This window comes from Camellia sinensis, chromosome 4 (assembly GCF_055761805.1).
Source record: "Camellia sinensis isolate YWXY chromosome 4, ASM5576180v1, whole genome shotgun sequence".
Taxonomy (NCBI): domain Eukaryota; kingdom Viridiplantae; phylum Streptophyta; class Magnoliopsida; order Ericales; family Theaceae; genus Camellia; species Camellia sinensis.
This window is the reverse complement of record NC_138964.1, coordinates 177,331,997-177,476,175: the sequence shown is the minus strand read 5'-3', so window position 1 is coordinate 177,476,175 and position 144,179 is coordinate 177,331,997. Positions and strand designations below refer to the sequence as shown.

At 36.1% G+C, this 144,179-nt stretch overlaps 5 protein-coding genes across 13 annotated transcripts; 1 reads left to right on the top strand and 4 right to left on the bottom strand.

Moving 5' to 3' along the window:
- Positions 1-2,390: 2,390 nt before the first annotated feature.
- On the top strand, positions 2,391-5,729 carry LOC114291166 (cyclin-dependent kinase C-2-like). Of its 2 annotated transcripts, none has more exons than XR_014327954.1 (5): positions 2,391-2,604; positions 3,617-3,756; positions 3,856-3,913; positions 4,925-4,995; positions 5,273-5,729. XR_014327954.1 is itself a non-coding variant. In XM_082866999.1 (5 exons), exons 2-5 carry the CDS (start codon positions 3,725-3,727, stop codon positions 5,304-5,306), a joined length of 231 nt encoding a protein of 76 aa, XP_082723125.1. In that variant the 5' UTR covers positions 2,391-2,604; positions 3,617-3,724; the 3' UTR covers positions 5,307-5,729. The 2 variants fall into 2 exon arrangements, 1 of the variants encoding a protein (XP_082723125.1); XM_082866999.1 differs by having other exon boundaries at positions 4,889-4,995.
- A 3,790-nt stretch (positions 5,730-9,519) lies between these two features.
- On the bottom strand, positions 9,520-10,482 carry LOC114291189 (uncharacterized). The gene has a single exon (XM_028235243.2). The coding sequence runs from the start codon at positions 10,480-10,482 to the stop codon at positions 9,520-9,522; it is 963 nt and encodes a 320-aa protein (XP_028091044.2).
- A 3,476-nt stretch (positions 10,483-13,958) lies between these two features.
- Positions 13,959-31,726, bottom strand: LOC114291144 (pre-mRNA-splicing factor ISY1-like protein). Of its 7 annotated transcripts, none has more exons than XR_014327949.1 (6): positions 30,596-31,726; positions 26,963-27,048; positions 26,586-26,846; positions 17,572-17,676; positions 14,773-16,731; positions 13,959-14,674 (listed from the first exon to the last, which is right to left on the bottom strand). XR_014327949.1 is itself a non-coding variant. In XM_028235198.2 (2 exons), exon 1 carries the CDS (start codon positions 31,517-31,519, stop codon positions 30,608-30,610), a length of 912 nt encoding a protein of 303 aa, XP_028090999.2. In that variant the 5' UTR covers positions 31,520-31,726; the 3' UTR covers positions 29,667-30,026; positions 30,596-30,607. The 7 variants fall into 7 exon arrangements, 1 of the variants encoding a protein (XP_028090999.2); XR_014327952.1 differs by having other exon boundaries at positions 13,959-15,111; positions 16,259-16,731; XR_014327951.1 differs by having other exon boundaries at positions 14,773-15,111.
- A 54,937-nt stretch (positions 31,727-86,663) lies between these two features.
- Positions 86,664-108,437, bottom strand: LOC114291145 (Phospholipid/glycerol acyltransferase family protein). Its single transcript, XM_028235199.2, has 5 exons — positions 108,010-108,437; positions 106,048-106,175; positions 91,332-91,417; positions 88,720-88,857; positions 86,664-87,187 (listed from the first exon to the last, which is right to left on the bottom strand). Exons 1-5 carry the CDS (start codon positions 108,225-108,227, stop codon positions 86,900-86,902), a joined length of 858 nt encoding a protein of 285 aa, XP_028091000.2. The 5' UTR covers positions 108,228-108,437; the 3' UTR covers positions 86,664-86,899.
- A 5,439-nt stretch (positions 108,438-113,876) lies between these two features.
- LOC114291146 (auxin response factor 8) lies at positions 113,877-138,410 on the bottom strand. 2 transcript variants are annotated; one of them, XM_028235200.2, is made up of 14 exons: positions 137,569-138,410; positions 137,269-137,381; positions 137,050-137,148; positions 136,883-136,939; positions 136,623-136,778; positions 136,458-136,542; positions 131,546-131,636; positions 131,290-131,454; positions 131,093-131,215; positions 130,368-130,443; positions 119,252-119,399; positions 116,551-117,545; positions 116,284-116,474; positions 113,877-114,401 (listed from the first exon to the last, which is right to left on the bottom strand). In XM_028235200.2, the coding sequence occupies exons 1-14, from the start codon at positions 137,609-137,611 to the stop codon at positions 114,275-114,277; spliced, it is 2,469 nt and encodes an 822-aa protein (XP_028091001.2). In that variant the 5' UTR covers positions 137,612-138,410; the 3' UTR covers positions 113,877-114,274. The 2 variants fall into 2 exon arrangements, with proteins under 2 accessions (XP_028091001.2, XP_082723124.1); XM_082866998.1 differs by having other exon boundaries at positions 137,269-137,440; positions 137,569-138,097.
- Between the last annotated feature and the right edge of the window lie 5,769 nt (positions 138,411-144,179).

Below are 144,179 nucleotides of genomic sequence, written 5' to 3'. Positions count from 1 at the left end.
GTTATTCTGGGCGGTGGACAATTCTGCGCCCGATAATTATTTGTTAATTTCTGGTGATCGAGACTTCTCCAATACTCTGCATCAGTTGCGCATGAGGAAATACAATATTCTCCTAGCACAACCTCAAACTCAGGGACAAAGTTCACTTTTTGAATAAAGCCACACCATTACACAACTCATTTTTTTTTTTATTCATTTTATCATCATCATCATGATGTACCCCATTCTCTCTCTCTCCCTCTCATTTTTTTTTTCACTTTCCAACCCACCCGCGCACATGCTTTCCCCATTAATATATTATTATTATTTTTTTTATTAAAAAAAAAAAAAAAAAAACATTGCCGATTTTAACACAACCATGGGCCACGAAACCCACGTGAACCAATCTCCTTTTTTTCCTTATTTCCCCATCTTTCATTTTGATTTCATATATATTCTTATTATTTCTTTCTTTATTTTTCTTTCACATTATTTTTAATCTTTTTCAAATTCCATTCATACCATATAGCTTTGCACACCAAACCATATTTTATTCATCTCAGGGATCCACCCCGATCACAATTTTACACCAAAAAAAAAAAAAAACACAAAAAAAAAAAACAACCACACTCACAGTGGGATTTTTTTTTTCTCTACTCAGCCGCCGGTCTCTTCTTCTTGCCTCTGTCCTGGGCGACCCTTGACGGTGCTGTCTCTGTGTTTTCCATGCCGCTGAGCACGTTCACTCCCCCATACTCCTCCACTGCAGCATATGGCGGACCTCCAAATCGGAACATCACGGTGGCCTTCCGCTTCAGCTCCTTGTTTTCTGCTTTCAGCACACTTATCTCTGCTCGCGCATCCTTATACATGCGTTGGAGCAGAGCCAGTTGGGCGTTTAAATGCTGCACCTCATTTGTCCTACTCTACAGCCGGTTCGACAAGTTTGTGACCGCCGTCATGGTTTCCACACATGACTTCAAAGTATACTGATTGGCCTCAATATCTGTTTGCACTGCCATTTTTTGCTCCACCGACCGCATCGGAAAGTTCAACGGAGCAAAACCAGAGGCGCTTGGTTGAGGTTCACTGGCCACCGCACCAGTTATCTCTCTTGTTGACTCGTTGAGGTCGGGAAAGAGAGTGAGCAGACCACGGGACGAAGAGGCCATATTCTGGGTAGCTGAACGGGAAGAAGAGGCCATGTTTTTTGGGTTGCTGAGTGTTTCTGCGAAATAGCAATTTCAGACTGATAATGTTCGGAAGGGTTGGTTACAGAGTGTTTCAAGATTTACAGCTCTTAGAGGCAATCTCTCAGAAAATGAAGAGTTTTTTTCAGAAGTTTTTTCTCAGGTTTTTTTTTTTGTCTTCGCTTCTGCCTCAGCCTCAGCCTCCGCTTCGATTTATAAAGACCTTGACGAAGAGGCAGACACGCGCATCATGCGCCGCTCGGCGCTCGCCGACAACTTGGCACGCCTTTTGATGGCACGTCTTTTTATGACTTGGGCTCGCCTTTTGATGGCACGCCTTTTTATGGATTGGGCACGCCTTTTGATGGCACGCTTTTTTGAAAGATTGGCACACCTTTTGAGGGTGCGACTTTTTAAGGGTCCGACAAGACTCTGTAAACTGTCCCGACATTGATTCTGGTTAGCTCCTTTATGGGTCCGACAAGACTCTGTAAACTGTCCCGACATTGATTCCCGTTAGCTCCTTTATGGGTCCGACAAGACTCTGTAAACTGTCCCGACATTGATTCCGGTTAGTTTCTACAAGGGTCCAGCAAGACTCAGTAAACTGTCACAACAACTGTCACAACATTGTCTGCTACAACGGTCCGACATGACCCCATAAACTGTCTTCTACCACGTTATGACACCCCCATACAGTGTCCTCTACAATGTTATGACACCACCATACAGTGTCCTCTACCACGTTATGACACCCCCATACAGTGTCCTCTACCACGTTATGACACCCCCATACAGTGTCCTCTACAATGTTATGACACCACCATACAGTGTCCTCTACCCCGTTATGACACCACCATCTAGTGTCCTCTACCACGTTATGGCACCACCTTTCAGTGTCTTCACCAACGGTCTGACACGACCATACAGTGTCTCCTATCTTTTTTTATTTTTATGTATTTTCTTGTTTTGTTCCTCTCTTCAAACTCAAGTTGGTTAGTTTCTATCCTCCTTGAGTTTGCGGGGCTGTTAGAATTTACCATCACTTACCACCACTACCACCTCACCTACTCCACTAAACCTAACCCACTCCACTAAACCTAACCCACTACACCACTACCACCATCCACTACACCTACATCTATATAAGGAACCATTTGTAATAGACAGAATATCAACAATCAGACATCAATCAATAATATACATCAATTTATTTTTACATCCTCCTTCTCCTCCTCCTTGTTCTTGCCCCTCTCACGCGGCCTTAACCACCGCCGGAGCCGTCGTCTCTGGAGGAGAAATGATCTCGCTAACAGCAAAGGATGTAAGATGGGTGAACGATTAGATCGAGTCCAAAACATAATATGCACGACAATGTGCTCCATAAGGGCATTAACCTTCGCTCTCGCGCTCAACAGCTCCCAGATCTTATTCAGTCAGTAACCTCTCTCTCTCTTTCAATTTGTCTATGTATGTATTGGATTTTTGGAAATCTACACCTGTCAAGCTCTTCATTGAAAAGAAATGGTGAATTTAGGTTTTGGATTTTTAGAGATATGTTATATTATGGCCTATAGATTTTAGGTTTTGGATTCTGATTTGGTCTACATTCTAATTTCAATGTTTTGGACTTCTATTTGTGTTTCTTAATCAAACATTGAACCTAATTGCATTAACTTCTTCAGTTTTTTTTCAAAATTCTGCATACATACTAGTGAATATTTGTGAATGTGTGCCCTGTTCTGGTTCAAGATTGACAAGTTATGGACTTTTAAAGCATCTCCATCACCCACGGAAGCTCCATCAAGATTGAATGTGTGCCCTGTTATGGCCTTTTCTTGATCATTTTAAGGTCAGGTTTATTTTTTCGGACATTTATGTTTTAATTGTGTTTGTTCTTTAGTTTTTATGCATCTTAAGTGCCAATATAAATTATGTAGTTTCAGATTATTTAATGCAGATGCATTTATTGTACCCCAATTATCCTTGCCACCTTAGTTTCCTGTAGAAGATCTATATCTACATTAACCGGCCTAGCGATGAAAGAAATCTTTATTGTTTGACATATTTTTAAAGCCCTGATAAAATATTGCAACCCTACCAAGATGAAGGACTTTAATGGTTTAGTTTGTAATCAGCTGGAACAGGGTGTTGAAGATGAAAAATTCATAACTATATTGTGGTGTATTATGCTTGACCTTATGATTAGCTATCACGACCTTGTCATAAATTAATTTTCAAAATTGATTGCAGCATTAATTTTATTATTTTACAATAAATGAAACCAAAATTAGATTTTACTTAATAAAAAATTAAAAATAATTTGTCCACTTGTTCTATATTTTATTCATGGTCTTATTGCTATTATTTCTTTTCACATAGAATTTAAGTTTCATCTAGGTTATGTATAATTAATGCAATGTTCTATTTTTGAATATTTACTACAGCCTGAACAATTGAACAAGATATTTGAGCTGTGCGGATCTCCAGATGAGATTATTTGGCCTGGGGTTTCCAAGATTCCCTGGTATAACAAGTTCAAGCCAACAAGGCCGATGACGAGGCGAGTGAGGGAGGTTTTTAGACAGTAAGTATACAAATTGAAGTTGTTAGTTAGACTTGGATTTTTTGGTGTCCATTTTAGTGCAAGAAGTTTGATATCCATAATTCTTATATTACTTTGCAGTTTTGACCGTCATGCACTGGATTTACTGGAGAAAATGCTAACCCTTGATCCATCTCAGGTACACATAAATCTCAGGCTTAGTGAACTTGTTATTATAGACTATCAGACACTTCATAGCCATAGCATTTTTATTTAGGTGTGCCAGTGAACACAATTATGCGATAATGTGATGTACCAAAATTTGTTAGTTTGTTTTAGGTCTAGCAACAGGGAGTGGAAGGATTTTAGTTTGTCTATAAATTTCAGACTAAAATTATTAGTTTATTGACCAACTAAATGATGATTTTTTTGCTTCATTAGTTTTTGTTTGGAGAAACTGACACTACAATGTCAATAAAATGACTTACTTTATTAGTTTGGAAAATGACAATATAAATCTGAGTTTTGACTTATTGCAAAAAGGGTGTGGAGAAAATGCTAACCCTTTATTAGTTGTTATGGGTCTACCAAAATTCAATCCTTTAAAAATTAAAACCGAGATCCATTTTTTGACTGACTTTGTGATTAAGTACATTAAATATATATTTCATTAACTTAAATGGAACATAATGATTTTGGATGCTTTTCATGCCCTAATTGTTTCTTCAGAAAATAAATAAGAAATTTACATGTATACAAATAAAATAAAAATTGAATTAAAAGTTTAGATCTTGTTGGGTAAGCAACCATGTATCCAAGGTATTGGGTATTTATAGCGCTCTATAAAATAGGATTTAAAACCTTAGTTGCAAGAAACTCCTAATTGCTACGACTGGCTAGAGAGTTCTTCTTGACAGAGAAAGGATTAGCTAGTTGCTTTGAAATTAAGGCATATCAAACAAAGTTGGGCTTTGGAAGGACCAGGAGGATGATTATTTTTTTGCGAGTATAATTTGGGGAAATGATACATTCCACTGCTTCATTGTAAAATCCTTCTGAGCTTATAATTTAATAATTGAGGTGGCTTGCATAATCTGAAAATAATCTGATTCCAATATCCCATCAAAACACATTCATCCTAAATCATCTAATTAATGACACATTTTATATACAGTTGAGGATCATGATGGTTTCATCTCTGTGTCTTCAGAGAATATCTGCAAAGGATGCCCTTGATGCTGAATATTTTTGGACTGACCCCTTACCCTGCGATCCTAGAAGGTATGTCTCACATCTTTCTTCTTAGCTATGCTGCATGAATTTTACTTACTGATTCATTGTACTAAGGAAAAGATTTGGTAATATTCATATACCTTCAACGAGACTTGGAAAATTCAGTCATAGTGTGCCAAACCTTCTGCATTTCATATGTTTACACCTCCAATTGAGGTTTCCTGAAGCCTCTCTATTAATATTTTGACTGATCTCCGCTTGTCAAATAAAGGTGTCTCAGTTTTGTTTATATTAAATTAATCTTTCCTGTTCTTTGATTGCATAGTTTGCCTAAATATGAATCATCGCACGAGTTCTAGACAAAGAAAAAAAAGGCAACAGCAGCAACAAAACGAATAGATGGCAAAGAGACAGAAATTGCAGCACCCACAACAACATGCTCGTCTGATTGCTTGCTTTTGCTTAATGATAAAGAAGGGAATGCTGGATTTGTAGTTTTTGAGTTTGTGGATTATGCTTTGCATCCTTGTCCAGCTGTGTGGCTCAGGAACACAAGTTTTCTGATGAAAGCAACATCTGGTAAATGAAAGTGGTTCAGATTTGGACACTAAGGATGTTGCAACCACTGTTTTCTTAGGTAGCTATCATTTTAATCTTTTGACAAATGGCTTTATAGTGTAGGCCAATCTGCAGAAGTTCACCTGAATTTGGGATAAGGTTAATTGAGATCTGGGGTGGAATCTCACCCACAACTTGATTATAAATGTTCTGAGTTTGTCTCATTGTGTTGATTTATGGATTGACAGAAAAAAAAATTTGTGGATAATTTGTTCTGTATACAAATTATATTTATTTAGATATTGTTTGGAGTAAATCCCACACAAGCTATGGAACTGTCATCCCACCCAAGCTTGTAATTTGCTAATTCTTTATTTAAATACAACTGTCATGTTAGTAGCTAAAAATTAAAAAAAAAAAATGGGAAAAAAACTTTTGACTACTAAATATTTAGTAGCTAAAAATAAAAATAAAATGGAGAAAAACTTTTAGCTACTAAATATTTAGTAGCTGAAATAAAAAGACTTTAGGTGACTAAGAATTAAGTAGCTAAAAAAATAATAATAATAAAATAAGATAGAAAAAATACCCTTTGGCGACTAAAACTTTGGTTGCCGTAGATACTTTAAGTTTTGGTGACCAAAGTTTTAGTAGTGGAAAATAAAATTTTTTGCGACTAAAACATTATTTTTGGCGACTAAAAATATTAGCTGCCATTTATAGGACTTTTGGCGACTAAATTTTTTTTAGTCACCAAAACCTTCCCCGACCGTTTTCCCGCGACAAATCTAGCGACCAAAATATTGGCCCTATTTGGTACAGCTTAATTTCAGCTTATTTCAGCTTTCGGCTTAATTTAAGCTATTTTGATGTGTTTGGTTTAGCTTATAGCTTATAGCTTATAGCTTTGTGGAAGTCAGAAAACAGTTTATTCTTTGAGTGGGGCCGGAGATGCTTTAAGAATAAGCTAGAAATCAGCTTAAGCTGAAAGTTATAAGCTATAAGCTGTTTAGGCATAAGCTATAAGCACTTTCCAACAGCTCTATCAAACAGGGCTATTTAGTCGAGAAAAGGCTTCGGCGACTAAAAGCCTTATTTTTGGCGATTAAAACTTTAGTTGCCAAAAGTGCATTTTCTTGTAGTGTACGTCAGTGTGTGCAATTGTAGGTATATTGGAATTTTTATGAAATGTTGATGATTTGCATGTTATTGGCGATGATTTGTTTGAGATGTACATGTTACTGAAAGTGCATGGTAATGAAGGTACATTTGTCACAATCATGTATGTAGTGGGTCTTGTGTGGGTGGTAATGTTAAAATCAAACAAAAATAATAAAAAATAACAACCAACAACAACACTACGATTCCATATCAGCCCCTTACATCAAATGGCTAACCATCACTAACCCTACAAATCACCCCACACAATCCTCCACAAAAATTTCAAAAATTAACACCATACCATAACCAACCCACCCAAATATTAGGAAAAAATCACAACCAAAATCACACTCAAGGGTAAACAAGTAAACTCCATAATATATCATAAATAAAAGGACTAATTGATTTGAAAGAAAACTTCCAAGACTAAGTGCGTGTTTGGGAAGTTGTTATTTTAGTAGGCTATTTTAGTTTTTAGCTATTTTAGTAAGCTAAAATTTTTATGTTTGAGAAGATAGATAGATTTTTTTGTAGTTGGATGTGGTATTTGTGAGAGAAAAAGTAAAATGATTATGGATTTGATGTAACATTTTGTGTTATTGGCTATTTTAGCCTATTATGTCATTTTGTGAATTTTAGCCCAAAAAACCAAAAAAAGCCTTTGCCAAACACCCCCTAGATGGAGCAACATTTTCCCAAATGGGATTTTCGGGTAATTTTCCCATTTTGTTGGGTTTTTGATATGCCAAGATGCTATATTAGACTTTTCATTTAAAGGTTTTCAACATTTTAAATTAGATATAGCATTATGAATCAATAATTTTATGCCATGTGTATTTCTTAATTTTTAAAAATTAAAAAATTGAGAAATTTTAGTTATAGTTTGAAGCTCCTACAGTTTTTTAAACAAAAAATTACTTCGCTATAATATATAGATAAATTGGGACATTCCTAACGTACTATAATTTAGTTCTCTTGTAGCGTCACATAAATAGTCAACATTATGCTTTATTTATATGATACAATTTCTCTGTCCCTAGTTAAACCCTTTTAACTAAATATTAAATTAAGAGAACATAAATATCGTATCAATAAAACTACTCACATCTCAGTTTGAAAAATTGTGTGAAACAACATATTCATTTAAATGTAGCTCACATACTAACCAACACACAGTTAAGCGACGGTGTATTGCTAGATCTTAGTTTCAAACATGGTGGCAATAGAAAGAGTGAATATTGCTACAATTGAAGTAGTAACTTAAATTGGAGTCCCAAGTTTTAAGAATGTTCTTGATCATCCCAAACACAGATCATCACGCCATATTCCACTATTTATCTCATACTGATCTCATATTACCACGTCGTCAAAAATGATAGTACAGAGATACCATGCAACATACTAACAAAAAGCACATGTCCTTGTAGGTTCTGGCGTTTTATGTTACTCCTCAAATTTCAATAAAAAAAAAAAAAAAAAAAAAATTAGCTTAGCTTTGATAGATCAGTCAAATTTGTATATGCCAATGCTTAGTCTGCAAACTGAAAGCCAAACTCTACTACATGGTGGGAGTATCATCTCGTAGCCTAACCTAAAGCACACTAATCTTACAAGCATCCATGCTAGGTCAGACTGTTCTGAAATGATTCACCAGTTTGGTTGGGGAGTGAAAAGAAGAACACAACCACAACAGAAGAACCAAAAAGGTCAAATTTCCCATAATCCTCTGCCTTTTCTCCTTCCTTCTCAATTCAATTCAGTTTGGCATGTGTGAAAGAAATTGATGGGTATTACCCAATCAAGAAACTCAAACCAACCAGAGAGGGCACCCTGCTCGGGACAAGTTGAGATAAACTCCCAACCTGAAGAATGTTTATTCGTTGTGGTATAGGACAGTCAATCAAAGACTCAGAACGGAGACATAACCTCACGTGCCTAAAATCAAGTCTAAAATCTTCCCAATCAGGCATAATTGAACAACCTAAACCACGATTTGATTGGATTGACGGCAATGCTAGAATTAAGAGATTGTTATCACAAATAAATCACGTCTATTCCTATGTAAAGAAGAACAAATTAAAAAGATCCATAAACAATGTGTCAAGGACGAGCTCATTCAACAACAAAGGAACACATGATATCGTCTTATAAATAGGAGGCAAAGAGTGATCATGAAACCCTATGACACATGCGTGCACTATAAATAGGATCAGACTTGCTAGATAATTTATTGTCAATCACTCTCTTTTTATTACCCTCGCCTAGTTTTAGTGATTTAAGAATCAAAGATGCTTTGGCCAAGTATCGTATCAATGTCATGTTTCCCCATTTTTATTATTTTTATGGATCATCAATCTTTTTTTTTTTTTTTGTTACAGGGAAATCCTCTCACCCTCCCGCAGGTCCAAGGCAGCGCCCCATGAGGAGATCACCAGGGTGTCCTGTTGTCCGTTCTGAGTAAGAGACTATAACCTGGAAGCTTGTCCCGACCTCCCAAGGCAAGCTTCGATTAAGTCAGGACTCGCACAGCGGGGAGCATCAAACCCACACAAAGTAGCTGATTAACAGTGCTTCGCCCAGGAGATTGGCCCAAGGGAGGAATTGAACTTGTGACCTTGGGGTTTAAACCCCAAGGCCTTACCACAATGCCACAACCCCTTGGGTTGGATCATCAATCTTGTTCCCTATCAAACTGGATTTCTGATTAATCAGAGCTTCCTATGCAGGCTGTGTAATTCCATTTTTATGATCAAAATTTATCATACAAGATTGTGGTAAGACTCTAATCACTCACTCCATCAGCAAATAAAATAGAATAAAAAATAAAATTGAGCAAATAAAATCAAGTTTTAATTAACATTCTAAAGATTGCCATCTCAAATCAAGTGCATCAACAACTCCAACAAAACTATCAAACCTAGAACTCACGACATCCACGCCGACGCCCAACCTCTCGGCTCCAGCAGCAGTGACAGGGCCGTGCGCCGCCACCACCAGTTCAGGAAATCTCTTCTTCACCATCCCCCAATCCAAACCATACTCCATCCTCAAGCTCTTCAACAGCCCCTCCACCTCTCCCGTACTCGTAAACACAACAGCATCCAAACCCTCCCCCTCTTGGCTCCTCCTCACCACCGCCTCCGCGCACTTGGGCCCCGCCCACCGCGTCTCGTACGCATTCACCCTCACCGGAACCCAACCCTTGGAAACCAGCTCGCGCAAGAAATTTGGAACTACAGGCGGCTCTTCGAGCCCCACCACCGCTGGAACCGGACACAGAACTCTCCGTCCGGATCCCAACCCTAGCGACTCGACCAGGCCAGTAGGCGTCGAAATAGGAGGAACCAAAACCTTGATTCGCCGAGGATTTTGGCAGAGTCTATGAACAAAAGCAGAGTCCAGGAGCTCGGAGTCCTTGCCGAGAGCAGAGATGGTGAATATGTGGCCGGAGGGGGATAGTGGGGGTTGATGGAGATCGGCTAGGGCTTCGGAGAAGGATGAAATTCCGGTTCTGGAAGTGAATGCAATGGCTGAGAAGTGTTCGAGAGGGGGTTTTGTGGGGTTAGGGTTAGGGATTGGGGAAGAGAGGAGGTGAAGGTGGAGGGAGGAGTAGGTTTGAGGAGTGGTTTCGACGATGACGGAGGGGGACCAGAGTGGGAACCAGCCCTTGAGGCGGAGGAGGTGGGAGAGCCTGGCGGCGTAATTTTGAGGGGTTGTGAAAGCAATCACGCGGCGCCGGCTACCATCATTGGTACTGAGAAACGGGGCAGGAAGAGGAGCTGTTGGATGCTGCTGCTGCATATTCTGCATGGCCATCGTTGTAGTGGTTTTCATTGCCACCATCATTCAGATTTGATTAGAGAGAGAGAGAGAGAGAGATATGTACATGTCGAGGGTCTTATATAGAATAGAATAATGGAATATAACTGGGATTTTTGGTGAAACCCTTTTTGGTCTTTTTATTAGGGTAAAAGATAACTCAATTAATTTTTTTTCAAAAAGTTCTTGAGTAAGAAATGCTTACCTTAATAAGGACATTTATAATTTTTATTTTTTTTTATCACAATATTGCCCTTATATATATAATATCATACATATGAAAATTTGAAATCTGAGCTCGTAGCCGATGAAGACGATGAAGACGATCTCTAAATCGATCATACTTCACAAAATCGATGAAGACGATCTCCAAATCTGAAGATTTCGCAGCCGTTACATTCCTCATTCAAGATTTTGAGAATATATGTATATATATATATATATTTATGTGTATGAGTGTTGTTGAACATATGTATTCTTTTCATTGAGATTTGTGATTGTTGATCGAGTTTTAGAAGTTTTTTTTCTCAATTAGATATATTGATTTGTTGATTAATTTGTTTTGTTTTTGTTTGTTTTGTTTTTGATTTATTTTTGTTGTTTTTTTATCAAATTTCATTTGATAGAACCAGAGTAAAATTTTACTCTGGTTCTATTGTTCTGTTTTTTCATTTGACAGAACCAGAGTAAAATTTTACTTTTGTGTAAAGTAATATTTTACTAGTTTTTCAGAGTAAAATTTTACTTTTATACAGAGTAAAATTTTACTCTTAGTTTCAGAATGTAAAATTTTACTTTCATACAGAGTAAAATTTTACTTTTAGCTTCAAAATCTCACAGTTTACTCGTTTTTCAAAGTAAAATTTTACTTTTATACAGAGTAAAATTTTATGAGGGTAATATGGTAAAAGAAACAAGTTTTAAAATAGTAGGGGGTTTTGAAAGTACTTATATAATTCTTATCCTTTTGAAAGACAAATTAGATAGTGAGGGGGCTATCACCAAATCCCCCAATATAACTTTGATTATGTGTGATAAGCCCACGTCTCAGGTGTTGTGTGGTGTAACTATTAAAAGAGATTATAGATTATAATTTAACAGATTATAAATTATGACTTTAATCAGAAACTGTTAATCTGTTTGGTATAGCTGTTAGTTATAGATTAAAGTTGGTGAGTAGTGTTTGTTAAATAAGTTGTGAAGTAACTTTTTCAATTAATTTTTATTTTTTATTATTCACTATTTGTCTACATTTTTCATAAAAAATAATAATAATATTTTATAGTCCATTTGGGTCTTTTTTTTATTTTTAAAAAAATAAAAAATAAAAAAATCTAAGAGTATAATCGTGAATTAACATATCCACAGCAGAAGCTGATAATCAGAAGCAATAGGTGAGTAGCTTCTCAGAATCATCTTTTTTGACTTAAAATAAGTTGTTAGAATCAGAAGCTGTTTGAAATAAGTTTAACCAAATAGTCCAAAATAACTTTTAAAAGCCAAAAGCCATAAGTTGGCTTAAAAAAGCTCCACCAAACACCCCCTCAATCAAAGAATATTGTAATGCAAAAGAAGAGAAAAGTGAGAATAATTTTTTTTTTCTTTCAATAATTCAGTTTACATGTATAAAAATAATTGAAATTTTCTTGCATAATTTTGTACTTTCTCCAAGAAATGATTTGACAAAAAATGTTTTTTTCCCTGTATTTAGTTTGCGAATTTGAGAAGGAAAATAAAAAAAAAGAAAGGAAAATGGAAAGGAAAGAAAAAAAAATTAATCAGCTTGTTTGATTTCATAACTCAAAATTTATTTTTTAAAAAATTAAATATTTTTATTTTTCTTATTTTTTGTTTTTACTTAATTTTTTTAATATTTTAAATAATTTTTTTAAATTTTTTTTTTTAGATACACAACATAAATACACTTAAAAATATAATATTTATGAAAAAAATATTTTAAAAAATCACTAAATTCCAAAAATATATATTAAAAAAATAAAAATTCAGTACATTTTTCATATTCTTGTGTATTTATTAATTTTTAAAATATTTTTTTTACAAATATTTTATTTTTTAGATACATCTAAATAAAGTATATCTAAAAAAGTAAAAAAATTATTTAAAATTTAAAAATATTCACTAAAAACAAAAAAATATATATGCAAAAATAAAAAATTAAATTTTTAAAAAATTAAATTCAAAAAATTAAAAGTAAACACAATGAATAAGATTTCAAATCCCAACCATGTTTAATTGTGTTGAAAATTAAAGAAGGTAAAGAAATTATTTCCCAAGAATCTCTCTCATTGCCCGTCATCACACACGCCTCAGTCATCTCCATCACCAAGGTCTCTGCTTCACTTCGTAATTATATTAAATATGTTTAATATAATCTGACTATCTGATAGATTTAAATTTTTTTTTTTTTAAAGGAAGTAGTTTTTTTTCTCCTTTAATTAAAAAAGAATAAAGAATTGTAATGACAAAAAATAAAGGTGTACATGATTAAAGTGCTTTAGTTTGTTTTTCAGGGAAAAAAAAAAAGTTTCAATTTTTAAAAAAATAAAATAAAAATTAATTTGATAAAAATAAAAATCGATTTTTTATTTTTAAAAATTATTTATAGCCTCCCAAAAAATAAGATTATATAAAAATAACAATCTTGCTTGTTTCCACTTTTCAAAAAATACTTTTTAGAAAATTTTACTTTCTTATTTTTCGTGTTTTTTTTATTTTTACTGAATTTTTTTAATATTTTAAGCAATTTTTTTACTTTTTAGACACACCTAATAGAAATACACCTAAAAAGTAAAAAAAATGTAAAAAAAATCTTTTAAAAATTCACTAAATACTAAAAATACAAAAAAAATACAAGAATTCAGTACATTTTTTTATATTTTTATGTATTTATTAATTTTTTAAAATATTTTTTCACAAATTTTTTATTTTTTAGATACATCTAAGTAAGATTCATCTAAAAAAGTAAAAAAAAAATGTTTAAAATTTTAAAAATATTCACTAAAAACAAAAAAAATACAAAAACTAAAAAAGTCAATTTTCAAAAAATTTAATCTAGAAAACTCAAACCAAACACACTGAATAGTTTTTTATTTCTTTCACCTAATTAATATTTTAGAGAAAAAAAATTAAAATAAATTTTTGAAAACCAAATCAAATAGCCTATCAATTTTGTGATTTTAAGAACTAAACTTGATGGTTAATACCTATAAAACTAGACCAGAATCAAAATGAAAAAATAGTTTTGTTTCGGATTAATTCATGATTTCAAGAGTTCCTATTTAAATAGTAACACTACCAAAATGATCATTCAGTAAAATGAACATATTTAATTAAAGACGATCAAGTTCATATTATTAAAGCATTATTATTAGAATAATCTCACAAGCATTACAAAAAAAAAAAAAAAAATCAACCTTAAAATGAAACTTGATAACATCCACAATATGATAAAGAAGTGCAACAGAGACCATTTGGAATCTCAAGGACAATACATGCCCTAAATCTACCATTCATGTGCAGCAAGCAACTAAGAAAGTTTACATACAAAAAATCCAAGCCTAATGATATTTTCATAGATTCACCAAATCCCTGAAAACTTCAAATAAGAAAGTACCAAAGAAAGAAAAATAGTACTATGCATCAAAGATGATCCAAAACAGACAACCAAAGACCATGGCATTAAATAGGGAAGCTCAGTACGCTCGAGCATCACTCACTTCTTTAGTAAGAACTTGATACACCTTCATTCGAGAAGCATCACTCATGCCACTAACTTTCTCAATCTCCTCAAATAATTGTTCATCTGTATAGTTCCGAAGGTTACCACAATCAAGTGCTGCTGCAACTACATCTAGACCATCCTTTATTGATCTTATTTCCTCACTCAGAGTATCACTTGATTTATTCTCTCTTTTCTTTGAGTTAGAGGAACAAGATACTTCAGCAGTTTGGTCATCTTGAGTTCTAATTCCATCAAAATTCTCTGAGTGACTCAGTCTGATCAGTATTTTCATCATCCAAAAGAATTTGTTGCCTAGCCCAACGAAGTTGCTTTTCTTTTGAACCTACAACAAGGCTTCCAGTTGCTCGATCCTTTTCGAAGAGTTGACACAACTTTTGAAAGTTTTGAATTAGAGCATGTCGAAAATGAGAAGCTTTAGGCTTTTGCCTATAGAGGATAGCATATATAATATTATATTAAATAATGATGACTAAATATTTTAATTTTCTAGTACAGAACTACATCAATCTTGTAATTAGATATACCTTGAGGTAAGCTGCCCATACACCTGTTATAGCTTCAATGAGTTGTGTTGAATGATTATATCCAAATCCACCATCAGTTGTTAACATATCTTTGGCCATTGCAAGATTCCTTTTCAAAGTCTTCTACCGATTCCTTACATGACGGGAACCACAATGTATGCTAAACTTGGCACTCACCGCATTGCTTGCAGCTCCATAAGCTGATGATGTAAAACTACCACCAATTTTTTGCCCTTTGAGCATTTGGTCCAAGAGTGAGTCGATAAGAACATCCATTTGATTTTCCCATTTCAAATGTTTCTTGTCAATTTCTACCGAGCATTCTTGGTCACCTTCCACCTACATTCAAAAATGCCATAAAACATATCGGAAGAAGAGCATAGCTAGTAGCAAATTATCACCCAAACAAATGCAATGTTTCGCATAATACAATAACAAATTAAAATATAATTCATTCCAAGATAACATTCAAATAATAATTGTTAACTTGTCAATTTTTTGTTTTATCAGCAAAAGAAAAGATTATATTGATGTAAAGCAAATGAGTACATAATGGGTACATCACAAGAACAGGGACAAGAACATCAAATAACCCTTCCAACCCCTCTCTGCTTTTCAGGATCTATATTATAATTTGAGTGTCATTGAGGATTTATATCATAATCCCTCCACATGTCAGTAGCTATTCATTTCCTTAACAATTCTTCTTCATTACATTCTTCAGCTAAACTTGATCTAGCCATGTTAGTTTGCACTTGTGCTCCTCTAAGCTCTGTATCAACCTCCTCAATAAGACTTTCATTGGGATCAATACCCATGAGGTAGTTGTGCAAAATACAACATGCCAAAACAATATCTGCTTGAGTGTCAACATCATAATATGGCCTAAAATTGAAAACCTTTTCTTTAGGAGACCAAAGGCTCTTTCAATTGCATTTCGCAAAGATGCATGACAAAGGTTGAAAAGCTCTAGAGAATTTTCTGGTTGATGAACACTATACTACTTCAAATGGTAACGAGTACTTCTATATGGAGCAAAGAACCCAATTTTTAGTTGAAATCCTGCATCTACTAAGTAATATTTCCCTAGGACCAACAAGTAATTAAATGATGTTAGTTTGAAAGAAAACAAAAATATATTTATATTCATCAGCATATATACACATTTAGTGATCATCTTGAGGAACAATCAATTTATCCATTTATCTTGTTAATGCATTATCTAATATTCTTGAGTCTGAAGCAGATCCTTCCCATCCCGAAAGAATATATGTAAACTTTAAATCAAAAGAACATGCAGCCAAAGCATTTTGAGTGGGATAGCATTTTCGTCCTCGGTATCTTTGTGCATCCTTGTTCGACATCAATCACACCAACACAACCCTGTAAAAAGTTCATCATTTGTATCCAAACATATAATATTATACCCTAATTGCATTCATGTAACCACCTTAAAATAAAACCAGTACTTGGGATTGTTTCTAACCTCTAGTGGGCACTCAAATCCATCAGGTTGCTTTAAAAAGATATCTTCCAATGACATAATGGCTTTAAGAACCTGATGAAAATGTCGACTAACAGTCTCACTTGATCATCTGTAAAAGAACTCGATTGTACAGTTCCTCAAATTATTGCCATTATATGAAGGAATTTCGCAACTTGTTCTTCTACTTTACTTTGAGGATTGTCTCTAAGAAACTGAGCTCTTTTAAGCATGCTAACTAGTGTGGCAAACACATCTTTGCTCATGCGTAACTGGCTACGACAATCTGCATCTTCCAAAGTCATTAGCCGTTTAATTAGGACATATCTTTCATAATCTCCTTGTTCTGAAATTGACTTCCTTGTATGATCACGACAATGAAGAATTGAGACAAGGCTGACAACATATGAAGCATACATAGCTACACAAGTGGTTGCCCACTTTCTATTCTTTTCCCATTCCTCTTGATCATGTATCTACAATTTTTTAAAATAAAAAATCACATCCACTTGTTAATAATGTTTCCATGTTGCAATGATATATCAAAAAGTTCCTAGTCCCGAATTGAAATGATAGATCAAAAAGTTCATAGACTAGGCAACACTCAATAACAATCCATTTGGGTACAATGCTTCAAACTTGTCTTCCCAATCAACTAATTTAACGCACAATAGAGTCTATCCCTTTTAATTTAAATAATGCTAAAACAAATACCTTGCTTGAAGTTAAAATGAATCAAATATAGGACTATTTCCATCATACACCACTTCTACTGTCTTACAAATTCATCTGAGATGATCTATACTCATATTATCCAAAACTAATTTAATCCAATGTGACAGACCATCCAAAAGCTGATGTTTCAAATTAACATTCAATCAAACATTTCACGAGAATGAAAGGGTTAATTTATAAAGCTTGAAATCATGAAAAAAACACAAAACAAAGAAAGTGAAATAAACCAAATAGGCACACATCTATATACTATAACAAGCAAATTGTCATAACAAACAAACATATAAACAGATAAAATAAAACAAACAGAAAATGTAAATTCAATTTAATCTCATTAAAGCCATGCAAAATGAAAAGAAAATATTAAATCATCAAACTACTTAGAAAACAAAAAAAAAAAAGTTTCTGCAATTTCACTTCAAAGCAAAATTACAAAGCAGCTTGAACATAGATAAACAAATCCATGTATCTATAATCTCTGATATAATAAAACATATATAGGTGTGTGTATGTATGAAATTTTCAATACAGAGTTGAGTTTGATGAGAGAGGAAGACCAAACGAAAGAGGGGCACAAATACCTGATCAAAATTTTCAGGCAATGAATCTTCAATCAAGTTCAGTGATTGAAGATTACCAATTGAAGTAAATGATGATCCCCGATTGGAAAGGTTTGCTGAATGATGCTGCGAATCAGAGATTGCTATCAAAGTTAGATCTACAATTTCACTTCGAAGCAAAATTGCAAAGCAGCTTGAACATAAATAAACAAATCCATGGAAATCAATATAGATCTAAGTTTGATAACAAGGTAAGAGAAAATGAAAGAGGGGCATGAATAACTGATTAAAAATTACAGGCAATGAATCTTCAATCGAGTTCATTAATTGAAGATTACCAATTGAAGCACATGATGATCCTTAATTGGAAAGGTTTGCTGAAAGATGCCGCAAATTAGAGTTTGCTACTGGAGTTAGATCTTCAAAACTCGTCGTTGGTGGTTTTTTGAAGCTACTCATGAATGGTCTCCTATGAGAAGCCATGAGCATCCCCGATAAATTTTTCCTCCTAATTTTCCCGGGTTTTTTCTCATAGATATAAAAGGAATTTATGTTCTAGACGGTTTTTTCCCACATTCTGAACATGTTAGTGCTGAACCATTTCTTTGAGCGACATCACTTTGACTAGACGTTTCCGACTTCGGTTTCTTATTCATCAACGATTCTTAATTCACCTCCTATTTCTTAATTTATTTCCCACTCCCTTGCTTTTCCCATATGTTTTCTATTATCACCAAACAAAAATAGGATTGCATTTTCCTTTCCCTTTCCCTTTCCAAATCTCCCAATCAAACACAACGTCTACGAAAAAATTATGGTGAGCTATATATTTTTCCTTTTTCCTTCAAAATTGAACGCAATATTAGGAAATATGGCAATATGTGCCGTGCTAGGCTCTTCTGTTTTTTCAGCATAGGAGGAAGTTATTATGATGTAAGGATTAGCAAGGTTATCATTATCTTGGCTTACCTTGTCTTCCTCATAGGCTTGAACTAGACAAGTTTGAACCTCCATTAACACAACTTTCATGACACAGCACTCTTGAAATTGATCTATTTGTTCCTTAAGCCGACAAATTATAACATTCACGCAGAAAATTTTTCTTCATGCTTCCATTGAATCTCTCTCCGTAAAAAACATATGGTAGTGAAACCATAAGTTCACATTTTTTTAATCTCTACAAGATGGTATTTGCCTTCTAACTCAAGATAAACAATTGAAATGATTAACAACTCGGCATAATCAAAAATAATAGATACACACAAGTCCAATCAGGCGTGCCAATAAAAATATTTCCCCCATAACTTAGGTAAGTGACCGTGTGCTGCCCATTCCCACCAAGACCCAACATTAGGCATTCCCTTCGGACACCCAAAGCCTGTCAAACTTGCAGCAAGATCTAATCAGTTGGCTACAAGGCTCCTTTTTTATTTTGTTTTATTTTATTTTTAATAAAGCATCAAATGCACATAACCATTCATACAAAAAACAGCAAAACGGTTACTGAAAGAATGCACAAAACAAACACAAACAAACAAGCACACAACAGACTAAGACATACAGATCAAGAAAAAATCAAAGCACCAAAACCCATTGCAGAAATCCAATTAAGCTCTAATGATCGCATGGCAGGAAGTGCACTCTGAAGAAGATGATGTCTTGAGGTTGCAGCTGTCGAAAAGCCGATCCAACTCACCTTAGAAAAACACTCTCGTTGATCATCATGCATAAGACAAAGACTGTCCTTAAAACTGAGCAGCCCACTTAATCATCTCGTCAGTGATAAAATACAAAGAATCACCAACAGAGGATGACCTTGATCAAAAAAAGAGGGGATCTTAAAGAGCCGCAGCACTTATAAGCATTAAAATACCGTCTCTCAAGGCTTTAAATCATGCTTGTTAAGACTAACAAGGTGAAACCCTCTCTATTCCAGCCCAACATGGCATCTCTTTTGTGAATATTAGCCCTCCATGTTGGAATTGTCACTTTTTGAGCAATTTCAATAAATAAATCAGATACAAAACAAACACTAATTTTTCAAAAACATTTCATCATTCCCCAACAGGGAAAAAATAAAATCAACATAAAAATTCTCAAATATTTTTAAGTAAGGTAAAATTGCATTCTCCTTGCTGCAGCCAATGCTCCAAAACTGATGCGCCAGGGCCACATATTCAGCCTCTAGAACAGAGCTTCAAATTTCAACCCATCCATTTGAGAAATGTTTGACCAAAACTTGGAAAGTTCTCCAAAACCATCCAGATTTGCTTTGATATGCTGCTATCAGCAGGAGGCTTTGAAAAGCAAGCAACAATGGCCAATATTGGCAGCAAAGACTATTTGAACTGTATTAACTATCAACCAAGTCGTCTTCCCAATTTTGACATTCCCAACACTTTCAAAAGTTTACAAACCTTGAAGATTGCCACACAATGTCAAGACCATTCATGATAACTATTTTTAACAGATCCCAAGAGGTAAAAGAAAACTAAAGTTATACATATATTATCAACAAAAGAAATAATCCAAACAGCTCTAAGTAATCCAATTTGGAGAACAATGTACATGCAATGCTGATGTACAAATGGATCTATGATGACGTCTTACACTGATTGAAGAAAGAACAAACAACAAAAAAAGGATAAATCAAGCAAGAAGGAAAAATGTTACAACCAAGAATAACAAAGGATGCAAAAAAATCATCTCTTGTTTGAACAGGGCTAGCAATGCTATGATATTCTTGTCCAAAATGAAAAGAGGTAAGTACAGGGATCAATGGCCAATGTACCCCACTCCCATGATGTCTTGTACATATAATGGGCAAAGCATACCTACTAAATTCATGAAATTGCCAGTGTTACCTCTTGAAAACCATGATGGAAAATGGGTAAATCTATGGGGGTTACAGGGCCTGAGCAATGACTTGCAGTTCCCCACTGTAATCTTCTAATTGGTCCATTTTCTTGAGACACTTTTCCCTCTGGAAATGTATGCAAGTGCTCATTTCAGAAGAACTTCAAGTGCGGTTCTTGTATACATGGAAAAAATGTAAGCAATATGTAACACAGATAAAGAAAAAGTAAAGACCCGAATAAGTTATGTTAGTATATATCTATGATGGTTGCTAGGATCAAAGTTGAGAGCCTGATCTAGATGATTTTAGGAGACAAACAATTACTTCATTCACCATCTAGCATTTACTGCAGCCCTTGTCTTAACAGATGCACCAAGAATGCTTGAGATTAAGCTAGGTCAACTAAAATTATCAATCAAGCAAGTTATGATAACTAATCCAATAGAAAACAAGAACAAAGCATATTTTCAGCTTAGGATGTCCTGCAGAAAATTATTCTTGTCAAGCAATTATGTAATTGAAATTTAGTCCAACAACACTTGCAAGAATATGAAATACTTTATATGGGCCAGATGTTTTAAGCAGAATCTAGCCTAGGCCCAAGTAAATCAAAGATTATATGGAAAGAAGAGAAGGCAAATCACAAGAGAAAAGGTTAGGAAAATAAACAAAATTGCATGACAAACTTCATTGAGATTGTAGCTTCTGCGAAACAAGGAACTTGGCCTAGTTTGGGAAGATTGAAAAAAGACAAAAAGTCACTATCCTATTTAAGTCATATCATCTTATTTAAGTCACATCACCTCTCTAATACATCACTTCAAACCCAACCCAAACCCAACCCATATTTCATAAAAAGTCAAAAAGTACACTTATTTAGTCTTCCCAAACTAGGCCTAAATTAGTTTGGCAGAGAAGACATTCAAGCTTTTAGCCACAAATCTGGTAAACAAAAGTAGAAAACCAGCCAAGTGTAATATCTAAGCAAGATTTCTAACAAGGCAGCCGTTATGGGATTTTTGTTTCATTCAGTCTCTAAAATACTTCAAAAACAAGTGCCATAACTGACATCGTTGTAAGAGCACCCAAAAAAATTATACCATGCAAGCCACCAATTTCCTCATGATGAGTACCACAGCCTATTTGATATATATGTAACATGCGAGAACTTAAGTGGATATGGAACTCCCTCTCCCACCCATGCGCACACATACAAAACAAGGATATAAGCCCGTTAAAATCAAATATCTAAACTAAATCAAATATCTAAACTAAGCATACATGAAATATCATATCTGAAATGCAATTTGAGTTGTCAATAAGATTTAGAGGTGAAACAAATAAATCTCAAGAGCGGATTGTAAACACAGTATATTCGTGAATGGTAAAAATAGTATCGATAAAAGATAAGCTGAAAGAGAATAGATTGAGATGGTTTAGTCATACACAACTGAGACCAACAGAGGCAGTAGTGAAGATGTGATACAATAACGGTAGAAGGAAGTGTTAGGAAAAGAGGCAAACCTAGATTGACGTGGACTAATGTAGTAAATAGAGGTATGAATCTCCTTAATTTGACTAACCAAATAGCCATTGATAAAGTCGAGTGGAGAAGAAAGATTCATGTAACCGACCCCATTTGATGAAACTTAAAGCTCGGTTTGTTTGGTTGGTTGGTTGGTTGGTAGAGGATAGTAAACACAACTAGTAGATAGAAAATTGAAAAAATAAAATAAACAGATTGATAAGTACAACTCACTCAATTTATGAAATATTAATGGATATTTGACGAGGAGAGATTAATAAAGAAGCCTTTTGTTGTCCAAAATCATACTACAACTTAGCATCCACAGACAACTAACATATCACCTCAAACTCAAAAGCAAAAAAATTAAAAAATAACAGTAGTAATAATAATAATAATAATAAGGTATGCCAATCAAAGAAAATAATAATAAAGTATAGAGGAACACATTTTTTGATTGTCGTTGGTAGCTCAATCTTGATAATAGGGCTTGTTGTCACCTTAAAGACAATCTGTATGAATTGTATAAACTTCTTCGGGTGTTTGGCATAACCTATATAAGTGCATTTATTTAGATAAGTGCACTTATCTGGGTCACATTACCTCTTTACTTTTTTGCACATCTTTTCGTAAAAAAGTCAAATAGTATACTTATTTAGATCATCCTAAATACCCAATATAAAAATAATTTGTTAACCATTGAATAAAAATTGCCATGCTGATGCAAGGTATAAGAAGCTCAAGAAAACATAAAGAAGATCGTTATCTGGAAATTGGCATAATTTCAAGGCAAGACCTATAGAAATCACGCATAGCCAAGTTACTAGTCTTAGTAATCTTATTTGTGTTAGCTTTAGATTAAATATGCTTAGTTTTTAATAATTCTGAGTTTTGACGTTGGGAGTATTTTGTTCATTTCAAAATTTTCTAGAAATGAACAGCAAGGGCTGCCCATGGATTGTACCAGAAGTTGAATCAAGTAACTGGATTCATGGACGAAGCTAGATCAAAAGATTTAGAATATAAATGAAGGATGTTGTGTGTTTAGAGTATCTTGCTATAATGGGAACCCCATATTATACATACCTTCAACAGAACCTACAACTAGTAATGGGCAAACAAGCTCATTTGATTTGGTGAGGAAAAAAAAAATTCCGGCACTTAGTGGCTATTCTACTCTCCCGTCCAAGGCTTCCATAAAACTAATGATATTAGAATGCTTATCTTCTAAATGGTGCTTGAACTACTAATTTTGTTGTTCTTAAGTAGTTGAGTAAAAACAACAATTTGAACTGAAGCTTAAAATGTTGAGGGACAAGTAATAATTAAGGGGTTCATTTACAGATATTAACGAGTGGGGTTTGGTTCACGGCAGGTGAAAGATTTGAGGCAAATAAAAGAGCAGTGGTGCTACATGCACTAACTAGTGTACCAATTAGTGTATTAACTAATGTTATGACATTATTATTGACCCCACCTATTATACAAATTACGATTACCCAAAACCTCTAAAATTGTGCCACATCATATGTTAGTACACTAGTTAGTACACTAATTGGTGCATATAGCATTATTCATAAACGAGTGTTGAGCTATGAAGCACCGACACTTCAAAATAAGTGTCGTATCCGTGTCGGACACTTTAGGGACACGCGGACCTTAGTTGCACGAAGCAGGAGCGGGGGCGGGAGCGGGGAATCATGAGCCAATAGAAGTTTCTTAGGTTGGGAGCCTCTCGGGGAGCGGTAATATATATATATATATATATTTTAATGCACATTAGAAATTTTTTTATAAATATTTTTATTTTAATATACATTAATTATTTTATTTATTTATTATATTTTTAAATAATATATTATTGTTAATTTATTTTTTTTATTTTTAATTGATAAATATTATAAATAAAAAATTATAATAAATAAGGAATAATAAATTATGTTAAAATAAATAAAAAGAAAAATTAGATATTTTATTTTATAATTTTTTTTAATTATATATGGTTTAATTAGATTTCTTTTAAATAATTGGATGATTTATTTTATTTATTATATGTTAAAAAGTTAAGAAATAATAATTTACAAAAATTATTATTATATATGATATTTTAAGAAATAATAATTAAATATTTTTTTATTACATATATAATATATGATAAATTATATTTATCATATATATTATATATGATATATAATATATATATTATATATTATATATGATCTAGACGAAGAGAGAGACTGAAAAGAACAACGAACAGAGACGAAGAGGGAGAGAAGCAAAGACGAAGAGAGAGAGAGAGAGAGAAGCACAGAGAGACTGACAAAGATGAAGACGAAGACGATCGCGAGAGTGACGAAGATGATCGAAGCCCTTTCTCCTCTCATGTCGACGTCGAAGGTTAGGGTCTCTCTCTCTCTCCCCTTTACGATCCCATCTTGGACTGATTCGCGTTTCTCTCTCCACAGAAACGCAATTCTTACACGTTTCTTTCTAGGAATCACGAAATCGCGATTCTTACTTAGAATCGCCACCTAGTTGTGCGATTCCTGCAACTAAGACGCGGACACTTTGGGGACACATATGGGACACAACACATGGCATGTCCCCTTATTTAATTAATTTATTTTGAGGAGACGTGCCAAAGACACATTAGGGACATGCCAAATTGTCTTTTACCCCATTTTATTTAATGTTTTTGATGAATGTTGAATGTTTCTTATTTTTTTCTTAGATTTAAATACTTAATAGATCATCCATAAATATATATATATATAAACTGTAAGTGTTAATTTAAAAGCACTTTAAAAAAAAATAGAATTCAAAATGCTTGGTTAGAGTCTTCCAAAAACTCTTTTCAGAAAATTTTACTTTTTTATTTTCCGTGTTTTTTTTTTTACTGAATTTTTTAATATTTTAAGCAATTTTTTTTACTTTTTAGACATACCTAACATAAATATACCTAAAAAGTAAAAAATTTGTGAAAGAAACCTTTTAAAAATTCACTAAATACCAAAAATATAAAAAAAAAAATACGAGAATTCAGTACATTTTTTGTATTTTCATGTATTTATTAATTTTTAAAAATATTTTTTCACAAATTTTTACTTTTTAGATACATCTAAATAAGGTGAATCTAAAAAAGTAAAAAAATGTCTAAAATTTTAAAAATATTCACTAAAAACAAAAAAAATACGAAAACTAAAAAACTCAATTTTCAAAAAACTTAATCCAAAAAACTCAAACCAAACACACTGATTATAATTTTTATTAATATTGATTGTTTGTAAATATAATATTAATTTACATAGCAAATAAACATATATGAAAACATATTTTATTGCCATGTCCCCCCACCGTGTCTGTGTCCCTAGTTTTTTGAAATCACTTGTCCCATGTCCGCATCCACATCCATGTTTGTGTCACCATCGGTGTCCTTGTTTCTGAGGTGTTAGAGTGAAGTATATACCAAACTTTACTTTATATAAAGAAATCACCATAAGAACTAAGAAAGATAAAGATATGGTTTTGTTGGTTTATAATTTAACAAAATCCAACTTACAATTTTTGGAAGCCCAATCTTTAAAAAAATACAAACAAAAAAAAAAAAAAAAAAAAAAGAGAAAGAAAAAAGAAACAAACATCAAATAAAATCTCATGATATAATACCAATTAAAAATTGAACTAACTGCAGCAAAATATCAGTTCAATATTATTACTCTTATTGCATTTTTACATGTTAAGCTTTATATTTCATTCAATATATACCAACCATTCATATTGGTTGTTTTATATTAGCCTATTAGTTGTTGTGATATGATCTTTGTATTCATTGGTTGATTATAAAGTCGTCATAATGTTACCAGGTAGGAAAGGAAACCAGAGAGTCAGCGGATCAAGGCCAGAAATGGGGAAGGAAAAATGAAAGGGGATATCTGCATATGGACATCTTCTGTCAAAATTCATACAGCATAACTTAAAATTAGCACAAGTTTGGAAATAGTCTCTCCAGAAATCGGGGTAAGGTTGAATATATCTTGCCCTTCCCAAATCCCACTTTTGCAAGAGTCTCATCACTAGGTGGGACTTTATGCATTGTCTATCGATTCTATAGGGTGTCCCAACACAAATTGATTGTTATCAAGTGTACGTAACCTGATCCAATTGTGAATATTCAAATCATGCACTAACTATCAATAAAATTCACATATGATTCTCAACGCACGAGTCCCTGGATTATTCCTTATTGTAAGAGGAAAGCACCATATTCTCCTTTGCACAGCGAGTCAACATTTATTAGTTTAAGTTAACATTGTCCTAATTCCTTCTGAGTTTTTCTTCCTAAACTGATTTCTTGACAAACTATAGCCATGTCAATCAGTTCCTGAGTTTTTTTTTCCCTCTATTTTCCCGAATAACCTCCACACACAAAGCTATAATTGTTGTCATACATTTTTTAAATCGTGAAAGTGGTACTATACACAGATGATACTGAAGGACTGTTTCAGATAAGAAACATCATATCAGACCACAGAGTAAGCAAACATGTCTAGTTGGTGTATACAGGTTTTGGCATCTAAATCCTATTGAGTTTATCTGGTGACTACTATAAGACCTCTTTTAAACATTTTCATGTAGAGCAATAATGATACTTACATAATGAACCCTTAAGTTACGCCTCGGAGATGACGTATTACTGCAAGGGTGCATGAAAATGCTATATGGATCGATGTTTCCTTGCTTCCTTTCTGCAACAATCAGAGCCTTGATGCGATCACTTGATGGGTGCTGAAAGGATCCAAAATCGCAGGCAACTCAGAGAATTTTATAGGTAGAATCAGAAATCAAGCCATGAGTCCACCAGTACTCAAACGTGCCAATATAAACATGATAATCATCAGTAGCAGCGTTCCCCACCTAAAAGAAATTAAGTTTATTAAACCAAAAAATAAATAAAGAAATTTATTGGAAGATTCACTGACATTAAGCAATGGTAATAGAAACCATATCATTAAAATTTTCATGAATCATACCAAGAAGCCTTTGGAATTAATTACTGGATTCTGATTTCCCTTGTTTCTTTGGTAAACAAGTTGAGACAATTGGGGAACATAATGACCTGGAACAGATAAAAATCAAAAAAAAGGTACGATGATTGTTGCTCAAAATCATGCAGGATATCTATCTACAATAAGACAGTTCAAGTAAAAGGGAATGTATAAAAGCACCAGCATAACTTTCTCCAGCAATGTAAAAATCTCTATGCTTGTATTGTGGAAACCTTTCAAACCAATTGACTACAAATGTATATGCATCTTCAGCTATAATTCATAGCGATCAGATCAAAAGAAAACATTGTCAAAAGTCAGAATTTACAAATTTAAGCGAAAAATAACATTATCCATGAAACCCAATTCATTCTACCCACAATTCAAGCCCAAACAGATCGGTGAAACATATTGTTAATTGCAAACTATCATAAAAAATATTATGGAGTATTACCTGTTCTCTGGTCACATGCGGTCAGGTTCTGAAAAGCGGTAGCGGTAACGGTAGCGGTGGCGCGGTTGCAGTTGCGGGGTGTAAAGGCCGTAGCGTAACGGTTGCCGTAACCGGAACCGTGAATTTTTTTATTTTTCGCACAATTTGAAAAAAACTTACCGATACGCAAATTTTAATTCCATGATCATATTTATTGGGTTTTAAAATAAATATTGATCAACTTTTATAAATTTTTAAGTTTGACCCAATATATTTCATATTTTTAAATCACTATAAACTGAGTTTTTTACATTATATTTTAATAATTGATGACTTTATATTATACAAAAAATCAATCACTAACTATTATATATAAGATAAACAATGACAAAAGTAAGACAATAAATAAAAGCCTAAATATGTATATATATATTAATCAAGCCAAATAGATAATGACTACATTTATTATTATTATTATTATTATTATTATTATTATTTTCAAACAATATATAAATAGACACACACAATCAAAATGATTGAGTGATAGCAGCTGAATAGAATAGCATAGGTCTTACAATTTCAACAAATCAATAACATGTTCTTCATCTTCCCTATTCTCTCTCTCTCTATCTCTTGTTCCTCTATCTTCCCTCTTCTCTCTCTTCCCTTATTTTCAACTTTTTTTTTTTTTTTTGTGTTTTTCAAAAGAAGCAATTCGGAACCGTTACATAACGGTGGCGCGGTTGCGGTTGCGGTTGCGGGGTGTAAAGGTCGTAGCGTAACAATTGCCGTAACCGGAACCGTGAATTTTTTTATTTTTCGCACAATTTGAAAAAAACTTGCCGATACGCACATTTTTTTTCCATGATCATATTTATTAGGTTTTAAAATAAATATTGATTAATTTTTATAAATTTTTAAGTTTGACCCAATATATTTCATATTTTTAAATCACTATAAACTGAGTTTTTTACATTATATTTTAATAATTGATGACTTTATATTATACAAAAAATCAATCACTAACTATTATATATAAGATAAACAATGTCAAAAGTAAGAGAATAAATAAAAGCCTAAATATGTATATATATATATTAATCAAGCCAAATAGATAATGACCACATTTATTATTATTATTATTATTATTATTATTATTATTATTATTATTATTATTATTATTATTTTCAAACAATATATAGATAGACACACACAATCAAAATGATTAAGTGATAGCAGCTGAATAGAATAGCATACGTCTTACAATTTCAACAAATCAATAACATGTTCTTCATCTTCCTTATTCTCTCTCTATCTCTTGTTCCTCTATCTTCCCTCTTCTCTCTCTATCTCTCTTCCCTTATTTTCAACTTTTTTTTTTTTTTTGTGTTTTTTCAAAAGAAGCAATTCGGAACCGTTACGTAACGGTGCGTAACAGGGGTTTACGGCCGTCACGACTGCTATAGCAGCCGCTACACCTGTGAATCTCAATCACACTGCAAAAGCGGCCATAACGGATGGCCTGCGGTATATAAATCTGACGATGTATTTGAACATGAAAAACCAACACCAGCCAGCTGGTGATTCAAGGAAAAGCACATTTGCCACTACCAACAAATTAAGAAAATGAAATCAGAAACACAAACACATCGTGATGTAGATCGAAGGAGACATGTTGGAACTAAAGACAAGAAAGTTACAATTATTCCAAGCATATGGATTTAGGTAAAGGGTCTTCCCATGAGGACGAATACGGAAAGGTCCAACCCCTTCAGCAGCTCCATAAGCTACAGAAGAACAACTAGGTCCTCCATTGAGCCACAACAAGAGTGGCCTTGACTCAGCTCCATGGCTCACCGGAGCCTCAACCAACCAGTAAAGCAAAGCACTCCCAGCCTGCTGTTTTACAGTCAGATAACCTGAGTACTGAGTGAAACCAACATTGGTTGGCTGCCCAGGTAACTGTGTGATCTTATCTCTCTCTTGGTCACCATTAGACAAAGAATAACAAATACCCAGAAAAAGGAATGACAAATAAAGTACAGAGAACAATGAATGGTTCTCACAGGTGGGTAAATGACAGACACATAGGAAAGTAACACAATTGATTTTCATTGCTCTTATGGGCATGTTATTAAACAGATGCCATACAAGGTGAAAGATACAGAACTCAAACCGAGCTCCAACCAAAACAAAACAGAGAAAGATACAAAACTAAAACCACAACAGAACACAAAAATAGACAAAACTCAACTAAAATGCAAATCAACAGTTTGTACCATTTAAAACGGTAAATTACATACCAGATTGTCTGGTTTCCTGAACATGGTGAAATACAAACCGCACAGTACGTATACATAATTGTCTACACTGAGCCACCGCCCTAGTTTTCCAGCACATGGGGAAACCCTACACAGAAAACTCAGGAAACAAACAAAAAGCACTGACTTGAACCAACTGACATTTGCAAGTTGTGGCTTTGGCACATGCAATTAGCTTCGCTGGACGCAAAATTTCGAGAGCCAATTGAGAGAACAGACAACTTTCACCGCTTTCAACCAACTCGAACTTGCATGCTTTGATTTGAGCACATTGGACACCGCCATGGATGACCAGCTTCGGGAGCAATTGTGGAACCCAAGCGTTAGGACATGAAAGGGTTTTATACTTTTATATACAGTTATAGAAATGGCCACAAGACAATGACTATTAAGTCCTTGCAAAATAGCAGACTCACTATGTGAAATAATTTCCTAATTTGATCAACGTTGAACACCTAAACGAATAAGACTATTTCTTGATATATGAGAATCAATATAAAAAAAACCAACAAATACAAATGAGAAGCAAAACACACATGACTTGTCCCTGAGGAAGTTAACAGTCATCATCAGAATGTAGAAATAACAAAAAAATTTAAAAATTGTTATGGAAAAGAGCACTTTCGAATTGAATTATGTAATGAATTTTTTTCATAGTTTGTGTGTTCATCTAACAGCAACTGCATTTTGAGAAAAGATCATCCATCCAATCAGCAAATTAGCAAACATAAAAATCAAAATAACCCTAGCATTTTCGTTTGATTGCAATTCTACAGATAAGAATTCGATCACAATCAAACTAAACTATTAATTATCAAACGAAAAACAAAATCGTGTAGTAATGCCACAACACAACAAGCCTACCATCTATCCAATCTACCGCTGAATGTTGAGCATGGCTTTGGCTTCAATCTGCTCCTCCAAAAGATCTTCACTCATATACTTACTCAAAAGCTCCATTTTCTTCTTCTCAACCACCATCCTCTCAATCTCCTTCTCATCCGGCAACGGCACGTGAACCACAAACTCCTTCTCTTTCTCCTTCTCCTCCATTTCCTTGGCCTTCCTCTCCTCCTCCACCACATCCTCCTCCTCCTCAAACAATATCTTAGCAGCCGCCGCCGATGACACCATAGCCACCTCCCCGCTCTTCACCGCCCTCCTCGCCTCAATCTTAATCTCCTCCATCACCTTCCATTCTGCCAATGCCTCCGCCCTCATCTTCTCCTCCGCAGGCCCTTCCAGCTTCTCCAATATCCCATCCTCATCATCCCTATACCCATAATAACTCGCATCAATCCTCTTATATATATCATACCTAGTTCTCCGCTTCCGCAACTCCGGAGGCTTCTCGAACAATTCTCTGACTCCAGGCAACTTCTTTGCCGCACCGAAGTAGCGGTAGCCCGGACCGCGGCCGCTAGGGTTTGGGACGTCGACAATGTTGCCTTCCAAGTCGGTCATTTTGGCAGAGGAGCTGCTTTTGGTGTAATTGGGGCCGCCGAGCTCGATGATTCGGCGCTCCCAGTGGCCTTTTTCGCGAATGAGTTTGTTGATCTCGTCGTTGAGGTCTCGGAGGCGGTGCTCGCCGAGGCCTTCGTTCTGGATCTCGGCGACTTTGCGGCCGATCTCGCGCATGATCTGCTGACGCCACTTGTCTGCCTCGGCGAGGTCACGGCACTCTGAAGCCAAGAATGGACGTCGCTCTTTTGGCTTCTTCTTCTCTTCGTTCTTCATGGTGATAAACCTGTTGAGCATGGACTGTGCCTTCTCTTCATTTCGAGCCATCTTCGCAAGAACCGAATTCAAATGCTGCTAATCTTAATCTGGAGATTGATCGATTACAGTGGCCTCTCTCTCTCTCTCTCTCTCTCTCTCTCTGCGTGCAATTTCTTGCTAAAACCCTAAATCGATTAGAAGAAAATCCCTTCTCGGTGAGTTCAGAGAGTTAAGATCCTCTCCAGCATTTCCTTCGCCTGACGGCCCAGATTAGGCCACGTCTGACTGAAAACCTGCGACTCATATTAGTTAAAAAAATGATAAATTACATTCCCATAAAGTTTGATTCAATTACATCTCACTCCTAATATTTTAAAAATTACATATTTATTCCTGTGATTAATAGTCTCATTTTACAATCCATATTTATATAAAAGACAATAACTCTTAGTAAAAAAATATAATAAATTAATTTTTTTTTTTTAAAAAGAGTAAAGTAAAAGAAAGGGAAAAAAAAATATAGGAAGTAAAACAAAATAATAAAAAAAAAAGAATGCATGAATTCAATATTTTCATTTCATCTAAATAATTACAATGACAAAGGATTAGTGTAATTTTCCAAACGTTAGAGGGTGATATGTATTAAACCAAAACTTCAAGGGGTGTAAGTGTATTTTACCTAAAAAAAATTCAAATTTTCAGCAAAATAAAGCCTAAATTTCCTCTCTCATATCTTCTCATCCACTTTTTCCCCCTCCCTTGAGTTCTTCACCAACAACGACTTCATCTCGCGAAATTGACGGTAAACATCGACGGCAACTTCCTCTCTCGAAACCCACTCTCACAAAGTGGCTCGAAATCCTTTTCGATCTCTTCTTCCTCTCCCGAAATCCTATTGTTTTAGTGTTGTTCTTGCTATTGTTTTGGTGCTGAAATTGCTGATGTTTTGTTGTTGAAATTGCTGCTATTTTGGTGCTGAAATTGTTGTTGTTTTGCTATTTTTTTTGTTTTTGTTTTGCTGTTATTTGTGCTGAAATTGCTACTTTTTTTGTGTTGAATTTGTTGCTAATACTATGATTTTTTTTTTCTTCTTTTCCCCAGGGTATAGATGGGCACAAAAAGGTAGAAGGCACTTCAAATTTCAAACATAGGAGATGAATTGTATTTGAACTTGCTTTTAAATTTTACATTCAATTGCTGAATTTGTTGTTGTTGATGCTATTGTTTTGGTTTTTTGTTGCTACTGTTTATGCCTCACAATCTACTGATTTTTTTTATTTTTTTTGAGTTCATATTTTAACCCATTTATAATAAAACTTGGGGCTTTTGGAGTCAACACAAGAATAACACAAATTCCATTTTGTCTCTGGAAGCATTTGAAGATGTGTGCATTTGAGTTCTTGTAAAATTTGAGATGTGTTTGTTAAACAAATCAAGACAAAAAAAGAATATGTTCTTCATTTTGTGTATGCAATGCATGCCTATTAAGATGCAATTCTTCTTATTTGAGGCAAACTCAAATTTGTTCCATTTGAGTAATCATCAATTACTAACCACAGTTTAATTTTATATGGCAAGAATCAAAGTTCCAGATATGTTCTTTTGTTAGATTTAATGAGAAAGGTCCAAGTTTTTGAGATTAAATCTTGCTATTTATTAGTATCTCTAAAAGATCATAAAAAAGAATGCAGCATAGCTCTAAGACAAAAATAAAATTTTTAAAAAAGAATGGATGAAGACCGACGATCTAAAAAAAAAAGATTTCTTCGCTCCGGTGGATAACAATGGCCGATGGACAGTGGTCGTCAGTGAAAAATGGTGGACCGTGGACGCCAGTGGAGAATGATGATGGCGGCTGGGATCATTTTGTCTCTTTCCTCTTTCACGTTTTGGGCTTTGCTTTGCTGAATGAAATTTGAATTTTTTTTTATATAGCTAATTTGAGCCACAGATTTTCAGTAGAGTAACGTAGCCCAATCTGGGTCGTCTCCCAAAGGAAATGCTGGAGAGGAATGCTAAAGAGGATCTGAACTCCTTCTGGGTGGGTATAAAGTTATCTCAATCAGAATATAGTAACCATTCTAGGCTAGCGATGATTTACACCTGTTGGTTTGGAGGTAAGGTTTTTATTAATATAAATTATTATTAATTTATTGTTATCTTTTTTATATGTTTTTGTATAAAAAATTATTTAAAAAGTAAATTTTTAAAGGGAGAATTACATGTCAGTGAGGTGCAGATTTTTTTTTACAAAATGAATAATTTTTTTTATAAATATTAATAATTAAAATCATTCAACTTTCACCTTTTTTGTAAAAAAAATAAAAATAAAAACACTGCATCCCACTGACATGTAATCCCTCAATTTTTAAAACCTATAAAACCTCGGAGGCACATTGGTTTTATAGGTAAATGATCAAACATTAGTAATCAACAATTCCACATTTGAACATTTCCATGTTGGTGGATTGAAACCCTAAATGTGGGTTTTGGATTTCTGAAAAGAGATAGTATGAATTCCATGCACAACCAGTACAACGTTGAACTGTGACCGACAAGGTTTTGTTTCGTCCTATCCAGTGATTCATTTAACAATAACTGACATCAATGTTCACTACGTCGTACGCCACCGATTAAGACATTTCCTGATTTGCAGAAGATGACAATGAAACTCGCAGGTGTGTAGTTTATGCAACTGAAATTGTTGTTTACATTTCGAAATTTTGACTGTGTATTTCATGTTTTGTATGTTGATTTGGTGTGTTGTTGTTTTCACTGATTACCCCAATGTTATAAGCAACGTGAAGTTAGGGCAAACTTAACATGTGTTTATTCCAATTGATAGTGTAAATGTAGATGTTAATGTGACATTGGTGTGTGTTTTTGTCAATTTTCGTCATGGTTGAGGTGTTGAGTGAACGTATTGGGTTTGGGTGCAGCAGATATGTTTTTGTATCGGGCTGTAAATGTTAATAATGCCATGTTTGGGTGATTGATGTGTTGTAGTTGTGATACAATGTCGAATGTGTTTAGTGGTATTTTGTCGGTGTGCCAATTCGTAATGTTGCGAATGCTGTTGATTGTTACACTCAATCGAGACATATTTGGTGGCACGTCAACGTGGTGTTTATAAGGAAAATGATATATGTTTGGGTTATTGTGAAGGTGTGTAGTTTTGGCTATTGTAGTCATTTAGGCCTCGTTTGGCAAGTAGTTGCTTTAGTCTAAAAGTCAAAAAATTATTAAAAAAACCAAAAAGTCTATAACCTATATAAAAAAGTCAAAGATTCTCTTTTCTCTTTATTTTTTACACATCTTTTCGTAAAAAGTCAAAAAGCTATTCCAAACATATTAATTTTTTTTTATCTCATATTTTAGCCAAAAAGCCAAAAAGTTACTAAAATAGCTTGTTCCCAAACGAGGTCTTAATGTGTTTGATGATGCTGAATGTGTGTTTTTGAGATTTGGAAGTGTTGGTGCTTGTGTAATTGATATAGGCCCTGTTTGGTACAACTTTTTTTCAGCTTATTTCAACTTTCAGCTTAATTTAAGCTATTTTGATGTGTTTGGTTTAGCATAACAATGCAGCTTATAACTTTTTGTAAGTCAGAAATCAGCTTATTCTTTGAGTGAGGCAGGAGAAGCTTAATTTATAAGTCAGAAATCAGCTTATGTTTATAGTTATAAGCTATAAGTTGTTAAGGCATAAGCCATAAGTACTTTCCCACAGCTCTACCAAATAGGGCCATAGTCCATGTTGCAGCCAATTTGTTTCATAATATGAGTGTTAGGCATAATTTTGCATGTATGTAATACGTTCGATGGGTTTCATTTGTGGAGTAGTGTAACTAGAATAACAGCCCAATGGTATCTGAAATGTTGCATCAACGGAGGTCCACAAATACACATTGGCGGCATAACAATACAAAATGCTTGTGCAGGACCTCAGCTGTTGTGCAGTGGTATTTCAATGGCCAGTCGATGCATTTTGTTATGGTTTACGTGATTGCGTTAGATGTGGTGTTGCATCTTTTATTTATTTTTTTGGGCATATCTGAGTACGTTGGCATGTTGTTGATCAGTGCAATGCATTATTCACGTAGTTTGCAATCTTCTGGGGAATTTGATGTTGCGCGTTACCTGTCACGGAAAATCACATTCCGTCAATTAATTACTTTCCACATTACGTGTTGCCAGAACATGAGCGGCAAATACATTACAGAAATGTCAATTGCCATGACAAATTAAACGAAATTATATGGCGATTTGCATGGTTAACAACTGGTACCTCAATATATGAGACAACAATAATGACATAGTCATCGTTATATTGTAAAGTATGATGAATATACAAAATTAAAACCATGGCTAACAAATGTTTCCACTGCTAAGTGTTTAAAACATTAATGATCATTTTGGTTAATGATCGAAGCCATCCGTAAATCACGGAATCCCGTATATTACAAACGGAAATGTAAAAATACGTTACCAATAATTAACAAAATCCACATCAGCCCCATAATATGATCAATCCAATATGTAAACTCCACCAATATAAAATTAAACAATAAGATTCATTCTCACCTAAAAATGACCAAATGGTTCATAAGAAAAAACACAGGACCAACTGGATCAACATTTCCAAATTTGGGATTTATCGGTAATTTTTCCTAGTATTAATTGATTTGGATTAAATTTATAAGTTTATATAAAAGTCTTTAATATATATATATATATATAAAATTGTTATTTTTATAAAATGGAAATGTAATTAGTATTCACTGTAAACATAAATTTCAAAACATAAACCTTACACTTTGGATCATTTACCATGTGTATTATCAAGAAATCAAGACAAAATGACATACCTGAATCCATTGATGAACGGTTAAACGGAAGCGTCTGATTGTCAATAAAACCTTGATATTGACTATGTTATTGCCTTCTAATCCTTTCCCCTTTGGTGCCTTATGTTTCTCCTTGAGAGGATTTAGAAAAACAAAACAGTGTTCTTATTTTTTTCTTCACTTTAGGAAGGAATAGGGATCATAACCTTTTAAAGGTTGTAATTGGTTTTCATAACTGAAAGGTAATGAAAACCAATAAATTAACCATTATTGGTTTAAAACTGAAAGGTAATGAAAACCAATAAATTAACCATTATTGATTTTAAAACTGAAAGGTAATGAAAACCAATAAATTAACCATTATTGGTTTTAAAACTGAAAGGTAATGAAAACCAACTTTAACCAATATGTTTTAATTTCTATTTCTGCCCCTCATAGAAATAGAAATTATACAACTAGTATCTACACATTAGGTCCATAACACATATACCCTTAAGCCTATTAACTAAATTGAATCACTTAAATTGTAGGCTTCTTATAAATGATAACACCACATTTAATTATGTGATCCCATTGAGACATTATCTAACAATCTCCCACTGGACCACATATGTAGCTTGAAAAATGTGCTTAACTTTAGTGAGCTCAGAAATTTGTTATCATAACTTGAGGGTATCCAAACAATCTTGTCCATTAACTATATTAATATAGGATCAAAGCGGTCTTCGTTACATCAATCGTAACTCGACCCACCAATGGTCACGTATACAAATATAGCTAAATGACATAGATCAATCATGGATGCGTAGCATGGAAATTACATGTGATGTGATCCATACATGCCTATGTCCAACTGGTCCTACTTAACTTTATTGAGATCAATACTTCACAATACGTAACAGAGCGTAATAAACTGAATACTTCATTTCTGCAGAAATTAATCTAATCACATAGATAAAACTCAAGGCTGACATAAAGCAGTAATATAAATACAAACTCCCACTAAACCAGAATGTTCTCAAATAGAACAACACCCATATGAGCAGTGTGCTCATGAAAGACCTTGGGTGGTAGTTTCTTCGTAAGTGGATCCGCTATCATGGAGTTTGTCCCAATGTGCTCTATAGAAATCTGTCCACTCTGCACTCTTTCTTTTACAACTAGGAACTTGATATCAATATGCTTTGATTTTGTCGAGCTCCTGTTGTTATTGGAATATAAAACTGCAGACTTATTGTCACAATATATCTTAAGTGGTCTTTCAGTGCCTTCCAAAATACGCAACCCAGTGACAAAATTCTGCAGCCATATCCCTTGGTTTGATGCCTCATAACATGCTACAAACTCTGTAGCCATGGTGGATGAAGCTATGAGCGTCTGCTTTGCAGACCTCCAAGAAATTGCTCCGCCAGCTAACAGATAAATATAGCCTGATGTGGATTTCCTACTGTCTTGGCATCCAGCAAAATCGGAGTCGGAATATCCAATGACCTCTAACTTATCCGATCTCCTATATGTGAGCATATATTCCTTTGTTCTCTGTAAATATCGCATAACACGCTTGACTGCTTTCCAATGATCCATGCCAGGATTACTTAAATATCTGCCTAACATGCCAACTATAAACGCAATATCCGGACGCGTACATACTTGAGCATACATTAGACTCCCTACAGCTGAGGCATAAGAAATCTTCTGCATTTCTTGAATTTCAAGACTGTTCTTCGGGCATTGGCTGAGACTAAACTTGTCTCCCTTAGCAACTGGGGTTTCACCTGATTTGCAATTGTGCATGCCAAATCTAATGAGTATTTTTTCGATATAGCTCCTTTGTGATAATCCCAGAATACCCCGAGAACGATCTCGGAGTATTTCGATTCCTAATACAAAGGAAGCATCACCAAGATCTTTCATTTCAAAATTCTTAGATAGAAATCTCTTGGTGTCATGCAATAAGTTTATATCGTTTGTGGCAAGCAATATGTCGTCAACATATAAAACCAAAAATATGTGTTTACTCCCACTGAACTTGTGATACACACATTCATCAACAACGTTAGTTTCAAAACCATACAAAGTGAGAACTTGATGAAATTTGAAGTACCACTGACGAGAAGCTTGTTTGAGTCCATAGATGGATTTAGTCAATTTGCAAACCATATTCTTTGGGTCTCCTGACACAAAGTTTTATGGCTGCACCATATAAATTGTTTCTTTAATGTCACCATTAAGAAAAGCTGTTTTGACATCCATCTGATGCAACTCAAGATCAAAATATGCAACAAGCGCCATAATTGTCCTAAAAGAATCTTTCGAAGAAACTGGAGAGAAAGTTTCTTTAAAGTCAATTCCTTCTTTTTAAGTAAAGCCTTTGGCTACAAGACGTGCCTTATACCTCTCCACATTACCATTTGAATCCCTTTTGGTTTTAAATATCCATTTACAACCTACGGGCTTCGCACCAACTGGTAATGAGACAAGTTCCCAAACTTTATTGTCTTGCATAGACTTATATTCTTCATTCATGGCTTCTATCCACTTATGAGAGTTGGAACTTTCCATGGCTTGACGAAAGTTGATTGGATCATCTTTCGACATTCCATTTTCTACCTCATGTTCCTGGAGATATACAATATAATCATCTGAAAATGCAAATCTCCTTTCTCTGGTGGATCGCCTTAATGGCACAGATTCTTGAGGTTGAGGTTATAGAGTTTGTTCCTCAGGAACAATTACCTCATCTTGAATGGGGGTTTGAACTATATTATCTTGAACAACATTGTCTGGTTGAGGATTCGAAATTACTTCTCAAGCAATGACAGGTATAGGAACCTGTGATTGGTCAAAAGTAGTAGTAGGAAGTGGGATTACTCATGCTTCCTCCTCAAAGACAATGTCTCTAACTGGATTTCTCCCCCCAAACTCAACATCCTCAAAAAATGTTGCAATTCCCGTCTCAAATATTGACCTATTTGTGGGATCATAAAACTTATAACCCCGTGATCGTTCGGCATAGCCAATAAAGTAGCTGCTAATGGTTTTAGAGTCCAATTTTCGTTCATGAGGTTTATAAGGCCTCGCCTCAGCAGGACACCCCCACACATGCAAATGTTTTAGACTAGGCTTTCGCCCAACCCAAAGCTCATAAGGTGTTTTTGCAGCTGCTTTAGTTGGCACCCGATTTAAGATATAAGTTGCTGTCTTTAGAGCCTCACCCCAGAGGGACTCTGGTAAAGTAGAATGACTGATCATACTTCTTACCATATCCTTAAGAGTCCGGTTTCGTCTCTCAGATACACCATTCATGCTAGGTGATCCTGGCATGTTGTATTGTGGGACGATTCCACATTCCTCCAGGTATTTTGCAAACGGTCCTGGATGTTGTTCACCTGATCCATCATATCTGCCATAGTATTCACCACCACGGTCAGACCTGACACTTTTAATCCGTTTGTTGAGTTGTAACTCAACTTCGGCCTTAAATCTTTTGAATACGTCCAAAGACTGTGATTTCTCATGGATAAGAAATAGATACCCATATCTGGAATAATCGTCTATGAATGTGATAAAATATTGTTGACCATTCCAAGACGCCATAGGGAATGGGCCACAAATGTCCGTATGAATTAGTTCTAAGACATCTGTAGTCCTATGGGCACCATATTTCTTTATTTTGGTCTGTTTTCCCTTGATACACTCAACACAGACATCAAAATCTGAAAAATCAAGAGAGTCCAAAATTCCATCAGACACAAGGCGCTCAACTCTAGATTTAGAGATGTGACCTAGGCGTTTGTGCCATAATGAGGCTGAATTTTCCTTAGTTAATTTACGCTTTGTACCTCGTGATTCCACGTGCAAGGTTGCATTATAAGATGCAATAGTTTCGAGCAAATATAGATTATCAAACACATTAAGTAAACCAGTACCAATAACATTGGAATTAATAGACATACTAAACTTCATATTTCCAAAAGAACAATAATATCCCAATTTGTCCAATACAGAAACAGAAATTAAATTCCGTCTAAAGGACGGTACAACAAAAGTGTCTAATAAATCCAAATAATAACCAGTTTTCAGTAATAATCTAAAGTGCGCTATTGCCTGCACTTCTATTGACTTGCCATCACCCACAAAGATGTATCTTTCAGCATCAGTTGGCTTTCGGTAGTTCAGGCAACCCTGCATAGAAACACATATGTGAGTAGTAGCACCAGAATCTACCCACCAAGTGTTTATTGGTACTGAAGCTAAATTTATTTCAGAACAGACCAAAACATGAAATGGACCTTTCTTTATACGCCAGACGACGTATTTGGCACAATCCTTCTTTCTGTGTCCGGGCTTGCCACAAAAGAAACAACCATCCTGCGTTTTCTGTTTCTTTGGTTCCGGACCCTGAGGAATAGCAACTTCCTTTCCCTTATGCGTTCTTTTGCCCGTATGCTTGGAGGTGCTTGCTAGATGAGCACTTTCAGTCCTTTCTTGCTTCAATCTCTCTTCCTCTTGCACACAAAATGAAATGAGCTCATTGAGAGTCCATTTCTCCTTCTGGCATTTATAACTGACCTTAAATTGGTTAAATTGTGCAGGAAGAGAGATGAGAACTAAATGCACGAGCAAATCATCAGATAGGTCGAGCTTTAGTGCCTTAAATTTTGAAGCAAGATGAGACATTTCCATGATGTACTCGCGAACATTACCCTTGCCTTTATACTTTATTGAAATCAAGCTTGCTAAAAGCGTGCTTGTTTCAGCCTTATCGTTTTTAGCAAAACGCTTTTGAATTTCTAAAAGAAATTCACCGGCAACGGTAACATCCTCTGTTATTGCACCCCGAAAAACTTCTGGAATCCCACGCTTCATGATCATAAGACTTAGCCTGTTAGAACGATCCCACTTTTCAAAGTACACAGTTTCCTCAGGAGTACTTTGTGCAGTGAGAGCATTCGGTTTTGGCATCCTTAATGCCAAGAGTCTATGTCCATGCAGTCGAGAACAATCAATATGTTCTCTTTCCAGTCCTTAAAGTTTGTTCCATTTAACATTGGAACATTGTTCATGTTGGCAGAGATTGAAGTAGTCGACACTAAAGCTTAATCGAAAAGAAAATAAAAGGAATAAACAATTATACTCACATTAAGTTACCAAACCGATAATCTTTAAATAAATTAATTTAATGACAACATCTCAAGATACCTAGCACAACATTAATACCAAACCTTTGGGTAGTGATATTAACTGTAAGTGGTATTCTTGTTGTAATGATCAAACATTGACAATAAGTTATGTCAAATAACAAATCTATCTTTTGATGGATTTATTATTCACATTAGGTTTCCTTGACAATTGGCACATGTTTATCACCACAAAATGTGTGTGTAATTCTGCCAAGTCTTAATCATGTCTTTGGACCGATAAATACCCGCATGAGATACACAGACATGAATTTCAAAACATTCCATATAAAACAATCTAGACAAGAGAGATCACTTTTGTGACATCTTGTTTGAATTGACTTATATTTAGAACATTAGAAAATTAAATTTCCGTAGACGTTGTATGAAATTACATTAAATTTAAAGATTTCTAAATTTGTTACCCCGTATATGTTATATAATCTGCAGCAATCCCAATTATATACATATATATATAAATACATGATGTTCACCATTTGAAAAATGAACCGCCCATCCGAATTATGTTCCATTTCCAGAAAACAAAATAGAATTTGCAGCAGAGGGAAAAACAGAAATACAAAAAACAGAATCTGATTCCAAGAAACTAAATAGGATGAATAAAAACATATCTATTCTGATAATACACATGATATAACCGCTCTGATACCACTTGTAAACATAAATTTCAGAACATAAACCTTACACTTTGGATCATTTACCATGTGTATTATCAAGAAATCAAGACAAAATGACATACCTGAATCCATCGATGAACGGTTAAACGGAAGCGTCTGATTGTCAATAAAACCTTGATATTGACTATGTTATTGCCTTCTAATCCTTTCCCCTTTGGTGCCTTATGTTTCTCCTTGAGAGGATTTAGAAAAACAAAACAGTGTTCTTATTTTTTTTCTTCACCTTAGGAAGGAATAGGGACCATAACCTTTTAAAGGTTGTAATTGGTTTTCATAACTGAAAGGTAATGAAAACCAATAAATTAACCATTATTGGTTTAAAACTGAAAGGTAATGAAAACCAATAAATTAACCATTATTGGTTTTAAAACTGAAAGGTAATGAAAACCAATAAATTAACCATTATTGGTTTTAAAACTGAAAGGTAATGAAAACCAACTTTAACCAATATGTTTTAATTTCTATTTCTGCCCCTCATAGAAATAGAAATTATACAACTAGTATCTACACATTAGGTCCATAACACATATACCCTTAAGCCTATTAACTAAATTGAATCACTTAAATTGTAGGCTTCTTATAAATGATAACACCACATTTAATTATGTGGTCCCATTGAGACATTATCTAACATTCACATCTAATTTTATGAGTTTAAATTGTGAAACTCAACACCCTATCAGATTGTTAATTATGCCCATGACATTGTTTCAAAGCAAACATAATTTATGTGCGAAGGGATAAAGTTAAAAAGATTAATTAGGGATGAGGATTTAGGCAAATTTGTTTGAGAGAGAGCAATTGTAGCTACCTTTATTTCCAACATAGCAAGGATTTTGTTGTTTTAGTTGAGAAACAGACTTAAGTAATTAGAATTTTAAGTTACAACACACTTATTTTCTGGTAAAATTCTAATTACTCAAGCCAAACTCACTAAGGATGTATTCGAAACTTGAGGAAGGAAAGGAAAAATTCTTATTTCCCTCCCAACCAAACAAAAGAAAATAATTTTCCTTCATTTTGTTCCTAAAGTGAAACAAAATTTGCTGTAAGCTCTCTCTCAGGTTCCCAAAACGCTTTCAAATTAGCATCGATGGTGTTGGTCACTCGAGTCACAAAGTCCTTCAATTGATGTGGTGCAGACACATTCTCGTTCAGCTTCTCATATTCATATATCCATGTCAGGCAATTTTTTTCATCTGTGGTAGTAGCTTGAATTGTGACATTCATTTCCTTGTACAGCTTCATGAGGTCTCCTCCAATCAAATTATAAGTCATGGACTTGTTTTTCTTGTCTACAGCTACAATAGTCTCCTCTGAAGTCAATATTTTCCCATCTATATGGCATGGTACAAGCTTACCTCTTAGAGCCATCCAATTCTTATACCAAACGAAACAATGTAGAACAGAGTAGAACAGAACATATTGAAGACTTGCAACCTATATATATATATAGACTAATGATAGATTTTATGAAAGAAATATTGTAACACTCCGAATAACACCTATTATGAAAATTATACGATGATTTATTTTTGAAATGCCTGAAATTAAATTAGTTATCGTATAATATTAAATGATTAAATTGATACTTGAAAAATTATATTTACTTTTATAATTGTATGTGCTAAAATGCAATTTAATTTAATTATGAGTCATTCTGTTTGACCAAATAATGTAATTATAACATGTTTTAGGTCATAGTGGAACTATGGGGGATTTGGTGCAAATTGTTCCAAGAAACCTCGTGGATTGCATGGTGTGCTATGTGGTTTCACCACATAGTTGCACAGTGTTGAATAGTGCAGCATAGTAAAGGTCTTTTCACCTATAAATAGGTGAGTTGCATGGTAATGAAATCACAACAATACCAAGCGCGGGGTATACGAGAGAGTGAGCCAAAGTCAAAAGTGAGAGTAAATGATCAAGTTTAAGGTGAGTTTTATTATATTTTAAGCTACCACAAACTGTTTTATGTAAATTATGTTTTACAAATTATATTAGTTTTAAAAATATATTATTTGTTAAATGTACTCTATTTGCTTTAAAAGGAAAATCCATGGATATTGTCACGACCCGCTCCTCGTACCCAATGGTTAAGCATCATGATTGCCAGTAACTGAAGCTACCTCCGGCCAATTATTGAAAAAATTAATAAACGCAAGCGGAAGTAATATTTAAGTGAGGGTACTAAAATAATCATTGGAGTTTCTATTTTTAATACAAAATTTATTGACAAAAAAGATTGATATTTACATAGAAAAATATCATAAAAGTGTTGTGTGTGTCTATTCCGCAGCCCCGCGTCTAAGATTTTCCAAAAGCTATTTCTAAATTGTATTGTTTCCTGAAAATTGGTAAACAGCTATAAGCACATGGCATAGTGAGAAATATTATGCCAAGAGTATAAGGGACACAAAATAACCATGGATAGCTATGTAACTAAAATATTTAAGATAACTTAGTTTGAACAAATAATCATTTAAGTAGCAAAACTGAAATTATGTAAATAAATAACCATAACCACTGTACCGAACAGAACAGAACAGAGGTCACAGGAGTGACAGTCAAAATAGAGATACGGATTCAAGAGGTGGCTCGTATGGATTATAGAGGTGGCTCCCACAATAGCGTAGCACTTATCTCCGCACAGTACTTTGCCCCGCACAGAACAGAGGTCAATAGATCCATAACAACAGAGGGCCTCAAAGTGGTCAAACAGAGGCCAATGGTTATTTAAGTCCCCCAAGGCGTGAGACTTCCGTGGTGGTACTTACAAAACATAATTGTTTATAAGGTCATTGTCAAATATTCTTTAAAATTTAAATAATATATCCATGGGTTTCATTTTAACAAATAGAGTACATAAATTAATCCACGTAACTGAAATATTTATAAAACATAACTTGTATTAATATAACTAACAAAATACAACTTGTGTAAAATAAATTATGGTAAGTCAAAACATACGTAAAATATATTATGATAACTCAAGGTATAATATAATTCACTTTAAAATTAATACCTCACTTTTACTTTCCGTCGTCGCCAACTTTCCTTACTTTCTAATTCCTTTCCTCTCTTTTATTTTGTTATTCCCTATATCATGAGCCAATCCTCCCCATTTATAGGGGAGGCAACCGTGGGCAACAAGCCACAGAAAGCCCCGATCACCGATACGTGTTACCTTTGTCAGATTCAATATTATCCTTTTATATATTTTTTTTTTCTTTTTTTTTTCCTTTTACTTATCCACAGCAATTAGATTAATTCTAATTAATAAAATAATAACTCCTAATCATAAAATCAATTATTTAATTTTATTATTACTATCACTATTGTTATCATAATTAATTACGATATTAATTAAATATTTAGAGTTTTTCTCATTTATAATTAATATAAAATTTAAGAGATAACTTAAATTTTTAGGTTGTTACAGATATAACTGTTTATTAAATGTGTTTTGGACAATTATTTTGTAAGTACCACCACAGAGGTCCCATGCTTTGGGGGTCTTAAATAACTATTGGCCCTCTGAATTGTCACTTTATGTGACCCTCTGTCTCTGTTCTATTCTGTTGTCATTTTAAGTAACCCTCTGTTTATCATGGATTCACTGACCCTCTAATTTCTGGTATGGAGAAAAGTGTTGTGCGAAGCTAAGTACTACATTATTGTGGGAGCCACCTCTAAAATTCGTACAAGCCACCTCTTGAGTCCATACATTTGTTCTGTTCTATGTCGTAATTATGATTATTTGTTTATATGATTGTTGCATTATGCTTCTATTATTTAAAATGATTTATGTATTTTTGTTATTGAGCGAATCTCTATTTAGCCCAAATAATTATTCATTGTGATTTTTATACCCTTTATGCTCTCAGTATAACATTTTTTACTTTGTTATGTGCTTATAGTTGTTAACCACTTTTAAGTGACGTGTCAGGACTAGTGCGTGGGGTAGGCACAAGGCACTCTGTAGTCATAGTTTAGGTCTAGCAGTGTAAAATAAAAGCTCCAATGTATATGTTGTTGTTATAATTAAGATTTGGGTACCTTTTTATTTTACTCTGCTGCACTATTAATTGGTTATAACTTCAATTATTGTCTTGTTGCAACGCCAAACTTCAGGGTACCAGGTTTAGGTCTTGATAAAGTGGTATTAGAGTAATGATTTATTTATAAATAAATAAATAAAAAAACATTGGAACATAGGACACATGCACAATTAGGAAATCGGATAGGAGTGAACAATACCTTAATGTTTATGTATTTATAGATTTGTGTGAGTTCGTGTGTTTATGCAAATTTAATATATATAGAAATGAATAGTAACCTCCTATGGTGAATAGTAACCCCGACGATGAATAGTAACTCCGTCAATGAATAATAATCGCGGATGAAAAACGCCCACAAGATGAATAATGACCAAGGAAGGTGAATAGTAGCTGTCGTGGTGAATAGTACTGCCAGCAATTAATAGTCCCATGAAGAAAGAGAGATAAAAAAGAAAAAAAAAAAAAGAAAAAAGAAAAAAAAACGGTGAATTGGCTACTATTGTAGTGTTTGGACAATATCATCATCAAGGAACTATTTTGTTTTGAAAATTAATTATAATCCCCCTTCAATCGCTACTTTGTTAGAAGTAAAGAAAAGCTACGGGGATAAGTTTTTGTCCTCATTCAATCACTACTTTGTTGAAAGCAAAGAAAGCTGTTGGGATATTTTGTTGTTAATCAAATTGTTCAAAAGTTGAATCAATAAAGTGATTAACGATGGGGCTTATATTTTGTAATAATTAGAAATTATTTTGGTACAAATAGGAATTTTGGACTGGAACAAGTTAAATAAATAAAATGGTTATTGAAGGAGGTTAAACCACTCTTTGGGTGGACGACCAACTGGTCGTTCGAGCAGTCGACTAGCAGTGGTTTTTGTTTTGTATGCATAGTGGTGTTCTCTAGCAATGTAACAGGACCCTTCAATCAGCCGGTTAGCCGAGTGATCGACCGACGTTGATTGTGTTTTGTTTCCTCTTCTTTCCAACAAGTGTAAACGGGTATGTTGTGCCTGCAGTAGTTTGAATCACACCTGCGAGTTCTTAGTTGTTTGCGACCTCAGTCTATCTAACTGCACCTGCAATGAAATTGCTTTTAAACACCTCTCCACAAATGATATTTTGACATCAGATGCCCGAAGCTAGTCAAGTCTGTGATCCTAACTGCTATGACTTGTCCCTAGTTATGATTACTTTAGGCTTGCATTTAGGTTGTTTTTGTTTTGAGTTATACTTTGGTTTCAACATCCAGTTCAGAACTCGTTCAAGTTTAACCATTCTTAGTTTCAAAATTCAAGGTAAAATGTTTTTCATGCTCAAGTGTTGTGTTATTTATGCCATTCGAATTTGCGAACCAAAACTTTTTTTCATTCAAGGATCAAACCCCTATCAAAATTTTACAAAAGAAAGAGTTGAAGCTACGCTTAGGTGCTCAACTCCTAAACAAAAATATAGGGGAAAAAAATAAAAATAAAAACAGAAGGTCTATCTCAACTTTTGGTAAAGTACGAGAGCTCGGCGGCAAAGGTCACAAGCTGACCTCACTTGAAGATAGTGTCACCGTTCGACTCTACCACCGATCACCTCGTATTAGGATTCATTATGGGGAAAGCCTTGAAGGCCTTGCCTTAGGATTTGCAGAGCTTCCGAAGGAAATATACCCATGTTGGCCATCAAAGCGGGAACCCCAATACATCAATGATCTCTATATGTTTGTTGTCTGGTGCTTCAACTTTTTGTTTTGCCTCTTCAATTGACTAATCTCCCATCAAGCGTCCTGATACATGCGCTAAAACAGGGAGAGTTGTGTACTCAGCCGTTGTATCTCACTCGTTCTGCTTTGTAATCTGCGAGACAAATTAGATACCACAGTCACGGTCTCCACACACGATTTCAGTGTATAGGAGTTGGCATCGATGTCATATTGTGCTGCCATCAGTTGCTCGACTGACATTGCAAGAAATGTGAAAATAGGAGTAGGAATGAGAAGAGCCAGAATTAGTATTTTTGCTCTGTCATTTCCTTTCTAGGCTTTTTTTAAGAAGGGAATAAAGAGGACAACGAGAACAAAGAAGACAAACGAGAGGACGGTGGCAGAAAATCGAGGGCAGACATATCGTCAGGCGTCGCACCGCAGTTATGGAATTCACAGAGACACGGTGCTCGACGCTTTGGGTAAATGAGAGAAGAAGAAGAAGAAGAAGAAGGAAAAGACAAAGAAGAAAGAGGCGATCGACGCCTCAACATATAAATAATATTAAAAAAAAATCAATACAAAAACAAAAATAAAAATACGAAGGAAAAAAATAAATAAACCAAATAGTAGGAAATAATTCTATCAGAGTACGCAACAGAAACAAAAATACAATCTTGTAAATCAATTTCGATGACGAAATTTTAAAATGAGGGAAGATTGAAACACTCCGAATAATACCTATTATGAAAATTATACGATGATCTACTTTTGAAATGCCTGAAATTAAATTAGTTATCGTATAATATCAAATGATTAAATTGATAGTTGAAAAATTGTATTTACTTTTATGATTGTATGTGCTAAAATGTAATTTAATTTAATTAGGAGTCATTGTGTTTTACCAAATAATGTAATTATAACATGTTTTGGGCCATAATGGAACTATGGGGGATTTGGTGCAAATTGTTTTAAGAAACCTCGTGGATTGCATGGTGTGCCATGTGGTTTCACCACATAGTTGCACAATATTGAATAGTGTAGCATAATGTTGCATAGTAAGGGTCTTCTCACCTATAGATAGGTAATTTGCATGGTAATGAAATTACAAGAATAACAAACGAGAGGTACACGAGAGAGTGAGCCGAAGTCAAAAGTGAGAGTAAAGGATCAAGTGTAAGGTAAGTGTAAAGTGAGTTTTATTATATATTGAGCTATCATAAATTATTTTATGTAAATTATGTTTTGCAAATTATATTAGTTTTAAAAATATATTATTTGTTAAATGTACTCTATTTGCTTTAACAGGAAAATCCATAGATATAACTGTTTATTAAATGTGTTTTGGACAATTATTTTGTAAGTACCACCATAGAGGTCTCACGTCTTGGGGAACTTAAATAACCATTAGCTCTCTGAATTGTCACTTTATGTGACCCTCTGTTCTATTCTGTTCTGTTTTCACTTTAAGTGACCCTTTGTTTGTCATGGATTCACTGACCCTCTGATTTCTGGTATGGAGAAAAGTGTTGTGCAAAGCTCAGTGCTACACTATTGTGCGAGCCATCTCTAAAATTCGTACGAGCCACCTCCTGAGTCCATACACCTGTTCTGTTCTATACCGTGATTATGATTATTTGCTTATATGATTGTTGCATTATGCTTCTGTTAGTTAAAATGATTTATGTATTTATGTAATCGAGTAAATCTTTATTTAGCCCAAATAATTATCCATGGTGATTTTTATACCCTTTATGCTCTCAGTATAATATTTCTTACTTTGCTATGTGTTTATAGTTGTTAACCACTTTTAGGTGACGTGTTAGGACTAGTGTGTGGGGTAAGCACAACGCACTTTGTAGTCATAGTTCAATTCTGTCAGTGTAATAAAATAGAAGCTCCAATGTATATGTTTTTGTTATAATTAAGATTTGGGTACCTTTTTATTTTACTTTGCTGCACTATTAATTTGTTATAACTTCAGTTAGTGTCTTGTAACGACGCTGAACCTTCGAGTACCAGGTTTGGGTTGTGACAAATATTCTAAAAAGTTTTATGAAAATTCTCTACTCTTTGATTAATTAGTGTATGTTATGCAATCGCATATACTAAGTTACAATCTAAGAATCATAGAGTATTATAAGACAAAACTAAGGCCACGTTTGTTTGATAGATTAGGTTGGATGGGATTGTTAGTGAAGAGATTATTAATGTGGAGATTGTTAGTGAGGGGATTAAGTAAAAGTATGTTTGCTTTGATGATAGTATGGGAGATGGTTAGTGATAGGATTGTTAAATTATTTTTATATAAAAAAAAAACTAAAACAAATATCAAAACAAACAGGTGCACTTGGTAAAAAAAAATAATTTTTTTATATAAAATAAACTCAATCCCTTCATTATTTTTCTAATCCCACCAAAAACCTAGCCAAGCTAAACCCCTACTGAGGGGGATTACTAAGCCCCTTGGACTATCAATCCCCCTTCCCATTTCAATACCAAACATGTTGTGGGTGGGACCCACAGTCATGGTAGTCTAATCCGGCCATTCAAGCCGCAAAACAAACATGGCCTAAGTTTATATATACTATTTGCAAAATTAAGTTTATTACTCTAAGATTGATAAATTGTAATTTAGTATATGTGATTGTATAACATATAATAACTAATCTAAGAATGGAGAATTTTGATGAAATTTTTCATGACATTTCTTTTATGAAACTTAGCATTACTTTTATATATATATATGCACTAAAGCAACTCCACCGGTTTAGCAAAACACATGTTATTGCCAAAATTTGACATGAAAGTTACCAAAACTCAAGCTCCATTTATGAAAAAATTATTAGATAATTCAGGAGTACCACTTGTTCGTGTACCTTACCAATCACCAAATCTCAAGCTCACTTATTGTTTTCTCCTCCAACCATCACAAAAATCATGGGACATAACCTAACCATGCCCTAAGACCACAAATAAAGGGCAACTCCACCTTACATTAAAAAAAAAAAAGAATTATATTGTCAATATCTTATTTAATATAATTTAATCTCATTAAAAAATCAAGAAATCTCATCAGATAATAGTCTACACTCCTTAAAGACCTTCAGTTTGAGAAGTTTAAATCACTCTATTTAGTTAACAGTTTTTAAAACAATTTTTGAATATTTTATTTTTGGCATTTTTTTTTGTCTTTAATGAACTTGTTAAATATTTTAAGTAAATTTTTTACTTTTCAAATCCATTTAATTTAGACACATTTAAAAAGTGCAATATTTATAAAAGATAATTAAAAAATTCAATAAATACAAAAAAAAGAGTTATTTTTGAAAACTCAAAATCAAACAAAGTGAATGTCATTTAGTTTTATATATTTATTTATTTATTTTAACTTTATAGAATTTGTGAAACTTAAGCTTGTGGACTGACCCTAGAAATATTTATGGAGTCGCTGCTACTATCAATCACCAAATGTCAAGCCCTCATACTTTTTCCAATATCACAACACAAAGTTGTTGGCCTTACTCTCGCCATTAATCACAACACTTATGGGCACCACCTAACTATGTTCTAAGACCACCAAATAATTTCTCCTACTTGTGGGCGATATACTTGCCAAATTTTTGTACTGGTACCATTAGAGCATCTCGAGTGGCATGACTAAATTTATGTGTTAAAATGTGTTCTATGACACAAAATGATAAGTGTGAAATCCAATTTTATGTGCTAAGTATTTGCAAGTTTAAAAACCGAATGACTACATCAGTGATGTATTTATTAAGGGTATACAAATAATCGAACCACCCATTGAATCTGACCTAACCCGACCTATCCAACGCACATACGGATGGTCACGAGAGATATGAGGTCAATATCAATGAAATTTATTCTTAAATTTAAGTTTTGGTTGGGTTTTAAATTTTGTAAGTGATAAATCTATTTAAATTGACCCAAACTGAAATATATATAATATATGATCTTGTTTGGGAACTTTGTTATTTTAGTTAACTTTTTGACTTTTTAGTAATTTTAGCATGATTAAAAAAGTTATGTTTGAAAAGACAATTAATTTTTTTATAATTAATTAATAATTATAAAAAAATAAAATAATTATAATTTAGATATAACATTTTATTTTATTAATTATTTTAACTTATTTTATTTTTATGAATTATTTTAATCTTCGACCATCCTTTCAAACAAGGTTTCATATATATTTTATACATACTAGTTGGCCTCCCACGTGCTTTGCGCGTGGGGGTCGTGACATTGTTGATTATGTTGTTTTAGCATATTATTCTATCACAATGTTATATAATTTAAAAACAATGCTGCATATAATTTTATTTTATCTTATTTTTTCACTCCTAAATACAAAGCAATGAGATTCACATTCATAAAGCGGTGCATAAAAAAGATATCGCCTATCAAACCCTTGATCCATCATATTGGAGCAATTCGATAACAACGATTAGAGTCATATATTCTATCATTTCTACAATGCCGATAGACTAAGTGCTTTGTTTCAGATCAATTCTTCACTGCAAGCGCCCTTTAATAGATCATGAGTGGGGGGTCCGTTGTCCTCCTTATTTAACCCTATTTTACTAGGTTTCTGATGGTTCATTTCTATAACAACTTAATTCTTAATGGTCAAGTGTGCCTTTATATGATACACAAAACAATCAGCTTAATATCATGTCCAGAACTATTTTGATGTTTACATATCTAATAATTGGTGGCAAGCAGGCAAAATAAAATCCAATTAAGCTTTGGAAAAGTTTGAGTGAAGAAGATCAAATTTATTTTTTCAATTTATCATTAGCAATCCACAAAAGTCAACTTACCAAGTTATAAATGCAGCTTTAGTAAGACGCCTATTCAGTTATTTTCCTAGCAAGCCATGTTGAACCATTGAAGCTTTCAACTACTGAATAACTTCCTCAAATGGAATAGTTGTATCATGCCAAATGTTGCAAATCTACATAATTTATATCACCTTACCAGCAAAGGTAAAGAAAATTAAAGTTTGTTCTTCATGGATATCATCCAGTAAATTTTGTAGTAATTTTTTTCAGACTGCGGACAGTACAAGATACCGTGGATTTGCATTAGCATAAATTACGGATTGCCAAGCACCTGATGAATTATATAGTGCTTGACAAACCCCATAATTAACAAAGGGAAGGCTAATATAGGGATATATAATTTGTTGAAACAAGGAAATCTCATCATATGTGCATAAAAATACCTTGTGTGTTTTAATTGTAGACGTGACTCTCAGATAACTATAAAATTCATACTAAGATGTAGGAATATTGTATTAATTATCCGCCACTATAAGAAAATAACATAATTTAGGCATACAAGAATCAATCGCATGGTTGGAGGAAGTTCTTCCCAAATCATTTAAGCACACAATGACAAAGAGTGCAATTATTTGGATACAATGGAAGTCTAATAGAATAAACAGAAAAACATGTATCGTTCATTCTAGTCAATCATTCTATTAGATTAAATGATACACAAACATATGAAGTCTCCTAGAAGAACATCTACAATAAGAAACACAACAAACACTGATTTTCATCTCTTTTGTTATACCTCTATATTAACTGGTTCTGTGTATTAATCAAAAATCTTGCTCAAACAATTCACTGGTTCTATCTGGTTCTGTCTAGCGGTTCTCAAGGATTTAGACTTTGAATAGTTTGGTTCAATTTATTGACATAGGCACAAATGGGGCTACATCCAACAATTTTATATGTTTGAAAGAATCAGTGAATGATAAACTAAACCCTAAACCCTAAAACATTATTTGTATTCCTCATACTCTGCTGCTGCTTCGATCCTTAAAAACCCGTTTTCATCATTCTCATTTGCTTTGTTTCTCAACCTTTGCTTTCTTGTTCCAACAATATTGGAGCAACAAAAAATTAGAGAAGCAAAAAACAAAAAAAAAAAAGAATAAATGGACAAGTACGATTTTGTTTGTCACAAAATGCTGACATGTCACAATCTTGGTACATAAACTGTTTCTCCTGTTCAAGCCCAATGTAACGCCCTCAAAATAATAACATTAAACCCATCAATATAAACCTGCATTTGTATATAAAAGATCCACATTCTTCAATTCATCAAAGTATTTCATTACAAAAGTATTACATGTTAACAACAAAAGCAAATGCCCTACGGGCTTACAGCTTTCCAAGTTAACACTTGGTTACAAAAGAGAGTACTAACTCAATTACACATTAAGCCCTTGGCTTGAATTTACATGTAATACATCAAAAGGAAATAAGACAACAAAAGTCTGTCCGCCTCTAACCTCCCAAGCTATGTCCTTGGAGGTGGCATGCTACCTGTACCTGAAAATGATGTTCCCATATAGGGTGAGCCACAGCCCAGCAGAAATATACTAAATCAACTATGAACAATGACTAAAAGATTAGCAATTGATAGGTGGTCAACACTGATACATCCACATATATCACATCATAATTTCATAACATGCAAGTCTATGTCACTTTTCATTCTTCACATTTATTTAATATATAAGCATATTAGCTATATCAACACATCAACAGATAAGCATATTAGCTGTATCCACACTTCACTAGACAAGCATATGAGCTGTATCTACACTTCTCAAAGATAAGCCTATGAGCTGTATCTTCACTTCTCTAGACAAGCAAATGAGCTGTATCTATGGAGTTCATCCCCCATCTCCTCCCAACTATCCGGTTTAGAGGTTCATTCTCCATCTTCCCCTAAACCGCGGAGTACATCCCACATCTCCTCCTCTACACAGAATGCATATAAACACAATGATTCTATACACAATCAGTCAATACACAAAATTGATGTATTCTATCCACCGTCATACTTTATGACTCATTCAATCGATTAGTTTTAGTTTGCCTAATCATCATGCATTGTCTACAACAATCAAGACTATCCTCCACCGATAGCCGAAAGTAGTTATTTCTAAACAGAAAATAAATGCACAAAATGGATATTAAATCAACATTTCAATTTGGTGAGCGATAAATGATCCAACTACACCCTCTAATCCCTTCCCTTTCCAATTTCCACATTCTCAATTCAATCCCTCATTTCCAACAGTTAATTATACAAATTAATCAATCAATGTAATTAGGGCATTTTCCATAATTAACATTTCAACCCCCACGGTTTCAATTTCATCAATGTTTCAACATTAATTTCATTCCTTCATGCCAAACATGCATTTAGGTTTTATATATTTAAAAAAAACCAACTTTTGTAAAATTACACAAAGGCCCAAACTCTCTCAAAATTACCCAACAACCCCCAACATATCGAAATGCTAAAATTTAAAGACAAAGCTCATAAAGAATAGTGGGATATCCCTATCTCGAAGTTAGAGCTCGGATGGAGAAGAGACCAAAACCAAAGTGCTCCAAAAACTAAGATTTTCGGATCAAAACGACGCCCTCGACGATCAACACAACTTTTACAAAGGCCGAAGGGAAGGAGGACACTCTAACTAGATCAAACCCTAGAGAGAAGGGAGTTTCTAGAGAGAGGGGCTCTCAAAAATGGGTTTTAGAAAAAGTAGGAGAGAGAAAGAATAGTAAAAAGTGATTTAAAATCATCCAGCGGATAACTCATATGCGCACGACTCGCTCGAGCGTAGAATAGAGCGCTCGAGCGTAAAGCACAAACATCTGGTCCCACTCGAGCGCATAGATGACCGCTCTAGCGCCAAGAAACAAAAGCGAAACACATCCGCTCGAGCGTGAAAAACTAGTCCACTCGAGCGCAGATTTTCATCTCCCAGAACTTTTCAGGAAAAGAACTAGCCGCTCGAGCGCCAATAATCCCGCTCGAGCGCGACCCGCTCGAGCGCAAGAAACCCGCTCGAGCATAGAAAATACACATGCAGAAGTTTTGCAAGGCCACGAAATACTGGAAGTGTGTAAACCTCGCTTGAGCGCAAAAAGACCCGCTCGAGCAGATAACCAAAAACCAAACTCCGCTCGAGCGCAGAATGACCCGCTCGAGCGTAACACCAAAAACCTGGACAACTAGATTTGAGACTAAGGTTCAACCAACCTGCAATCCACCTACCCAAAACATCCTAAAACTCACACTGGTGGAATCAAAGGATAACAACAAGCTACACAACCACCAACTTCACGGAACCGAGTCCGGAATACAACAGAACAGTAGAGGGACAACCGGGATCGCTACACCCAAAGCAAAGACAAGCCAAACTTCACCAAAAAAGAGAGAGAAAAATTAATTTCATTCAAAATTTTTTGTCCATTTATAAAAGACCTTGTTTGAAGTTGATAATAAAAAAGATGAAACTAACATCTCTCCTTCAACTTAAAAATAATTAAATTTTTTTCAACTTAATTAGTCTATTTTTGCAGCATAAATGATATACAAAAATTGTACAAACACTCTTGCACATATTCTTAAAAAAAAACTATATAAGCAGATAGAATAAGCTAAACCAAACATGACCAATGTCTTCTGTGGCAATCGTCCATTGTAGGACTTTAAACTTGAGCTGCATAGTTTCATAGGTTGGAAGTGCATTATGTGTTATTAAATAAATTGATTTGCCTAAACTGAAGTTGGTTTTATGCTTTTTTTTTTTAAGATAAACAAATTGTTTCTAAAAACAAATAACATAACAAGAAAATTTTTCTACTCTATTACTGACCTGAATTTTCAGTTCCTGCAAAACCTAGCACCTTCAGAATTCTATCTTGGTTGCTTTCAGCTGCATATGGGTTTTAAGTGAATATATTCGTATTCATATTTTCAACAAGTCTAATGGTTATACTTTGGTTTACAAATAGCATTGGGAAGATTTCATTAATTACCTGTGCTTGAACTCACTTCACATTGTGAACTTTCACAAGTATCAAATATAAACCTTGAAACCTGCCAAGAGAAACTTAGAATGAAGGAAACCATATGAAACCATAGCAAAAATAACCATTCAAAGTCCTATATGACAAGAACAGGCAAGTTAATTCGCTTAGGATGTTTTGATATGAAGGAATAAAATAAAATAAACTAATTTCATTGGAAATAAATGTCATAAGCACATAAACATAATAAGTTTTCTCTTATAGGCATATTGCCAAACACAATGTGTGCAAGGTATATATATTAACAAACATTGATTTAACACACAAACATAAGAATTCAATACCAACATCTGCAAACAAAAGAAATTGAAAATCATGATGTGTAATCATCTAATGTATAAACAAAACAAAAGGTTTGTAATAATGTAATTACTAGGTGGTGCAATTTGGGAGTCTTTATCTATGTATACAGTGAATAAAAAATCCTAAACATTGAATATATAGGATTGATGGTTTTGTACAATCGATTCACCACCACAAAATACTGGACATTGTATATAGATGTCTTCGATTGGGTCCTCATCCAATGCAGTGGCGGAATGTCGTCCTAACTATTTCTCTACAAAAGATGCGCTGACTAAATGAACTTTCTAGGAGGACGATATGGAGGGTGTGGGATGGCCCTCACTAGATGTAGTTGAGGGAATAGACAAATTGAACTGCTTCGGCTAGTTCAAGCTTCTTCCAAACAACATTATTTTGGTTTCAGTTTTTTGAAAATTGAATTTTTTTTTTTGGTGTTTTTTTTTAATAAATATTCTTTAAATTTTAAGTAATTTTTTTGCTTCTTTCGATGCATCTTACTTAGATGTATTTAAATAATATAATATTTGTGAAAAATATTTTTAAAAATTAATAAATACACAAAAATACGAAAAATATATTGAATTTTTTTTTTTGTATTTTTGATATTTAGTGAATTTTTAAAAGATTTTTTCACCAATATTATATTTTGTAAGTGTATTTATGTTAGGTGTGTTTAAAAATTAAAAAAAAATATCTAAAATATTAAAAAAATTCAGGGAAAACAAAAAAAAATACGAAAAATGAAAAAAATAGAATTTTTTGAAAAATAAACTTTAAAAACTGAAACCAAGCAAAATGATTGGGTTCTAAAAGTTTCAGTTGAACAAAAAGATAACGAGAAAAACAGATCTTTTCTTCATGAGTTGTAATAAAGAATTAGCATGGGTGAGTTGTAATAGAAAAGCTCTGGAAAATAGGCAAGCAGCAGGAGCACCAATCTTGGAAATTTGTAGGAGTAGTAAAATGTGTCTTCCTTTTTTACGGTGTATGTAGATGATTTGAAACTCAGGTGTGTAGCCCAAAATTTGTAAGAAAAGAGTTAAAAACCAAGCAAACAGCAACATTATACCACTAAAAGTAGTAGTGTTATACCACTCTTACACACTTACTTTTCATATAGGTTATAGATGTAGATTTCATCATTTAGTTGCCTTTATAAGTACGCCTTATCTGATAAATCGTACTATAGTATCCAAGATTGAAGAGATGGGTAGTATGCCTTATCTAATAAATTATCCAAGGTTGAAAAGATGGGCACTACACTACAGTATTCAAGATTGAAAAGATGGGCAGTGGCCTTACACTACAATCACGTTGTTTGATTTCAGTTTTCAGAATTTATTTTTTTAAAAAATTTAAGAAAAATTATTCATAAATCCCATTTAGAGAAAGAATAATGTTATATGTATCAATTAGTGCACTAACTAGTGTACTAATTGAAGATATGGTATAATTTAAGATATTTTTGATATTTGTGATTTTTATAATGAGTGGAGTCAATAATAATGTCATAACTAATGTTGGTACACTAGTTAGTATACTAATTGATGCATGTAGCACCACTCTTGGAGAAAAGTTGTTGCATTTAGTCCTATAAGTTTTCTTTCAAACCAATTAGTCCTTTTTATTTTGAATATATTGTATTTCCTTAATTTGGGAGTTTGGGATTTTATTTGTTTGCCCTTATGTGTGATTTTGTTTGGATTTTTTTTTCCTAATGTTGGGTGTGTGTGTGTGTGTAAGGTAAGTTTTTACATTTATATTTTTTTGTAGGGATTTAGTGGAGTGATTTGTGGGTGGATGATGTTGCCTCATTTATGGTGTTACTGGTGTTCGTTTCTTTTTGTGATGTTCGTTCCTATTATAACATTGACATTAACTAACATCTAAATGACCCAAACCACTAACACTACTATATCCCCCAATAACTATAATAATGCCAAAAAACAAGGGCCATTTCACATGTACAAAACACATGTTAATATAAATATCACAATGACAAAATGCGGCCAACAAAAACCACAGCATTACACAAGACAATCATTGTTCGGCAATACAAAGTTACACTAACTTGCCAAATGACATCTACACATGCAGAACCCACAATAAAACAATGACCACACCACTAAAACCCCACTGTACTCCAAATCCACATTACCATTCACATAATACAACAATACGATGTGAACCTATGTCACGACCCAAACCCGCCCCTATGGGTTTAGCACCGTAACCGGCCAGTAATCCGAGATTACCAAAGGCCTGCTTAACAGTAATACAGTAAAACAGAGTACAGGGGCCTGGCAGAAGCCAATACAGTAAGTAAACAATGTCCAATGAGCTGTGACAGTCTGAATGCCAAAAAGACTTTTCATATATATATATATATATATATATACATAGTGCAGGACAGTATGTACAACATTTATAAACATCCAGATCAGGGACCTAATCCCTATTAAACAGTACAGTAACAGTCTATACAGTCTACAAAATAGTTACAGAGACCGACGGGGAAAAATTAAAACACCCCTAAGCCATAGCTTGACAGGCTCGGAACCTCGCAGTGAGACACAGTGGTTGGCTTGACAAAACTGGAGCTTACCCCGACGCTTCTAGCCGCGGTCTGGTGCCTGTACACCTACATATATATATGAGCAGTGAGCTAAAGCCCAGTGAATAACATAATGCGTAAAGGGGTTTAGAATGAATGTCCTTATAGTAATGAAAACAGTTCATTAAATCAGTATTTCAGTCGTTCAGTCAGTACAGTCATATGTGGTACATCCGTTAGCATAACAGTACAGTAAACAGTAGGTCTTGAAAGACCGAACAGTCAATGATGGCCATCAATCAGTAAACAGTAGTGGTTCCAACAAGGGAACCGACAGAGATCTCTGTAACAGTAACAGTTAGTAACAGTAGTTGCTAAGGATGCCACAATACAGTTCAGAATAGAGGACATACATTCATTCTATTAACAGTATCAATTCAGAAACAGTACAGTTCAATTGTTCAGAAGATAATCATTTTTGAACATATCTTTACACAGTTGTTACTCACAGAGTTCTGGGCTATAGTTAGGCTAGAGCGCGTCCCTAGTCGCCAACCCTACACAGTTTACAGATTGAACACACACTAAGCTACACAGTTGGGAAAGATAATAATTTAATCCCTAATTTGCCTTGGTGTGGTTCTACATCTATATCCTCATTAAGATGCCTTAAACTAGGCCTAAGAATGCCTATGATGCAATGAGAATGCAAAGATGCACTTTAAAAGCATTTTCAGAAAACAGGGGTCCCGCTCGAGCGTAGGTTAATCCGCTCGAGCGGACATGCAGACAAAGGTTTCCGCTCGAGCGCAGACTCAACCGCTCGAGTGTACTTCAAAACAGTCAAAAGTGCTGGATATATGAAATTCACGCTCGATTGGGCACTCGACACCCGCTCGAGCGTAAAACACAAGATCCCGCTCGAGCTGACTTAAAAACAGAACAAAATGTTGGGAGCACGATTTCCACACTCGAGCGCCATTCACCCCGCTCAAGCGTGAGTTCAAAATCTGGAATTCCCATATTTGAACCTCAAGCTCAAATTCAACTACAAATGTATTAAATTCGATTCCTTTGGGCCCATTTCCTGGAAAACACTTCAAAACTCATAGTTTAACATGATTCAAAGCTCAATTGTAAAAATCAAAGCCCAAAGGTAGTTCAAATAAATCCAATTTCAAACCAATTTTCATGAACATAACTTCAATGCAACATGCATGAATTTAAACCACTTTCAAGCTTTAAACACTTGCTCTAATGAGCCAATTGTTCCAAAAACAAGATGAAAACATGGTCCAATGTAAAAATATGAACATGCATGCAAGATTTCCATGAAATCAAACCTCACGATGCAAGGATAAACACATGCATGCATGAATTCTAACTCAAATCGACATATGAAGCTATTTCAAGACTCAATCCACTAACTTCGACATGAATCATGTAAGAACTCATAAACAAGAGGGTAATTACACTACCTTAGGTCTTGTAGTTCAAGAATGGAAGCACAATTTTGAAATCAACCTTCAATTCCTTCAAGTTTCTAAGAAAATCAACAAGGACAATTCAACTCTCTCACTTTCTCTCTCTCTAGTTCGGTGGTGGTGAGGAAATGAGCTGATGAAATGTTTGTTTGAGTGTATAAGGGCTCAAATATGTTTAGCCTACATGGCCCACTAACTATGGTACTATTGTAAATAAGCCTAACGATGCTACTCAACCTTAATTAATCTAATTTAATCATACCTAATCAGTTTTCAGATAATTACACCATAAAATCACATAAATTATGATGACCATAAAACACTAATCGATCTCCGGTTCGGTTGCCGATAAGGCCTTCAATTCGCAATTTAAACATAAAACATGAACAGATAATCAGACAGTCAAACAGATAGATAATGCATTTAAACGGATACAGTCAATCAATCAGTTTCAGATTTCAGTCAGTCAGTTGCATTTCAATCAGTTCAATTACTTTTCATAATCAGTCTCAGTTTAGCAGTAATTGGTAGTTTATCGATCAACAGTGGTGAGGGTTGTTACAACCTATAACATTATTGGCCCAACATTACATATAAAAATAGACAACGATGTCGACAACACAATCGAAATATTTATCAAAGAAGTAAAATAACAACATCGCAACATATATCTGATGCCATTGTTGGATAATCTTCACTGTAATTAATTAATTCTGTTTGTGTACTTAACAACAAACAGAATACAAAAGAAATAAAGGAAATGAGAGAAAATTGTTTGATTACAATAATCAAACTAGAAATAAAATAAAATAAATAAAAAAACAGATTTTATTTTGTTACAAAAATAAAAATTAAAATCTGATTTAAATAAACAAATAAAACATAATATAAATTAAACAACTTACTTGATTAATTTCGTCGAATAATAATCTGATCAAGTCTAGTGTTTTACACTGTGTCCTTAAGACAGATTCGTCCTCTCCTCGGTACTTTCATAATATGGACGTCTATCTCCCAGGATGAAATGATCAATAACAAATAAATGCAACACTACAATTTATTTGTTCAACGAACACACTGTGTATACACTCTTTCTCACAAAAAAATAATGGAATAAATGCAACAAAATGAAGAGATGAATTGCAACAAAAGAGGGTCGAAATTTGGAGTAAATCTGATCAAATGAGGGCTGGTCTATTTATATAAGTAATGGCACCCTTCAATTTTGAATTGAACAGATAGCATACTTGTTTGAACAGGTACTGTACCTGTTGGGTTTGAATTTGAACAGATAACCGAATCTGTTTGAATTTCAAATCTGTTCGGGTGGATTTAAATTTGAACCGAACAGATTCGGCTTTGGACAGATCCGAACCAGTGTAGAACTTCTGAAAAGGTGCAAATAAAATTTTGAATTCAAAAATTGAAAATTAAATTTGGACAAAATTTATTCTATCAAAAATAAATTGAATTCAAATATTTTTGGCCCAAAAAGATTAGTATTGGGCCGGACAAGCCCAACCCAACCTCACACCACGCACTTGGGCCCAAGCCCAGGCCCAGGCCCAACCCAACCAGACGGACGGCGGCACGCGCGCACATGTGTGGTGATTTTTGGGTAAAATGGGTCTAGACCATTTTGCCCATAACCTCTCCCTTCTATAAACTTGGGATGCCCCTTGGGGCCCTCCCCAAGTAATAAGTCCAAGCTATATAAACCCATTCAAAACTTTCCACCAAATCAATGTGGGACAAGCCATTTTCACAAACCTTAAGGAATTTCCACCAAAACTCAATTTTGATGGAGCACACTTTGGCTTTAATTTCCCATTCACTCGATAATGGTTTTGAGCAACCAAATATACCACGTGAATCACAACGCGGCATAGAACGCGTTACCACTTAGACCCGCCAATTTTGGTGCACGAGTCCCACCTAAATAATTGACAAAAGATAGAAAAAAAATCCTGGTTTTACCCAGAATTTCAAACCATTTCTAACAATCCCCTACATGAATGGAATTTGATGACAACGAAAATGCAACAATATGCAGAATTTGTCGAAAGAGTATAAATCGAAAATATCTTGCATCAGGATAGGTAGCTTTTGGCCTTAAACCTTCCCTAGTGATAACCTATCGAACTTACTAGCTAACCAATGAACGCGATGCCTTGAATTGTTTAGCTGTTTGTGTAAGCCAAGACAATTGATTTCACACAAAATATCTTCTAACACATCGTGGTTCTCACTGTTGTGTTCATTTTGGCCTTGAACGCTCCTGATTTTTATGAGTGTATCTAAAGAATTTAGCCTATTCATTCTCATAGAACCGGCCCCAGTTCGACACTCATATAGGTGATTCTTATTGTGAGTATCTCCTTATACTCGTTTTGATTTTCATGCCTAAATCAAGATATAAGTAATCATTAAAAGCTAAGCTTATCCTTATACCCCTGTAGACAACACATGTTGCAGATATTACTCTCACCATAGGAATGGGTAGGGAATTTTAATCCCTTGGTGATTTCTGGCGAGCCACACATAACTTAGTTGTCCCTTTGAACTTAGTTCTTGGGATCTCCAGTAATATAAGTAGGGTTACCATTATGATGACTCTTAAGTAATAGGCTTTAATCCCATCTCCTTCGATGAACTATACACTAGCTCTTTTGTCAAACCTTTTGTTAACGGATCCGCAATATTCTCTTTAGATTTTATATAATCTATTGAGATTATTCCATTTGACAACAATTGCCTTACGGTATGATGTCGACGACGAATATGTCGTGACTTACTGTTATACATATGATTCTGTGCCCTGTATATTGTAGATTGACTATCACTATGAATGCAAATAGCTAGCATAGATTTTGGCCATATTGGAATGTCTTCTAAGAAGTAATGAAGCCATTCTGCTTCTTCTTCTGCTTTGTCTAAAGCAATGAACTCGGATTCCATTGTGGATCGTGCGACGCATGTTTGTTTCATGGACTTCCAAGAAACAGCAACGCCTCCTAGAGTAAAGACATATCCACTAGTGGATTTGAATCTTTAGTATCCAATACTCAATTGGCATCACAATAACCTTCGAGTACTGTTGGATATCGAGTAAAGTTCAATCTATGATCACGGGCAAATCTTAGATATCTAAGAACCCGAATGATCGTTTTCCAATGGTCTTCTCCGGGGTTACTAGTGTACCTACTCAATTTACTGACTGCATAAGCTATGTCAGGACGAGTATAATTCATTTGGTACATTAGGCTTCCAATGATTTGGGAGTATTTTAACTGAGACATTGCATCACCTTTATTTTTCGATAAATAAAGACTGATGTCTACAAGTGTTCTAGCTACATTCAAATCATCCTTGATAAATTTATCAAGAATTTTCTCAATATAATGAGATTGAGATAATGCATATCCGTCAGATGTTTTAGTAATTTTCATTCCTAATATAACATCCGCGACCCCCATATCTTTCATATCAAATCTTTTGTTCAGCATTTGCTTAGTTGATTTGATCATGTTTTGACTGCTTCCAATGATAAGCATGCCATCCACATAGAGACAAACTATGACATATCCTTGGTCAGTGTTTTTAACATAGACGCACTTGTCACATTCGTTTATCTTAAACCCATTAGTAAGCATAGCATGATCAAATTTTTCATGCCATTTCTTAGGCGCTTGTTTTAATCCAAAAAAAGACTTTACAAGTCAACAAACTTTCTTTTCTTGCCCCGATACTACAAACCCTTCGGGTTACTCCATATAGATCTCTTCATTTAGATCACCGTTTAAGAAAGTTGTCTTAACATCCATTTGATGTATTTCTAAATTAAACAACGTTGCTATAGCAATAAGCATGCTAATGGATGTTATTCTTGTCCCGGAGGAATATGTATCAAAATAATCCAGACCTTCCTTTTATCTGTAACCTTTTACTACAAGCCTTGCTCTATACTTGTCTATTGTACCATCTACTTTCATTTTTCTCTTGAATATCCACTTATATCCAAGAGGTTTAGAACCAGGTGGAAGATCCACAAATTTCCAAGTATGATTTTAAATAATAGATTCAATTTCATTATTAACAGCCTCTTTTCACAAAGGTACTTCAGGACCTGTCATTGCTTCCTTAAAGCTTTGAGGTTCATTTTCTAACAGGTATGTCAGAAAATCTAGACCAAAGGATTTTGATGTTCTCGCTCTCTTACTTCGTCTTGGTTCATCATCAGTTAAATCCTATTGGTCGAGACCATTACTAGTCTCTTTTGTTTGATTGTCATTAGTCTCTTGACTTTGTGTACAATCATAAGTTCTTTTCTGTGAACTTAATTCCTGTCATTTCTTCTAAAGAAAGACATGTTCAAAAAACATAGCATTCCTTGACTCTATAATAGTGTTCACATTTATATCAGGTATTTCTGATTTATAAGTCAGAAACTGATATGCACTACTATTCTGAGCATAACCAATAAACACACAATCTACTGTTTTTGGTCCAATCTTAGTCTTTTTAGGAACAGGAACTTCAACTTTTGCCAAACACCCTCACACTTTTAAGTATTTGTAGGAAGGTGGTCGACCTTTCCACAATTCATAAGGAGTGCTGTTGGTTTTCTTGTGGGGTATTCTGTTAAGAACATAATTAGCAGACAATATTGCTTCCCCCCACAAGTTCTGTGGTAAGCCTGAATTTAGTAACATGACATTTATCATTTCTTTAAGGGTTCTATTATTCCTTTCAACAATTCCATTTTGCTGAGGAGAATAGGGTGCTGTAGTTTGGTGAATAATGCCATGTTGTACACAAAATTCATTTAATGGTGCATCATATTCACCACCCCTATCACTTCTAACCATTTTAATGGTTTTACCAAGTTGATTTTCAACTTCTGTTTTGTAGAGCTTAAACATTTCTAAGGCTTCATCTTTACTTCTAAGTAAATAAACATAACAATATCTTGTGCAATCATCGATAAAAGTTATGAAATACTTTTTGCCTCCTCTAGTTTGAACAAATTTAAGATCACATACATCTATATGAATTAATTCTAGAGGTTCGGTTTTCCTTTCAACCGATTTAAATGGAGCTTTAGTTAGTTTTGCTTCTACACAAATTTCATATTTATGATTAGGATTAATTTCAACCTTTGGTATATAATCTAAACCAATTACTCTACGCAAAGCATCAAAATTCACATGTCCTAATCTACCATGCCATAAATTTGACTCAAGAATATAAGCAAAAGATGTGTTATTCTTATTTATAGCAACTTTCGGTACAACTGTCATTACATTCAATTTAAAGAGACCATCACTCATGTATCCCTTACGAACATACATACCACTCTTTGTTAATACAAATTTATCAAACTAAAAACAAGCCTAAAACCATTTTTACTTAACAAAGAACCAGAAACTAAATTCTTCCGGATGTCAGCTACATGCAGTACGTTGTTGAGGGTCAATTCCTTCCCTGATGTCATCTTCAAGATCACATTTCCTTGTCCAGCCATAGTAGAAGTAGAAGAATTTCCCATGAAAAGTTGTTTACCATTTGCAGCTTCATTGTAAGTAGTGAACATCTTCTTGTCCGCACAAGTATGACGAGTTGCCCCAGTGTCAACCCACCATTTCTTGGGATTTCCAACCAAATTAGCCTCAGACACCACAGCAGAGAGGTTGATGTCATTCACCCCGTCAGAGATGTAATCTAATTATGTTACATTGGCCTGATTGGTAATCTTCTTGCTTGTACTTCCATGATCCTTCTTAGGCCGGCGGCAGTCAGAAGCTTGATGTCCAGTTTTGCCACAGTTATAACATTTTCCTTTGAACTTCTTGTTGCCATTATTGTCGCCTTGTTTAGGACCAACTCCAGTTTACTTTCTCTTTTTGTTATGTGGTTTGTGAACTTGTTTAACCACATTCGCCTTGGACTCAATGGGATTTTTCTCATTCCTCTTTTCAGCCTTATGGTTATCTTTCTCAATTCTTAGTCTTACAATAAGTTCATCCATGGTCATCTCTTTGCGTTTATGTTTTAAATAATTTTTGAAATATTTTCAAGCTGGTGGTAACTTTTCCACTAAAGCAGCGACTTAGAAAGACTCGTTCAGAGACATACCCTCGGAATGAATATCATGTAAAATTAATTGAAAACTTTAAACTTGAGAAATTACCGTTTGGGAGTCTACCATAACGAAGTTCAGAAATTTACCGACAACAAATTTCTTCGTGCCGGTATCCTCTGTCTTGTATTTCTTCTCCAAAGAATCCCACAATTCTTTTACTGTTTTCAGAGGACTGTAAACATTATATAGCATGTTGCCAAGGCCATTGAGGATATAGTTTCTACACAAGAAATCTGAATGTTTCCAAGCATCTACAACGGCAATAACTTGTCAATCACTTTCACCCTCTTTAAGTGTTGGAGCCTCTTCACGGAGAAACCATGCCAAATTAAGAGTTGTAAGATAGAACAGCATCTTCTGCTGCCATCTCTTAAACTTAGTACCGTTAAATTTTTTCGATTTTTCTCCATGATTGATTGGTACTTGAACATGGTTCTGAATAGGGATCAGTGTTGGTGTAACAATTAGAGTACCACTACCAGTTTCAGTTACAGTAGCCATAATCTCTGATTACAAAAATCAAAAAAAAAAATTAAAACACAAATTAATTTTCTAGTTACTAAAACCAGAAAATAAATTATAACACAAAATAATTTTATTTTCTTTGTTACTAAAACTAGAAAAATAAAATACCACAATAATTTTCTGTAACACAAATTAATATTCTACAATTGTTAATGACACCAGTATATTACTACTAGTTGTCAAAGAAAATAGACAATATATTACTACTATTTGTCAAATAGAATAAACCACTATTTGTTTTTCCAACCAGAATATGTCTTTATGAAATTACAGAAAATTAAATACAATGAAGATCCCAAAAGAGGTTATGTCTTAAGACTGTTGGACAATCTTCACTGCAATTAATTAATTCTGTTTGTATACTTAACAACAAACATAATACAAAAAAAATAAAGGAAATGAGAAAAAATTGTTTGATTACAAAAATCAAACTAGCAATAAAATTAAATAAATAAAAAAACAGATTTTATTTTGTTACAAAAATAAAAATTAAAATCTAATTTAAATAAACAAATAAAACAGAATAATAAATTAAATAACTTACTTGATTAATTTCTTCGAATAATAATTTGATCAAGTCTAGTGTTTGACACTGTGTCCTTAAGACAGATTTGTCCTCTCCTCGGTGCTTTCAGAATATGGACGTCTATCTCTCAGGATGAAATGATCAACAACAAATAAATGCAACACTACAATTTATTTGTTCAACAAACACACTTAGTGTATACACTATTTCTCACAGAAAAATAATGGAATAAATGCAGCAAAATGAAGAGATGAATTGCAGCAAAAGAGGGACGAAATTTGGAGTAAATCTGATCAAATGAAGGCTGGTCTATTTATAGAAGTAATGGCACCCTTTAATTTTGAATTGAACAGGTACTGTACATGTTGGGTTTGAATTTGAACAGATAACCGAATCTGTTTGAATTTCAAATATGTTCGAGTGGATTTAAATTTGAACCGAACAGATTCGATTTTGGACAGATTCGAACCAATATAGAACTTTTGAAGAGGTGCAAATAAAATTTTGAATTCAAAAATTGAAAATTAAATTTGGACAGAATTTAATCTATCAAAAATAAATTGAATTCAAATATTTTTGGCCGGACAAGCCCAACATAACCTCACACCACACATCCGCGTCCAAGCCCAGCCCGACCGGATGGATGAGAGCGGCAGCGCGCGCGCGCGTGTGGTGATTTTTGGGTCCAATGGGTCTAGCCCATAACCTCTCCCTTCTATAAACTTGGGGTGCCCCTTGGGGCCCTCCCCAAGTTATAAGTCCAAACTATATAACCCATTCAAAACTTCCCACCAAATCAATGTGGGACAAGCCATTTACACAAACCTTAAGGAATTTCCACCAAAACTCCATTTCCATGGAGCACACTTTGCCTTCAATTTTCCATTCACTCAATAATAGTTTTGAGCAACCAAATATACCACGTGAATCACAACACGGCATAGAACGCGTCACCACTTAGACTCGCCAATTTTGGCGCACGGGTCCCACCTAAATAATTGACCAAAGATAGGAAAAAAAATTCTGATTTTACCCAAAATTTCAAACCATTTCTAACATGCCCACTAATACAATTGTCGCTGACGACGCAATGAGGAGTGAACACACGCCGGTTATACGTCAGTTGTTGGTATTTTTTCATAAAAATACAAGAAAAATATATAAAAAGAATTAAATAGAAATGACAAAACAATTATTATTATTTTTTATTATTAAAGAATGAAATATACTGTACGGGCACGAAATATTCTTCCTGTATAATCCTGTTGATCAAGTCTGTGCTCCTCCTTACATCGTCGCTTTACTCCCTGAAAACACAAACGTGAGCTAGCCGGCGGGTGTGTGTCGGATACCTCTCCGATGCCTAAGTCAGCAAAATAGACAAACAGACAAAAAGCTCTGTGAATTTGGGAGTCAAAGTTGTGTTACCTCTCCATAGGTGATGTTATGAGCTTTTATAGGTTCCGCGTGGCACAATCCTAATAGGACTCTTACTCCTCCATGTAGAATCCTCCTAGGATTCATACTCCTGAAAGATAATGCTTATCGTTCAGCACCCCCCTCACTGCTTAAACCAAGTGAAATGGTTTTACCATGGCCAGACTCCAACATGACCGAGGTAAGCATGGCTATGCTAAGTCGCAGACTAGACCGAGATAACTCTACCTCAGTTCTTCCATTCACTGCTCCTACCACGGTTTTCCCAGCGTTGACCTTAGTATTGCTTAGACCGTGCTAACCTTTAGCTAGGTCCGATAGTGCTAGCTGCACTATACCATGACCGGACTAACTCTGTGTGCGGCATCCTAGCGACCGAGCTACCCGTAGTACTCTCCCGGACCGAGATAACACTAGGTTCTCTGGGTCCGGATTAACTTTAGGGCCGTCTGGAACCGGACTAACTTCAACGCTCTGGGACCGGACTAATCTTCAACGCTCTGGGACCGGACTAATCTTCAAGGCCTTTTTACTCTACCCTCCGTATTGTGGTCCATAACGGTCCATTACCCAGCTCGGCCCACTTTTCATATAAATTTCCCTCTCAATTGCCCCTTAATTCCATCTGCGCAGCATGATAGGGATTACCTTGTTCTACGAGCCAAGCTAAAAACTTTAATCTTACTACTGAGCTAAGCTTTTAAGCTTTTCCAACCGAGCTAAAACTCTTTTAACCTTTCCAGCCGAGCTAAACTCATTCTGGGCTGTAGCCGTCCGGACAAAACGTCTCTTCAATCACAGCAACTGAATCGCTTCTCATTCCTATGACACGTGGCCCCTTCTGATTGGCCCAATGCAACTGTCACGATGTCTTTGTACTCCGTGAATTTTGAACAGTTCCCGCCTCTGGTCCTTGCATCAAAACAAAACTCTTTGTTTTTTTGAATCACTCACCACACTATTCATTTCCTCTTCTCTCTCTCTCGTTCCTAAGCTTCTTCAACCCTGAACTTACTGAGTTCGTGTTCTTCATTGCCGTTGCTTCTATCTCTGATTTCTTCCTCTTGACCTGGTAAGTTTACTCAAATCTGCCTTGTTTTTGTTGTTTTCGTATTTGCTTTTACAATACATGTATTTTGTGTGTTTTTTCAAAACATATACCTTTCTTTCGTGTAATAAAATCTCTGGCTTTTCACGAATAAAATGAAACACTGATTTTGATCCAAAATCACTGTATAACCGAACTAAAAAGTCGTTTGTAGTTGATGTCACTCTAGCCAGGCCATTCAACCAAACTAACACTTCACGTTATAACAATAGTTTCAACAAGTCAAACCACATTTTGTTTTAACTCAACCGAGCTAGCCAACAGCACTAAGTCTGCGTAATAGTGCGTCTGTTAGTCGCAACCACGGCCGAGCTATAACTTGGGGCTAACCCAGCCTTCGTAGTTAAAACCGAACTAAGAGCGCTGCCCCTAGAGGTTCAACCGGGCTAACACTAACCTTTGCACAAAACGGGCTAAGACACGTAGCATTTCACATAGCCAAGCTAAGATTTGATATATCTTGCCTTTATTTCTTTTTAGCACAGTCCAACAGTCTGCTTAACACCTTTGTTTTTTCACTTTGTAGACTTTAGGTTGCCCAGGCACTCCTTTGAGTGCTCAACCGAGCTACTCAGCACCTTTCTCCGACCGAGCTATCACAAGTTTAATTTATTCATAACTTAAGACAAAATTGGTAAATATAGGTTTTTAGTAGAAACACCTGGTGGCCTGGCTGAATTCCAAAGGGAGTATAACATTCCTGACGACGTCCATCTCACCTTAGCCGAACAAGATATCATACCTTGGAGAAACCCTGGTTTTGTTCCCTTTACCCTCCTTTCCATTGTAGAAACCGGCCTAAGATTCCCTGTACAGCCTTTACTTTGTGAATTCCTTAGGCAAACTAGGATATGCCCAACTCAGCTTTCCACAAACTCATACCGCATAATAAATGGTATAGCCGAGCTAAACCGCCGTGCTGGTATTAACCTCAGCTTAACCGAACTCTTTCACCAATATTCTATAGGCTCAAAAGAAGACAGGTGGATTTATTATTTAAGAATACGACGCCGGCGTGAGAAAATAATAAAGGACACATCGGACAAAGACTTAAACGATGACGATTTTTTCTGGGTATCTGGCAATTTCGAAGACCACCAAGCCCAGATCCCAGGCCGCAGTATAAACTGGAATAAAGGAACCCCCGGTATAATTACTTCGGTTTCTTTGCATGCTTCTGTTTTATTTCGATTTCCTATTCCTGAATCGATCTAACAGTTGTCTTCTTTATGCAGATTCAGCCCATCTTCAATCACTATACAGTTACCCCAATTTGAACACTCTCCGTACTGCACTACGATATCCAGAAAGAAGTTGGGCCAAGCTGCTGAATTTTGAACCGACGTACAAATACAGCAGCCGCCGTAAAGCCAGAATAACAGACTTCTTACTGGAAGCCTCTCCCGAACTGGACCCCAACTTGCCACAAATTAACCTGGTTCATACTACCGAAGAAGAAGAAATGGCGAAGAGGAACAGAGTAAGGGCCCTCTTAATCGAAACCCACCGAGTCGAAGTACCGCCACAAAACCAGACTTAGGGAACAGTTGTGGCCCTTCCATCTCAACAACCCTCTTCATCACGTCCAAGCAAGCGCGCCCGGACTACCCAAACCGAGCAATGCCTTGCTGATGAAGATGAAACCATCTTTCCACTAAGCCCTCTACCGAGCCCTCAGCCGGAGCGTTCTGACCGGGCTAGCTCCACCAAGTGGGCCCTGAAAATGACTTTCTAGAACCGAGATATCCAGGATACTGACTCGGTGGTCGCTAAGAAGGATCATATGATGGCATTCAACCTTTCCATGAGTGTTTGTCTTCCAGCAGACATGGAGCATCACAAAAATTTGACCGAGCTAAAGGCCATCCGCTCGGCCACCAAATCCATGGTGTTCGTAAGTAGCTGTTTCTGTTTAATCTTACTGATTTGCACTACTTTTATCTTGGTTTGATTTCAAGTCCCCCTCTTTTTGCAGGCCATGCAGAAGAGTCACATCGCTCATAAGCGAGTGCTTGAACTCTGTAAGACTGCAAGGCAAGCGCTGGCCGAAGTAACAGAAGAAACTGCTGAGCTGGAACAAGCTAGGCAGCAAATAGCCGAGCTAAAATCTGAGAACGGTCGTCTGACCGGACTTGTCAGCTCAGCTGAAGCAGAAAAACAAAAGGCTGCAGCTGTTATCAAAGATAAATATCTGCGCGAACTTGCTAAACTTGAGGGCAAGAAAAACGCCGAGATAGAGCAGCTAAAGAAGGATGCTGTTGACGCTGAGCTCCGGGGTTTCAAGGAGGAGGAGGTGACTTACATTAAATAATGTGAAGCTGCCAAGGATCTCTTCTTCAAGTGCGGTTGGAGGGCGGCTGTAGAGCAGATCGGTCACGGTCCAGAGACCGAGGTCTTCAACACACCAGCATACTTCATTCTGAGCTCTATGACGGAATATGCTACTGCCCTTCAGCAACAATTTCTTGAGGATTCAGATGATGAAGAAGACACCGTGCCCAAAGATACCCCGGCTATCAGTGATCCCGTCGATCAGTCAGTTCGGTCGGAGCTAATGGTGGAAGATCTGACCAACGAGCTGCCTACTGAAACCGTTCTTCCAACCGAGACCGTGCTACCGAGTGAAACCGGGCTCCGAGTTGATATTGATGCCGACCTTGATGATCTGTTTAACTGACTTTGTATTTTTCTTCTTTTTGTTTTTTTTCTTTTCTTTGTTGTTGGAAACAAATTGTAACCGGGCTAAGGCCCCACCTTTTGTACTTGTTTTGAATTTTTAATGAAGTCTGCTTTTTTGTTCAACTCTCATTTCGGTTGATCTTCATGGTTGTACTTTACTTTCTAACCGAAGTCTTGGATGAGGTACAACATTCACTTGCCGAGATACTTATTTTGGTCTTGATCTTGCAATCTAATTATAGCTGCCAACCACTCTTCAGTCGAGATACTTACCTCGGCTGAAGAGTACTAACAGTTGGCTCAGTCCAGCCAACCATTCTTAGCCGATATCCTTACTTCGCCTGAAGAGTATTAAGAGTTTGTTTAATCCAGCCAACCACTCTTTAGTCGAAATCCTTTCATCAACTGAAGAGTACAAAGAGTTGGTTTAATCCAGCCAACCTCTAAATTGGTTATTTTTGCCAATTTAGAAAAATATTTGGTTATTCCGACCAAACGTCCTGCAGCCTAGATCCTTATTCTAGGCTTAGGAGGGGTGTTGGTTTAATCCAGCCAACCTCTAAATTGGTTATTCTTGCCAATTTAGAAAAGTGTTTGGGTATTCCGACCAAACGTCCTGCAGCCTGTATCCTTATCCTGGGCTTAGGAGGGGTGTTGGTTTTTTCAGCCAACCTCTAAGTTGATTTTTTCCAGCCAACCTAGAGTAAAGTGTTTGGGTATTCCGACTAAACGTCCTACAGCCTGGATCCTTATCCTGGGCTTAGGAAGGGTGTTGGTTTTTCCAGCCAACCTCTAAGTTGGTTTTTTCCAGCCAACCTAGAGTAAAGTGTTTGGTTATTCCGACCAAATGTCCTGCAGCCTGGATCCTTATCTTGGGCTTAAGAGGGGTGTTGGTTTTTCCAGCCAACCTCTAAGTTGGTTTTTTCCAGCCAACCTAGAGTAAAGTGTTTGGTTATTCGGACCAAACGTTCTGCAGCCTAGATCCTTATCCTGGGCTTAGGAGGGGTGTTGGTTTTTCCAGCCAACCATGTTTTCAATGCCCCTAACTTACTAAAACAATTTTTATAGAATAAAACACTTATGCTGAAAAAACTACTTGTTTTATTGGAGAAAAGAAAAATTACAAGTATTTTGAAGAAAAGCTAAAAATAAAATAGTTTGAGATTGGCAGTGTTCCATGGCCTGGGACTTACTTTGTCGTCCTCATCTTCTAAGTGGTATGCTCCCTTGCCTGCTAATCCAACCACTTTGTAAGGTCCTTCCCAATTGGGCCCTAACTTGCCATATCCCGGAACCATGGTGTTTCCCATCACTTTGCGTAATACCCAATCTCCGATCTTGAATTGCCTTGGATACACTGTTTTGTTGTATTTTCTGGATAACTTTTGTTGGTATAAGACAATGTGAACCAGTGCTTTTTCTCTTCTTTCTTCGGCGAGGTCGAGCTCCAATGCTATGGCTTCTCCATTTAAGTCTGGATCAAAATTTTCGCTTCTAATTGTGAGGAGGCCAACTTCCAGTGGGATTACTGCTTCCATGCCATAGGCTAAGGAGAATGGTGTTTCTCCTGTTGATCGTCGAGGTGTAGTGCGGTAAGCCCATAAAACATGAGGAAGCTCATCAGCCCATTTGCCTTTTGTTCTTTCTAACCTTTTCTTCAGTCCATCCAAGATAACCTTTTTGACGCTTCCGTCTGGCCGTTGGTTTGGGGATATGCTGGTGTAGAATTGTAGAACTCTATTTTGTATTCTTCACAAAAGCCTCTAAAGATTCTGCCATCAAACTGGGTGCCGTTGTCTGATATTAGGGCTTTAGGTATGCCGAATGGAGTAATGATATTCTGCCAGACGAACTTCTTCACATCTTTTTCCTTGATTGATGCCAATGCTTCTGCTTCCACCCACTTTGTGAAGTAGTCTGTTGCTGCGAGAAAGAACTTCCTGTTTCCAGGTGCTGTTGGAAGTGGTCCTACTATGTCCAAGCCCCACATTGCAAAGGGCCATGGGCTGGTCAATGGTAGGAGTTCTCTAGCCGGTTGATGTATTTGGTGTGCGAACTTCTGACATTTCTCGCACTTCTTCACATACTTCTCTGAGTCTGCCTGCATGTATGGCCACCAGTATCCTTGTGAAATGGCTCTGTAAGCTAACGATCTTCCTCCTTGGTGGCTTCCGCACACCCCTTCGTGTATTTTGAACAAGAATGCTTCTACTCTGCTGGGGTGGACACACTTTAGATAAGGTCCTGAGAATGACTTTTTGTACAATGCCATAGATGGGGAGAGCCAAAATCGCTGCAACTTTGCTCTAATTTTGTTGGCTTCTTTCTTTTCTTCCGGTAAGACGCCGTCTTTTAAGAACAGTATGATGGGATCCATCCATGAGGGGCCTAATTCGGCGTAACACACCTTTTCTACTTCGGGGTCCTCAATGCTTGGTCTCGGTAGGTAGTCAATTAAAAGTGGGTGAGGGATGGATGTATCTGCCATTGACGCAAAGCCTGCTAGTTCGTCTACTCTACTGTCTTCCTCCCTGCCAATCTGTTCTATTCTTACTACTTCAAATTTCTTGATCTCTGTTCTGACCAATTCTTGGTACTTGGCCATCCTGTCATCCTTTGCTTCATAGTCGCCAGAAATTTGGTTTACCACCAGCTGTGAGTCGCTGTAGACCATTAGTTCGGTGGCCTTCATGTAGAATGCTGATTTGAGTCCTGCAAGAAGTGCTTCATACTCCGCTTCGTTGTTTGATGCTGGGAAGCCAAGGTTGATTGCTTGCTCCACAATCAGGCCGTCTGGTGAGATGAGGACTATGCCAAGTCCTGCACCATGCCGGTTGGATGCTCCATCCACAAAGAGCTTCTACATCTCTCCAACGAACAACTTCCAGCAAGTGGAGGGATCAGATGATGTCGTGGGGTCAAGAATGTTGCTGGTGTTTTCTTCAAGGTCCATGTTTCCCCTCACTATCTGATTGAACCAAGTTTTTATTTGTTGGTGAGTCTTGGCTTGGTATAGCTTGGTTTGCTTCTTCCTTGCTGTTTTTACTCTGGTCTGCCATGGGGTCTAACTGAGTATCCTGCACCAGGGGTTGCGCTATTCCGGCGTCAACTTCTATCCCTAGTTTGGTTGTGTCAGTCAGGTCGACTGGCCAGATATGATGACTTCCTGGGGTAAATTTTGCGACAAAGTCTACCAAAGCTTGGGCCTTTATCGCAGTTCTAGGTTGGAACTTGATGTCGAATTGTCCCAACTCTACTGCCCACTTCAAGATTCTGCCAGAAAAGTTTGCCCTTTCAAACAGAGCTTTTAATGGGAAGTTGTGAGGACAACTATGGTGTGGACGTGAAAATAATGCGACAACTTCCTTGATGCCATCATTAAGGCTAAGGCCAGTTTCTCTAGTGACAAATACCTTGTTTCGGCACCCAGCAATGTCTTGCTGACATAATAAATAGGCAGATGTCGGATTCCTTCCGCACGGACCAACACTGCGCTAATTGCGTGCTGAGAGACTGCCAGGTACAGGAAGAGTTCTTCTCCAGGTATTGGGGTGACAAGCAATGGTGGAGAAGACATGTATTCTTTCAAGTTTTCCAGTGCGCAGTCGCATTCTTCGTCCTACTCGAACTTGGCTTTTAATGCTTGAAAAAATGGTCGTAGTCTGTCTGACGACCGGCTAATGAATCGGTTGAGTGCAACTGTCATGCCGGTGAGATGCTGTACTTCTTTTACTGAGTTAGGTCTCTCCAGATCCTGAATAACTTTGATCTGGGAGGGGTCTGCTTCTATACCCCGGTTGGTCACCAAGAAGCCCAGGAATGTGCCAGATCCTACATCGAACGCGCACGTAGATGCCTTAAGGCGCAACTTGTGCCTCTTCAGAATCTAGAACATCTCACCTAGCTCCCTTAGATGGTCGTTCTCATCCTTGCTTTTGACCACCATATCGTCGATGTAAGCTTCCATTGTTCTGCCTAACAATGGCTCAAACATCTTGGTGACCATTCTCTAGAATGCTGCCCCTGCGTTCTTTAGGCCAAAGGGCATGACCTTATAGCAATACAGTCCTCTTGGAGTGGTAAAGGACGTGACTTCCTGGTCTGGTTCGTACATGGCAATCTGATGGTAGCCTCTGTACGCATCCAGAAAGCTAAGTCGGTTGTGCCCCGCCGTTAGGTCTACCAATTGATTTATCCGTGGTAGGGGGAAGTTGTCCTTTGGGCATGCTTTGTTGACTGTCTTATAGTCGACGCAGACACGCCATTTGCCATTCTTTCTTGGCACCACGACCGTGTTGGAAATCCATCTGGGGTAGTGCACCTCTCTGATAGCTCCTGCCTCTAGCAGATTTCCCACTTCTTCCGCCACTATCTCGGCGTGGTGGAGTGCCAATCTGCGAGTGCGCTGAATGATTGGTCTGGCTGATGGGTAGACATTGAGTTGGTGACAGATGAAGTTTGGATTAATGTCTGGCATGTCGTAGGGTGTCCAGGTGAACACTTCGATGCTAGAGGTCAGGAATTCCAAGACCTCTAATCTCTCAGTGCTGGACAACGACGAACCAAGCAAAAAGAACTTATCCGGGTTCTTTTCATCTATTCTCACCTCTACTAAGTCTTCCACCGCTTTTTGATCAGCTGCTTTGCCGACATCTGCGAACAGTTCATTGCTCTTAGGTTCTTCCACCGAATGAACATATCCCTTGGCAGCGCGACTGTCATTAACCGTGACAAAGCATTGCTTGGACATAATTTGGTCTCCAAAGACCTCTTCAATTACCCCGACTTCATTGGGGAACCGCATTACTTAATGGTAGGATGACGCTACAGATCGCATGGCATGCAGCCATGTTCTTTCCAAGATTATGTTGTAAGTGGAAGGGTCCTTTAACACCCAAAACTCCACTTGTTTTGTCATGCTTCCTGCCCTGACTGGAAGGATGATCTTGCCGACTGGCGACTCTGGCATTGAGTTGAATTCAATTAGGGGGGACACAGCTGGTGCCAAGTCTTTGTCCTCCAATTTCAGTTGCTTGAAGGTGTCGTAATACATTATCTCACATGAGTTCCCTTGGTCAATCAAAATCCGTTTGATGTCAAAATCCTTGACTCGGAGGGTGATGACTAGTGCATCGTTGTGAGGGCAATATATTCTTTCCAAGTCCTTCTCTGAAAAAGACATAATGTTCGTGGTCTCTGCTCTTCCTTTCTTGATTGTGGGTTGTGTACTTAGAACCTCCCTTAAGTTCTCAGCCTTTTTGATCATGCCCCTGAGCTCACATACACGCTCAGGTTCGCATATCCCATGTATTACATTTATCACGCCTTGAGGTGGGGCGTCGATTGGCATTCCGTTCAGGTGGTTGTCATTTTGGGGGGCTGGCTGCGCCCCTCCTTCAATGTATTTATCCAGGTGACCGGCTGCCACTAACTCCTCCAGATGTTGTCTCAATGGCATGCAATTTTCAGTGCGGTGTCCCTTTTCTTTGTGGAAGGTGCATCGCGATCTTTCGTCATAGTCTTTATATGCTTCTCCTAGCTTAGCTAGCCATCTGACGAAAGGCTCATCGCATATTTCGCTCAGAATCCGATAGATCGGTTTCTTGAATGCCGTGGTTATGGCAGTGCGGACTCTCAACCATCTTTTGTCCTGGTCCTCTCCGTTGTCTCGCCTGTCGCGTCCGTTTCTACTTGGACGGTCTACCGCGTTGACCTTTGCTGAGGCCTTTTTCTCTGGTATTGTGGTCGTGTCAGATTTTGTTTTGGCACGGGCGCTATCCTCTTCAACCCGAATGTGCTGGTGTACTCTCTCCATTAAGGCCTCCATCGTGAGAGGCGGTGTCATAGTGATTGAGTCCCTTAGTCTGTTCCCGACTGGAAGGCCTCTTTTGTACTGTGCAATGGCGAGATTGGTGGGGCAGTCCCCAATCTGGTTGAAGGTGTCCCAATAGCGACTGTTGTAGCATTTTAATGACTCTTTTTCGCCCATGTCGATGAAGAGCAGTTGATCAATTTTTACCGGGGTTTTGGTGTTCATTCTGAACCTTATTACGAATGCCTCTGCCAATTGTGCCTAGGAGGCTATGCTGCATTCTGGAAGTTTTTCGAACCAAGTCAAGCCTAGGTCACCAAGGCTTAATGGGAAGAAAATGCACATCAAAGCCTCGTTTCGTCGATATACCGCCATAACCTGGCGGAAGTGGCTTAGGTGCATGTAAGGGTCTGTCTTCCCTTCGTACGTGGTAAATTTAGGCTGGATGAAGCCTGAGGGTAATGATGCGTTCTCAATCGCCGGAACGAACGGCGAGCTATGTAGTCTTGCCAACACTTTATCTGTTGGTTCCTAGGCAAGGTGTGGTACTGACATTCCAACCTCGACGCTTCTATGCGTCCAAGGAGCCAACCGCCGAAGGGTTGAAACTCTGTGCGGGTCGCGTGCCCTTGCATCCTCCTTCTGTCGGGCCCTTTCTTCAAGCACAGTCCACAAGTCGGACGATCTAGGCAACTCCCTTTGCCTGGATGATGTATGGTGCATGTGTGAGGGCCGATAGGTACTTCCCTCTATGTAAGACCTTAATGATCTCGTTCTCTCAAACCTGGAGTAACGAGTTTTGGAAGTCCTTGACTCAGTGTCGCTCGTCCTGAGGCTTCTACTCTCTGCTTGCAATGTCGTGGTATGCCTACTACGATCTTCTGATTGGCGAGGAGGCGCATTGCCTTTGCGCCCCTCTCCTATCGCCACCTCTTTTCCCTCGATCTGGCGCTTCATGGCCTCCATGTTCGCCGCCATCTTCCTTATTAATTCATCTTGCTCCTTCACGCGGTCTTCCAGAACTTGAGGATTAATCCTCCGTCTTTGTCTGTTAGGACTTCGTGAACGAGAGTGACGGGGGCTGTTAGTCTGCCTCCTCCCCCTTGCATCCCTCTTGGGATTTTGTCGCTGTGGCTCCAAGTCCGCCATGGGAGGGATAGAAGGTAGTCTTTCGCGCCTTGCACCCCCCTCTGGTGTTTGTCCGTCGATGACGGATTGCGGCAAATCTTCGTTGTACGCCATTGCTTCTAAAGAGGAAAAGCTTGATCAAGAGGTTTTGTTCTAATCTGATATTCTCACAGACGGCGCCAATTGTACGGGCACGAAATATTCTTCTCCTATAATCCTGTTGATCAAGTCTGCACTCCTCCTTACATCGTCGCTTTACTCCCTGAAAACACAAACGTGAGCTAGCCGGCGGGTGTGTGCCGGATACCTCTCCGATGCCTAAGTCAGCAAAATAGACAAACAGACAAAAAGCTCTGTGAATTTGGGAGTCAAAGTTGTGTTACCTTTCCATAGGTGATGTTATGAGCTTTTATAGGTTCCGCGTGGCACAATCCTAATAGGACTCTTACTCCTCCATATAGAGTCCTCCCAGGATTCATACTCCTGAAAGATAATGCTTATCCTTCAGCACCCCCCTCACTGCTTAAACCAAGTGAGATGGTTTTACCATGGCCAGACTCCAACATGACCGAGGTAAGCATGGCTATGCTAAGCCGCAGACTAGACCGAGATAACTCTACCTCGGTTCTTCCATTCACTGCTCCTACCACGGTTTTCCCAGCGTTGACCTTAGTGTTGCTTAGACCGTGCTAACCTTTAGCTAGGTCTGATAGAGCTAGCTGCGCTATACCGTGATCGGACTAACTCTGTGTGCGGCATCCTGGCGACCGAGCTACCCGTAGTACTCTCCCGGACCGAGATAACACTAGGTTCTTTGGGTCCGGATTAACTTTAGGGCCGTCTGGAACCGGACTAACTTCAACGCTCTGGGACCAGACTAATCTTCAACGCTCTGGGACCGGACTAATCTTCAAGGCCTTTTTACTCTACCCTCCGTATTGTGGTCCATAACGGCCCATTACCCAGCTCGGCCCACTTTTCATATAAATTTCCCTCTCATATACAATAAACTATAGAACTTAAAAAACACAAGAATGAACTAGATTACACCATGGAACATATTACAAGATGATTCAAATGGACATATAAAATAATATACGAGAAATTATTTAAATTTAAAACTTTGAAGAACAAAAAATAAAGGATGCAAACCGAAACCTGTGTGATGCCACAGTTTTCTTAAAATAGATTCACCGCCTCTCGGTGGGTGTTGGAGGTACGCCTGCGTCTGCCTCCCAAGATATGACGGTTGAAACCAGCTAATGCAGAAGTACATTCTGAATAGCTTCAACGAACTTGACAATGACTACACTCTTTCTAACAAGAACCAAAGAATGGGCTAAAAAAAGAATATAGGAAAATTTTTCTTTGGTGTAAAAAATCATCTCCAACTTTTTATTTCAAAACACCATCTCATTTTCCATCACAAAACCTCTCTAAAAAACAACCTTCTAAATTAGAGGAGAAAGACCTGTATTTATACTAGTAGGAGAGAGCCTTAGCCATGAAGGCTAACATCAATGGAATCATCTGCCATTAACCAATGCCATCAACTCTCGCCATTAGAGCTAGAGTTACAACGGTTGAAAACCTATGGCCACTAATATGGTCATCAACTCCATCATCAAAAGATGAGAGTTATAAAACTTTATATTTCTCATGTGCTTAATATATACAAATAAATATGTATATGATAATGTTTAAATAAACCAACTAGATGGGTCACAAAATGAATACTAATGTTAGGTTACAACCCGATCCAAGCCCAATTCTAAAACACATGTACAAGCCAAACCCAACACAACATGGCTTAGCCTAAGTTCCAGATTAAGTCCAAGTCCAAGTCTAAGTCCAAGACCAAGACCAAACCCAGCATATGTACAAGAACAAGCCTAGACCTAGTCCAAACTAAGACTAAGTCCAAATCTAAGCCCAACTTTATTGATGTCCACTTTATGAAACAATTCTCATTCACAACTCAATGGTTTTGGCTCATTATTTTTGTATTGCAATCTTCTCATTTAAGATAATACAAACCACCTAGACCCACCTCAACTAGCGGTTGGATCCCACTTTAATTTCGAATTAAAGTTGCTGAAAACCCATTATTTTCCAACATCGATAACGTCAACCCAACGACGGAATTATGTAGTTCTCGATCCTAATCGTTGTATTTTCATAATTGGAGATTTGTATTTCTAGGGTTTGGAGGGAACCAAACGACAAAATTGGCAACACAAAGATAGGGTTTTAAGTTGCTAGAATCAAATAAACAACAAACAAAACAATCTACATCCATTAACATCAGGAATCCACAAAGTTTCCATCTTCGTGTCGTCCATTTTGATTGAGATGGAAGGAGAAAAAAAAAAGAATATAATAAGCGTTTTGGGTACAAACATAATTTTCACATCACCGAATCCCTAATTTATCCATAACATTTGGGACAACAAGCGCTAACACCATGTACAAAAACATCATTACCACTCAAATGAGACTTATCAGTGCATAAAATAAAAAGCAGGACTAAATGGTTCAAAGGTTTCTGATTTGAGATTTATTGGTGCATTACCCAAAATTTTATCTTTTTATTTTCGTATTTTTTTATTTTCACTGAATTTTTTAATATTGTAAGCAATTTTTTTAATTTTTAGACACACCTAACATATATACACTTAAAAAGTATAATATTTGTAAAAAATATATATAAATAAAATCACCAAATATCAAAAATACAAAAAAAAACATATTTTTCGTATTTTGTGTATTTATTAATTTTTTAAAATATTTTTCACAAATATTATACTATTTAAATACATCTAAGTAAGGTGCATCAAAAAAAAGTAAAAAAATTACTTAAAATTTTAAAAATATTCATTACAAACAAAAAAATATTTTAAAAAAATTAATATCTAAAAAATTAAATTTGAAAAACTGAAACAAAATAAATTGAATAATATTCAAAATTGAAAAGACGAGCAGACAGCCTTATCTAACAAAGAATAATGCTTGGGACCCCTTTTGGGGGTCACCCCCTCACCCCCCTTTGTCACGTGGCGAGTGGTGATTGGAGGAGCAGGAAAAAAAAAAAAAAATTGTAACCAATAAGAGAGAGGGGGTCAAAAGGAATGGGGAAAAAATGGATGAATCATTGTTGATCTAACAAATTACACTACAATATCCAGAATTGAAAAGATGGGTAGACTCCTGTGTGAGCCAACGTAACGTGAGAATCACTTTTGGCATCCTTTGAGGAGTTGACTATTGTAATTACCTTAATTCTTAATTTTTATTATTTTAGTAGGTTAAAATAATTATATTGGAAAAGAAAGTTAGATTTTTTAATAGTTAGCTGTAATATTTGTGAGAAAAAAATGAAATAATTATGAATTTGATCTTATTAATTATTTTAACTTATTTGATTTTTTTGTAAATTTTAATCCAAAAATAAAAAAAAAATGAAAAAACTTTTGTCAAACAAGACATTTGTCTCATCTTTTTGTTTCACAAAACACATTTGTATTTTTAGAATTATTATTTAGATTTTCAAGATTTGCAGGCCTTATCTCCTCACCACATTTTCTTAAAGTGTGTTACATTTATGAATCTAAGTAAGAATTTAAAATGAAAAAGGAAAAAAAATGTGTGAAATGTAAATGGCATGTAGTTATATTTTATTTTTATTTTATTTATATTTTTTCTTTTATTTTTCAAATCCATGGAGCAAACACAACATTAGTCTCACTTGGTGAATGTTTCCTCTCTCCCCATAAAATATTAGAATTTAAAACTATTGTCTCAAAAATTTTAAAATTAAGGATTGTTTTGAGTATGATTTATAAATTGATTTTTTTACTTATTATAAAAAGATTACAGAAATATAGAAATGTGATATGATTCAAATGAACTAATATATTAATAAATTTGCTTTTTTAAATGTTGCCAAAGAGGCCTAAATTTATGATTCGAGTGCCCACAAATAAATAAATAAAGACTATTGTGACTCTAGGGAGGTAAAAGCCTTTCTATTTTGGGTGATTATTGGGCACTTCTGAACACTACCACTAGTGTTGCGTGGTATTATAATTGATGAAGAATGTAGAATAATATAATTTTGTATTGAGTAATTAAAAGATACGAAACAAGATAATGAATAATTATTGATAAAAGAATATAGACATGTAACACTACACAATACCTAATCATTTCCGCTCCATTCTAGCCCCGTTAAGGTTGTCAAAACACCGCCACCGTTTTAAGAAAGAAATTTGACCAATTTGCACCCTAGGTTTACAAATATTCTAAAATATATATATATATTTTTATTGATTCAACAACCCCTTCAACCTATTGGCAAATAACATCGGAGATTCCATTTTTTTTTTTTTTTGGGTAAAACACTTCATATCGAATTTATTCACTTTCAGTTGTCGTACAACAAAAAAAATTAATTAATTTTTTTATAGTTAAAACTTTTTTAACTTGAGATTAAAAAGTTAATTTGAATTGGCTTTTTTAATTTTATGAAAAAAAAATTAAAATGATTATAATTCAAATATAACATTTATCTTATTAATTTTTTAATTTTTTTGTTTTTGTTTTTAGTGGCTAATTTAATCCCAACTCAACCCAACTCAACCCACATAGCCAAACGCCACACTTCGAAGTTGTTTTGTTATTTTGTAAAAACCAAATGAATAAAACTAACTTTCAGTGTGCTTCACAATCTCAATGTGGGCATAATCGTTCCAACACGGAGCTAATTCATTTGCTCAAATGTGTTGGGCAAGTAGATCACTAAGACTATAGCTTAAAAAAATTAAAAAATTATTAAAAATTTTAAAAAGTTATCATTATTCATCAAAAAAATATTAAAAAATTAATTTTATAAAAAAAAATAGACGTGAGTTGAACTTTAGTTGTCCACCGTTTGTACAAAGGGAACAGGCAGAGAAGCAAACAAGACGATGTAGTTCGGCCTGTGATGGTCCATCACGGGTCCCGTTTTGATAATCTAAACCGTTCAATGTAAAAACTCGTCTAGTTATATATGCTTGTAAAAAATCATATTGATTGGATATCGCTAACTACATGATTAAATCGGTTTTGTATAAAAAATAGATGGTGTTATAGTTAACGGCTAACAAAAAACTAATCCGATCAGATAGCTATCAATATTCGATTAATGTAATTTTTTACAAGTATATAATACTCAACGAGTTCTACACATTGCACTGTTCTAATTAGAAAAACGAGACTTGTGATGGCCCCCACGGGCTGAACAGCACCGTCCAATTCAATGCCCGAAAAGGAGGCAAGCTTCTCCTATAAACTATTGTGCCCACCATACTGCCTACTCTGCCTAAGCTTCTCCTATACACTAATTTATATAATTTTTTAATTCACATTTTTTCGTAAAAATTCAAGAAGTTATCCCAAACAACCATATTTTTTTCCTCAACTTTTTAGTCCAAAAATTCAAAAAATACACTTATTTAAAACACCTCAAACAACCCCAAATTGTAAATTTCCACAAAGTCTGAATTTTCGACGGCACTGAAATTGACGGATACTGATCTGTTGGGCAAGTAGATCACTAAGACTAATTGTAAATTTCCACAAAGTCCGAATCGACGGCACTGAAATTGGCAGATACTGAACTATGTCATCCTCAAGCCGCTGAAGTATATCATTCAAGCGGCAAAAATCATCATGCTGCTATTGAATCTCTTCCCGTAAAAAGTCATTGGCAGTACATTTTTATCTCTATCAAGACAGTATTCATCTTTAAGCTTACAAATTTCATCCTCTAGCCAGTAATATATATTTCCCTCGTAATTTTGAATTGCTACTTCTAACTCAAGATAACCAATTGACATGATTAACAACTCGGCATAATCAACAACAGTACATCACATGGGAGACTCATCGGATCAGACATGGCAAAAAATGTTTACCTCATAACAAAGTAAAAACACTTACCATGAAGCCTGTCAAAATCGCCGCAAGACATACAAAAGTTTGGTATTCGGGTCGCTACAAGGCCTTAAATCATGTTTAAGTTAAGCATTGCGCAATGTAATTCCAGCTTCACATGGTATCCCTTTTGTGAATTTTAACCTTCCACATTAGAATCGCCATTTCGAGCAATTTCAATGAATAAATCAGATACAAAACAAACTCTATTGAAGAAAACATTTTATTGTTTCCCAACAGGGAAAAAATAAAAATATAATTAAAATTCTCAATGCTATCAAAATTTTAATAAGGTTAAATGGCATTATCTTTGCTGCTGGCAATCCTTCAAAACAGACATTCCTGGGCCAAAGAGTTTCAAATTTCAACCCTTCGATTTCAGAAACATTTTACCAAAACTTCGTAAGTTCTCCATAACCATCCAGATTTGCTTTGATATGCTGCTATAGAGACATTTTTGTGCCGCCTCATTCAGTCCCAAAGTGCTTGGCCATCCAGAACTTGAAGAACACAAATCCTTAGACATGGACACTGCATTCTCTCTCAATTTCGGAAGGTCAAATTCTATCGGGTCACCAACTATTATGTTTATGTTCTTATTAAATAAAGGCAAAGGGGCCCTTCTTCCAAATAAATAATCTTCGGGCATCACCTGAAAATTAATGAAAGAGAGTGAAAGTTAGAAGAGCCAAAATAAATAAAAGGGCCACAAAGATCAGATCAGAGAAAAACAGTTGCTTCCTCACCCATTTTCCAATTTGATATGGGACCTAAGATAGGTCATTTATAAATTGTCAACCATTTAATAATATTATCCTACAAAATCTTATGATAATAGGGTAACAATTTGCTACTCACACACAAAGGAGACTTGTGTATCTAAGTATAAATGTGTACATATTTATGACTGGGGGGGCACTGAGGCAATGAAAACAGACCCTAATCCAAACCTTAATTCAAGTTGAAGGTTAGCATCCAATTCAATCTCCTATGGTTAATAGTATACCGGTGAGATGACTTGGCAGAATTAATACCTAATCAACCCACCCCATTGCAATCCCCAGTCAAAAGTCTTCAAATTGGAAATAACTAGCCCCAGCCTGTGGGACATTCAAATATTCACTGGTCACTTGATTTTTTAAGAAGGGCTGTAAAGCAACTAACATGAAATGAGGCTCTATATATCAACAGAAGGCTTTGAAAGTAAGCAACAATGGCCAATATTAGCAGCAAGTACTAGTTAAATTGTATCAACATATGAAGCATGGATATGGGTACGGATGCTGGTACCAGTACACCGATATTGCAAAACTGAATAAAAAAAAAAAAAGGATATAGGTACAGCCGGGATATTGTTGGAGCATGTGTGAACGTAGAGTCTTACATCAAATAAAGAATAAAACAGATGGGTCTTAATATACATTAGACGGACTCTTCACTTATAGGCTTAAGCTTTTAAATGGGTATGAGTTCCAAACAATGTATGTTGGGCCTTGGTGTGGCTTGTGTGGATTTTGGAGTTTCTCCCCGATGGATTGGGCCAGTACTACTGTGCACTTGTGGGCCCCCTTATCCTCCAACAGGTATGTCCACAAAATATATTTTCATAATTTGTAGTAGAACATGATATTTATTTTATTGTAACAGATACCCAAAGTGAAAAGAAAACAAAAGCTGTATATATATTATCAACAAAAGAAAACAACCCAAACAGCTCTAAGTAATCCAATTTGGGGAACAATGTCCATGCAATGCTGATGTATAAATGGATCTATGATGATGTCTTACAATGTGATTGAAGAAAAGAACAAAAGAGCAAAAACGGTACATCAGGCTAGAATAATGAAGTTGAAAAGGAAAAATATTATGAGCAAGAATAACAAAAAATGTAAAAGGATCGCATCTTGTTTGAACAGGACCAGCAATGCTATGACGTTGTTGTTCAAAATGCAGAGGAAAGTGCAGAGATCAATGGCCAATGTACCTGATTCCAATTTGTCTTGTACACATAAGGGGAAGAAGAAGAAAAAGAATAGCAATACCCAACATTTAAAACCGACAACAACACCACCTACAACTCCAATAATTTTAACAATGCTATCTCTCATGCATTCAAAAGAGATCAAATGCTAACACTGTTTCAAGAAATACCTGGCACATTCATGAAATTACAATGAGTGTTACCTCTTGAAAACCATGATGGACAATGGGCAAAACTATGGGGGTTACAGGAGCCCGAGCAATGAGACTTGCAGTCCCCCACTTTAATCTTCTAATTGGTTCATTTCGTTGAGACACTTTTCCCTCTGGAAATGTATGCAACTGCTCATTTCAGAAAAAAGAATTTCATCAGAACTTCAAGTGCTGTTTTTGTATACACAGAAAAAATGCAAGCAATTTATAGCACAAAGAAAAAGTTAAAGACCAGCACAAATCTATGACAACAGTGGGATTCAAAGCTGATCATCTGATCTAGAAGATTTTAGGAGATGCAATTACTTACTTCACTACCTTGCATTCACTGCAGTTCTTGTGTTAATAGATGCACCAAGAATGCTTTAGATTAAGTTTATATCATCTAAAATTATCACTCAAGCAAGTTATGATAACCAAGCCAATAGAAAATAAGAACAAATCAAAATTTCAGCTTAGGATGTCCTGCAGAAAATTACTCTGGCCAAGCAATTATGTGCTGAAATTTAGTCCAACTACAATTGCAAGAACATGACAAACTTTATATGTGCCAGAGGTATGTAAATAGTCAGCAGAATCTAGCATAGGCCCAAGTAAGATTAGATAGAAAGAAGAGAAGGCAAGTCAGAAGAGGAAAGTTAGGAAAATGAACAAAATAGAAAGAAAGACTTCATTGAGATTGTAGTACAGGCTTCCACAAACCAGGGACCAATAAATTAGTTTGGTAGACAAGATGTTTGAGTGTTTAGACAAATCAGGAAAAAAGTAGAGAACCAGGAGAGGAAGAAAGAGAAGTGTAATATCTAGACAAGATGAGGAAAATGGCAGCCATTATCAGATTGATTTCAGTCTCTAAAATACTTCAAAAAAAATCCCATAATACAAATCTTTGTAAGAAAACCAAAAATGCTAGCCACCGATTCCCTTGTGAGTATCACAAACTATTTGATATACATGCTATATTTAACATGTGACAACTTAAGTGGATATGGAAAACTAGAAGGCTAATGTTTAAGAAGCATAAACATGGACATGCTGATGCAACAATTTTCAAAAAATACAGGGACATGTGGAGGACACACACAAAGTATATAGTTATATATTTATTTATATGAATATATCATTCAAAGATTATAAAAAAAATGCAATCTAATCATTCCTATACATTAAGATAACGAACCCTTTTATTATAGTTAGTTTCATGTCCATCAAAACAATCGACATGTGTGTCCCCCAAGTGTACCAAAAAATGTCTGGATTTAAAAAATAATAATTAAAAACACACATTTGGATGAGTGTCCCCCACATGTCAAGAGGCGTTTGACAAGTGTCCGTGTCAACATGCCACCTTTCCTTAGCTACATTTGTAGGTATTGTTCATAGTGCCTAGAACCTTGTGATTTTACCCTTTTGCAACCCTAACAAACTCTTAAAACTAAATTGAAACACTAAACTTAAAAAAAAGGAGACAGCAAGGGCAAAGATAAAGGTGTCCGAACCCATGTTACCTGAAATGTTTTGATACTTGAAACAAGATCAGGAGCATAATAAGCCACATTCTCTAAAATGCGGTACGATATAAATAGACTTGTTTAGATTACACTATTACAATTTAAGGTACTTCTAGAGCAATTACCTTTAAACAAATAGACATCCAATAAAATGTTGCTTTTCATTTTAAAATTAATCATGTAACAACACATTTTTGTGAGCATTATGGCCCATTATTTACGTTCTGTCATACCAAAACTCCACTCTCCTTAGATTTAAATTTGTTATATTTGATTTGGTTTTCCTCCCAAGATAACTTTTAAGTTTTATATTAGAAATTTTTTGGGATTGCTCTCAAACAAAAGTTTATCATGTTTGGGAACATGCATTCCAAAATGTAAATTGTTAGGGTGTTAGTGTTTTCTAATAACACTGGTTCGAATATAACCACCAATTCCAAGCATTTCTTTAATCAAAGACAAACATCACAACTAATTAGTGACTCCTTAGTGTGAGGATTATAAAATCTGTAACCTTAGCTTTCAACAATGTGGCCCACAAATTCTCTTTTGAGATGGAACATGAACATAAGCAATGAAACCAAAGACTCTAAAATGATTACCTTCAGCTTCCACCTAATCCAAGATTCAAAAGGAAGTTTACGAGGACTAAAACACATTAATTGCCATGCAATATAAATGGTATGATCCTAGAATGAAAAAAAAATAACTCTAATTCTGTTTCAACATTCTTAAAGCAGAAGCAATTTCCATAAATATGCCACCAGTAGTCATGCCAACCTGCCAATTGAATTAGGCCACCCCCTACGCCAAGTACCCTAGCCTATGTTTCAAAAAGAGGATCCAATTCAGCCAATATTGGCCCAGAAATCAACAAAATCAAGACTAGGAAAATCCGATGGACAATTAACAATATGAGTTCTGTAAAGAAAATTTCCAAAGCCAGTAACCATCACATACCTGCACCTATGACAACATACTAATTGACCATACTTAGAAGGGTGCAACAACAGAGATTTCCCAGAATCTTGTAATAATAATAATAAAAAGCAGGCCAACTGAAGTATAAAGCCAAAACTATTGAGGAAATACCCATTCTCCATCACTTAAGCGATCAAGAGCTTCGCTCATGTGTTCCTGATAAATTCCACCACCCCTTGTTATAGGTATGCATTTCCCTGCGAATTTTCTCTTTTAGAAATGAGCCTAAAAATCCATAATAATTTTTGCAAGCATAAGGAAAACAACAAAAAAAGTGATGATCAATGAACTTGTACTAGGTTCAACATAATGAGTAGAGAGCTTGTACAACATTTTATAAATTTTTAAACTCCAAGAGTTGTTTCCAAAAATGATGGCCCTTTTAAAATATTATATATATATACAAACTGAAGGCAGAGAAGAGGTATTCAACTAAGTTACTGGCATGGGACAGAATATCTTATTGCAACTTTTTCATGGCAATATATAGCAATAACATTGTCACATTCGATGTATGCTGATGACTCCAAGAAACAGGTATTGTCATCATCACATTCTCAGCTCATTCACACTCATTTCCAATGTTAAAACAGACAATTCTCAATGAAATATGACAACTACATGAAATCTTTCAAGTTTCTATTGCAATATATTTACCATCTGGGCATTATAAGTTTAAATGGAGGCATAGTTTGTTAACTCTCCCGTCATGATGGTGTGTGTGCACTTGTGTGCATGCACGTGTGTCTATGCATTTCAGAAGTATCAACAATTACAACATAAGCGAACATAAATAGCTGTGGATGGTGGGTGCTGAGTTGGTCGGATGAGTCTGGGTCTGGGAATACAAGGGGCATTGAGATGGCAGGAGAGGGAGGTGGAGGTGCTAGGTGGCCTTTGTTGTGCGCAGCGGAGGCTCTGATACAAACTTGTTGTACGGAGAGTCTCGGGAAAACTCAACCACACCAAGATAGTTGATGATTTAGAATATGAATTAGAAAAATCATAAAAATTATACAAATTCAAGAGAAAGAAACAAATCTCACAATACCAAGATTTACGTGGTTCGACCTAAGCTTATGTCCATGGACAATCACAAAGAAAAGGATTCACTAAAGAAAGAGAACAATATTCCGAAGAGCTACAACGGTGACAAAGGAAACTCTCACAAAGCTCACCAAATCCAAATAAAGTTCTCTTACCAAACTCAACATCCTCTCTAATTCAAGTCTCACGAAACCATAAGTTTCAACCAAAAGACACTAACAGACAAATCTCACTTGGAGAGACCAAATAAGGATCCACCAAAGAGGATCATCAAGTGACCAAAGGCAACACACAGAACAAAGTTCTACCAAAGACCCGAAGGCCTTCCAAACCAAATTCCCGACAAATGGCAGTGGAGAAATTTTTTGCTCTTTTTAGGGAGAGTGAAGGTGAGGGTTAAGGATGGCTATTTATAACCCCAACATATTCATGAAGGTCCCTTATATAGGGTGGCCAAACCATGGTAGCCAACTCACCTCTGAGCACACAAGCAACTCATCCTATTTGCCTCAACAAGATAAAGGTATGTCAATTATCTCTGTGTCCTAGGAAACTTTGGGGTCTATATCAAGGGAACTATAGAAGTAGGTACGATACCTTAGGAGTTGCATGAAGAAGGGGCTCTAGTGTAAGGTATAATATGTTCTTTGCGATTTCACATGTCTTGGTCAAAGTCTCTCTCTCTAAGACTAGTCAAGGTGGAGCTACACTGAAAGGGTGACCCAAGGAGCCTTGACAATCCCTTTCTAGCCTCCAAACCACATATCTTTTAATGATCCCCAATAGAGACTCTGATGCCCTACTTCCAGCCTAGTTGACCATGGTTGTACTAAAACAAATTTAATGAAGAAGAAGTTCATTGAAGAATGGGGAATGAAAAATAGTAGAGTCACGACCCAACAGAGGATCCCTTGGCCGAGTGTCAAGGTGCGCCCATCCAAGGGTCAACACCTTGATGCCACACTCATTTGTGCCCTTTGGAGAGCCAAAAACATGTCCAGGAAGTTGTTGGTGCAAGTAGAAGCCAAGGCCCAAGGCATGGTGCAAGACGGCCCAAGGCATGCCATGAAGCAGCCCAAGGCACAGCAAGTCGCAGCAGGCCAAAGACTTGCTTGCCCAACAACAACTTTTGAAGTGTCAAATGTAGTCTTTTTGCTTTGTAAATTTTTATGTAAATACCTTAGTATTAAAGGTGTTTTGGATCCAAGTATTGTAATTTTTCTCTTTTTTTAGAATTTTTAAAAATCCATTATGACTCCTCAAACATAGTGGATGTTTCCTCTTGCCAACTAAGAAATGCCTTAACAAGCTATATTAAGGAGAGGGTACCCAAGTGTTGAACCAAACCACTTGTGCCTTTAAAGTACCCCAACCTAGCCACTGGTAAGGCAACTTTTGTAGCACTTTTGGTGCATTGTTCAACTATTGTAATGCCTTCTTGTGATCAATGAAAAGTTCATTTCACCTGCTGGAAATTTGTGTTAATGTATATAATAAGATAGTGGCATGTATATAATATGATAGTGGTGTTGGTGGTAGATAGTAGCATGTATATAATATGATAGTGGTGTTGGTGGTAGATAGTGGCATGTATATAATATGATAGTGGTAGATAGTGGTAATATATAATATGTAAGTGGCATATAATGGGTTATAATGATGTTTGTAATATCTCCTATATAAGGAGTGTCATTTGGTCTTGTAAGATAAGAAGAAGTTTTGAATATAACAGAAATATATTCCTTCTTCCTCATATTTTCGGAGTTCTTCTTCCTCATATTTTCTAAGTTGGTATCAGAGCAACAAAAAACACAGCAGCCCTAAAACCGTCATAGCCATGTCGGAAGTCACGTCCGAAACCACTTCAACCCCTGCCGCTGCCATTCCGGTGAAAACGTCCAACTCTCACTCTGTCCAAATCACCACCATCCGCCTAAATGGTGATAATTTTCTCCGCTGGTCACAATCTGTCCGGATGTATATCCGTGGGCAAGGAAAGATCGGTTACATCACTGGTGACAAGAAGGCTCCTGCTGTTAATGATCCGTTGTTCGACAGTTGGGACGCTGAAAACTCCATGGTTATGACATGGTTGGTCAATTCCATGGAGGAGGATATAAACTCTAATTACATGTGCTATGCTACTGCACAAGAATTGTGGGATAATGTTAGTCAGATGTATTCTGACCTAGGAAATCAATCTCAAGTTTTCGAATTAACTTTAAAGTTGGGAGAGATTCGTCAAGGAGATGATTCCGTCACCAAATATTTCAATTCGTTGAAAAGGTTGTGGCAGGATCTTGACATCTTCAACACATACGAATGGAAATCGGTTGACGACTGCAACCACCACAAGAAAACTGTGGAAGACAGCCGTATTTACAAGTTTCTTGCCGGCCTCAACATTGAGTTCGATGAAGTGCGAGGAAGAATTATTGGCAGACCTCCTCTCCCATCCATTGGCGAAGTATTTGCCGAAGTCAGAAGGGAAGAGAGCCGAAGGAGCGTCATGCTTAAGAAAAAAGGTACTGGTGAATCAATTGAAATTTCTGCTTTAATTAGCGATGCTGCGGCCAACAAGGCTGCAAATTACCAGCGCAGGTTTGATGATAAGCCACGGGTCTGGTGTGATTTTTGCAACAAGCCTCGCCATACACGCGAAACGTGTTGGAAGATCCATGGCAAACCTGTCAACTGGAAAAGCAGCAAACAAGGAGAGAAGAATCGTGGCTTTCCTACCGCTAATGAAGCCGATTCAGGTCCCTTCAACAAAGAGCAGATTGATCAACTCTTAAAGCTGATAAAATCCAACTTCTCATCCGGTACTCCTAGTGTTTTGTTGGCACAAACAGGTAGAAATCCTAAAGCCTTCTCTTGCCTAAACTTCTCTCCGTGGATCATAGATTCCGGTGCCTCCGATCACATGACTAGTTTTTCCCATTTATTTAGTACCTATTTCCCTTGTTCTAGTCATGACAAAATCAGAATAGCCGATGGTAGTTTTTCACCTATTGCAGGAAAAGGATTTATTAAACTAACTGAGAAAATTAATCTCAATGCTGTTCTTCACGTCCCCAACTTAGCCTGTAACCTTTTGTCTGTCAGTAAACTATCTAAGGATTCTAATTGTCGTGTTACATTTTTTGAATCCCATTGTGAATTTCAGGACCAGAACTCGGGGATGATGATTGGGCGTGCTAGGATGCTTGAAGGTCTTTACTACTTTGATGAAGTACCTGTTAGTAATAAAAAAGCTCAGAGCTTTAACAGTACTAGTTCAATCTCTGTTCGAGAAAAAATAATGCTATGGCACTATAGGCTAGGACATCCTAGTTTTCTTTATCTGAAACATTTATTTCCAGAGTTATTTAAAGGGATTGATTGTTCTTCTTTTCATTGTGAAAGTTGCATTTTTACAAAATTTCGTCGCTCTACTTATTTGCCAAAACCTTACCAGGCTTCCAAACCTTTTTATTTGATTCATAGTGATGTTTGGGGCCCTTCTAAAATCACTACTCTTTCTGGTAAAAGATGGTTTGTTACATTTATTGATGACCATACCCGCTTATGTTGAATTTATTTGATGAATAAAAAATCTGACGTGAAAAATTTATTCACAAATTTTTACAATATGATTGAAAACCAATTTCAAACCAAAATTGGTATTTTACATTCTGATAATGGAACAGAATATTTCAATGAGCAGTTGGGTGAGTTTTTGAAAAAAAATGAGATTTTTCATCAATCTACATGTCGGGATACCCCTCAACAAAATGGCATTGCAGAACGAAAAAATAAACATCTACTTGAAGTAGCACGTGCTATAATGTTTTACATGCATGTTCCTAAATATTTATGGGGTGAAGCAATTTTAACAGCCTCTTATTTGATAAACAGGATGCCCACAAAGGTGTTAACATACAAAACACCTTTTGATTGTCTCAAAACTTTTTTTCCTGACACGAGGTTGTTTTCTGATTTACCCGCCAAAGTTTTTGGATGTACTGCCTATGTTCATGTTCCCAGTCAATTTCGTTCAAAACTTGACCCCCGTGCTATAAAATGTGTTTTTTTGGGTTATTCCTCAAACAAAAAGGGGTATAAGTGTTTCGATCCTCAAACCAAGAAATTTCATGTGAGTATGGATGTGTCATTTGTGGAAACAAAATCCTATTTCCCCAACACTTCTCTTCAGGGGGAGACAAGTGGAGTAGAAGACCGTTTTTGGGATATTTCTATCGCGCTCCCCAATGTCATTTATCCTACACAAAAACCACATCTGTCTGATAATGATCACTTAGGAGAACCAAGTTCTATGGTGCCTAGTCAAGAAGATTCTTGTTTAGGGGGAGAAGTACTACAAAATGATCTAAATTCTGAGCTTCAGGTTTATACTAGGAAGCGATTTCATCTGAGGAATAATGACCCGAATGTCCATCCTAATGACCCGAATGTCCACCCGAGTTCTGGCATCGAAATTTTAGGTAACCCTATTCCTTTTATTTCCGACCTTGATGTTCCTATAGCAATTAGGAAAGGTGTCCGAAATTGCATTAAACATCCTATTGCAAATTACCTCTCCTATCAAAGACTGTCTAAAAATCATAGAGCTTTCACATCTAGGATTTCACACTTGTTTGTTCCAAGGAATATACAGGAAGCATTGGATGATCCGAATTGGAAATTAGCAGTCATGGAGGAGATGAATGCTTTAAGGAGAAGTGGTACTTGGGAGATAGTTGATCTACCCAAAAACAAGAAAACAGTTAGGTGTAAATGGGTGTTTACGATAAAATGTAACGCAGATGGAAGCGTTGAGAGATACAAGGCGAGACTGGTGGCTAAAGGCTTCACTCAAACTTATGGGATCGACTATCAGGAGACGTTTGCTCCTGTTGCTAAAATAAATTCCATCAGAGTACTGTTATCTCTTGCAGTAAATTCAAATTGGCCTCTACATCAACTTGACATTAAAAATGCATTTCTCAATGGTGATCTTGAAGAGGAGGTGTTCATAAGCCTACCGCCGGGATTTGAGCAGAGACTTGGAAGCGACAGAGTATGCAGATTGAACAAGTCATTATACGGACTCAAACAATCACCAAGAGCGTGGTTTGAACGCTTTGGGAAGGCAGTTATCAGTTGTGGCTTCTCGCAGAGTCAAGCAGATCACACAATATTTTATAAACATTCAAAAAACAGTAAAATTGCAATTTTGATTGTTTATGTTGATGACATCATTTTAACTGGTAATGATGAAGCAGAGTTAGCAGCCCTCAAAGAGAAACTCGCAAAAGAATTTCACATTAAGGATCTGGGAGCCCTCAAGTATTTCCTCGGAATGGAATTTGCAAGATCCAAGGAAGGTATATTCGTTAATCAGAGAAAATATGTTCTTGATCTCCTTGGAGAAACAGGTATGCTTGGTTGTAAGATGGTGGAGACTCCGATCGAGCCTAACTTGAAGTTACAAGCTGCTAAGGCTGAAGAAGTCAAAGAGAGGGAACAATATCAGCGACTTGTAGGGAAATTGATTTACTTGTCTCATACGCGGCCTGATATTGCCTTTGCAGTCAGCATGGTAAGTCAGTTCATGCACTCACCAGGGGCAGAGCACTTTGAGGCCGTTTATAAGATCTTAAGATATTTGAAAGGAACTCCAGGGAGAGGCTTACTGTTCAAGAAACATGGACATCTTCAAGTTGAAGTATACACAGATGCAGACTGGGCAGGAAGTGTTACAGACAGGAGATCAACATCCGGATACTGCTCCTTTGTAGGTGGGAACCTAGTTACATGGCGGAGTAAAAAACAGAATGTGGTAGCTAGAAGTAGTGCAGAAGCAGAGTTCAGAGCTGTTGCCCATGGAATCTGTGAAGTAATGTGGATTAAAAGAATTCTTGAAGAATTAAAGCTTTCTCACCCGACACCTATGAAGGTCTATTGTGACAACAAAGCAGCTATATCTATAGCTCATAATCCAGTTCTACATGATCGCACAAAACATATAGAAGTGGATAAACATTTCATCAAGGAGAAAATCAATGCTGGCATAATCTGTATGACCTACCTTCCAACAGGTGAACAATTAGCTGATGTGCTAACGAAGGGACTACACAAGAAGCAATTTGATAAGCTGACTAGCAAGCTGGCTATGGAAGATATCTTCAAACCAGCTTGAGGGGGAGTGCTGGAAATTTGTGTTAATGTATATAATAAGATAGTGGCATGTATATAATATGATAATGGTGTTGGTTGTAGATAGTGGCATGTATATAATATGATAGTGGTGTTGGTGGTAGATAGTGACATGTATATAATATGATAGTGGTAGATAGTGATAATATATAATATGTAAGTGGCATATAATGGGTTATAATGATGTTTGTAATATCTCCTATATAAGGAGTGTCATTTGGTCTTGTAAGATAAGAAGAAGTTTTGAATATAACAGAAATATATTCCTTCTTCCTCATATTTTCGGAGTTCTTCTTCCTCCTCATATTTTCTAAGTTCACCTTTAAATTGTGCAAAGCTTTTCAATTGTTGCTTGCTTTAATTTTAGCTTGTTGCTTGCTATTTTGTGGTGCTCATCAACTTAACTAATATTACGTTTGCTTGTCTTTGTAAACCTTTTGAGCTTTATTGGCGGGCTAGTGAAGAGAGTTAACTAGCGCCACACACACTTGCATATCTTTGTCAAGGCTTCCGCATTGCCGGTGTGTGACAGTTGGTATCAGAGCCCAATCTATTTGGCTTTCTCTATTATTGGCTTTCTAAATGGATGTTTTTGGCAACCGTCAACCCACGCAAAGGGAGAGAATTGAGCTCTTGGAGCAGCGTATGGACAATATGGAGACCATGGCAGCTTCATTGGCCAACCTTGAGCAACCGGTTCATGATCTTGAGCAAACTCATGGCCTTACTCAAGGGCAAGATTGGGAGGATGTTGTCATTGAACTCAAGTTAGAGATTGAAGATCTTAGTGGCCGGATTGGTGTTTTTACCCGTGCCTTGGGCAACACACCTGGTGGTGGCATGGAATTCCCTAGGGTGCGTGTGCCCGAGCCCCGTGCCTACGGTGGAGCCCGAGATGCCAAGGAGTTAGACAACTTTCTCTTTGATATGGAACAATATTTCAAAGCTGTAAAAGCAGATGCTGAGGAGACAAGGATTCTATGGCCACAATGTATTTGTCCGGTGATGCCAAGCTGTGGTGGCGGACTAAACATGATGAGATGCAACGCGGCTTATGCACAATTGAGACTTGAGAGCAACTTAAGCTCCAATTCTTTCCAAAAAATGTGGAGTATAATGCCCGGTGTGCTTTGCGGGATCTCAAGCACACCGGCACTATAAGAGATTATGTGAAACAATTCTCTAGGCTTATGCTAGACATCAAAGACATGTCAGAGAAAGACAAGCTCTTCTTCTTTCTTGAGGGATTAAAGCCATGGGCCAGAGTTGAACTTCAAAGGCAAAGAGTACAACATTTAGCCCAGGCACAAGCGGCAGCTGAGTGCCTTACGGACTACGCCAAACCTAAGCAGCGGGATAGTAGTTCCCCACGCAAGAGTAGGGGAGGTGGAAAGTCCCAAGGCTATGGCAAAACCTAATAGTGGGGGAGCCAACACTTCTACATCCAAAACCCATTCGGGTGGAGGACAATGGCAACAGAAGAGCTATGGTGACAAGGCAAAAGCCCCTCAACAATTCTCTACAAGCAAAGCAAAAGGCCCTATCTCTTGTTTTTCATGCAATGGGCCACACCGGTTATCTGAATGTCCACAAAAGCGTGCCTTGAATGCTCTAGCAACTGTGTCTGACCATGTCTCTCAACCAAGTGATGATGATAGTGAGGAAGAAGACGTGCAGTCTAGGTGAAGTGGCAAGGGTTCTAAGGCAACTGGCTCTAGAGTGGGAGCCTTTCATATGATGAATACCATGGAGAAGAAGGCTTCTACAGGAAGGCCTAAGAAGAATGCCAAGAGTGGCAAAGTGGGCAAACATTCAGATCCTGAACAACTTGTGGAGCTCAAAGATGAAGGCAAAGGGAAGAAACCCATGCATGGTGGGGAATCATCAAGTAAGTTGAACAAGAGCAAGTGATCCAACAAAGGTTTGATGCTTGTGGATGTAAAACTCAATGGGAAGCCCCTCCGTGCTTTGATTGACACAGGGTCCACCCACAATTTTGTTGTGGGGACCGAAGTTAAAAGATTTGGGCTATCTTTAGAGAAGGATGGCAGTCGCATCAAGGCAATTAACTCGGCAGCGCAGCCTATCTATAGGGTTGCAAAATTTGTTCATTTGAAGGTCAGCACTTGGGAAGGAAGAGTAGATTTCACTGCAGTACCCATGGATGACTTCCAAGCCATCCTTGGGTTAGATTTCTTGAGAAACACAAAACGGCAGTCATGCCTTATTCTAATAGTATGTGTGTCATGGGGGATAAGCTATGTCTCATTCCTGCTATGGTCACCAGCAACAGTGACCGGTTTGTCTCAACTATGCAACTCGAGAGGGGTGTTAGGCATGATGAGCAAACTTGGGTTGCCGCATTGAAGTTGAATGAAGCTCTCGAATCTACTCTTGTCCTAGCTACAATCAAGAAAGTCCCAAGGCAATTTACAGATGTTATGCCTGAATAGTTGCCTAAGGAGTTGCCTCCATACTGAGGTGTGGATCATGCTATCGAATTGGTGCCAGGGGCTAAGCCACCAGCTCGTGCACCATATAGAATGGCTATTCCCGAGTTGAATGAGTTAAGGAAGCAGCTTACAGAATTGTTGGAAGCAAGCTTCATTAGGCCATCTAAGGCCCCATTCGGTGCACCTGTCTTTTTCCAAAAGAAGCATGATCGTAGTCTTCGCTTATGTGTGGATTATCAGGCACTCAACAAGCTAACCATCAAGAACAAGTATCCCCTTCCTCTAATTACAAATTCATTTGATGAATTGAGCAAAGCGAGGTATTTTACAAAGCTAGATCTTCGATCGGGGTACTATCAAGTAAGAATTGCCGAGGGAAACGAGCCTAAAACCACATGCGTTACTCGCTATAGTTCCTATGAGTTCTTAGTCATGCCATTTGGCTTGACCAATGTCCCAGCAACATTTTGCACCATGATGAATGAAGCTTTCCAAGAGTACTTAGACCAATTCGTGGTAGTATACTTTGACGACATTGTAATTTATAGCTCCACTTTAGAAGAGCACGTGAAACATCTCAGAAAAGCATGGTTCAAGTTAAGGGAGCACAAGCTTTATGTCAAGCTAGAGAAGTGTTCTTTCGCCCAAGAGAGGATTAAGTTCCTAGGGCACATTGTTGAGCATGGATGTATCAAAATGGACCAAGAGAAGGTCAAGGCTATTCAAGAGTGGCAGCCACCCGCTAATGTCTCGGAGTTGCAGTAATTTCTTGGGTTAGCTAATTATTATTGCAAGTTTGTTGAAGGCTACTCAAGACTAGCTTCCCCATTGACAGAGTTGCTAAAGAAAGGCAAGTCATATGTTTGGACAGAAGAGTGCCAACAAGCCTTTCAAGCCTTGAAAGAAGCTATGTCAAAAGACCTTGTTTTTGCTCTACCTGACTTAGGTAAAGCTTTTGAGATACAAACTGATGCATCTGATTTTGCTTTGGGTGGTGTTCTTTTGCAGGATGGTCACCCAATTGCCTATGAGAGTAGGAAGCTCAATGATGTTGAGCAGAGATATCCAGCTCATGAGAAAGAGTTGCTTGCAGTAGTGCATTGTCTGAGGACTTGGAGGCATTACATCTTGGGCTCACGGTTGTTGTAAAAACTGACAACACGGCGGTTAGAAATTTCTTAACACAGCCCAAGCTAAGCGCACGACAAGCACGGTGGCAAGAGAAGCTGGCAGAGTTTGATTTTGCCTTAGAATACAAGGTTGGTGCCACCAACCATGTTGATGCGCTAAATAGGAAGGCGGAGCTTGCTATGTGCCATCATATATGTTCACTTACTTCCATTTCAACCAGCATCAAGGAGAAAATCAAGGCTCATCTAGACAAAGATGCTATGGCAGAGAATCTTATGAACCTTGTAAAAATGGGCAAGACTCGCCAATTTTGGGTGCAAGATGGACTTCTAATGACAGCAAGCAACCGCATCTTTGTACCCAGGGCTGGTGATTTGAAAAAGACACTTCCTAGGGAGTGCCATGATACACTTTGGGTAGGACATCCCGGTAGGAGCGAACATTGGCCTTGGTGAAACAACGATATTATTGGCCCCAAATGCATGATGATGTATAAGAATATGTCCGCACTTGTCTCACTTGCCAGCAAGACAAGGTTGAGCATAAGAAGAAATCAAGCTTGCTTGAACCTTTGCTTGTGCCAAAATGTCCGTGGGAAAGTGCATCACTTGACTTCATCACTTGACTGCCTAAAGTGGGAGACATCGGGACTATCTTGACTATTGTGGACCGATTCTCCAAGTATGCCAGCTTTGTAACTGCCCCAAAGTATGTTTCAACGGAGGAGACTGCCCAACTCTTCTTCAAACACATTGTTAAATATTGGGGTGTGTCTAAAAGTATTGTTAGTGACTGGGATTTGCGTTTCGTTGGCAACTTCTGGACGGAGTTATTCAAGCTTCTTAGGTCACAACTTAATACTTCATCAAGCTACCATCCAGAGACGGATGGGCAAACTGAACGCTTCAACTATATGCTCAAGGAGTATTTGCACCACTTTGTCAATGCTAATCAACGAAATTGGGTTCAACTTCTTGATGTAGCACAGTTATGCTTCAACTCTCAAAAGAGTAGCTCTACGGGCAAGAGTGCTTTTAAGATAGTGAATGGACAGCAACCACTATTGCCCCACACAGTGAATGGACCATATGAAGGAAAGTCACCCAGGGCTTACCAATTTGCTAAGGAATGGAAGAGAAACCATGACATTACCCATGCCTATCTTGAAAAAGCAGAAAGTAAAATGAAGAAATGGGCTGATGAAAAGAGGAGGCTACTTGAGTTTAGAGTTGGGGATCAAGTTCTTGTCAAACTCAACCCCAAGCAATGCAAGTTCATGAGGGGAAGAGACAAAAGGCTAGTGCGTAAGTATGAGAAACCGATAACCATTCTGAACAGAATTGGCAAGTGTGCTTACAAGATAGATGCTCCATCTTGGCTGAAAGTGCATCTGGTTTTCCATGTGAGTTATTTGAAGCCTTACTATCCAGATAAGGAACATACAACCCGAAATGAGCTGAAACGCCAAACCATCACAGCCAAAGCAGGAAAAAGGTCTGTTCAATCTATCTTAGCCGATTGGGTGAAAATGGTTTCCAAAAAGAAACAAAGGCAATACTTGGTGAAATGGAAAGGCCTTGGAGATGAAGAAATCAGCTGGGAACGGGAGGCAAACTTGTCAACTTTTCAAGACAAGATTGATGCTTATTGGCAAAGTCGTCGAGGGCGTCAACCGTTCAAGTGGGGGAGACTGTCAAAGTGCGCCCATCCAAGGGTCAACACCTTGATGCCTCACTCATTTGTGTCCTTTGGAGAGCCAAAAATATGTCTAGGAAGTTGTTGGTGCAAGTGCAAGCCAAGGCCCAAGGCCCAAGGCCCAAGGCATGGTGCAAGACAACCCAAGGCACGCCATGAAGTAGTCCAAGCCACAGTAGGCCAAAGACTTGCCTGCCTAGCAGCAACTTTAGGCCAACTTTTGGAGTGTCAAATGTAGTCTTTTTGCCTTGTAAATTTTTATGTAAGTACCTTAGTATTAAAGGTGTTTTGGGTCCAAGTATTGTAATTTTTTCTCTTTTTGTAGAATTTTTAAAAATTCATTATGACTCCTCAAACATATGGATGTTTCCTCTTGCCAACTAGGAAATAGCTTAAAAAGCTATATTAAAGAGGGGGTACCCAAGTGTTGAACCAAACCATTTGTGCCTTTAAAGTGCTCCAACCTAGCCATTGGTAAGGCAACTTTTGTAGCACTTTTGGCGCATTGTTCAACTATTGTAATGCCTTCTTTTATTAATGAAAAGTTCATTTCCCCTTTAAATTGTGCAAAGCTTTTCAATTGTCACTTACTTTAATTTTAGCTTGTTGCTTGCTATTTTGTAACTTGTCTCCAATCTTGTGGCTCATCAACTTAACTAATATTGTGTTTGCTTGTCTTTGCAAGCCTTTTGAGCTTTATTAGCAGGATAGTAAAGAGAGTTAACTAGCGCCACACACACTTGTATATCTTTGTCAAGGCTTCCGCATTGCCAGTGTGTGACACCCAGCCATACTACAACTAAGTAGGGCTGAATGAGTGGAGGTGCCTCGGCCCAACCAAGCTAAGCTTGGGCCATGCTTCAAGGTGCCCTCTATTTTGGCTCATCTCGTGGTGCAATGGCTTGGAGTTAATGTGTTGAGCGCATTAACTAAGTAGACAATCATACTTGTTGATCACATGCCATCGCTTAGAGTAAGCTCAAAACCCCAATGGTTCGTCTAGGAGATGCCATTGCACCAAGATGACTTGCCACTTTGAGATGCATTATCCAAGTTCTATACTCCAAAAGAGACGTAGTACTCGCACTAGGTACATATTTGGTATGGGTACGGGTACGACCATGCACACTCGGTACAACTACATGCATATTGGGTACGCTAAATACATATCCATTTTTGGTTTTGGTTTTTGTTTTTTTTATATTGTTGGGTACACAAATGTACCATAATACATATATATTGCATCTATCTTCAAAGAAAAGAAATAAAGAATACATCCAAATCATAGAAAATTTAGAGTTCTCTTATCACAATCCAATTGAATCTCAACAAATTTGTAAATTTCTTTAATTTTTAGCTTCTCTAGTGCAATGGCATTAAACCAACTAAACCAACCTTTCTTTTTCCATTGGACTCCTGTTTGTAGGTTGAATCCTTAATAAATTTTGACATTAACTCTAGTTTGTACATTGCTTCAACTAATTTTTGCATTGTATTTTCTAATTTTATGTATCATGCACTGCTACAAATTATAAAAATACATTATTTATGGACATTCCCCTAATGTACTCTTTATCTTATTTTTTAAAGTTTTGCCTTATCATCATGCTCACACTAGCATCCATACCTATATTCGTACTTCATAGTCTAAGTTAGAGATGTCATGGCACCATGACTCTTGGCATGTAGCGTTGGCTATTTAGATAATCAGAATAGCTATAAATAAGCCATCTATCGCTTACACTAAACACAACGGGCAATATCAACATGCCCTTTATCTTACATCGTTAATCAATATCCCTTTTCAATATCCTCGATTTCTAATGAAGCAAAGTGTTCTATACTATAAAAAATTTGCATTTGTTAAGGCCTGCTTTAGATGGAGTGACGTTTCATGGGTAGAAAGGAAAAAACAGAATGTTGGTCGCAAAATAATACAAGGTTATATGACTTAAATCACAAAAATAATTGAATTCGCAAAACAGAACAAATAACAGTGAACTTTGTCACCCAAAACTATGTACATAGAACTTCCATTCAATAATTTCCCTTCACATAAAACAATGACTAAATGTACCAAAAGACTCCACAATGAACTTTTATTTATTATACAAAGCAATTGAAATTTTCAGGATCAGTTCAGAAGTTAATGACATAAACAATTATTCACAATTCGAGAAAAGTTTTAAAGTTACTAGTTGGGGATAAAAAGTACGGAAGGAACATAGCTCTCAAAAAAAAAAAAAGGTACAAAAGGAAAATAAATATTAGATAATGGCCATAATTAGCAAGAGATTACATACCAAGCCGGAAAAAATAGGACAGCACCCTATTCTTGAAGCATATGTCTTCTGCAGCGAGCACCCATCGTGCCATTTTTGCATCCATTATGGGGAAACCCTTGAATCCCCACATTACAGGGTCATCCAAACTGCACAAAATAAATAAACAAATAAAAATCAAATCAAATTTTATTGGCCCCTCATGAAGATTCATCAACTTATAATAACATTATAAAAAATTGTGAGGAACTAGTAAAAAGGTATCACAATAATTGACTGAGAAGTGAATCCCAATAACTTCTTGTTGGAAATTTTTGGTTTTATAACCTTATTTTGAGCCATCTTTGAGCCCAAATTTAACTGGGGCCCACACGTCTCTTCAGGTGGGTCCAAGTGGTAACGTGTTCCTTACCGCATGGCAAGTCACACAGTGAAGAAGGATCGTCAAAACCATTTATAAGTGACTGAGAAGTTGATATCGTTTTCAGTTTCATGAAATGAAAAATTGAAGAGTCAAATGTGGGTTACCTAGTTTTGGGTGTTGCAGGTGAAAACAATAAGAGAGCCTATATGAGTATATAAGCTTTAGGTTTATATACTTGGGTTGAGCCTCAAGGGGCACCCCAAGTTTTGTAAGGAGGGGAGTTATGGACAAAGTGGGCTTGACCCAAATCCACCATACGCGTGTGCTGTCGCCACTGTCTAGCCGGTTATGCGTCGGGTCGAGTCCTGGATTAATTTTTTGGATAAAATCCATTTGATTTTTTTTTTCAAATTCTTGCACAAAAAAAAAGATGATGAAATCCTAACAGATTAATTTAATTTTTTCTTCTCGGAACAGTGCCTCTCCAGTCGCCTCTCTTCAATTTTCGGCGGTTCTAGGTTTCACACCTGTTCGAAGGGTTTTCTGTCCTTCCAAACAGACACCGCTTGGCCTATAAATTCAGGACCCTCCAGCAGATTCATTTCATTCCATTTTTTTTCCTTTTCATTTTCCTTCTGTGCTACATTTTTCTTCATATTAGTTCATAGAGTTGTAAAACTCAGGATTGGTTGATTGTTTGTAGTGCAACTACAATCTGTGATTTTCGATCATTGTATCCTGGGAGATAGACGCCATTAATACGTAAGCACATGTGCAGCGGCAAATCTGTCTTAAGAAAAGAGTGTCACACACTCGACTTGATCATAACCTTACTGTTTTTATTTTCTGAAACAAAAACTTTCTGTAATTAAATTATTTTGTTTATTTCAATTTTTTACACAAAAAATTGTTCCAACAACTTCTAAATCAGAGATTAGCATGATTTAAAATAAATGATTTGTGTTATTAATGTCATCATCAGAATGAGCCTGTTTGTTTTAGTTGATAGTGCAATGAATAGGAGAGAGTTTCAATAATTGATTCCATGTATTTCTGGTTCCAGTGATTTAGACGATAGCTCTTTCTGAAAATTAAAAAAAAAAAAAAAAAGAGTAAAAGCAATATCCAACTCAATGTCCAAACACAGCGAATAGGGAAATCACAATCAATAAGCAGCATTTCATTTATGTTTTGCGAACAGCATTTTGCCATCCATAACATTTTATTGTGTCAAAACCCAGATCATAAGTTGCATTCAATGGAGATCAAAATTGAACCATTTCGGTTCAGTTTGGTTGAGTTTTTAAAATTTGTTTTTTTTAACAAATTTCAAAAATTAATTTGGTAAAACAGTGGAAAACAAAAATTAAAAAAATACTCATTTTTTTCATATGATCCCTTCTTCTTCTTTTTTGGGTCAAATTAGTTTCTAATTTTTTTTATTTTTTATTTTTTAAGTTCAGAAAACAAATTCTGAAAATCAACAGCAGCAAATTCTTTCCTAATTTAACGTAAAAAATTAAACATAGAAACAACACTATCAAAGTATATGTAAGCATGAATGAGAGGAATATGGTAGAAAGAAGAGGATGAGGATGAGAGGAAACTAACTGACTGACGTGGACATGTGATTGCTGAGGGTGAGGAGGGGAACGCCGGGAGGTCGGGATCGGAGAAGATGGATTAGGGTATCGGCATTGTGAACAGTTGTTGTGTTTAGAATATTCGCCACCACTTTGGCGAACGCTCCCACTGCCAAGAACGTCATCTTCCGGGGAATCCCTCCCATGTGGTTTGCTCTCGCCGCCCACTCCATCGTCCCCCTCCGCCCTCCCATGCTGCGGTTTCGTTCCTTCCTCCTCCTCCGCGTCCGCCTCCTCCTTCCGTCAGCTAATTCAGAAGACCATAGTGACGGACTTTCTTCACTTTGACCCCTCTCTCTCTCTCTGTCTCTCTTCCCGAAAACACAGCCTCAATTATTCTACCGAAAAGGCATATTACACCGAATCCTACATTTTTGCCCTCATGTGAGTTTTGATTTCTATTTGGATTTTACTTTTAATTTTAAATTTTATCTCATTAATTTTGTTTAATTAATAACTCTGTTGGGTTTTTTGAAGGGCATTTGGGATTTTTTTTTTTTATTTTATAGAAAAATATATAGAATAATAAAGAGATTGAGCTGATCATTTATAATTTTTTTTTTTCATTTTTAGAAAATACTATAGGTGTATCATATGCAAATAATAATTTGATTATCATAAATATTATAACTGAATATTTTGTGAGTCATAATTTTTATAAAAAAAAAAATTGAGATATAAGTCAAATGATTTTTAGATCATAACCAATTTTTGTCATAATCAACATTATAATGTGTTATAACTGACAACATAATAGCTCATAACTATTGGGGGTGCTCGCGACTTAATTATGGCCAGGAACATCCAATCTGCCATTCATCCACTGGATCGACGGATTAAAAAAATCAATTCACATTCGTCTGCCAAATTAGTGAATGCAGATTGGCAAATGGATGCGAATCAGTTTGGCAATTTAAACTTTTATAAATTTTGAACATAATACAGCAACTTATCAACATTATTTTTTAGATAACAACCCAACTCAACATAACCAAAAGATTATCATAAATTGTCAAATAATAATAATAAATACATATAAGAAAACCATGCATTATCAAAACCATTTCATTACTTTTTTTTAATTCAAAAACTATTTAATTTGATTTTTTTTAAATAACAAAATTAGGCCTTATATTTTTCATACAAAAATACCAAATATCAACACTTGCCATTTGATAAAAGGATTTCCAAATTGAGAACACAACAGAATATCTAAACTCTTTTTCAATTGAAAACACAAACAGAATATCTAAATAAATTGAAAACATAAAGTCTTACAAATTATTAGGGGTGCTCGAGGTTTGGCGATTTAGTTGCAACCAAATGAAATCTGTTATTTGTCCAAAGCTAGGTGTGGGGGTCGAGTAATGGGGGTAGTAAATAGGCCGAGTATATGAACTTAAGGAACTGGGATGTATGTATAGTATTCGGCTTCATCCCACATCCAAAGCATGCCATATTCAGTCAAATAGCCGAATAAGTCAAGGGCCGAGTAAAAAGCAATTTGCTACAAAGGAAGCCGAATGACGAACAGAAAGTGGGCCTAATCCCGAGGCCCAAGAGAGAAAGGTTATAAATAGAAGAATATCAGCCAGTAAAAAGTGCGTGAGAACTATTAAGCTTAACTTAGAATATAAGTAATCTTGAGGGTAAAGACTGACTTGCCCGTCGGAGTGCTAATTCCGACACCCCCGACTGGAGTGTTTATTCCTTTTCAAGTGACCAGAAGAGAATCAATAGCGTCCCCCAAGATCAGAAGAGTATTTGCAAACCACTTCCCCACACTAGGCAAATTGGAAAAAAATCAATTTACAACCGTCCACTCGTCATCACGCATCTATCCAAAATGTGATAGATCAGTTCGTTTCGGTCGGCTTGGGAGGATCAAAATATACGCTGAGCACCCCTAATAACTATGGACTCAAAAGTTGTAACTAAAGGTAGATATATTACATATAATTTTCCTTTGTACGGGTCTCCAAACTTAGCTTAAGATGAGTAAATTTATAATTTTTTCCTAACAACCAATTTGTTTGGTTTGGATTTTCAGGATTCACTTTTCAGGAAATTGAAATTTTTTTTTTTCGTATTTTTACTAAATTTTTTTAATATTCTAAGCAATTTGTTTTTTTAATTTTTAGATACACCTAACATAAATATACTTAAAATATAATATTTGTGAATTTGTTTTTAGAAATATCACTAAATACAAAAAATATTTTTAAAAAAATATGAGAATTCAGTATATTTTTTATATTTCTGTGTATTTAATGATTTTTTAAATATTTTTTTATAAATATTTTATTTTTAGCTATATCTAAGTAAGGTGAAACTAAAAAAGTAAGAAAAATTGCTTAAAATTTTTAAAATATTCACTAAAAACAAAAAAAAAACACACAAAAAAAAAAAACTCAATTTTTAAAAAATTGAATTAAGAAAATTAAAATCAAACCCACTGAATACAATTGCTACTTATAAGTTTTTTTTTTTTTTTTTTGGGCACCTAAGATTATAAATCGAAAGTCAAAATCAAACTAATTAAAATTACATGTATCAAAATGACATCAGAACTAAAATATAAGAATTAACAACATAACTTGCACCCAAAAAAATAATTTAGATAGACTCATCATAAAAAATATAGAAAGTGTTTCACTTACGCGAAGTAATAATTTAATTGGAAATCCTATCGGAGTGCATATCACATGCATCCTACTATAAAAATGTATAATTTTATTATAAAATTTCATAATATGAACCACAAAATACTTGTCATCGTCACAAATTAACATAATAAAATATTCAAAATTTTATAATTGATACAACAAAAATTTGTAACTTAATTACAATATTTTTTGTGATATTACACATTTTATAATAATTATTATAAAATTTTGTAATAAAATTACGCAATTACATTCTATAGTAAAGTGCCTATGGTATGTAAACCCTTTTAAGGGCGTACACCATAACATTTCCCTTAATTTTATGATCATTTTGTCTTGCCGGACAAGAAGATAAATACAACTTATAAACTATAATAAATAAATAAAAAAACTAGTGCGCTTTATTTACTCACCAATTGCTATATTTTAGGTATTAAATTTGACTGATTATACATATTTTATCTTTCGGCAACGTGTTTATTTTTGAAAAAAATAGTCTGACATTTCTCTTCAATTTTTAATAATGAGAAAAATTCACAATAATTTTTTTTGTAGTCTAATATTCCTTACCCATACACATATATGACACCCATTCTTTCATTCTCTCTCCTCTCTCTTTTTGCACCAAACAACTCCTCGCTCTCTCTCTCCTCTTTGTCCACAGCATTGTTCAAAGCTTCATTGAAATTGACTACGACAGAGGAATTCGCACTAGCAAGATTTATAAAGCTTTGTTGATGGAGATCGTCGATTTATATGAAGACTTCTGATAGTGCTTTATACAACAAGATTTATATGAAATAAAGCACTAATCCTCATTATTGTTCCTCCGATCACTAGTCTTCCAATGAAGATTCCTTCGTCGACAAATATCACTACCCTCGGAGGACAAATATTAAGTAGCAGAGCATTAGTAAGATTTATAAAGCATTATAGCAGATATGAAAGCAGAAACAAAATGCATCAGTTACATATCCACAAGCACAACTAGAAAATATTCATCATTTCTTCTCTCACTTTTTTCTTATTTTTCTTCATTGTCTTTATTGTTGATCTCAATAAACTAGATCTTAAAACCTACATACAACATTTAATGAAGAAATTTACATAAAAAGTTATATTCGGGAGCTGGGGACATGGATTCAGCAAAGAAGGTGTTTGATGAAATGTCAATGAAAGAATGTCTAAGGTCTCTCAAATCAATCTAGAGAATTTTCAATCCAAACCAGAGAATTTCTCTGGACAAACCCAGAGAAAATTTAGTTCAAACTAGATAATTTCTTTGGACCAATCCGGAGAAAATTCAGTTCAAACCAGAAAAAATTCAGTCCAAACTAGAGAATTTCTTTGGACCAACCCAAAGAAAGTTCAGTTCAAACCAGAGAATTTCTCTGGTCCAAATCAGAGAAATTCAATCCAATACACAAAGCAGAAACAACAATCGTTATACACAAAAGTAAAGGACAATCCCGTCAAGAAAACACAACATCTGCCTAGTCGAAGATGTGCATCTATAGATGTAAACAAAGCCAAAAAAAATTGTGAACAAAGCTGGGACCATGAATTCGTTTAGTAACTTGTTACTGTGGATCTTAGGCGGAGCTTCATCTGAAGGGTTCAACTCATTTCTTTCAATATTTAGAGACGTGCAAGATCAAGACGGCTAAGTTTATCCAGATCTAGCCAGGTAGGAAAATCATATAACACAAAATGCTCACTAAGGATTGGAATGTTGGTTGGTCCTTGTATTTTTTGAATGTTTAATTCTAATGTCATTATAAAGAGTTTTGTAGAAATATTAGTTTATACATAAATTGTTGCATAAACTGGATATGAAATAATGGTAAATAACAACAGTATTGTTAATAAACAAAAATTGAAATAAGAAAAAGAAAAGGAAAAGGAAAAGGACAAAAATTTCTCTAATTTGAACTCAGAGAAATTTCAATTTTCTTTAGTTTGAAACCAGAGAAATTTGGTATTGGTGATGTGTAAAATTTTCTCTGTAATGTATCTAGAGAAATTTGGTGTTGGAGATGTGTAAAATTTCTTTGTAATATATCTAGAGAAATTTCGTGTGCGTAATGTGCAAAATTTTCTTTGTGATATAACTAGAGAAATTTGAAATTTTCTCTGTAATGCGTCCAGAAATTTAGAATTGAAATTTTCTCTGTGATATGTACAGAGAAATTCTCTAAATCGAATTTTCTCTGGATCAATGTTGAAAAACCTTAGATATTATGAAAATATTAAATATCTTTTATGCTATAAAATTTTAATATCATAAACCTTAAAAAAAAAATCCCCTTTATTTTTTTTCTTATCAATTATACATTCAATATCTCTTTTTATTTAATATATATATATATATATATTAACAACATTCAAAATCTTCAAAATTTGAGTTAAGAATAAAAATAAAATCTTGTTTTCACATATTGTCAAAAAAAAATTGAAGAATGCTACGTACCTCGAAATATTAAAGGCGCGAATGGCTCGAAATCTCAAAACGACGTCGTTTTAAGGGTTTTTTTTATTCTCTTACCGGTAAGATAATATTTTCCGTACTATTCGCGCCATTCGCGCTCCACACATTCGAGGCCTCAATCTTTAATGAAAAAAATTAGAGAGTCGGGCCATTAGTCCAATTTCAAAAGTTTTGGGACTATGGCCCCAAGCTCTAATTCTTTTGGAGTCAAAAGGACAACAATTTGAAAAACTAAATCAAGATCTATGACCTCATTTGTCAACTATACATTTTACTTAAAAAGTCAAAAAATCACTATAAATTATCACATCACCCTACCTACTTTTCTGCACATCTTTTTATAAAAAGTCAAAAAATTGCTAAAATAGCCTGTTATCAAACGTAACTGCCAACGAAACAATCCCTAAGCCAAGCTGCTCTGTTCAAACTTTCTATCAAACATTCTCCAAAGATGACCAGAAATTGCAACATTGCATTGAAAGGATTTTCTGTAATCAATCACCCACCATAAAATTGACATCTGCAATCAGCATTCCAAATATCACAGGAAAACTGTGGAACTGGTGCTCTCAACATGCACGATAAAGAGTGTGCACTATCAAATGCTCACCCTACTGTGAAAAGTGTGATTAAACCATGCCAGGGAAGGGTTGTAATTTGAGTATGCAAAAATAAAAATAAAACGAATGGAGTCGTAAAGAGCAGTGGAACTTAGCAGCAGATCCACAATATAATTTGATGGCATAGTTTCAAGGTCTAAACTTTTAGAGTAGCTAGACACGTTCCTCATCATCTAATTCTTCAATCTAAGTCTGATATGCATATACATAATCCATGGAACCGATCCTTCATCAAAATAACTACATTAAGCATTAACAGATTGTACAAAGTATCACATATGCCAATGCATGGCAAACGTAGCGGCTGCACAATCCAAAAGTAGCAAATCCAGAATAACTGCATAGATAGAACCAAAAGGCAATAAGTCTTGAAGCAAACCGACTTTGGAAGATTGCAATTCACTATTAGTCGTTCTCAATACTCATGGAAGCCTACAGAGGGTATTCCAGAAACAAGGTCTCAAGCATCACTCCCACTGGTATTCATCCCTTTCGCCAGTGTTGTGGCTAAAGGATTCAACTTCTTGTTTCCCCAGTTTCAGCACATCCTCGGGTGAAAGTATCTTGATGTACCAGACATTATTTACAAATGCCCTGCACATGAACAAGAAACACGTTCACAGAAAATAAGTATAGTGCCACGCTTGTATGCACCATGCAGATGAAATCACCTCAAAATCTTTATCATTTTCCACACCACAACAGAAATAGTACTACTCAGATAAACCTGCAAGTGAATTTTTCCAAGTGTTGGGAATAAGCAAAAAGGATTAAGCTAATCATAACAACACGGAGACAAGGCAGTGATAGGTTCCAAAATGTACACATTTAGGTCCTTTAAAATACAATTGTTAGTCCTTCGATTATTGTTACTTGACAGTTTTAACGAGTTTGTATATGTGTAGGTCACCAAGGCTTGTGAGATAAAATTGACTTTATTTGAAGTATTTGAAGCCCAAGAGCCAAGGTCCAACCCAATTTTAAAGGTTCGGGAGATGTAAATAATTGAATCAACCAATATAAGCCCAACCCAAGAGGTTTGAAGACAGAAAAGAATTGTTGCAATCCTGCTATAGGAGTCACTCTGCACAGCCTTCAGTATTTTGGATGTATCTCTCTCGTCCGATTTCAAAGCAGCATTGAAAATATAACTTAAAGCGCTATGGTTTTGTGTGAAATATGAATTTTCCAATTTTGACTTTTACTAGGTCAAAACAGGCCCACAAGATGAGCCTAAAAAGTTGGGAATAATTCTATTTGAATTTTCTTTTATTTTGAGGAATTCTAACCTCTTGGGTATTACTTAAAAGGCTCCTAATGTCTATAAATACAAAACCCTATTCATTATTAGGGTTGTTCATGATTTTAGAGAGAGAAAGCGGAGGCTAAAAAGACATGCATGACTAAGGAGCTCCTTTTAGGATTTGGATGAAATTCTAATCAAGTAACAATGTTTTGTATTTAGCTTAGGATTTTTAGTATTGGTTCAACAGTTGTATAAGATTAAGACTGTTCTATATTATTAATCTGTTTTGAATCTGGAAAAATAAAAAATAAAAAAAAATCTATTTTGAATATTTTTACTCAACATATGTTCTTAGTTTCTGTGATTCTAATTGCATGCTTATACAATGGTTTTCATTGTTTTGCTTTTGCTCGGTTAAGATAGTCTATGCTAGGAAAGACGAGTCGTGCCGTGAGACGAGCCGTGCTAGTATTGGATAGTCTATGCCAATCATTAAACAACAATTAAATATTGTTGGGACTTGTAGTTAATAATGGATCATAGTTAAATTGAATATAAATCCCTAGACTGACACAACTCATTGATTACAAGGTTAGAGTGGATTCGAAACACTAGGTCCCTTCTATCTGATTGATACCACTTCAATTAGATTTTATTTGTTTAATTTAATTAAGCTCACACAAAATTCTCCTCTTTTACTTTCGAATTAATTTAGGAATTAATCTGAAACTAATACACAACATAGGCCTTGTTTGGGAAGTTGGCTATTTGGCTTTTTGACTATTTTAGCCTGGCTCAAAAAAGTTGTGTTTGGAAAGTTGATTGGCTTTTTTTTGTAGTTGATTTAATGGCTGTGAGAGAAAAAATGAAATGATTATAGGTTGAATGTGACATTTTTGTCTTATTGGCTATTTTAGCCTATTTTGTCTTTTAGTGGGCTATTTTAGCCCAACCCTCTTCCCAAACAAGGCCTTAGTCTTTTAGTCCTTGTGGATCAATACCGGAACTCCCATTATTCTACAGAATTAAGATGTAGTTTAATTCTTTGTTTTTGGCGTGCAAAACGACCTACCAGGCAGACTGACAACTGAATTTCCACATCATCCAGATATCCTATGGCGTTGTTAAAGACAGCGCATATTGTCCGGAAAAAAGGAAGCGATGGTTAAGAAGTACACACCACATAGAAAGTATATATCAGGCTAGTTAATACTGTAACAGAGTACTTACTCCCATGGGCCGTCTCCAAGGAGAAGCACATCGTCCTCCCTGTCAACGAATACAAGCTGCCAGCCTGATCTCTGAGGGTCTTTCAGCAACCCCTCAATTCCAAACATCTGACCCAGCTCCTCTCGCAGCTCATTGTAGCTGCTGAACCGAGAGATGTCCAGTGACCGTCCAACCGATCCCGACTTGTAAACCTGCACAAACACAAACATCATCCACCCAATACTCAAAAGTGTTGACAAATTACACAATGCACCCTCTGGTTCGCACCTTGACAAATGTATTACGGGTAGGGGTTGATGGGTCAACTTGTGCTGCACTGTGCAACAACTCCGAAGAGTCTTGCATACCAAACAAAGAACTCTGAAACCCAGAAGCCCCTAATGGCATTGAGGACACAACAGCATTAACTGAAGAAGTACCAATATTGGAAAGTGTGGTGGGGAGGAGGAATCCAGAGTCGATATTAGCACCAAAAAGAGCATGATTCTGAGCATCCAAGCTACAATTTTCCTGCTCGACAGCAGCCTCTTTCCCAGGATATGGTGGAAGTAACGCTGAGTTGGCAGAAGTATTGACCTGTGAATGCGTAAACTTCGACACCCATGGTTGTTGGGATGGCTCACTGAGCATGGACTGACCAGTTCTCGAGAAATTGAAAAGATTGCCACTTCCTTCAGTGCACAGCGAGCCCAGCATATTTTGTATGCAAGGAGCAACAGATGTCGAAAATTTAGGGTTTGAATCTGCAAAGTCTGTTTTTGAAAATGAAGGAGATGGAACATTAGGCTGCTGCTGCCTATGCTGGAGCTGGTCACTTTGAATCAGAAACGCATCCTGATAGGTATGTTGCTGTCGCTGTTCCTCTGGTTGATTGCAGACTTGTTGCTGCATATGCCTAGGCAGGTTCTCTGGTAGCATTTGAGTCTGAGCTTGAAGAATATGCAAAGGATTTGGTGGCTGAATCACTTGCTGCTGTTGATGCAACAATGGATTTTGGCTGCCCGGATGAGGAAGATATTGGAAAGGTTGCTGCAACTGCAAATATTGCTGTTTCAGAGAATCCCCACCTCCTATATTCTGCAAACCAGCCGCCAACATGGCTTGGTACTGCTGATTAAGGTCATTTCTGACAAAGGATGCATCCACTCTCTGCTGAGTCCAGGGAAACATACCAACATTCTGAAAATTAATGGATTGAAGTCCCTGCTCTCCAGTTTCTCCTCTAAACCACGTCATGCCATTAACTGCTCCTTCTCTGCTATCTGTAAAATTAGCAGAGGAAAGAATTTTTCTTGAGAGAGAGAGAGAGAGAGAGACTTGCCTGAAGAGGCTACTATACCATAGCTTGCGACTTTCTCAGGTATACCTTTCGGTTTTAGTATCAAGAACAAGTGAAGAATAAAAGAGCCTTCAATGTTGAAGATACCAAAAATAATAGGCCCAAGTAGACCTCTCCATCATTAAACCCAACCAAGCCTTGTGTTGTGTCCCACTCAAGTAGGGTTAGCTACATGAATCCTAGAGGCTAGAATAAGATAAAATTGCCATTGGGAGATTACTTCTAACCTGAACACTGTTTAATTAGCTACTACTAACCTATGCATTAACCACATTGACAGCATTAGGACGATAGGGCTATAAAATGTATAGCGCAGCCCAATAGATATATTTGTTAACCACATTCATTGTTATCTAGACAATTAGAAAGGCAACCATTGTATCTTTTTTGGTCATTTCCTTCATTAACAGAACATAATTCTCTCCCATTGTGTGCCAGTAACATGGTATAAGAGCAAGCAACCCTTCCGTTAGTCCTCAACTAATATAATACAAACAACTGTTTTGCCCACTTCTGAGGAAGAGTTAGCCCACTTGAAAGGGTATCTTGATGATATCAGTTTCTAAAAAAAAAAGGAAAAAAAGAAAGGAAAGTTTACATATCTATCAGCTTAAGCTTTTAGAGTACTCAGTTGTTACACTGCCAATTCTGAAGCTGAATCTTTGACCAATAAGGAGCATTAGTGAGGAGATAAGATGTAATTTGATCTCCTTTTCGGGAACACATCATTAGTATTGAGCTTTTCAAAGACAATGGAACTACTTCAACCTGAAGGGGCACATATGCATTCTATGTCTGAAAATCGAACTGTGGTGTATCTGGATTATCAATAAGTTGATCAAAGAATGACTTACAAGAAACACACCCGAGAAATGGATGGCACAAATTCTCTGGTCAACCACATTCGTCTCAAAGAAACATATCAAGAATGAATAACAAAGAGGCTAATTAATTGACTTTTCAATCATTGAGATTTCTAAACAAATTGAAGTTCTAAAGATCGGGGCCAAATGAGAAGCAGCCATTGAAGCAAATGAGACCGAGATAAATGATACAAGTGAGAGAATAAAAGATCAAAAGAAGCCTTACCCTTTCAAACACCCTCCCAAAACTGAATATTCTCGCCATTACCCACACTAAAAACAAAAAAATGCAAGAAATGAACAAGACCTTGGGAGATGCATTTCCATTGAGCTCAAGAGCTTCTCTGAGTGACTAGTTGAGGATCTCAACCATTATTTATAAGAAAATGTCATAATGAGTCACACAGTAAGATTTATCTTTTATCAAACAACAAAAACTAAGAGAACATGGAAGAAAGAAGAAACTGACAACAAGATGACACATTAAAACCAACTACTACTAACAATATTTCTAGAGCTCACACAAATCAAATCACTCAATAACTTTAGCAAGGCTTTTTGATACACAAGGCTGGACAAATGAGCGCAAGAGGATGAACTTAAAACTCTTAACCTAAACTAAAGATCACTTAGATTGACTACACCAAACTTATATGCAGCACCATCACATGGTTCCACCCATCTTGGAAAATTATGCATCGTCCACTATGTGGACAAGAAAAGGGGGAGACAAATGTTAGCCTAATCAGTCAAGCATAACATGTACCTTGAAAAGATGAGGCTCCAGGATACCATGGGCGTTTCAGCCTGAGAGGAAAGAGTGATGGATACATGGGAAAAGTAGTCAAAGGCTCAATTTCCCATAACGATACCCGTGGCTGCCTCTCACCTGCAGTCGACTCGTCCCAGCCAACCTACATTGAAAGAAAAATGAATAGAAAAAAGATAAGGGAATTAATAACAAGTAAAGAAACAGACTTTCGACACATCCTATTATGATACTGAAAATAATTTTCCTTGCTGCTATTGGCAATGCTTACAATAAGAAGAAATAAAGTACAATAAAAAAATAAAGATTAAAAAAAATAAAAATGCTGAATTTTAATATTTCGTACCAAAAAAGTCTGCATCTAGTATTGTAGATAGAAGGATAGATTGAAACCTTCAAGGCATAAAAAGCAGCCTTTGTACCTGAGGTTTTACAGGCCTAATGGATAAAATCTTTAGTAATAGTGGTGCACTGCAGTAAGGGGAAATGAAGAGTTTCTATGAAATTATGTCATCTATGCTAGACCTGATCCAGATTTTAGAGGAACAAGACTCTACAGTCATGGTAAACATGCCACAATATAGGATTATGATATTACCCCAATTATGGCAATCACTGCACTAGCGCCCAGAAAAAGAATGCCAACGAAATACAAAAGTATGAAAAGAATTATTTTACTTACCCGTGAATGAGGTAGAGGCTATGTATATATAATAGATTCATGATACAATTTAAGAAACGATATAAATAAGGAAATAATATTAAGGGGTTGTTTGTGATATTCTAAATAAGTGCACTTTTTGACTTTTTATGAAATATGAGTTGGGTTTGAAGTGATGTGGTAGAGAAGTGATGTGACTTAAATAGGATAGTGATTTTTTGACTTTTTGACTTTTATTAAAGATGCCAAACTTGCCTAAATCAGTGATTGACACAATCACAGATTATATACATAATACTAAAAATAAAAAGATTCTATGTACTCTAATTTTTATATTCAACACTCCCCTTCAAACTGGTGTGAAGATATTCAACAATCTCAGCTTGGCAATGGATACTAAAAGAAGCCAGAAAAAACTTAACAACTAGTCCAAATAAATGCTACCGAACAAATCTAGTAGTCCACTAAATAAAAAAAGCCAAAAAGTGCTTAATACATCAGCACCAAAGCCGGAAAAAACTCAACAGCTAGTCCAAATAAATGCTACTGAACATATCCGGTAGTCTACTAAATAAAAAATGCCAAAAAGTACTTAGTACATCAACACCATGCCCTAGAAAGGGGGAAAAAAAGGGGACTAAACTGACCAGAATCAATGTTGGAACAGTTTAAAGGGGTCATGCCGGACCGTTGTAAGAACTGACCGGAATCAATGTCGGGACAGTTTACGGGGTCATGCTAGACTGTTGTAGGAATTAACCGGAATCAATGTCGGGACAATTTATGGGGTCATGTCGGACCGTTGTAGGAACTAACCGAAATCAACATCGGGACAGTTTATGAGATCATGCCGGACTGTTGTAAAGACTAACTGGAATCAATGTCGAGACAGTTTAAAGGGATCGTGTCGGACTAATGTAGAGAACTGGATGTTGAACCAGGAAGCGTGGCACCACATAACTTATGATAAAAATATTTGGGATATGAATAAACTAGTGGATAGAGGAAGAGATAGAGGAAGAGATCACCACAAGTAATACTGAAAGAAAATATGGCAATGGAATGGGTTGAAAATATGGCAATGGAATGGGTTGGGCGGGCTGCAGCCCCACCGGTAAAGAAAATTATTAGGTACTTAACATAGCTCTGATACCAAAAAGAATAAAAAGAATTATTTTGCTTAGCCATGAATGAGGTAGAGGCTATGTATATATAATAGATTCATGATATAATTTAGGAAACGATATAAATAAGGAAATAATACTAAATTAGTGATTGACACAATCACAGATTATATACATAATACTAAAAATCAAAAGATTCTATGTACTCTAATTTCTATATTTAACAAATACATCCTTAGTTTGGTCCACAACATTTTGAGAGACAGGGATTGCAACCCGTTCACTAAACAATATAAACCAAACCAAGCTTTGTGCCAAATCAAGTGGTGGTTAGCTACATGAACCTTTTTTTGCTAGGTCAAAGGCTACATAAGCTCAATTAAATTAAATAAACTTCCATCCTTTTTTACTATTGCATACCAAGTCAATTCAAGTCTTCTCCCCCGCCTAACATCTCTCAACTTATTTTCAATAGGTGTTACTCCTACTATTTCACAAATATATTCATTTCTAATTCTTTAAACAATATAAAAGGATAAAAAATCAACATATATGATGAAAATTGCGGTTAAAATTACAATTTCAATCACCCCATAAGAGTCGGAAACAATGAATCAAGAGTTGTAGATGTGCCTCACATAGAATCTGACCTTCAGCTCTTCCTCAATGTCAGTTGATGGATCCTCCCTTACTTGGAAAAACCAAACCTTAGGGAACCTAACCTTCAACTAGAACCCTAAAATGAGAGGGCTCAACGTCCATAGAATTACAAAGACCTTTAAACCTAAGTAGGCATGTACGGAAATTATCATTCTAACCTAAGGTTCCTTTTGGCTATCTTTACCTCTATCTCTGAATACATATAGTTGTAGTGTACATAAAATATATACATATATATAAATGTGTATAAATATTCTTGGTCAAACTGTGTGGCTGCCTCATACATCCAGCCTCTAGTCCAGATTTTAAACAAAATATGCAGACAAGTAAACAAGCTTCATCAAGATTATTTCCTGAAAATTATTTCCTGAAATTCAAATGAGAACAGAAATAAACTGGCTTACTTTAACTCCAAAAAAACACCTTAATGTGGCTTCTAATATAAATCCAAGGACACCTTACAACCTCAATCGAAAAATCTCATGTCATAACCTATGAGCAACCTATAAACAGCTCCAGAATAAAGTAACAAATTGCCAAAATGAGAATTTTCAAATAAAATTATTGGTTGCCAAAATAACTTTTGATTCCTTTGTGCATCATGTGGATCATCATGAAGGAATGAAATCATAGGCTGTTTAATGGTATAAAATTATCGTTGTATAGCATTAAAAGCACTTTTGGCCAGGAATATATTTACAAAAATCCTGTAACATGTAGGAGATGGTCATTTTTGTTCTTGTTTCCAAAATGGGAAGAGTTGCTAATGGAATTCCTGCTGGTAGCATAATCTCTTAATCAATTATCCTGTGCAATGACAGGATAGAGTGTTTTTTTTTTTTTTTTGATAAATAGGATAGAGTGTTTGTTTGTCACTAAATGTTTTTGTTGAGTGTCTTATTTGTTAAGGAGTATTCACCTTCAAGACGTGATTTTTTCCCTCAACAATAAAATTATTACTTACCAAACTGCAAGCTAAGAAACACAAATATGGACACTTTAATTTTCAAAAAATACAGGACACAACAAGTGGGGGATACACGAAATATATGATTTTATATATTTATTATATTTCATTCAAATATAATAAAAAAAAATGCAACATAAAATAAATTCCAAAAATTTAAAGGAGAAGAAATTAATAGGAATAACATAACATAAATTCCTAAAGTTTAAAGGAGAAGAAATTAATAGGAATAGATGTATATATATATATATTTTAAATTTTAATCATTGTACCCTTTTGAGTTATTTTATGCAAACTTACAATGTATTTCATATATATCTAAATGATGGACATGTGTCCCCGAGTGTCTGAAGCATGGTTGGGACTTAAATAAATAAAAAAATACTAATTATAAGACAGATTTGGAAGTGTCCAACAAATGTCAAAAGTATTTGAAGAGTGCCAGTGTCAGACATGGACACAAACTTTAGAAGCGTTCTTGCTTGTTAGTGTCTAAGTTTTTTGAATAGTTAGGGGTGGGGAATTATTACATTTTATTATTTATACATTAAGAAAAAAGAAGAGAAACTAGTAATATAGCTCAAGGCTTCTTCAAACACATTAACCTGATGCTTCTTTTAGGCATATTTATCTTCATACAAAATCTATACTTTTTTCATACAAAATCTATACTTAGCATATAAAGTAGAGTTTACCCCTATTTTTATTCTCTTAAATTGCATCTACGTGGCATTTTATATTCTCTCATATTTTAAAATGCTACATCACACGGGTATTTAGTTGGCGCACTCCGTAAATTAGTTAACATATTGAGTTTCCTACATATTATATAAGTCCTACTTTGAAAAGAGATATCTTTAAGTGACTAATTAATTTTTTAAATCACTAAAATTTTTCAAAATGCAATTGAAATCATTAAATTCAATTAATTCTCTCTTTCCTCCTCCCCCAACCATCCCCCTCTCTCTCTTATAATAATTTTTTAATTCAAATAAGTATATCTCCCAGACCACACGACTTTCATCCAACCCTCTTAAAATGGAGTATATATAAACATTCATCTAATTTGAAATTTTTTAACATTAAATAATTTGTTGATTCATTGCTACAATCTTACGATTTTTTTTAACTTGCTTATCATGTAATTTAACTACGTAAGATTCCTTTAGAAAATAAAATTTAAACTCTTAAAATTTATATCAAAAAACTACAACAAAAAAAAAAATCCAATTAAATTATCACATAATTTAACCACATAAGATTTCTTTAGAAAAAAAAATTTAGCTCTTGAACTTTATATCGAAAAACTGCAAAATACTACCTACTATTGAGAAAATGGTAGCTTTACAAAAACTCATTATTTTTTTAAAAAAAATATTTTTTTATGCAAATTTAATTGTTAATCATATTATTTAATTTTGATGATGTCTAAAATATATTAGTTAATATACATATTATTTGACACAAATTATTATCTTTTTAAAATATATATATTTGTTAAATATTATTTAAATAAAATAATATTATCTTTTTAAAATATATATGTTAAATATTATTTTAAATATTTTCAAAAACTTTACTATTCACTTTTTGAAAAATAGGGTTAATTACTATTCATCTTTTGACAAATCGATTAATTATATTATTTTGACAAAAATGATTATTTGAAATATTTTCAAAAACTTTACTATTCACTTTTTGAAAAATAGGGTTAATTACTATTCATCTTTTGACAAATCGATTAATTATATTATTTTGACAAAAATAATTGATTGGTTGTATTATTTTGACAAATTTGATATTTATGGGTTGTCTTATTTTGACAAAATTAATATGGAGTGGTAAAATATTTAGTTTCAAATCTTTACAACATATACAATATTTTAAAGATGACATATATTTTCAGATCCATCATAAATATTATTTCTAGAGATTTTTCTGTATGCAAAATTTTGATTAGAACTTATATAACATTATATGCAGAATCCATCACGTGCGCTATTAAATTTTTTACATTACATTGATTATATTATATTATAATCAAACAAGAAGAAAAAGATGGAGTTATATATATGTGTATATATATATATATATTATAAACTAGATGGAGAAAATTATTTGTTTGTTTGAAAGTTGTGAACTTTGTATTAAATTGTCTACAAAAATGATGGCTCCATGTTTGATAAAACAAAAAGAAAAAATCAGTCTTATTTTTTATCTTTTGCTGACTATTCAAAATCAATGAGTGTGCTTATGTAAACGATGACATCAGGAGTGTGCTTAGGTAAGCCATGACATCAGGAGCGTGCTTATGTAAGCCATGACATCAGGAGCGTGCTTATGTAAGCCATGACGTCAGCAAGGAGTGTCCAACGGGCATATTTTTGTGTATAAATAGAAGTGTTGGATGTGGAGAAAAATCAAGAACTTGAAGAGAAAATATTTCTGTGAGCTCCAAAATTCTGAGTATTCTGCTCTTTCACTTTCAGATCTAAGTCTAGTTTTTGTTCTTACACTTTCATATCTATTCTTTGTGAGAGAATTATTGTAAAAGTGGGTTCAATTACCACTTATTCTTATTCCTTATTTTTGTGAGAGATTTTGTAAGGGTAAGGCATTTATTGTTGAGTGAGGCTCAATAGATAAGAGTAAGTCCTGTGCCAAATCCACAAGCTTGGTGGTGTATTTATTCAATTGATAGTAAAGAAATTCTCAAGGAGGTTCCTTGGGGAGTGGACGTAGGCCTGGCATGCCGAACCACTATAAATCGCAGTGTTTGATTTTCTCTCTCTATCTCTTCTACTTTTATACTGATAATTATTATTCTGTTTGTTTTTATTTATTCAAATTCTGAATATTGTGTTATATTTAATATTGTGAAATTTTTAATAACCCAATTCACCCCCCCTCTTGGGTTGCCTAACTGGGATAACAAATGTCTATGTTCTCAATTATAAATAAATTGAATAAAATGATTTATTCTTTATCACTTTGTAATTATGAGAAAGTAAGTAACCTCAAAACCTAAACATTTTTCAATCATAGGCAAGGGTGGTAGGCACTACCCCCCAAGTCATGATAGTTATTGCGTTTAAAATTTGTCCACAAACTTGATCTCATAGATGAGCTAAAAGAAATACGAGTGTAATATTAATGGGATTAATGGTCTTTTAAGTTCAATTAAAATATGTAAAAAGTGTATACATTTTTTTTCCCTTCACCTTAAAAGTAATGACAATTCTAACTCCAATCATGATATTTTCATGCCATAGTTAATATGTAATATTAGACAATGGCATAAACAAAATTTATGTAAATTTGTCAAATCAATTATGTATTTAATAAATTTAACTTATTTAATAGTTTTACTAAATGTAGCAAATATTTTGGTGAACAGTAATATAAGTAAGAAATGAAACAAAATAGACACAATTTAAATGTTGCTGTCTTAAAACATGAGATTCTTTTATATTTTCAAGTAAATAGCTAAATTATATGAAGTCAATTTTGGTGATTAGTAATACTTTTGATTAATTATCAATCAGCCTCTATTAAAGAGTGAGTTAATTCTTTTATTTCATATAAACTGTTATGACTAAAATTAACAAATAAAAGTTTTCAACTGGCTTCCAAATAATTATTAGTAATTAAGGAGAGGAGTCCACAGGTTCTTTCAAATTACTTTTTTATAGCGGATCTTTGTTCAAAAGGTTTATCACATTTCTCTTTATTTGGATAAAAAAATATTTATTTAACATGATTTGTATTATGATTCATGAAGGATATTATAATTTTTTGAATGACATTTGTTAGTTTTACGGGGCAATTTTACAACAATTGAGGTCATGAGTTCAAGTTGTCTCAAGGTTATAGTATTCTTATGTATTTATATTCGTTGATTTAAATAAAGTATTTTTTTTTATCATAAAATGATTTACATCCCATTACAAAATAAAATGCCTAATTTACTATGAGAAAAAATTATTATGAATATAATAGTCGCCCTATGACAGATTTTTTGCGATCAAGATAAGCTGATTTATTGTTCATGATATATAGATATCTATTTCACATTGAGAAAAAAAGAAAAAAAAAATTTAATTTACATTTTAAGTGAAATTAAATTAAATAGAATAATCATAAACATATAACAACAATATTATAGTGCACATGATATGTATTATCTATAATTACACAGGAAAAATAATAATTCATACATATTTGCTAATATAAATTAAGAATTATTTTGTGACCCATGCATTGCCTGGGGATCAATTGCTGGTACATAATACAATTTAAGGTAGCGAGAACAATTTTAAAATCCAGGATTGCCATTACAAGAGGGGGAAAGCATCATCCACAAATGAGTACAAGACACTTCTATCCAATCCTTAACCATTTTAATGATTTCACTTGCTCCAAAAAATCAAAGATTGTAAAAGGACTAAGGTGGCTAAAGAGCTGATAAGAACATATGTCAAAAAAGTGAGCAAAAAAGGCGATTGCGCAGTTTCTCGCCTCAACCCGCTGAATGCCTTGAACAAAGAACCACAAGTGCAAAAAACAACATGGATACGACACGTTATGAACATACCTGATGGGGATCGTGAAGAAATTGGATGAACATATATTAAAAATTAAGGATTTAATAACTAATATTGGCATTAACGTCTTTTTGATTTGTCGAGTTTTGAATTTGGTAATTTTAATTGTGGTTTCCTTGGATATCTCTGAATATGTAATAGGTTTTGCAAACTATGCAAATGAGGATTGAGTTAAACTTTGGACATAATGATCAGAGAATTTTATTTTTTTTTTTTTCTTGGCTTTCTTATATTTTATTTTCTTTCTTTCAACTACTCCATTCTCATCAATCATCCGACATCAATACCAACTCAACAATTTTCAAAAAAAAAAATGCAGGACACAACTAGGACGGCAACAAGGTGAGTATGGGTTCACACCCCCACCCTACTTAGTAAACATTGCCCCAAGCCCTAGAGAAGTACACAATTTTGATCAAGCATGACAAATGACACCCCACCCTGCTCAATGCCAATCAACTTTCAAAATTGTGTACTTTGACCCTTAATTGCACGAAGCGGGAGCGGGAGCGGGAGCGGGAGCGGGAGCGGGTGCGGGAGAGGGGAAGCGGGAGCGGGGAAGCAGGAGCGGATAGAAGTTTATTAGGTTGGGAGCGCCTCGGGGAGCGGTAATATATATCAACAATGATTCATCCCCCTTTTCCCCCCACCCCCTTTGACCCCCTCTCTCTCATTGGTTACATTTTCTTTTTCTTTTTCTTTTTCTTTTTTTTCCTGCTCCTCCAATCACCACCCGCCACGTGGCAAAGAGGGTGAGGGGGTGACCCCCAAAAGGGGGTCCCAAGCATTATTCAATATATATATATATATATATATTAATACAGATTAGAAGTTTTTTCATAAATATTTTTTATAATACACATTAATTATTTTATTTATTTATTATATTTTTTAAATAATATGTTATTGTTAATTTATTTTTTTATTTTTAATTGATATATATATTATAAATAAAAAAATATAACAAATAAGGAATAATAAAATATGTTAAAATAATTAATAAAAAATTAGATGATTTATTTTATAAATTTTATTAAATTTTTTTATTATATATGATTTAATTAGATTTATTATATAACAAATTATATTATTTATTATATAAAGAATTATATTATAATTATATTATTTAAATATAACAAATTATATTATTTATTATATAACAAATTATATTATAATTATATTATTTATTATACTCATTAGTTACAAACGGGAGGGGACAGATCTGATCGACGAAAGAGAGAGAGAGAGAGAGAGAGAGAGAGGAAGAAGAAGAAGAAAAAGACGACCAGATCAGAGGAGATCGAGAGAAATGAAGACAGAGAGACAGAAGAGGAGGTCGAGAGAGATGAAGACAGAGAGTGAAGAGGAGATCGTGACCAGATCAGCGGAGATCGTGACCAGATCAGAGGAGATGTAACAGAGATCGAAGGCTATCTTCGTTGACTGAATCGAAGATGTGTCTGAGAAACCCTACCATTGTTCACTGTAAGTTTCTCTGAAAAACCCTTCTTCCTCTCATTTCGACATGGAAGGCTAGGGTCTCTCTCTCTCTCTCTCTCTCTCTCTCTCTCTCTTTCCCCTTTACGACCCCGTCTTGGACTGAATCGCGTTTCTCTTTGCACAGAAACGCGATTCCTACACGTTTCTCTCTAAGAAACGCGGAATCGCGATTCTTACTCAGAATCGCCACCTAGTTGGACGATTCCTGCAACTAAGCTTTGACCTTACAAGTCATTTGTCATCTTGGGCTATAAAAATCCGGGGTTTGGGGCAATGTTCACTACCCAAGATGGGAGAAGTACACAATTTTGATCAAGCATGGCAAATGACACCCTCACCCTGCTCACAAGTCGTTTGTCATCTTGTGAATCGTTATAGACAAAGATGACAAATGACTTGTAAGGTCAAAGTACACAATTCTGAAATTTGATTGGCATTGATATGTAGTGAGATTGCAAAGTAAAGGTAAAAAGAGAAGAGATGTGGATAGAAGAGAAGAAAACACTAAAGATAATTATATGATCAAGCATTATGAAAATGTATTAAAAAAAGTAATTGGTATTTTGTAATAGTTCAATAAGATATATAATCAGGGTGGGGCGGGGTTACCCTTCCCTCACCCCCTTTTTGCACCCAATTGAGTACTCCATTTCCAACTCCAAACCCTAGGTAGCATAGACATCGACACAAGACATGACAAGACAAGTTTGAAAAAATGTAAGACACAATACGTGTGTCACGCATTAAAAATTTATATTTTTTATAAAATTATTACTTGTCAAATTTAAAGCAATATATTCTATAACTTCAAACATAAAGACATCATTCACGTAACAATTGCTATTCTAAGAAGGTGACGTATCTATGTCATGTCTATGTCGGATACCAACACTCTTTGGACACTTTCCCAACACGTGTCCGACACTCTTCAAAACGTGTCTTATTTTTTATTTTTTTCTAAAGACCCTGACACTCTTTGGATACTTAGAGGACTCACATGTCTATCGCTTAAACACACGTGTCTATCAATTACACACAAGTGAAACTAATTATAAGTTTGAATAAAACAACTTAAGATACAATACTAAGCTAATTTTGTTTTTTTGTTTTTTGAAAACTGTTTTCAAAAAAGGCACAAAAACGGAAAAAAAAAAAAAAAAAAAAAAAAAAAAAAACAAATGAAAACGTGCAGATCAACAGTGAAGGGAAGCTCTCATCCCACCTTAAACTCCATTTGGGGAAAAAAAGAAAAATAAAGGAAACATGTAACTCAACCAAACAAACCAGTTTGAGTCATCCTATATTCTTCATGTGTAAAGGCTCTACACCTTATTTATAGTATTAGAAGAAAGTCAAAACAACAAAAAAAAAAAAAAAGCAAACTGAAGAACTGACTAAGTACTATTTAACTGCATTTTTTGAATTGACATTAATCTATTTTATAGAGATATCACTGCAGAAGCAATTACATGCTTAAAAGCCACATGCAAAATGCATTTGAGTAATAGAATATCTAGGTATCTAATGAAATTGTGGACAACATGAGCGCAATACTCCATACCAATATAAGAAAAGTGCATGCAGTATGAGTATTTACCTTGACAGATCGCCAATGAGAATTTGGCCAACGAACAGAATCGAGGTCACCAATGCCAGTTATCGTACCCATGTATCTGGATAATGGAAACCATCCACATATAAGAAACAAAGCCCCCCCAAGTAAGAACATCTGATGCACAAGCAGCGCCCAGTAAGTGTCACACCATTAAAAGATAGGTAGGATGTTTTTGCACTGGACATGGGCAAACCCACCAGAGACTCACAGAAAGAGGAGGGGGTGCTAAGACAAAAGGAACATGAGCAAACTAGTCCTGACATTAAGCGGCTTGGAAACTCAGCCCCATAGGCAAACTGACTACCTGAGCATATTCACTATAACAAATAGTAACCTAAGCATGAAATGGCAGTTTGAAGGTTCTGATCACACAATAACCTGTCAAAGTACTATCCCACACCAAAAGACGGGGTAATTACATGTCACCTGTCTCTGAATAGCAAGACATGCATGGCATACTGCACCAGGCATCACGAATATTTTTCTTCCCTCCTATAACTTACGTCCACCACAGCTAATTAACCAACCCAGGAGTTATAAGCCAAAGGAAATGCAGTGAAATTAAGATGCAATGCTAGAATCCCATTGACAGAAAAGAAAAAAGAAAAAAAACTAATCATTATACCAATTAGTTTCCTTAGCAAATGCAAGAAAGTCACATAGTATCAACTCAAAAAACAAGTTTTGAAGAATAATCACTACATTACCTGCGAACACTTGATTCTTCAGTTTCAAAAAGCATCCGGAAACGCATCCCAACAGAAACCCGGGTATGATATACCGCCTTAACATATTTTGCAAGGGGTATGACAAATTCAGATGGACTAGCCCTGAATAAGATGAATGTGTAAATAGGGATTTAAGGATAAAAAATATCTAAAAAGATTTGAATAATGATTGCCACCTTGGGTTATAAAAAATAGTGAAACAGCTATTAGTAGCAGCAGCATGAGCTGCAGCTGCAAGTAGTCCAATGTGCATGCTATCACTAGATAAAACAGATGATGGCATCACAGTTTGCGGTCGAATAGCGCGGCGAATTCCCAGTAGGAGCTGATTTTTTTCATTCCTGTTAATAAAGAATTTAGATAATGTAAACAAATGGCCAATCAGCAATTCACAGACAACAAATTGAAAATGATGAATACAGAACAAAATACCAGATAAAAAGAACAGAATCTCCAGCTACAAGTCTCTTGGCACTAACAAACACGCTCCACCCTGTAGTAAGAAGATGCCGTTTGGGCTGTCCTGCATAATGAGGCCAAAAGAAAACATGTCAGCACGTACTCTGCATCAAAGAATATCTCATCACACGGTAATATGAAATCATCAACCATGTAGGTGTGAAAAGTTCTGATAACAGGGCCATTCCCTCAATTACAAACATAGGTAGAGCTCTATCAAATTAATTTGCTGACCTAATAATAGATGAAGCATCTCAATAAGCCAGTAATATCTCAAGGTTACACAAAGCATCTATGCACTTCTTTTTCTAATATGTGATCATAAGGCTTTGGAAAACTTTTTCCCTTCAAGAATCCTAATATTCAATACATCAACTTTCGTAGAGTAAACCTTCTTTCCATTGAGGTACTCAAAATTAATGTAGAGCAAACCAAATTAATTTTGAGTACCACAGTTTGATCTTTGGAAAGAAATTGATGTACATCACAAGTATTAGGGAAGCTTTACTCAGAAATATTAAAGTAAGAAATTGAATTTTTTGGGTATCTCCTACAACCAACAAATGGGGAGATTGAGGTAGAGATATGCATTTCCAAGTCTTACTTATCAAAAATATGAGAGAGAGAGAGAGAGAGAGAGAGAGACTTTCAGAAATTGTTTTGGAATTTTAAGTTGCTGATGTATTGATTAGAAACCTTGATCTAGTCAAGACGAATGTTTGAAGACAAATATTTTGTAAATTCACCTATATTGGAAGATGGAGATTTGATTAAAAGTTCACTTGAAGTGATTAAAGAGAAATTCTGCAGAAGGCAAAGCTATCAAGTTCCATGATTTTGAACGGGTTCAATGAGAAACTGGAAATATCAGCCCCTTCTCCAGTGGAGGATACTAGTAATATTATTTCATTGATTCCAAAAATTGATTGTTCCTTAAATGTGATTTGATTGGGCAGGGACAAAAATTACCCTATTTCAATTACATTCTTTATATTAAAGCTTATATGCACTTTAATTAATAAATACTTATCACAGCAACAACAGAAAAAAAAAAAAGAGAAAAAAAAAAGGAACTATGATTGAGATAAACAACAAAAAACAACACCCAATTAGTACACATTAATGTGTGTTTGGGAGGGGAAAGATTGGGTACACACCTAACCTTTGGCATAGTACAGAGTGGTTGCCCCGAGACTTGAACCCATAACTTCAAGATTATTAGGAACTATGATTGAGATATTAAAATAAAAATAAAAAACTTTGACTAAGTTTAGTTCTTCAAGCTAACATTTTTGTTTGATACAATTTCGGATCCCATTATCATCGTAAGGTACAGGGTTAGGTACCCCTTGGTTCGATAACATAGGTCTGAAAAGATTCAAGATAAGGTTGTGACTGTGGCAATGAATTTATTTTAGACAGACTACTTTTACTTTTATCCCCTACTCCAAGTCACATATTACTTGTTTTACAAAATTAGAATTGTAGCATTTCTTGCATAGTAATACAATATTACCTTAATTGTGAGGATAAATAGAATAATATATCTCCAATACTTTACTTAGTTCTTTGATAAGAAGAACATATTGAGTTAAAGGTAATACAATTCATCAAATTGGCATATCCTTATTGTATCGTGCATGTCCCATATAACTATATAGAAAGTAAAGATTAACAAATTAATATAATAATAGTAGAATTAAATATCAATAAATAAATAAGCAAGTAAACTTATATATAATATTTTTTACCAGTGTAAAAGGGAAAAGCACACAGACAAATTCATGTGGATTGTTCTAATATTGTGATGTAAGCATATTGGACTTAATATTGAAACAAAATATTAGTAAAACCTATTAAAAAATAAATTAGCCAATGGATTAAACTAATATATAATTCTTAAAGATTAGTATTTTGCATATAAAATTACAGAGTGGTTTCTCAACATTCTTGAGTTTATGTGTAATTCACTATTAATAATTTAAAAAATAATTTTTTACAAACGTATCCTACCTATACCCATATCCTACTTTTATAAGTTTTATCATGTCGCCGTATCAATATCCCTAGGGTCCTGTAGGTCATTTCTCTTGTGAGGTAAGTCGTTCTAGTGTTTTAGAGCACAAGAAGTTGTTGAAGAGCAAATAATAAGGGTTTTCCATCCTAAAATACTTTCATCAGTCAAATAATTATCAAATATATCCTACATACTTCAATAATTCCAAAACAAGCAAGATCAATGATATCGTGATACCAAAATTCACCCAAGCCATTGGAGGGAGTTGGAAAAGAGTGAATCCAATAAATTGCTTTGATAAGTAGAAGAGTTTAATAGATAAAAGAACCATAATGAAAACCCATGTATATGCTAGAAATATAAAAAGCAAAGTCCTATACACTCTGTACTCCAAGCTATGCACAAAATCCAAAATAATTCACTCAAATTTCAAGCTCCACAATCACACAATAAAATACAAATAAGAAGAATATAAGGGAGAAGAAAACAATAAATGAAAATGAGAGAGACACAGAGAGAGAAAAAGACAACTAACCTAGTGCCCACACATGGTAGGGCCACGGCCAAAAATAATTAGCTAGAACAACTTCCAAAACCAGCTTCTAACCCTATGAATATTTTAGCTAAAACTCCATTCATACACACGACATACAAACACATAAATGAAGTAGACTCGCATTAAGGCTAGAATTCTTTCCAAATTTCTAATTTTTAATTTTTCTAACTTCGTCAAAGTTCCTAACATAAATCATTTGATTACATACAATGGCATACCATAATAATAGAACCGACCATCTACATTTCTATGTTCATAAACATTGCACGTGCTTCAAGCATGTGTTAGAAAAGCAATTTGAATAATCTATTTTCAATCATCATCACCACTCCCCTTCAATTTTTTTTGTGGGCACATAAGAATTTCAAGGGGCATTGAGTATCATTGTTCCCTTTTAATGGGAGCCCCTTTTTAGGCAAAATTAAAGTACTCAATAAAGCAATGAAAGATGAATTCATAAATTCACTACTAGTAGGTAATTGATTGATGTGGAAAGCAAAAGCTTGCAACCATCCCATCACACTTATACACACACACACATACACAAAGACGATGACAACAAAAAAATGGCCCAACAAATTAGTCGTTCTGATTTCCAGATAACTAGGTTTTTAGAGTAAACAAACCCAAAAAAATAATTAAATGATCATTTCTAGCTCACAATAAGAGACAAATATGCATCCTCTTCCATTTAGAAGAAAATGCTAATAATTTGAAGGTACAATTTGCAACAGGACACTAAAAGATATGTTTCTCCACCCCATGTACATGAGAAACTGAATCTAACATAATACACAACAGCAACTAAAGTCAAACTTCACATCCATGGAAAAAGTAATAAACAAACTGTTTGGGTCTTCATACAAAACCCTTCATTTTTCTCTCTCTAGACTATCCCTTCTAAATATCATATTCTATTCTCCCTCTAGGACTTAGATCATCTTCCTCAGATTCCCATCCTAGATGACGATCAGATGGTACGACTGGAAGAAGGTGGAGGGTGATGTGAGTGTGAGAAGAATATTAGTATATATTTGTATATATTCGAGAGATTGTGTGAATATTTTAGATTATAAGATTATTATTGTTTCCTATTGTTGTTTGGGATGATTTAAATAAGTGCACTTTTTGACTTTTTACAAAAAGATATGCAAAAAAGTAGAGAGGTGATGTGACCCTAAAAAGATAAAAAGTGTGTTTATATAGCACACCCCAAACAAGCTAGTCTTAGGCCTAGAATTGCTATATAAATTCGATGTACTTTTTTTATTATTTCACAATTTGAATATACAGAAATCATTCAAAAATCTTACATGGTATCAGAGCCGGAGTAATCAAGGGTGGGTAGGGTGTGTGTGTCCCTGGCTTGCATGCCACAGGTGCTACCGAGTAAGCACGCTGGGCTTGAGGGAGGGTGTAAAGCGAAGTCCCACATTGCCCAAGTACTAAAATAATATTAAGCATATAAGTGTGAGGGCACCCTCACCTCTTGAGTTAGCTTTTGAGGTTGAATTCTACCCAAAATCGTATAACACCCTCACCCATCGACACAGATAAAATCAAAAGTAGACATGCTTTCGAGGCATGATCTACTAGAACCATACATAGTCATGTTTCTAGTCTTAGTAGAGACTTATTTTATAGTTAGTTAGGTTAGTTATCAATCTAATACATTTTCTAGTGTTTTGTAGAAGAATGGAATTTTGGAATTTGCATGATTTTTGGACATGAGTTGTGGGAGGAGCCCATGAATCGTTGTATGAATCAGGTTATTTTGCTAGAGATTTTCTTCCTCCTAATGTTTTGAACTTTTGGCCTCTAGAGTCACAAAACCATATCAGTAGCAAACCCCTATTCAACCCTAAAGCATCATAACTTTTCAACTCTATAACCCTAACATGCAAAAGATACAAAACCAACACAAGATAATATACACAGCACCCAGAATAACCCCAAACATACCCCAATATCCTTTCCTTTCATTGCCAAATGTTTTCCCTGTGATTACACCATATATAAGCCCTAATAGGCTTTATATTTTAGCCACCTTTCCAGCCATAAAAATCAACTAAAATCAGCCCAAAGGCCTACTTTTCTACAGCATCATATTATTAGTTTTGGACTCAGTACTAGAATAGTAGGAAAGTGTTCACCACACTTGTCCTAAATCAATAGCACACTCACTTAGTATTTCCTGTATTTCCTTCTATATGATCCAAAAGCTATATAATATTGTCTCAGAGGTTTTCTGAGAGAGTAAAATAGCAAAATTACTTTCAATTGACAAAAACAACTATAAAAGTATCACCTACCTCTGAAGATATGCCTAAACTTCCACTCAACATCATGGAGATCCCTTGCAATGAGCTCCTGAGCAGGTGGCTGCAGAGAGAAATCCTGATGAACCCAAGAAAAAGTAATATGCATTAGCTTAGTAGAAAAGAAGAGCAGGTAATATGCATTAGCTTAGTATTTACCAGTGGGGGGAAAACTTTTTCTGCAGCACGACGAGGAACAGAGAACCCTCCATGAGTACTAGTGTCACTTGCTGTTAACGTCTTGCAGAAATAATTTGTAGGCTGCTTGCTTGGTATCCCAAGCTCAACGGGAACATATGTATCCTTCTGCTCTTGCTGTGTCAGTACCAAAATAGATTACTTTTGCCAATGAATAGACAATAAATTGGTCAAAGAGTCAAGTGCTTAGTTAAATAATTTAAAGTATAACTTAAAACTACCGGTGTCAAGGGCTGCAAGGTCATTTGAGCATATACTTCATCTGTTTCAAGATCTGCCTGAAATTCCAGAAATAAACAATTCTTTCTTAAGGGTCTATACAACATTGTCAACAATTACGCAAAATGTTGATAAGTGAACAAGAAATCACGTAAACAATAGCACCCACATGCATTGTAACATTGTGTAGTTGGCAGATCAACTGGGGTGGCAAGCTGGGATAATTGGGCATATGGGCATCAACTTCTTTGTTAGTTGTGGCTGCAACCTGGCTTCCAATTACAATTGGGGTTATTAAGATTACTTTCTAACAGATAACATATGTTTTCCTCATGAATAAATTCAATAAAAGTATTTAAAGGGATTCTAAATTTTAAGGGGAGTAAACCTGCTCACTATGACCCTGAGGGAAGTACACCACGCGACTACCGACTGTTGGTAGGGACACCAGAGGACCAGCACACGCATGCCATAGCTCAGAATTCAAACATTTCTTCTCCCCTTCAATAAAAGTACCCCCAAATGTTGGTTATCTATTGCTTTGGTTTGTTTTTCTAAATCTAACGAGAACAAATAAATGGTTCAACACAGAAAAAATGAAAAATGACAAATACATAATCATGTATAAAAGTCCACAAAAAAAAGAGGGGGCAAAGAAAGGGGTAAGAGAGAGAGAGATTAGGGATACCTTCATGAGTTTGCTGTCCCAGTGCTGATGTTGAAAGCTTCATATCTTAAGTAGATTTTGAGTAAAAAACAATAGTTTAAACTACATAAAAAAATTCAGCTAATACTACCCTTTGCAGTATCAGTCATAATCTTGAGCCCTAAACTGTTGTTCAAATGCAACTTTTTTTTGTTTTCAAAATACTCCCCGTCTCCTCAATCAGGGCTCCACACACCATCATGTCACCATAGTCAAAAAGCTCACATGCATTCCACCGATTCGAAAAACACAAAGGCACACCAACCAAACCAAACCCAAAACCCTACAATTCGCAAATCACAAACCCATTATAAACCCCCAATTTCAGCTCCAACAACCTGCTCATCAGAAAAAGAAGTAACTTTCTTTGCAAAATCAAAGCCCTAGCTTGAAAAAAAAAAAAAACTCGCATCATCAGCCGAGCTCAGAGCTCCGCGCGTCCTTCAAGACCGCCATGAATGAAAGTGGAGCTTTTCGTGGCCAATCGCTGTCGATGAAGATAGAGAGAGAGTGTGGAGAGAGAGAAAGGCACAGAGAGAGGGGTTCTCTCTTTTATAATGGCCCCGACCAAGCTCGACCTGGTAGCAGTAGAGAGGGAGAGGAATCGAGAGCTCAGTCTTTCTCTCTCTATCGGTGAAAGGTTTAGGGGAAATTCCAATCGGGGCCGTTGGGAGATCCGTACCTGAGAATCGGGACCGTCCATTTGCAAATGATATGACAGGAGGCATGTGCCACCATGCCTCAGTGGTCGTTGTCAGAGTACGGAGGTTTAATATTTAAATATTATATATAAATATCTACACATACACGCATAAAATAAAGTAATAAGAAAGTGCTCCCTAGAGAAGAAAAAAAAAAACAATGATAGAAGACATAAGGGTTGGTTTGGGATGTTCTAAAAAGGTGTACTTTTTGACTTATTGGTGGATTTGGGTTGGGTTTGGGTTGGGTTTGATGTGATGTGCTAGAGAGGTGATGTGATTTAAATAAGATGATGTGACTTAAATAAGATAGTGACTTTTTGGCTTATTTAGTACATGCCAAACTAGCCCTAAGTTTGACAACTTTCAAAAAAAAATTCAAAAAGTCATTATCTTATTTAAATCATATCATCTCATTTAAGTCACATCACTTTTCTAACACATCACTTTAAACCCAACCCAAATCAAACCCAAATCTAACCCATATTTCATAAAAAGTCAAAAAGTGCACTTATTTAGTCTTCCCAAACTTGGCCTTAGGTTGGTTTGAGATACACTATATAATCTATCTTTTTATTTGTTTATCTTTTTTTCATCACATTACCTCTCTATTTTTCTGTATATTTTTTTATAAAAAGATAAAAAATACATTTTTTTAAGACACCCCAAACCAACCCTTAGAGTTTTAATGTGAATTCTAATAATGTGACAATATATATAAAAAAAATTGTATGGCTTCTATTTAGTTTGGAATCAGATTAGATCGTATTATTAGGTTTGTGAAGGTTTATTACGGGTCTCGTTTTGATAATTTGAACCATTCAATGTGTAGAACTCGTTGAGTACTATATGGTTATAAAAATCACGTTGATCGGATATCGATAACTATATGATCATATCAATTTCGTATTAAAAAAATTGGACGGTAAACAAATTAATGGTTGACAAAAAAATTGTTTTCATCACATAGCTATCGATATCCGATCAACGTGATTTTTTACAGACATATAGTACTCGAAGAGTTCTACACATCGAACGGTTCAAATTATCAAAACGAGACCCATGGTGGGCCCCCACAGACCCAACAGCACGGTCCAATCCGATCTCGGACTAGACAGAAGCCATACCCTATAAAAAAATATAATATTACAAGTCAAAACATCAAATCTGAGGTGGGATTTATTTCTAGAGCTTCTGGTTTAAAAGTTTCAAACAATTTTGGAAAAAAAAAATAGAGTAATGATACATACATTTAATTTAAGAGTTCTAAATGGAGCACTAGTGAGGTGGAAGAAAAAGAAGTGTGAGCCCCACCGGATACTCTTCACATCATTAAAGTTGCATTAGAGCTCTCAAATATTATTGAAATAAAGAGCTCTCAAATATTATTGAAAAAAATATCACATAAGTGCAATTCATGGCCTGTTTGGCAAGCGGTTTTTTGTTTTTTTTTTTTTTACTAAATTTTTTTTAAAAAGAAGAATACATTATATTAATAGTTCCTATATTTTAATTTTCAATTGTGACATATTTAATATTAAATTTTGAATCTTACTCTAAATAAGGATAATTGAAGATGCCATGGATAAAATATAAATTAATTTCACAAATATAATTGTCAAAAAAATATTTTAAAATTTTTACAAATTATTTCTATCCACCAGATAAAATCATGTAAAATTAATAAATCTTGACATGGATAGGCCCACGAGGCATACGGCCCACAGCAAACCACCCCGAACCCATCACTTAGGACCAATAGCATAACCCGGTTGGCAAAGCCCAGGACAGCTGGAGGCCATCTAGACATGGGGGGCCAATGGCATTCGGGCACATGGCAGGTGGAACACGGGCCACATCAGCAGACAAAGATCTGCAGAGTTATTACCACAACACATCACCATTAATGCATCCCATCACAGCATTTATTACGACAAAACCTCCCCGTCGGAACAGAGCCCCCTCGCCCTGAACAAGGTAAGCTACGGCACAGGCTTTCGGCGGAAGAGGGCACATCGCGAGGGACATTGAAATGATTACCAAAGGATATAAGCAAGAATAGGAAGACAAGAAAAAGGTTAAGTTTTTTATCTCTCCATCTCTATCTCTCTACATTTCCTTCCTCCTCTACTAATTCTCACGCCGGAGGGTCCACTGGGGGACTGCCCCGTTCCCCTTTGGACTTGCATGCAGGTCATTTGACGAAATCACCACCCCAAACCGGAGCTTGAAGAGCCTGGACCAGCCCGACCCATCCACCCGGGACGGTTAGCATCATCAGTTGGCGCCGTCTGTGGGAATCTTGTGGCTTATTCGTGCGCTAGTTGTATTCGCTATCGCCGGAGCCCTCCTTTCTCACTATTACCTTTTTCCTCTCACCCGTCCAGGTGTATGGTCACGACTAGGTCCATGGCCTCCCACCATAATACCACCGATCATCAAACAGACCCTTCCCATCCAAAAAAACCCACCACAGTACATCATCGAACTTACTAACAGTATTAACCGCATGGCCGAGCAAAACCAGGCCCTGATCAATGCTTTGTACCCAAGAAACCTCTCTGCTCCACCTCTAGACATTCCACACAACCAAGAGAGAACCCCCGACCACACTGCTCCACAACCCCCTCCCCCCAACCTCTCCAACCCAGAAGGTTTACAACCCCCTCCTCCTCCAAATATGAGCCTACCACCCCCGCCTCCACGCCCGCCGGTCGTGCCACTAGCCCCTGAGGGGGAAGCCAGCAGTGTTCAGCCCCCATTGACCGACCATGGCGACAACATTCCCCTCTAGGACGCAGAACTCCGAGCCATGAAACTCAAACTACAAGGGGTCATCCAGAACATCTAGCACAAGCCCTCAGCCACCGCCAACTCGCCTTTTGTTGCCTCCATCCGCGACAAACGGCTGCCCGCCAAGTTCAAAATGCCTACCATTGACTCCTTCGATGGCACGACGGACCCAGTCGACCATCTGGAAACCTACCGCACCCTCATGATCCTCCATGCTTTCCCTGACGAGATCATGTGCCGAGCCTTTCCAGTGACACTAAAGGGATCAGCTCGATTGTGGTTTAGCCAGTTACCGGCGGACTCCGTCTCTACCTTCCAACACCTCAGTGACTCTTTCCTGAGCCACTTCATCGGGGCCCAGCGTCAGAGACGCCCAGCCACCCAACTCCTAAACATTCGTCAGACCGAGGGAGAGTCGCTCTGCAGCTTCGTCACCCGCTTCAATACCGAGGCCCTTCAAGTAGCGGAGAATGACGACAAGGTCATCCTCACCGCCTTCATGGCCGACTTGCGGTCGTCGGATTTCCTTTTCTCCCTCTCCAAAAACCCTCCAACCACCATGGCAGCCCTACTCTCCAAAGCTCAGAAATACATGAATGCTGAAGATTCCCTGACCGCTCGGCAAGAGCCCACCCCTAAAAATCCGATCCCTAGAGACAAGAGGAAAGACCCCGAAAACAGAGCCGCCCAGTATAATAGCCAACCACCCCACTATAATGACCGACCCCCCCGTGCCGACCGGTCGACTCCGACCCGACCACCCGGTTAGTTTGAGCGATACACACCTCTCAACTCCCCCATGGAGCACGTCCTCAATCAGATCCAACGGGACTACCCCCTCAAGTGGCCCCTACCTTCACGAAACCCTTCCACTCGAAAAGATCAGACCAAATACTGCCGTTTCCACCAAGACCATGGTCATACCACCGACGAGTGTATTAACCTCAAAGATCAGATTGAGACCTTCATACGCCAGGGCCGCCTCAGCCGATTCACAGACACCCGCCCTCCACAGAGGCAAAGAACCGACCTCACCAGGAACAATCACCGACAAACACCACCCCGCAATCAAGCCCCACCTAACCAAGGCCACGATCGCCCACCACCACAGCCTCGGCCTCCTGGTAATCCCCCTCCACCAGTCGGAGAAATCTGAGTTATTTCAGGCGGCCTTGCTTGCGGGGGGCCATCCCGCTCGGCTCAGAAGGCAGAACTCAGAAAAATCAGGCAGGGCTCAGACAAAGCAGTGGCGACGGTGGACCTACCTCCCAAACAGTCAAAACAATGGATCGAACCTATCACCTTCACCGACACTGACTGTGCAGGAGTCCGTTACCCACATGATGACCCCCTTGTCATTTCCGCCGTCCTCTCCAACTACAAAGTCAGACGAGTCCTCATAGACAACGGCAGCTCTTCAGACATTATCTTCCTCAATTGCTTCCGCCAGCTCAAGATTGGGGAAGAAAGCTTGTCTCCTCTCCAAATCCCTCTGGTCGGCTTCACCGGCGACCGTGTGACCTCCATCGGCTCCATCGACCTACCTATCACCATTGGCGAGCACCCGCGGCAGACCACTAAGTTACTCACCTTTCTGGTGGTCGACTGCCCCTCTACTTACAACATCATCCTTGGCCGCACAGCCCTCAACGCCTTCCAAGCCATCACATCTACATATCATCTTGCCATCAAATTTCCCACTGATCTCGGTGTCGGAACTGTCAAAGGAGAACAGACCGTGGCCAGGGAGTGTTATGTCGCCTCACTTAAAGAAGTCAAGCTAAAAGAGGCCATGATCATTGAAGGGCTCGACGTCCGAGACGAGGACGAGCTGGTTAGAGGTGAACCTGTAGAGAAACTTGTTGAAGTTAACATAGATCCCACCAACCCAATCAAAACCGCCAAGATTGGCAGCCAATTACCTCCCCAAGCCAAGGCCGACCTTACTGCTCTCCTGACCGAGCACAGAGATGTATTCGCATGGACCCATTCTGACATGCCAGGCATCGACCCCTCATTCATAACCCATCGCCTCAGCATCGAACCCCACTTTCGACCCCACCGACAGAAGCAACGCATTTTTCATCCGGAGCGCAACACTCTTATAGCCGCCGAAGTTGACAAACTCCTCGAGGCCCAGTTCATCAAAAATGTGGACTATCCTAGGTGGTTGTCCAATGTGGTCCTCATCCGCAAACACAATGGCAAATGGCGGCTCTGTGTTGACTACTCTGACCTGAACCGAGCTTGTCCCAAAGACAGCTACCCCCTTCCCCGCATAGATCTGCTGGTCGACGCCACGGTCGGTCATCAAATGCTCAGCTTCATGGATGCCTTCTCTGGGTACAACCAAATCCTGATGCACACATCTGATCGGGAGCACACATCATTTATTACCGACCGAGGTACCTACCACTACTGTGTGATGCCGTTCGGATTGAAGAACGCTGGGGCCACCTAGTAGCGGCTGGTTAACGCCGTTTTCCATCACCAAATAGGTTGGAATATGGAAGTCTACGTCGACGACATGCTAGTCAAAAGCAAATACTCCTCCGATCACCTCACTGATTTACGTGAGACCTTTGCCACCTTGCGCAAGTACTAGATGAAGCTCAACCCAGAGAAATGCGCCTTCGGCGTAGGGTCTGGCAAATTTTTGGGCTTTATGGTCAGTCAGCGCGGCATCGAAGCTAACCCTGAGAAGATCAAGGCCTTGGTTGAGATGCAGTCGCCTAGGACGGTCAAAGAGGTTCAGAGACTCACCGGCCGAGTGGCGGCCCTCAACCGCTTCATTTCCCGTGCGACAGATAAGTGCTTGCCCTTCTTCAAAGTTCTTCGGCAGACTTTTGAATGGACAGCTGAATCCGAAGATGCTTTCCAACAGTTAAAGCAATGCATGGCCAACCCCCCCTTCTCTCCCAAGCAATCACGGGCGAACCCCTCTTCCTCTACCTAGCAGTATCGGGAACCGCAGTCAGTGCAGCTCTCCTCAGAGAAGATGGCTCAATTCAACGGCCGGTCTATTACATCAGTCGGGCTCTCAGGGGCGCGGAGCAAACTACCCCTTGCTGGAAAAACTGTCCCTGGCCTTGGCCATTG

What these genes read in the sequence shown, in the direction of transcription:
- LOC114291166 (XM_082866999.1), top strand. Translation starts at nt 3,725, where the DNA reads ATGACGAGGCGAGTGAGGGAGGTTTTTAGACA. An exon ending in GTGAGGGAGGTTTTTAGACA is followed by an intron (nt 3,757 to 3,855) that starts GTAAGTATACAA and finishes ATTACTTTGCAG; the next exon opens with TTTTGACCGTCATGCACTGG. An exon ending in TTACCCTGCGATCCTAGAAG is followed by an intron (nt 4,996 to 5,272) that starts GTATGTCTCACA and finishes TTGATTGCATAG; the next exon opens with TTTGCCTAAATATGAATCAT.
- LOC114291189 (XM_028235243.2), bottom strand. Translation starts at nt 10,482, where the DNA reads ATGGCCATGCAGAATATGCAGCAGCAGCATCCAACAGCTCCTCTTCCT.
- LOC114291144 (XM_028235198.2), bottom strand. Translation starts at nt 31,519, where the DNA reads ATGGCTCGAAATGAAGAGAAGGCACAGTCCATGCTCAACAGGTTTATC.
- LOC114291145 (XM_028235199.2), bottom strand. Translation starts at nt 108,227, where the DNA reads ATGGGAGGGCGGAGGGGGACGATGGAGTGGGCGGCGAGAGCAAACCAC. An exon ending in CTCAGCAATCACATGTCCAC is followed by an intron (nt 106,176 to 108,009) that starts GTCAGTCAGTTA and finishes TATTTTGTGCAG; the next exon opens with TTTGGATGACCCTGTAATGT. An exon ending in GTCCTATTTTTTCCGGCTTG is followed by an intron (nt 91,418 to 106,047) that starts GTATGTAATCTC and finishes GAAAATTCGCAG; the next exon opens with GGAAATGCATACCTATAACA.
- LOC114291146 (XM_028235200.2), bottom strand. Translation starts at nt 137,611, where the DNA reads ATGAAGCTTTCAACATCAGCACTGGGACAGCAAACTCATGAAG. An exon ending in CTCAGGGTCATAGTGAGCAG is followed by an intron (nt 137,149 to 137,268) that starts GTTTACTCCCCT and finishes ATTGGAAGCCAG; the next exon opens with GTTGCAGCCACAACTAACAA. An exon ending in CTCATTGGCGATCTGTCAAG is followed by an intron (nt 119,400 to 130,367) that starts GTAAATACTCAT and finishes CTTTCAATGTAG; the next exon opens with GTTGGCTGGGACGAGTCGAC.